Below are 144,179 nucleotides of genomic sequence, written 5' to 3'. Positions count from 1 at the left end.
GACAGTTCTCTGCAAGCCTCTAAAATCCTCCTGCAGAAAAACAACTGGAAACATTAGGCAATACTTTCAGCTAGATTAAGACACTATTGCTCTAATAAAAAAATAACAACTACAGACAACTATTTAAAAAAATCCAAACAGACAAATAGCCAAGAAGGTAAAGAAAGAGCCTAAGTGATTTCAAGGTTTAAGCAAGTTACTTTACTTGGAAGACGAAGATACCTTCAAGCGCATCTTTATAACTAGTATCAAAAATCCACATTTATCTTTCTGAGAATACAAAAACTGATAGAACACAAAGCAGGAGATCAGCGAATAGCTCTGATACCATTTACTTTGTTCATAAATTGTTCAGCTGAAAAAGGAAGTTGGGAGACCTTCTCCCTGTTTCTGAATATCTTGTTACATAAAAACATATTTAATAAACCCAAAACAACAGCAAATAATCAAAGCCCAAACATGTTATCCAAAGGCCTAAATTTCTGAAATAGCTGTTGATTTGGGGGGTCTTAGTTTGAGCAGTCTGGAAGGGATTTTCTAAAAATGACACCTTTTTTTTATGGAGCCTGCCAGAGATGCTTAAAAAAATTCTAGACTGAGATTTTTGTCTGTGTGGCCAAGTTTCCCAGCACTGTAGTATATTAGTTAGCTAAAAGTTTGTGGAAGGGGAAGGTTAGAAGTTTGCGCACTTGTAGATAAAATGAAAAAGTCCCGATTCCTAAAACCTTCTGAAGGTCATTGGGAACTCCATCCTGATCAGTTCCAAGAGCAGAGAGAAGCCCCCGCTCCTGACAGCTTGCCTGCCTTGGAAGATCTAACTTCACTATTTCAAAACTTTAGCTGTGCTGTTTTTGTCAGATACACCACAGGCTTGTATCCAGAGGTGCACTAATGACTCCTTTTCAAGTTAAACATGAAGGGGCTGGAATATGCCATATTCCTTATGCAATAATTTTGGGGAGGATGAGACAGGTTGTGGTGCTGGATACCAATAAGAGAACTAGATGAACACATTTGACAGCTGCTACAGGATATGAAGGGCTGGATTCACAACCCAAAAATAAAAAGCTGTGCTGTAAAGGTCATCTATGCATGTTTTATTTAAATCTAGATATTACTGGATGTTGATGGATCTTATAACTGAAAGCAATTGCATTTATTTCCTTGACATACATCCAGCTTAGAACCTTAGTCAACTTGATGGAGATTTTTTTTAATTAATTTTTTCAACCTATGCTCTTCAGATACATAATGGCACAGAAATGCATACTGCTATAATATGTTTCGAGCAAGAACCCCTTCTGGATTTACTGTGTACTGAGCAGCAGTTTTACAAAGCATTGCTAGGCCATATTATACGAACTTTTGCTATTTTAAAGGTATTAAGTCTTTGGCAACGGCTGACATCCTGACTTCTGCAGACAATATTTGGAACGGCTCCTTGTTAGAAGGCATCATCAAATTGTCCTAGCGCACAAAGATATTATTTGAGACTTCAGTAGAATCAGTCCTGTTCTGCTATCAGGAAATCAAGTGTTTCTTCAAATCATGCCACAAAGCCAGTTCTCAGTTTGAATTCTCCAGCTTATTTTTCTTACTTTGAATGTTCGATCTCACTGGTTTAGCACCAGATCGCTTTCCTCTCCTAGTGACATTCCCTAGAAGAAAATCAGGGAGAAGAACCACCCCTCAGAATTTTTATTAATCTATCTATTTCGGGACACTTACTTGCAAAAAAGATTGCGGGTTTATCAGTAGTGACCAAGTATCTCAGGAAATGTGCAGAAGGTCAGAACTCAGCCCCTCCATGTCTTCATATCTCATCTGAATTCTGCTCCAGTGCTTCTGTTGAAGTCTCTGGTACAAAATTTCGTATCCCTGGAAATGGTTCAGCCACATTTCAAGAGCATTTTTCAATCTGTCTCTTCCTCATAGTTTTACCTATAAGCTGACTTTGACCATTACCATTTTCTTTCAAGCTGTCTTTTCATCACTGTCTTCACTGCAGTCTGACAGCTATTTTGCTTCAGTGCCCTGAAGAATCTTACCCTGTACTGACCCCTGTACTTAAATTCAGTTCCTGCTTCTACTTTCACTCATGAATATTTAACTGCTGTAGTTTACACCTGCTGGATCTCATTTTCTGTCATTAAGATCATTCAAGTTTACTGTGGGGGAAAGAAAATAAAGTGCTTTATGATGTCAAATAATTCTCTGAAATTATTCTCCTCGCAGATCTAGTCCCTTCATATTCCTTTTAACCTCTGTTTCCACCATCAGGTCTCGCTCCGATGATCCCTTTAGTCAGCTGCCACCTTTTCCCACAACACAGGCCCTAAACCTTTTCTGAGTATTCCTATCCAAATTAAAATAAAGAGAAAACTCCCTTAGAGAGTCACCTTTACTGTCTGGATAGGGGTTAAATTCAGAGATGGTTCTATGAACTTGATTCAGAATTTATGATCATTTAATTCCTTGTACCAGCATGAAAATGAGATTGGAGGGACCAGCAGCATTTTCCAGTGTCAACACACAATATGGAAATAATTTCTTCCCTTTGAAACTTTTCCAGACTGCTGTCTAGTTGGTTGTTCTAGACATTGACAGGCTTCAATAGGACCACTCAGTTGAGGAAAAATTGATATATATTCTTTAAGTTTGAAAGAAAAAGCACTTAATTCTTAAGAACTGATGAAAGACTGGTGTCATTGCAGTGATGCAATCCTGTCAAGCCCTGCTTCCCTCTGTACAGCTTCCTTAACCACAGAATCATAGCATAATTTAGGATGGAAGGAATCTAAGGAGGTTACCTGCTCCAACCCTGCTCAAAGTAGGGATAATTGCCCCTGTACTGGGCACTGGTGAGGCCACACCTCGAATACTGTGTTCAGTTTTGGGCCTCTCACTACAAGGACATTGAGGTGCTGGAGCGTGTCCAGAGAAGGGCAACAAAGCTGGTGAAGGGCCTGGAGCACAAGTCTGATGAGGAGCGGCTGAGGGAACTGGGGGTGTTTAGTCTGGAGAAGAGGATGCTGAGGGGAGACCTCATCGCGCTCTACAACTTCCTGAAAGGAGGTTGTAGCGAGGTGGGTGTTGGTCTCTTCTGCCAAGTAACAAGCGATAGGACGAGAGGAAATGGCCTCAAGTTGTGCCAGGGGAGGTTTAGATTGGACATTAGGAAAAACTTCTTTACTGAAAGAGTGCTCAGGCCTTGGAACAGGCTGCCCAGGGAAGTGGTGGAGTCACCATCCCTGGAAGTATTTAAAAGACGTGTAGATGAGGCCCTTAGGGACACGGTGTAGTGGGCATGGGGGTGTTGGGTTGATGGTTGGACTTGATGATCTTGGAGGTCTTTTCCAACCTTAATGATTCTATGATGACACTAAAACAGGAATAGCGATTAAAAAAAGAAAGAAAGAAAGAAAAAAAAAACCCCAAAACAACCCACACAGCTGGTAAAGAATCTGATTTACGATGCTGCAATGGCCCATGGTTTTAGGCCTTGACTGAAACAGCTGACAGCTCCTTTGGTGTTATCCATTTCTCTGTGGCTTTCCAATATAACCCCCTTGAGTAGTCACGACTCTGGATAATTGCTCTGTTAACAAATTAAATTATTGCACTATTATGCTCCTTCCTTCGGAATAGTGTCCTCTTTGGGGAGCTATTTAGGTCAGCAAAAATTTTTCAACTTGCTGTTCGACCACTTCTAGTCCAATTTGCAACACATTGTTGTGAGGACCCAATGATAATCTCTCTCTGTTATGAAACCCAGACATTTATCCTTTGTTTCCTACTTCTTAAAGCAGCTAGTCCACAGAAAGAGACTTCCTTTTAGCCCACAACAGCTCAGTTACTTTCAAAAGTTTTGATGATGAATCTTATTTGAAAGTTTTTTGGAAATCCATCTAATGCAGCACAAACCAGATCACCCTTCTTCTCATATTTATTGATTCCATCAAAGAACTCTAATGGATTTGTGAAATATGACTTCCTTCTACAAAAACAATGTTGTCTATTCTCCAGTATATTTATCTAGGTGTCTATCAATTCCATTTTAAAAGAAAAAAATCCTTGTTGTAGCTTTCTATTTCCTACCTTCCAGTCTTTACAACTACTGCAGAGTTCATTTCAGTTCTTTGGAAACCCTTAGTACAGAATTTTGGTTGCTTTGATAGGGTAATGCTTCAGTTCTTTGATACAGGAGAAGAAATAACAGAGCAAGTCATGCATTGTCACAACTGTTTATGACAAGTCTGGCACTAACAGAATTCTTTTTTTAATGCTGCTAATAAGACAACTGGAATTTTAGATTAAAACTCACTCTTTCTCCCATGGTAATGCCAAGCTAATGCCAGCAAAGGAAATGGAACATGCCCTTACTTTCTCACTTGCAGAGGAAATAAAAAATAGAGCAAGTTTGATCCTTTACTGATGATTAAACAGAATATCTTGTAGCTATGATAAGAATGACATTATTTACTTAGTAAAATTCTGCCAATCTTGCACTGAAAGGTAGAAGTGTTGAGAAAATAGGAATCTGAAAGTTTTGTAACCATTATAATTGTAAAACACATCACTAGTCCTAACTACATATAGATCCTTTGTCTCAGTAGGTTTTTCCTTCAGTCTTCAACAAGTGGAGACTTATTCTGTTATTTAGACACAGGAATAAAGCAAACAAGCTGTAAAACAGGATCTTCCATGTTATAGCTTCTGCAAATTAGGAACGCTATTTGTTCCAAAATTGAATTACAGCCTATTAATAAAGCAATAAACAGTTTAAAATTACTTAAAATTTTTAAATAGTATAAATTGTTTAAAATTAACACTTTCCATAAAATAAATCTGATCACGTGACCTATATTTAGATTCAGGGATAAAAACAGATTATGCAGGTTCTAAATAATGTACTTTGCTGTTGAATCCTGATTCTTATTTGCTTATGATTGAACCAGAAGAATCATAATACATTACTGTTTGCAGTATATATTCCACTAAATCAAACCATAAAGTATATTCATACTGTACATTTTAGCCAGTGAACAAACTTGAGGCAAAACTTATTACCTGCTGATAGCTTTAATGTCCTTGTCTGGTAAAGGGACAGAGTGTTCATTTATAAAAGGTAGGAAACCTGAATGGTGTATCTGAGTATTCAATACATGCAGTGTTAAGTATACAGTGTTTTAATGAAAAAAAGAATCATGTTGCCAGGCAAATTATATAGGCTGTAGTATTAAACATCAGTGCAGAAAGAGAGGTCTTGGGAAAATAGGGACATATTTCCAGATTAAATTTACCAGATGCAGTGCGATTTCACAACAGAAACATTAGATAGAAACAGTAGGGTTACCTTAATAGACCATATGGTCACCATCTAATGTCCCCATAAACCTTGGAATACAAAACTGACCTATAAAACACAAAGGCATGAAGTAAGGCCCACTGCTTTCCTGTTCTTATAAGAATTTAGTCCAAATCATTTCTTCTTACTTCTATGACTATACTATTGACTTCAGTGAAAGTACCTGCATCAACAACCAGAAAGGTATCAAAAACCTAGGAACTCATGTTCTTTTCTCAGTCTGCCTCCTACAGATACATGCATTATCTTGCCCAACCAAACCATTCTGAATTGCACAATAATTTTAAATATATATCAAAGTCAGTCTGAACATGGAAAGAAAAGGTGGCTTTTTAACTTCACTCTTCACATTACAGCACATAAAGGATAGGTGCCAATGGAATTAGCTACAATCACCAAATGCTGATTAGTAGTAAAATACCTGCTATAAAATACGTTGGGCAAAATGGAAGAAGTTCTCCTAATCCTAGTTCTACCTTCAAATTTTCCATTACTGTAAAGCAAAAATTCCTGGATTCAAGCAGTGTGTTGAGACCTGCTAATAAATACCTTTTTATAAAATAAGGATTTACAGCATTTTTACAGCATCTTGCACAACAGAGCCTACTCCAAAAACAGAGTTCTTAAAACATTAAAACAAAAATGAGAAGTTATTGTGTTAGCCCTTAGATGGTAATCAAAACTACAGCCCCACTCTACTATCACCATCAGAGACAATCCTGGTTAGAAATTTGTTTCTTTCTTTATTTGTGTAAGTACCATACTCAAATTATCACCTGAAGGTCACAAAGAAAGTAATCAGCAAGGAACTGAGCTGGATCAAATATTTTACATTAAAAAAAAAAAAGGGAACAAAGTCACGACTTCTTGCCTGTTTGAGAGATCGAGGACCAATGAATACTGATATATTTTAGGACACAGTGAGGAACTGCAAGCCAAGCCACATGAGCTGTGCTATGCTGCAAAGTGTTCGAGTGCTCTAAAATATTTTCATACTCCAGAGGTTGGAATAGGCTGTGAATTTATGTTTTTTGTTGCTATGGTAATTTGTATTGTCAGAGTTTTAATAACCTCATCAAAAACATGCATTCAAGAGCAATGTGGCACCTCTACATAATTTAACACCAAGCCATTCATAGCTTGTGGTACCATTTGAAACACTGCACAAGGAAATTAAAAACAAATAGAAATAAATCACCACAATACTGAAACCAATAAATATTTAGGCTGAAAAGGTGAGCAGTCAGTGGAAAGAAAAAAATATTTCCAGAGAAATGATAGAAGCCTCCAAGACAATTATTCTCCTACCAACAGCAACAGCAAGGTTAGCCAACATCAGTAGTAATTAGACCAGAACTATGGTTTTGTTTGGTTACGTGTGCGTGAAAAGCCATTTTAACCAACAGCTTTTCAAAAACAGATTTGTTAGTCTTGAAGTACAAAGTACATGTTGCTAATATTTAGTTAAGGCAGGTTAAAAATACAGGCTACAACCTACAGAATATTAGGACTACAACACATGACAAATTCTTTTTGAGTTCAACTTCATTAATGTCAATGGCATTTCATCAGGGTGTAATTTGGTCCTGTATCTAAATTTCCTCAGTGTCCTAATACACTATCAAATGACTCATATCATTTATTTGGTAGCTTTACATGCTGCTTGTGCATCATTTGCAGGAAGAGATAATTATGTTTCAGCTCTTTAGTTTATTTTTCTGCTTGAACTTTATTGTATTATAATAGTTTTTCTAACTCTCTCTAGTGCCTAAATAAGGGAAGAAAAAGGGACTTCAATAAATAATTATTTTTCCGTCGCTGTTATGGTACGATATGTGAAAATGGCAACACCTTTGACTTCCTTAAGATTTTAAGCTGTATTAAGAGAGCTGAAGTTATACAGGGCCAAATACTAAACACTGTGTATTACCTTAACTGAAGCCAAAAAAACTTCCGCCAAGTAAGAATCCAGTATAGCGTGAACCTGAATTAATAACAAAGCGTTACAATGCATAGTTCCCCTCTGAATGCCTAGTTTTCCTCTGGACTGTTTTATTTTCCTCTGGACTGATTCTTTGCATCTCATCTCAACATGGATTCTAGACTTTCTTCAGCCACAATCATATAATAGCTATTTTAGTATATAAGCATAGTTTTAGTCTTACTGAAAACAAGACAACAAACATTTATTTATTGCCCTAGCTTTCACTTGCAGCTAGTATATATAAAACTGGTACTGATCCTTCTGGCTTCATATCGCTACTGAATAAGAGAGAAGAACAACTTAGAAGGCAAGTGCTTCAAGGCACGAATATACATTGGCATTTTCATGGAATGGACAACACATTCAGTGGATTTGCAAAAAACCTTGTAACAGAGAGCCCCAAAGAGATTGGTAAAAAATCCTGCAGGAAGTCAAATTTCTTTTAACACTGTTGGGGTTAGTAGTGAGGCCAAGCCTAGAAAAGATGGCGTAAGTAAAAGCTCCTTTTTCATCAGCAAAGTGTCTCTTCTTAACAAAAACCAGCTCCCTCCTTGCTGCTAGAGTTGCTCTGATGACCAAATTGTTTCTTTCACAGGAGAAGAAAGAGTTCATAACCTGAAATGCCTCGTAAAGGAACTTCTTGATTTTGGATCAGTCTCACCGCTTAAGACACACCATCCTCCTAAGTAACCCAAGTTTGTGCCGTGGCACCAGAGTAAGCACACTTACTGCTTTCCAGTCCTCAAGGAGTTGAAATGCTCCCTCAGTGCAAAGAGCTAGAAAGAGGCATATTCATTGTGAATATTTTAATAGTCTTGAATACCACAGGCAGTAATCAGACGTTCCCCAGGTGCACAATTCTAAATGAATCTCATATTGAGCTTTTATTTTTAGAGAAATATAATGATCAAATTCAGAATAGCACAGTTATGGTTGTCACTTCATTTCAAGGGACTTAAAAAATAACCAGACTTAAAACATTTAAGGTTAATTAAGGAAAACAAAAAGATTTATACTATATAGAAAAGCCTTGTGTAAAATTGTGAATTGCCACTGCATAACAAGTGATCTAATTTCTTTGATGGCCTTGTGATGTGAGTGGGGGCGGGAAGGCAGAAATATACAGAATAAATAAGGCAGAAGAAAAGGTTTATACTAGGTGGAGTTTGCAAAGATGTCATCACCTATGGAAGAATAAGCAGGACTTGAATATCATGGGAGGACGCAAAAAGAATTACAGGTCATTCCATCAACTCTTCTGTAGTGGCATAGCAGGATCTTCTGAACGTTGCTCCATCAGTTCTTGAACACCATGAACTATTGAGATATCCTTGATGTTGCAAGTCACAAATTATTCTTTTCCAGCTGTATGCTCAAGTCTACAAGTGTTAAAATAACACTTTTGTTGCAGCCACAAAATTACTTTCTCTCTCCTTGTTTTCAATTTTCAGGTATTTACCATCACTAGATCCTCTATATTAAATACTATTAAAATATACACATGGATTTTCTTTACTCTCTTTTCAGCTACTGTAGCCACCAGCAGAGACAAAGGCTCTTTTCTGCACCTCTCTAGAGCAGAAAATCCCTTCCTGTTAGCAGAGAGTGCAGTTGCTTAGGAGACTGTAAGGCCCTGTAAAAATTTTAGTAGCTGTAATGTGGGATGTTATTGTATCAAAGCAAGTTTTAGCATCAATAGAATAATCACAACTCAATTCCTCTTTAAAACACTGGGTTGTTTCTTTGTTCCACCTCATAATTAGATGTATGTCAGAGCCTAAGCAAGAAGGCTTTTCAGATACCTGTTCAGAAATAATGAGAACTTGACTCTGCAAGCTGTTTAAGAAGGCAGGCAGCTGTCTGCTTAAGTACCCAACCTGGGACCAGGCTGCATCTTCTCTGATTCAGTGAGCTACAAAAGCGTATGAAAGAGGAAGCTGGTCAGAAAACTCTTCCCTCTTCCCGAAAATCACTTTCAACAAAAGCATTTCTTTCTTTACTTGAAGAAATGTTGCCTACCCAAATAGAAAAGCTCTGTACTTTTATAAACTGCATCCCAGATAGCCACTGACTAAACCAGTCAATATAACATTTAGCCAAAATTTCAGAGTCTGTGATATTGCAGTAAAGTTTGTTCCTGTCACCTATGTACTTTTTTAGTTCCTTTCATATAGGTTCTGGGCAGAAGACCACCAATCCAACAAAATACTGATTGAGGAAAGATTTGATCAAATGATTTTCATAGTTCCCTTATTTTCACAGTCTCCTAAGAGCTGTTCAGGATTCAGATAAGACACTTAATGTCCCATCTCTGCTTGCTCTTGAGTACAACGAAACAACATTTCTACAAATACTAGAGATTCAGACGCTTTGTAGGTCTGTTGTCAGTCTCTGTTTTACAAATATTTTAAGACCAGGCTGTATGGTAATCACTCCATAATCCAAACTGGAAAAGAGCCACTGCTTGGTGTGCAGAAGTACAGCTGCCAGTCTCGGACAACATTCGCGGAGATTACTTTTATCCTTTGAAAGACAACATTTTCATGTTTCAGTCTGGAAGAGGAATACAGCCCTGTATTTATACAGTATTTTATAGTCCTTTACCCACAATTATCAGATATGTCCCCATTCTTCTGCCATTGCTACCTATACTGGGGCTAGGGGTTGGGTGGCTGGTCTCCTTGTGTTTGAAAACAGGGGCTGGGAAGTGATGGAGTAATAATGACTGCTGTCCTGTTGACATCCATTTCTCATGATAATGACCTACCTGTTCTAGGAGGTACAGCAGGATCAATGAATTGTGTCAGACTGGTGCAGGTAGGGAAGGCAGTGATGGTAGAGGCAAAGGTGGGAAAAGTTGACTCTGATTCATTATTCTGTCCTGGGCACGGTCCCTATAAGGTTTGAGAAAAGTGCTGCCCTTCAACATGGCAAACTGAAAAAACTTAAACCTGGCCTTCAGTTTTCTCACAGTAAGTGAGCCAAGACATGCCTGTAATCGAGAGATTTTGTTGTTCATTTTTACAAGCCATATTCCAGTCAGAAACAAAGGCAGAGTTTTCTGAAGAAAATGAAGTCCTATGAATAGCTCTGTCCAATTATTAAAAAAAGTTCTTTGAAAATTTTGCTTACAGACATGAAAGGAAAATTTGACTTTCAGAACATCACATTTGGGGGGAACAATGAATTCCTTTTTCAAAGTGAAATGTCACCGAAGTTTTCAACAGAGGCTATCACAGCAAGTACAGCAATTTATTCAATATTCTAGAAACTGCCAAGGCAGAATTGATGATAACATGACCAAGTTTGCAATTCAATTTGTTTCTGTTCTTTTCATTTTTTAATTAAATCTTGATAGTTGTAGGACAGGACTACTTTCCTGTATCGCAAGTGAACAAATTCAGATGCTCCTTTACCCTTTTTCTTCTCCTGGGTGCTCACAGGACTTATTACAGAAGAACCACATGTGCTGCATTTGATGAGAAAAGGAAATATCTAGTACAAAGTGTCTCCTGTGAAATGATGGGAACTGCTATTATTCCCTTTATCATCTGACATCTAGCCAATTAGCAGCAAAAGATTGCAGGTGCTGATCAATTAGGTCCCATAACCTGCTTAAAGTTAAAAGGAATTTTAAAAAAGAATGCAAAGGGGAGTGCTGATTTTCTCTACAGCAATGAAGTGATCATGCCATTAGCTATAGTAACTGAAGAACATTTTCTCTAAAGCTGGTCAAAAATAAGTTGAAGCAGTTTTGACGGGAAAAAAACCCCTAGCTTTCTGCAAAAACTCATAGCTGAAAAAATTCCACTTGAAATGCTCAACTTTAAGTTAATTTGGAAGCAAAAGTTTTTTGCTTGTTGAAATATTACATTGCATTCTAAAAGCATCTTTCCAACAGCTCCGTTTTTTTAGGTCTGTGAAAATCTTCAAAATTGCCTGCCACAAATTTATAACTTTGTCCATTGGAATACTCACAAAAAAAATTCAAGGCAGCTGTTGAAAAGTGTCATAGGCTCATTAAATCACTTTTGCAAAAGTGAATTATATAAGTATAGTAATTAGATCACTGAAGACTTTTAATATGCATACTACATTGTGTTGCATCAAAGTTAATCTTTGCACTGACACCTGACTTGCTGCAATGTCTGTAGAACCAAAATTATAAAAGAATGAACACCATAATGTGCTCCTAATTGTTGTGCTAAGCCTTAATACAAGATGGGGTCAGAGAGACAAGGATCTTAATTGATTTTATTCCAGGAAACAAAGACAGCATGCAAAGAATCTGCTGCTATGATATCAGTGGGAACAGTCATTAAAAGCTTATTAGAGGGAGAGGTCCAGGCAATAAGACACAAACACAGAACATTAAAGGAAATAAAGTTTGCCCAACAAGAGCAGTATCGTTTTATTTTCCTCACTGAAGTTTCTTCTATACTATAATATGATTAAGATAATTACCACACTGCTAATGTAAAACTTAAGAGCTTATTTAGCAGGTGAAGATAGGAGTTTAATGACTGCAATGAAGCAGCAACATCTAAGAGTAAGACAGGCCTGGGACACAACTGAACTCTAGGAAAGTTTGATTCTGTAGTCTGCACTATGAATGTGATTTGCACAACTCTTCCTTAATTCTGCATGTAGATAAGCATACACATCCTTCTGGTAACTGCAGCATAAACCCATTAAGAGACCAGACCGTGCCTACCCCGCTATGAGCATGAAGGAATGATGACATTCCTCTTCTCACAATAGGATAAGTTGCAGTTCAAGGCGGCAGAGGAACAGGGAACCTTGAGCTAGCAGCAGCTCTACAGCATGAAGGAAGTCTCCAATACTCCCTAACAAAGAGGAAATTCAGAAACCTGTTGGATTTTAATGGTATGTTTATCAACACATCAAAGGAAGGAAATAATTTACCTTCCACCTAATGGGCAAAATAAAGACACAATAATATCACAGATAGGATTATAATCTTGTGATGTGGCTCCAGTGGCACAGCTGTAGGAATTTTTTGTAGTTAACACTGATTAATAGACTCAGGAGAGGGCAGTGATCTGTCTTCCCAAAATCCAGGGCAACTGAAATTGCCCTGAAATACAGCCTGTTTTCTTGAGTCCCATTCATCGTGCTAGAAGTATATTTGTAATTTGTATTTTAACAATAATGAGCATTTTATGTCTTAAAGTAATACAGTGCTATGATCCAGAAGATCTTTTGGAAAGGCTGCAGTTTAGCATGGTCATGCTCAGGAAAAAGCATCAAAAATTACACCCAGATACAATAGACACTAACCAGCTTTCCCCCTCAAGTCATGTGCAAAGGCTAACTCAGTGAAATTCAGCCTTGCTTGGCTGTTTATGGAAGGGATTATTAACATTGATTATAAACTGAGCTGATCAAACTATTGCGGCTATGGGGTTATTTCAATTTACAAAGCTGTATTAGGTCATATATCATAATTAGTGCTTAATTCCAAGCCCTCCTATCCCTCCTCCCCCCACCATGAAACAAAGACCACAAGTCTGGAGCTTATTTGTAAGCTAGAAGTGCTACAAAATATATCCAAGGGGAAAAATCATCTTGTGGCTTTTCTTACGCGACTTCACCCTGGTATTCCCACATACCACTTCCCATTCTCTCCTCCCCACATCACCTACCAAGCACAGTAGTTAAAAAAGAAAGGTTTCAACCCCAGTCATGTGGGCTTTTAAAGAGTGCATAGTGCCTTACTTCCTCCTGAGTTGTTGCTGGGTTTCCCCTGAAATTGCTGAGCAGTTTGGTCTCTGAAGGCAATTTGTAAGCAGTCCTTCCTCCCTAGGTTCTGCAAAGTACAAGCTGCTGAGCAATTTCTGCCTCTCAATCCGGGAAGGAAAAAAAAAAGCCAGCCACCATCCACAGCCATGAAAAACACCTTTAAATGAGGCTTACTCTATTAGCACCTTTTATTTCCCGCTCTATGACCAGCCCTTCATCCCACAACTCAGCCAGCCCAACCTAGGTTATAACATGGCTGAAGTTGCAACTGTCCATCTCCCCCACAGCTCAGCCACAGCTTCCCTGCCTACAAAGTGCTTGGGGACAGAATTGAGAGTCCAGACTCACTCCTGATGATGGTGGCTAAAAGGGGTCTTTACTCTTGAACAGAGGAACTGGGAATATTCAAAAAAACCCCCATGTATTGTGGGAGCATGGTTTGGACAAAGCCAAATGTTTTTAAAATCCCACCTTATAATTATATGCAGCATCTTACAGTTACTATCCAAAAATATTTCTCCTACTCAATGCCTGGCACAATCCCTTGGAGACAAGTGATGAATGTTTACTGCCTTTGGACAATAAATATAAATAAGAGTCTAAACAGACACAGCAGTTCTGTGTAAGAGTCTGAGGAAAGTTTAAGACAAAGTAGCTTATCTACATGTTTAGTGTGAAAAGGGAAATATGTTTACTGTTTACCAGAAATTTTCATATTTAACCGTTTTTAATCTTGGGTAGTATTTTTCTTCCCATGATTGTTACTGTGGGATTTAATGAGAGGGTTTGTTTCCTATGCTGAATATTGTGCTACCACCACTTAGAGAAACCCAAGTTTATACTCTTTAAACAGTCAGGTAAGAAAGGAAGGTAGCATTTCTGAAAGAGGTAGTATCTTTCTGATGACCAAGTATTAAGAGCAGACAAGTGGTATTTCAGTCAGATAATTTGAAGCTAGTGCCTAAAATTAATAATATATCAGCAGAGTCAGTGCCTGTGGTGAGGTTACTGGAGGTCTTTGGTTAAAAAACGCTTATTGTTTAATATATCCTTCAGGGTAAAGCAATGTGCCAGGAATTCATAAGCCATATTGCTGCTGCTCTCTCTTTTCAACTGGCCTCCTTTCAAGACCGGCGGCGGCACCAGAGGCAGAGGGGGAAGAATAATAGATCGCAGAATCCCTGCGGAATATGGGTTTCAGAGAACAAGCAGATGAGAAGGGGCTTGCATGCTCCCAGCTCTGGGAGGCCTGATAACAAGGGAATAGGGCTTTTTCATTAAAATAAAAAAGCAGTGAATTATTAGGAACCCAGCAGATAGTGAAGTTATTCACTGAAGGAAGACTAGACAGCAGAATAAAAACGTTGACTGAATGATTGGCAGAGTGGAAGGGAAAGCACAAAAGAGCAAGAAAAGCCAAAACGTGAGCAAAGTAACTGACCTGTGTCTGCACTGCCGTGTCTTTGCCAGTTCCTATCCTTGTTGAGTTCTTAAGAGGTAAGGAAGCAATGGCATAGGGAAGATCACAGCATGAAGATGTACTCAAATGAACAACTCAATGAAAATCAAATAAATTTCAGAGCACAGCTGCAAAAATAAACAAAAGTGGAGAAGGGAGAGGCTATGGTCTGGTTAACGCACTAGGATTCAAGGGTTCAGTTCTGTGTTTTGCTGTGGATTTTTCCTGTGGTAATAAGAAACTGAAGGTCCTTGAGATGCAGCAAGAGGGGAAACTTCCCTTATTTCTGGTGTCAGCAAAGACTAAATCTCCACTCAGCTGGAAGGACTTAAGGCCTTCTAAAACCTGCAATGGGCTCTACATGGGCACTTCGCAATAGCAGTTCAGCAAATGTCCAAGAATGGCAATAAATAATATTCATTGTTATTGAAAAGTCAACTGAGGTATAAAGCTGTTAAGAAACTTATCGAAGTCATACACAGAGTCGTATCCAAAGTCACGAACAGATCTAAAAATAGAAATCCAGTATTCCTGGATAAAATAAGACTGTTAAAAATAGAGTTTAAAAAAATCAGACACAAATGACAAGCATAGTAATTACTTCTTTTATACCAGAGGCCTGTATTGTTTAGTCCAAAAAAAAACCCATTCCAGACTTATAGTACTTAGATTGAAGAGGAAACTTTGAAGAGAATAGATGGAAGAACTGGTTTCCAGCAAAGCAGGATGGTGTAACTCTCTCTGTAGAAATTGCATGTCGTCTTGCAACAGTCATGAAAAAAAGAGTTGTCTCGTGTGTGTGTGTCTGCCTCTGTGAGCCTGTCATTCATCTACCTCGATATATGTGTTCAAAAAACTTGTACTACCCATACATTTCCTCTCCAGCAATAAGAAAACACCTTGGTTTTGGTCAGCTATAATTTTCTCTTCAAAATACACCTTGATAATGTCTAATGAGAGATGGTGCTGCACCAGCCCAGCAATATTGTCAACTTACAACTTCAGCAACTGAGTGAGCAGAGAGAGCCAGGATTTGCCTGATCAAAAGAAAAAAATTGTCTGACATTTCTTAGACATGTCTGTGAAATTTTTGCATAAGTTGAAATTTGTAGAGGAGCTTAAATTGCAAGTAAATTGATGTGAGAAAAAATATTTGATTTTCCTCTTTTAGTGCAGGAGTGAAGGACAGGTAAATGGTGGGGTAGAGGAGCTCAGTTGTCCGAGATCCAAGAGCACGAGGTTTTTATTGTTTGCTATACAGCACTGCAAAAGTGGGGGAGAAGGCGGGCAAAAAAGAAGAGAGGCCAAAGAAAAGACCTAGCAGAATAACACCCAAAGCTGCAACTCAGAGAGCAGAAGTGAACTAGAAGATTCACTTTGGAGAGAAAATCACTGTCCAGACACAGATCACATTGGTATTCATACTGTGTTGTATCTGCTTATGCGGCAAACCATCAGTGTAATTTCTGACCCCAACAAATCACCAAAGTGATTATTGTCTCACCAGTTTTATGTGGAAAGAAAGAATCATGCACATGACAGAGGCAGAAAACAGATGTCTGCACTGGCCATGCTGAATCTCATCAGATATTTCAGGGAGTCCACTAAAGAATTAAATCCAAGTGTAACATGCTGGGCTTACTAAAATCAAAGGAAAAACTCGAGTATCTTCAGTGAATTCAGGTTTTATCTAGATTTCTTGCTCCCCATCCCACACCTTAAGATATTTTCCTACCTAGAATATTTTATCTATTCTGTACAGTGAGAAAAGTCTGATCTGGCAAGATCCTAACTCATCTATTTCCAGTCTGAACTTAAATCTGGTATCAGATTGATATCTGCCTGATATAAAATAGAAACAGAAAAGACAAATGTTCCCCATTTTGACTTATGATTTGATCAGATCTTGTTCAACTGCTGTTGCCGCTGTTAAGTAAAGGAGACCAAATGATGATACTCTTGCTCCTATGCAAATTACCTTATTCCAAAAGTAGCTCCATGGAGATTATACACAGCTCTTCGTGGACTGAGGTGCTGTTTGAAGGAGGTGAAAGAATCAAAATCCAAATCAGTGTAAGTAGAGAGAGATAATAATGTGCTCACCTAAAATAAAATACATAGCATTTTACCACAACGAGGTCTGCTTTAGGACTGCAAAGACTTCACACATTTCAGTTTATTATGTGGCCAGAAAATAAGGATTCTATGTCTCTTTCTGCATATATACAGATTCATATGCCCAGACACTTTTGCAGATATAAAGATAACCAGCAGACAGATATGGTGGATCAAGTGTTTTCAGAAAGAAAAAAAATTCAAAAATAATACTCCAGGAAAAAAAAACCAAACACCTTTGTGAATGGTATTGGAATAAAATTATTATGATTGTGGTTGTAATGCTGATGTCTCCATCTATAATGTGAATAGCAGGGCTTTTTTCTCTTCTTCAAAAAAACTCACAGACAAACAGAAATGTATTTTTAATAACTGGTATTGAAAAAAATTTGGCCCAATCTAAGCAAACTGTGAGATCTGATTCTCTCTGCTCGTTAAAGAAACCTACTGTTGAAAATTTATGTATGTTTTTTATTTCAAAAGCTTCTGAAGTATTTCACCCACCAAAATGATACAACACTTTTGAAATATGGTTACCTTGAAAACAGAAGCCGACAGTGGAAACAGAAGAAACACTATGAAACTGTGATCAAATGAAAAATGTGTGTTGTTTCAAAAGCATTCCACATAGGCCACATAACTCTTTCCATACAAAATATTGACAGTTTGTCAAAAATCTTTTACCAGTAAAAGGAAGTGTCTAGTGATATAAACAAAACAAAACACAACACAACGCATTTTTAAACTTACAAATAGCGAGAAAGTAAAGTACATCTGAATGAAAGAACATGGGACCTTAAATAAGAAACTCCTAAACTCTCATCCTGGCATTGACACTGACTTTTTACATGGCCATAAGCACATCATCAGGCCTTGCAGTGTGCACACCCCGCCACACACCCACCTCGAATCGGATGTCTGTTTATTAAGATTCCAATGCCTTTACTGAGTGTAAGTAATATTTTACTGAACTAATTTTCTTGACTCATGAAATAAAGTGAATAATCTGGTAAGCAACAGTAGCAGGATCTGACTCTGAACTATTCTGATCCAAAACTTATGGTGGAAAGACTCACCCTGTGTATTAAGCCTCATGTTGAACTGACTTTTTGAAGATATAAAGCTCTATGTAAACTCTAAATAGGGCTATTATTTAGTGTGTTTTCATTTTTAAAAATATCCTATTGGCAGAAAAATTTAGAGACAAATAGCTACAGTTCCAAACAAATGAAAACCAGATGAGGACCACAATGCTAAAGTACAAAGCAAATCTAGATATGCTAATCTACAGGACTTGCAGATAGCTGGATGCACGACTTACACTGGAAAGTTAATTGAACAGGTAAGCCACCTTCCATGGGAAACAGATTAAGCAATAAATTCAAGCATCATCAATCTAAAATTATGCACTTAGAATTGCTTCTTCTCTTGTTTCTGCATTTCACTGTGTTGGATCATTAGTTTTTATTAAAATATGACAATGCTGTTGAGTATGCTACTAACTAGCTTTTACCAGAGAAAGAAATAGAGACAAAAGACCATAAACTTATCCTGCTGAATGTGATCTGGCCATAAATACAATTATATGTCCTGATGGCCCGACTTGACTTTCTGTGCTATGTAGCTGGAGAAGAGGGAGCAAGAAATCACATCCAAGCAACCTCAGAAAAATTTGAAACAATTATCTGGATGCAGCAAGAAAGCAACTGAAGAGGGAAGTGTAGGAAATCCCCTGATTTGGGAGAGGAGGGGTCAGCAAGAGGACATTTTTGATACTGCATTGCAATTTTTTTTATCCTAAGGATAGGTTCAGTTTTAATTAGAAAGTCTGATTCAGAAAAATGTTTATGCCATCAACAAATCGCTCTTTCATTTTGCTGGTGCTCAGAACTTTAACAGGTGGTTAACTAACTCATTATTTCATGCAGGCTTTTTACCTACCTTTGTTTCTGAAGGCAGAAAAAAATTCTTTATTGTTACATGTTTTTTGGTAATACAGCAGCTGCTGTTTATGCTAATTCTTGCTTACTTGTAAATAGACCTATGTTTATTTTGTGCCACGCCAGCTGTCAACAAAGACATTTGAAGAATAATTTCCATACTCAAAAGAAAGGCTCTGCTCCCTCTTCCTATTGCTCATTTCTTTCTTCTGCATTTCAGACCCAACGTGTGTTCAACTGTAAAAGTGTCTAATGGTAAGTTAAGAGATGAACTGAACCTGAAATGCCTGATAGTCCCATGGGTGTCCATCGATTACCCTGAATATATGCACGGGCCACTCGGAACTCCTACTGTCTCTACCGCTATTCCGAACTTGTTCTCTAAAACACAGTGTTCTCCAAAACGCTGCTAAGGACACCATGACAGTCGCATTCTCAAGTGGGGATGTCCGACTGTTGCAAGATAATCGACTTGCAAGCTGTGGTGCTTACCTGTATTTGAGATGGGTCGCTCTATACAGCCTTATCAAAAATCTGCAAGTGCAGCCTCACTACCCAGAGCGTGTTACTGTATTTGGATGAGGCTCAGAGAACTACAGAGAGGGACAGCAGACTTGAGACCTAGCCCTGATTTTATCACCAACAAACTGCTCCTATAAACAACTTCTTTTATCAATCACCTGTATTTTCTTAATAAATTCATCTTGGTGGAACTGAGACTGAATTGTGACTTCTTCCAGCATCTAAACCTTAGACCTTTCACCAACTCAATTTTCCCTAGGCCGATGCCGAGCACTATTTTTCCAAAGCATCTGGAATTGCTTGTATTTTCTTCTGAGATTTGAAGTAGATAGTACCTTATTCCTTAAGACAGTGCATTACTACCTATTAGCATTTAGTACATTTAGTATTAAGATCAGCACTACTCCTGAGGACAAAGCACTTTAAAATCAATCATTCGGGGACTCCTAGTCCTGATCAACAGAGCTCCTTTATCCCCTATAGCTTCTATAGAGAAAAAAAACTATTTACTGCTCCCAAAGAAACATACGCACATGAAAGAGCTATTGAGCAAAATGAAGAAGTATTGATTTATTGCTCGTACCTCACCAGCCAAGGCATGGAGAGCAGATATCGCTGCCAGCTCCTACTCGATGTACACCTGCACTGGGTGCCCGAGCCCAGGCACTGGCAGCTGGGGGGGCTGCAGGGGGCTCTGAGGAGAGGCCGGGGCTGCCGCGCGCCGGACGCAGCCGGTTCCAGCCGGTTCCAGCGGCCCCACCTCAGGGCAGAGCTGAGCCCCTCAGCGAGGCTGGTGGCGCCTCTGGGAAAGCACATTTAAGAAAGGGGAAAACGCTGCACGGCGTGAGGAGAAAAGTGCGAGAAACAGCCCTGCCAGCACCCAGGTGAGAGCAGGGGGAGGGGGAGGAGGCGCTGCCGGCGCCGGGGCAGAGAGTCCCCTGCAGCCATGACGGGGAGGCCGCGGGGGAGCAGGGGAAGGCTGTGAGGAGGAAGGAGCGGCAGAGGGCAGCTGTTAGGGACTGACCACAACCCCCCCTTCCCCATGATTTTAAAGTGATTTCCCTGTCTTTATGTTGAGCCATGTGATTTTTCATCTTTCTCCTCTGTCCTGTTGAGGAGGGGGAGTGAGAGAGCGGCTAGATGAGCGTCTGGCAGCCGGCCAGGTCAACCCACCACAACACCCAAAACGCAGATGGCATGGGTTTTGTTTATGATTGTGGTATGAACTTGCAATCATACACGAGAATTTTTTCCTTAATTTTCTATAATGACTTCATAAGCACACCTTTCCACAGTTTTCACCCTTAAGTAGCAGTTCTTCCCATGGTGTGGGTAAATATGTTCTCCTCTGATTGAGAGATTCCACCTGTGGAGTATATGCCTGTTCCAAGTTGTAACTGTAGTGCTATTTTATACACCATCCATGGCCACAATATCTGTGTGCCTCCTACAGCCTTACCAATGCAAACTCACAACACTTCTGTCTGGCACAGTGAGATTAAACAATTTATCCTAGGTCAGACTGGAAGTCTGTTGCAAACCAGGAACTCAGCTGGGAGCATTTAAGTCCGAGTTGGTTACAATAATCACCAAACCATCTTAAATTGTTTTATTATGTGCCATAGCAGGCCAGAAAACTTCTGGGGACAGCACCTATTTCATTGTTTTGGAATACATTCATAGCAACTATTTGTAGCCAAAATGACACAAGAGTATGTTGTCACCACCACATCTCATTCAGCAATAGCTGCCTGAAATCGGCATTCACTTATTGCCAAGTCTTTGCTGGCCATGGATACTTACATTTATAAATCTAAGCAGGCAGAAGAACATGCCAGTACAAGTTGGTGATTTCTTCTTTTTCTGCTCCAATTACTTTCCCAGCCAGCAGACATGAAGAGCATCACTGAATCTATTCTCACTCAGAGCACTCCATATGTTCCCAAGGTCTCAATCTAAGATGATGCCAACAGAAATAGAGTTACACTACTGTGATATATTTTATCCTATGTTGGCTGTCTAAGAGTCAGTTATCCAGGTTCAGTTTTAAGAAATGTTCCCCTAAAAGGCAAATAATACAGTTGCAAGTAGTTAATTAGCAATAGAGAGTTTGATTCATCCTTCACTTTTCTCTGTTTTTAGAGAGGTACAAAGATTTTTCTGAGCTTCCTTTTAAGAGTAAGCCATATTTATAGTAACATTTTACATGTACGTACAGACCTTTGCTTGAAGAAAGTGCTGTATAAATGTTCTATAACATTGCTACAGAAATCAAAAGCATAATATTTGTGTATATACAGCGTTAATCAGTTGAAGGAACTGATCCCAACTAGTTCTTCTCTTAAAAGCTGCTATTAGCCAAAACGTTTACATGAGGTATTTTTTACTCAGTGAAACAGAGATTGCTAAAAGGGAAAGGATCTATGCCCATTCCATGTCTCTCCACTGCACCCAGGAGTATGCTGGGCAAAAGACAGGAATACATCTTTCTAACCATGCCTTTGTATGTTGGTTGCCTCTTGAACTGGTTAAGCAGAAAGGAAAGAGGAAAATGCAGATATGAAAAGCAGATATGAAAAGGGGATGTGCCACAGTAGAAATAATCCTGGCACATGGAAATTTGTGCGCAAGCTCTGTTCTGTCTGTCTTTCGGTAAATCAGGGCTTATTTCCAAAGCTGCGTCCTGGTAGGGAGAAGTGCGGGTAAATCAGTACAAAGTGAACTACCAGTGTGGGAAGAAGGTACAAGATATGGTCCCAGCTCGATAGACTTATGTTAGATCCCCATTTCAGAGCTCTGGTGTGCCTTGAACTGAATGGCTTTCACTAGGCAGGAGACTCCATGGGCTGGTGCTTCTTCAGATCTTGCAGCTATGAGCTGGTCTCGCTGCTTCCAGGCCAGCAGTTGGCAGATACTCTTTGAAGCCACCAGAAGTATATCAAGAATTACAAGCTACCAGCACATACATATCCAGGCTTCAGATTGAACTCTATTTTTGGGGAAATGTTCTGAATTTCCATGTGGTAAGCAAGAGAGAAAAAAGTGGGTGGGAGAGGGAGTGCAGTAAAGCAGAGAGGCTCTGTAAAAATTGCCTCGCCCTGCCTCTAAGAGTGGCTGGTATGTTTTCAAGGGTAAATGGGAATACCAGCTTTCTGTTTAAACATCTTCAAAGCGTTTTTCTTTAATAACTTGTCATTTCTTGGTGAAAAGAGCTGCCACAGGAATGAATTGTGGTGGTAATTCTAACAGAGAAAGACATGGTTACATTTACAATTACAAAAAATAAAATCCTGCTGTGCTATTGGGTCACAGTATCTGTGTCAGCTGAGAGGAAAAGCTAGCAGAACTGGGCAAGAAACAGCTTCTGTCTGTCTGTGAGGCTGTCTGCTATGAAGCAGCTCTTGAATGAGGGCAACTGGGCTCCAAGATGAGATCTAATGAGCAATTTACAAAGGCTGGTTTATGAATGACCTCTGGACAGTCACGCTACCGGGCACTCTCATCATCTGCTGTCCAGCAGGACGTGTGTAACGTATGTACTGTTAGCAGGCCCTGTCTAGAATCCCTTGTCTAGGGATCTAGTCAGCATTAGGAAAGTTAAGCATGTATCTTTAATTTTTCCAAGTATAAGTGCTCAGCACCCTAACTTGCAATTAAAGCTGACAAGGCTGCCACTAAAATATGAGTTTGGGGTGTTAAGCTCTTGCTATCCAGCCTTTACAGGTCTGCAGCTGAAGGAGCCCAAATTTCGCTCATAGTTACTTAAATGAACTTAGATGTGTACATGCAATACCTGTCCATGTGTGCAACTATAGTGATTGGGTGGACAAGTTAGGCTTATATTGCTTGCATACTTCTGCACGTCAGTTTGGCTTTTATGAAAATGAAGTGCATCATAGTTGAGGGATACCTGATGAATTTTCAACATTCTGTTGTAAAACAGTAAATATTTTCTCAAAAAATGTTTCATGAAAGATGCTTTGGTTTCTGGCCATCTCTCTCTCCCTGAGAAACTCTGCAAACCAATTCTATGAGAATGAAGGCTGTGGCTTAGAAAATAGGGATGATGCAGTCCTGAAGTATGCTTTCATTTGACCGGTTTGAATTTTTGGAAAGAGTTCCTATACGCTGTTAACTACATGGACTATCTGCAAATGAAGTCATGAATAAATTATCATGAATAAACACAAACATCCGAAGTCAGCCACAGCAATAAAGTAATAATAATGAAATTATAAAAGAAATATTGCTTTTTTCTAACAGGTATTCCTTACACACTAGTTGGCAGGGTGGAAATCAATGCATCAGAACAGAAAACATGAGATATTTTTGCTAGAAGTTATCTATCTGTTAAAAATTGGTCTAATAGTAAGCTTCAAAGTCCTCAGCACGAGTTGTTTACATAGATTCTGCATACACCAGATTTATTCAGATCGGCACACTATAGGCAGGCAGATAACTGTGGAGGCAACCACATAGATCCAATATCCTGAGAAAAATCTTGATAGGGCTCACAATCGACAGTATTGGAAATACAGAAGCCAGGCTGTACATTCCTGAATTATGTAAAGTATTTCTTTCACCGACAGTCATCAAACTTAATAAAATTTTAAAGACCTATAAACCCTCCTGTAAGTGCTCCATCTAGTCACTGGTTCTGGCCATGAATAAATGTATTGGAAAAATAGAATCCATGTGTCTCATAGTGATTTGATCGCACTCTTCTGAAGAATGCAGACTTAGCCATTGCTGAACAGAGAGTGTTGGTCTGACACACTGTGTTCTTTCTCACCAGGGCATCCCTTAAAGGATTTGAAGCTGGATGAATCCAACAAAGGGGGGAAGCAAAGCAAAAACAATTAAGCCAAAAGAGATCTTTGTTATAGAATGCTTCACATCAAAGCACAGGAGCTGATGAGAAACTGGCATACAAACACATAGATATTTAGAAAATTAAACCTCTGTTTGAAATCAGTCGAGTTACCTGAACTGGATTTAGATACCTAAATGCTCTAGCAGACCAGGGCCCTGTTCCCTCCTCCCAGCATACAGCCTGCCTTGCAATGCATTTTGATTCCGCTTCTGGCTGAGACACTGGCTGGCTGTACAATGTGCCAAGCGATGCATGCATGTATCTGAAGACAGGATTGAGTCCTGAGAATCTGTCTGTTGCTTCCAATTAGTGGTTATAGAATATGACAAGAAAGAGAAAACACTGTGGAGCTGTTAACTCCTTTTTGTTGTTGTTGTCTAGAGATGGGATCAGAAAAGAAGCTTCAGGCAGAACATCTGTAATGTGGACAGACAGATGTTTGCAGCTGCAGTTCTGTGCTTTATGTTTTTCAGAAATTAACATATATTCGTGGAATTTATTTCCTCCTCATGATGAAAAAGAGGTAATCCTCCCTTAAAGCAATTCAGTCTTCTGTTTTACTGTAAATGGGGAGGTGGGTGAGATTTATTTGTCAAACATTGCCATAAATATTTAGCAGAGCAGGGCTTAGTTGAGAAGAGGACATCTAAACAGATTGCTGGTGAGCTAACCGTTGGAAATTTTCCAGATTTCGCTCTCTTCCTCCCAAATTTTTTTCCCTTTACAGAAAAACTAAATAAACATTTGAAAGGAAATGCACAACTGGAACAAAAAAAACCATAAATAATTCAAAAGAAAATTAATAGGATTCAAGATACCACTTTCTGATTATCGGCATGGCTGCTACTTTTTATTTTATTTTTTTTACGGTAGCAACCAGCTGGTACAGTGCATAATGCTAATCTGTTAGTGTCTTTCACATTTTTGAAACTCCTTGGAAACACATCTCCATCAAACTGCTTTGAAGTTCAATTTTCATTTAGATGCAAACTATCCCAAAAGTACTGATAGTCTAAAAAGCGCCTCTGGCAGTCTATAATTATAATGCAATAGAGCTGTCAGATTTGATTAGAATGTTGTTTCAGTCACTCAGTCCACGCAGCACCATTTAGCCTCACTTGATCATTTAAACATTCCTCCCCACCACTCAATACCTACCCAGCACTTGGGTATGTAATAGACAGGGCTTTATTTACTTGTTGGTTTTCAATCATCCAGGTCCTCCAGACCACTGGAATGATAAAGTTGTGCAGAAAAGCATCCTCCAACCTCCTAATTGTACCGATACTCCTGTTGCAGCATTTCAACTGCAAGAGATTCACAGCGTAAGGCTTAAAACAATCTACTAGTATTATGGCTTAATAAAAGACCAATATTGTATCACAATGCCAGGGTTTGAAGAATATCACTATAGCTGAAAAGACCCATTCCGACCCAAATAAATAACATCTGGAGGATAAGAATAATTCTTTTGAGAAGAATTTCTGTTCTTCTGAATCCATCACGTATCCACTATGCAAGTGCAGCGCATTCACCTGGCTTCAGTGGGGTTACCCTAGACAGGTACCTGTACCAGGCTATTTAATTAATATTTGCAGTTCTTGGTGCTTTCAATACATGCCATGAACAGTGAAAACAGAGAAGGTGAATTCCAGAAAACACAGGCAGCTTAAACAGCCAATCTGACTTCAGATATTCAAAATAGAAGCTGAAAGCACCTCTCTTGGCCCAAAGCTCCGACCTCACAGCCTTACACTCTGGCTCCAGGAAGGGCACTGGGGAGATGCACTCTCAGTTTTGAGAATGAAATTATATTAGAAAAATCTGAAAAAAAAAAATCTCTACCCCAAGCAAAAAGGCAACACCAAGTACAAGGGATACTAATTTCTGTCCATCTGTGGCATTTATTCTGTGAACTTCCCTGTGCTGTTTCTCTGCTTTAGGCCGAGGGCCAGCACGCTGTCTCCCCACTCTCCCCGTGTATTCATTCTTTTCCCCTATTCTTGGAATCCTCCATCTGATACAGACACTGCGCATGTAATGTCTGAAAAGAAGGGGCCTTTTAACATCTTGGGACATGCATTTCCTTCAGCTCCATTGTCTCAGTTGTTTAAAGAGGTGAAGAGAATCCGGCAATGCTTGGGATTTGGCCACATTGGCTAATGTTACACTTCTTGATTCTGTCTCTTCTAGATGCTTTTCAGAAGCAAAGACAGAAAAAATCACAATTCTGAGGGTTCATCCTTGAGACAGCCCGCGTGCTGTGAATCCCACAGACCACCGAAGTTCTCCCTACACAAGCTTTTCCTCCTGCCCACCCATAAAATAAGATCTCATTATAGTCTAAAGCTCTTATTCCTAGCCCCGTTGATTCTAGTACCCAGAAAAAGTTTTAACTTTCCATCCCTTTTACTGTGTGCCTCAAACACACCAATAGTCTTTTGGGTCTGTTCAGGGTCATGCTGAAAAATAAGCCTATTAATACAGCAGAGTTTAAAAATATTTGAAGAGCTAATTCAGCAGAGTTTATATCTCTTGTGTAGACTCCACTGGAGCCAGCATTCTTCACTCTGTATTCAGTCACTCTGAATATCAGTCAGGGCGCTTTACTCAGCCATAAAAGAACTGCAAGCAGAGATGAATCTCATCCTTTCTTCTTTCAGACAGCTAGGAAGCCACCAGCCTCCCATTTTAAACCTAACTACTGAAGACAGCTTAATGAGGCTCAGGGAAGATCACCTTGAATGTTAGCCAACAGCCCATTGTCACAAGAAAAGTTTCTTGCGTCAAAAACTGTATAACCCTTGAATAAATCTCTTTGATTCTGCTTACACTGTGCTGTGCTCATTCTTGCTCCTTCAGCTGTCGCAGTGGGAGGTGTGAATGTGTGTGGGATGCTTACGGTGAGAAAGACAAGGGTATCATATTAAAATCTTGGTTGTAATCATTAATTTAGGAAAAGCTATAGCGAGTAGTGAAGAACGAAGGGTTTAGAGACAGACTCTTTCATTCATTTATAAGTCTGTAAAAGAGACAGACAACACTGAATAAAAAGCCCTTACATGTGCACGGACACTCCGCTCTCAGCTTGCTGCTAGCTGGTGAAACTTTCCCATGTTTGCTTGTGAGCATCATGTGCATGCATAAGTATTCATCTTTTCATGATACTTCCAGTTTGAGAAAGAGCCTATTACAAGAAGAAATTAAGAGCCAATAAAAATCACATAATTGCAAGAAAGTGTATTTTCACACAACCAAGGAAAATGCATTAACATTCCTCTTTCCACAGTAACAGAAGAATATACCGGAATCTGAATTCTTGAAAACCTATTGCTAATGCTGACCTTAAAACGGCCCAGAAATAATTTTAAAGGTTTTAATATTCTTGTTTAAATATACCTTCAGCGTTTTTTGCCTGCCATTAATCAGACATTTATTACTAATAACTTCTTATCTCTCAAACATTCATCTATAAACCAACCATTATAATTAGGCAATGGGGGTGCTTTGACCACTGCTTAATACGTGGAGCACAGAAGTCTCATCTCTACTTTGAATCCTCCCATCTGGTTGTTGCACTTGCCTGCCATCCTTTCATGTGTAGAAGCTATTTCAGGCAGGGGGAAATCTTTCTTGTTGCATGCCTGCACAGCACCTACCACACTGGATTCAAGTGTAATCAGAATAAACCTTCTGGTCTTGTTATATTAACTGGTCTTGATATGAAAGTCATGGCATTAAAGGAACATACAACTGAAAAGCAGTCTGCATCAGAAAAAAATGGGCTTTTTCTTTTTTCTTAACAAATCATGCAAGTTTTCTCATTTCTCTCGTGGATTAAGAATGTACTTAGTCAAGAGAAAACATCTGTCCAAATGGTGAGGAAGGAGAGAAAGCCATATGCCTGAATGAACTGCTGCTTAGGAATAAGTAAAGAAAATCTAGATGGCTGGCTTGGGATTTAGTTCTCTGGAGGGGAAAAAAGGAAAAAATCACTGCAATCTGTTCATGTACAAGAGCGGGACAGAGGAAAAGACAGGAGGGCATAGCGGTAGGAACATCTGCAGAAGTAATATTTTTGAATAACAAGCAGCATACACTGGTTTGGGACAAACATCTGTGCAATATGCAATAGAAACATCCACACCAGTGTAAGCAGCTCCCCTTCCCCAGTACTGGCATAGGAAGGAGGCAGGAAGGACACACGACAGACTGAAAACAGATGAGGGACAGATACTCTATTAAATGGCACAACATCCATTTCCTTCTATGCGCTCACTCTAAAGGTAGTGTTAATAGAGGAAGCTGTAGGCAGGCAAATTACCTGTCAGATGCTAGAGGCTCCTAATGAAGAAAGATGCAAAAAGCATAGGAAAATGCAGCCAATAAAACATCTCGAAATGCAAAATGAATGAGAATGCTTGGCAGAAGTGTGTACCTCTTCTTTTAGTGTGGAAACAGAAGGCGTGGAAGAGCAGGTGGAATATATATACCCCTGGTTTGGGAAATACCCCCACATAATTTAGTTACTCTGCTCCTAGGGTTACAGAATATGATATTCTCAGAGAAGTGGTGACTACAATTACTTGCTATAGGTGTATGCTGGAATGCATGGAGGATAATATGGGAATTGTAGCTTTATCACTAGACTACAGTTGTGGAGACCTTGTTTTAATTGTGCAGATCACCAGGATTCCCACATCACTCTCTAAACTGGGTGTTTGTGCGAGTTGTCTAGGCTACCTCCACAAGATGAATGAGACCTCCTGAAATAAGTAGGATAAATCATCCCCTAGAAGTCCCCTTCTCTCTACTGAATATAGAGGGATTCTAGCTTATTTAGACCAGAAATCTATTTTTCATATGTCTAAAGTTATGTGAGATAAGCCTCACCATTTTTCTACCTTTTTTCTGAATATCTGTCAGCACACTGGGAATAACATTTCCAGTCACTCTGTTGCACTACGAAGATATCATCCATTACTGTTTCAGAGGCAGCCACATGCAATTGTACTAACAAGAGCCCTGTAAGAATATAAACAGATAAAAAAAGGCAGAGGTTTTTTTTTATTTGTGGTCTAGGTTTCAACACTAGTTTTATTTTTCCTATCTAACAAATTAAAGGTCCACTGTGAACTGCAGTTCTAAAGGGAGTTCTATAGAATATCAAAGGCAATGCTACAAAGACTTTTTTATTTGGATGTTTTTGAAAAAACAAAGGGAGAGGATTTTGGTCTATATTCTAATAGTCTCAAGTCTGTGAAGTTTTGACAGGAGTAGTGCTGAAACACTCTTATCAGTCATGGTCCATTTCTGTATTGGGCAGATGAAAAAGTTTGCAGCTTCACAGACACTGCAGATTAGAGTTGACTGCCCTTCTAAATGGAAGAGTTTTATGTCTGAAAATACAGATTTGAAAGAATTAAAGTGCTTCACAAGCAGATACCAATCTCTTGAAAACTGTAGATAAAAATTAGTTGAATAAGGTTGAAGCATTTGTTTGTCTTGAAGTATGAAATAAATGTTTTAGGTAGCTATGACTTTTGGATTATATACTGAATTATACCTGTCAAAAAGATACAATTGAAATATGTCAGAAAGACCAAAATTAAATATTTCAGCAAAGATAATTATAAGAGGATCTCTGAGACTTCAAAGAAATTTTGGCACTTTTTTTTTTAATTTGCAACAAACTCAGAGTAATAGATGACACTTCCTCAAGGAGCTCAAATCCCATTTCAGAGCCAGCTCCATTCAAGATATCAATACGACCATATACCCTGCTGTTATCTATTAGTTGTATGAGGGTATCAGAGTGAAGACATTACACATTTCAGGGGATTGTTTCCTGTGTTCTTCAGCTAACTTGACATTCAATTGCATTGTAAGTATGAGCAAGACACAGTACAAGAAAGCCATTTAAAGATGGTGATGATTTGAAGGCATCTAAGCTTTTGAGTTACTCTGATTTCTAGGGAATTATTTGTTATTTCACTACTGAAAATTATTATAGTATTATGCAAGCAATTCTTAATGCTACTTTTCCACATTAAATCCACCACTTCTCAGGAGGTCTCGGCCACCAGGTGCTATTTTGATTTAAAATGTACACAGGAAAGATTAAAATGAGTAGAGTATATTATCTCTGCACGCATTTGTCACTGACAAAACGTATTAATTGCACATAGAAATCAATACAAAGCAGTGTAGCTTTCAACCAAGTTACAAAATTAAATACAGGGCCTATCAAATCTGATAATCCCTTATCGAATCAAACACATTGCCAAGGTCACCAAAAATAAGCAGTCTGTGAAATATATCAGAGAATAGTAAATCACATGCACAACTGTGTTGGTGGATGTGTGCATTATACTATATATACTTTATAGCACTTGCCATTAAATATATCCGCAACTACCATATTATTATAAATAAGATATATTTTCCATTAGAAATTGGCAATGTTGAGGAAGGAGGGGATGCTCCTGTGGGACTCAAGGAATTAAAGCTCAGTTCTTGGCTTCGTCTCAGAATTTGTGCAAATTACCTCATTTTTCTCTACTTTCGCTCCATATTTGGAACTAACCCTGGATCAAGTTATTTACCTCCCCCATGGAGCTATTCCACTTGGAAAGTTCTTTGCATTGAATTTCAGGAACTGAATGACATATGTCACCAAAAAGGGCTCTTTTAGTAATGCAGCTGTCACCACAGAATGTCAATGATTAACACTGAGTAAAGATTTTGAACATAAAACTTTGGATGGTAAGTGATTGCCCATTAAAGAAAGTATCAGGTTGCTCAAACTGAGCATCACCCATACATTTCAGTGCAGCGTGCAGCAGTTTAGACAAGCACTGATGGACACCAGTGGTGTCATCTGGCTGCTCCCTAAACCAGTTTTGACTTAATATTCTCTCCTCTTTGCTATTTGGCTATTTACTGCAACTTCCTCCTTCTTGTTTCTTCAGGTAGCTATCATCTTCCTAACTCGAACCCACTGGCAAGACTGAAATTGCACAACTACATACATCACAGAGTGAAAAGGGTATTTGCAGACATCATACTGCATGCTCATCAGTACCTGCTATTCCTTTTCCTCACCCCTTATTCATCCTGTCTCTTTGGATTTGTAAGGTCTTTGGGTCTGGGACTGATTTTTGTTCTCTGTCTAACAGACGGGGGGCTAGGGGGAAATGACCTACTGTTTGCTAGTTATGTGATATTAGGACTCAGAGGTAGCTGATTATTAAAGTCCATACCATGCTTAAAACAATGCACAAATTTATAACTTTTAAAACAATGCACAGCTATTCCTTTAGTAATTCTGGCTGTTGCATTCTCAAGAGTTCCTTTGATTTATTAGCCCAATGTGTTATTAAAATAATGAATTATGTGTTGGTACATTGCATTTAACATAGTATACACAGGGGCAAGTACATCTGCTAGCTATTAATCAAACATTCACTAACAAAGGTTGATTAACAACATTTTACATATTTACAGCAAGAATGAAAAGCATAATAGAGCTCCCACCAAAGTTAAATGATAATAAATTTTTAAAATGCATTTATCTGTGCACTGATTAGTGCGTGGGATAGACAGAACTGCAGGTACAGTTTTTTTCATCACACAATACCGTTTCCTTATTGAAACAGACAAGACATTTATTTAATACATTATTTTCAGCTTCTGGCAAAAAAAACGCCCGAAAAAGCTGTGTACAGCTGTGCACATTTTGAGTCAAATTTAAAGCAAGTTTCCTCACATGTAATTTTCATGTCTGCCAATCTACTGGCTTAAGCTTTCAAACCAACTGTGTTCTTGACGGGTAGTGCAGAGCGCAACATTTGCATGCCCTGATCACAAAGTTTGTTGTGACTTTGGGTAACTACTTTAAAGCTGTCCAGTCTTCAGGAGGAACTAGATGTGGAGATTTGTCAAGTAAGCACCAAATAATCTGAGTGGATTTTTTAATGGACTTTAAATGGATATTTAAGAACTACTTTCTGTTAGCAGTTGGAATTACAAAATCATATCCTTCTATTTCATATCTGGAGAGAAGGCTAGGAGCATTTTCTTTTTACTGAAGCTGAACTGATTTGCACAGAGCTAAGCATAATTTTCTTACATAGGCCCAGCTCCCAGCTATGACAATGGATTAATAGTCTGGAGTCTATGTACCCTGCTAAATCCTACTGAAGTCAGTAAGAAATCCGAGTGCTTCCAGGCAGCAGGATTGGTCTCCCTTGTTAATTATTGGCAGTTTCTTTAACTAGACTTCAGAGAAAATCACATTTTTTCCCTAAATTGCCTTTTTATTGATTTTCAATAAAACAGTATCACAGAAAGCAAACATGGACTATAAATGAGAGCTTAAACATGCAGTGCACATACTGTTGAACAGGGGAGAAAAATATAGTATGTTAATAAACCCAGCTAAAAGAATACAAACCAGAAAGTAAATAAACAGATGTAGGAATTACAGGAGTTCAGAATTTGAGTTCAGGGAGAAGAAATTAGGGTTTGCATTAGAGAAAATTACAGTACAAGGAAAAATATTACAGGAAAAATATTTGCAGCTGGTGTAAATCAATATTGACTCTGTTAATTTACTCCAGCTGAGAATCTGGTCCATGCATACTTATGTTAGTATTTACAAAAACAACCCATTTGTTCTCTGTGGAAAATAATTCCATATGAAAAAAATCTTTTTCCTTATCGCTTATCTAAGAGCTCATTTGCAAACCATTCTATAGAGAATATACCACTTATCAATCTTTTCCACAAAACAAAGGCAGAGATAGAGTCTCAGGTTTAATCTACTGTGAGTGGCACTGTGTGGCCAAGAAAGCAATTTATAAATAAGAGTGCAATTAAAATGACCTTCAAAGTTTCGCAGTATAGTCTAAAGAAGCACAAACTTGAGAAATTTAAACAATGAACAGCATGTAAGGATATAAAATGCATGTCTCTCACAGATAATTCTCTTTCAGAGTCTTAACTCACTTCCAAGGACACAGCTAAGGTAAAAGGCATTTGATGTGTATGACAAGTAGTTACACTGTGTTTGTCCCAGTGGTTAAGACTTCTTTGCCTGTATTTACCTGGGAGTATTGTGATGATTTGGATGTGGAACAAAAGTCTGTAGGAAACCAGGCGTTATTAGCTTGACTCCTCACAGAACAACTTGGTTAATTTCTTTGATGACAAATCAGGGTACCTTATAAGATGCAGGGATGGTATACAGATTGGGGCATCTGCACCACCTCAATGGAGAAGATCAGAATTCAAAACGATCTGGATAGCCAGAGAAATGGACCAAGATCAATAGGATGAAAGTCAATCGACAAGTGCAAAGTACTACATTTAGTAAGGAGAAATCAAATGCACAAGTACAAAATAGGGAATTACTGGCTAGGCAAAAATACTGCAGAAAAGGAGCTGGTTTATCACAAACTGCATATGTATCAACAACATGCCGCTGCTGCCAAAAAAGGCAAATCTCATTCTGGGGTGAATTAAATGGAGTTTTACGCAAGATGCAAGAAGAAGAAGAAACATCTCGAAGTTTTTAAAACAGGTGAAAGAAGCATCTTTTGGGAAAGCTGAGGATACATTTGATCCTACCTCAGCATGGACAAGCAGACAGAAGATCTCATGAGGTGCTTTACAGCCTTAATTACTATGATCTTATGCTCTCAGATGAAACTTAAAAGTCTGAAGCCAGACAAAAGCAAACATATCAACAATATGTTGACTTGAATTCCTGTTTGCATAGATGGGTACCTGCCCTGCAGCCTAGCTAATAACTTCACCCAGACAGCAATTCAGGAGTCGAGTGAAAACGACGTATTATATTCTGTGCTCAGCTCCCCAAGTTCATGAACATTTCAAGAGAATCTAGACTCATTTAATGAAAGTGCTACAAGCTATTTGCAATTTTCTTTAGTTTTGATAAGTAGTAGGTTTTCCTGAGTTGTGCTTGGTGTTTATCTGAAGTTAGATTTCAAAAGATAAAATTCTGTAGAAACCCAAACTAATTTTGCAACCAAAGCCACTGTATGTTGTGCGGTTATTTTGAGAAATGAAAATTTTAAGGCCTCTCCTTTCTCCTTATCCACAAAAAACTTGGAAAACATTAGAATTCTGTCAAATGTCCAAGCAAATGAGATGCTGTAATAACACCTGGGGATATTAATTGCAGCTTCTGATTGAGCTCTGTAGCTGCAATCAAACCAATGCCAGCTCCACCAAGAGTCAAAAGTGAGAAGCAGTGCTCACCTTAGCAAGCAGGAGGTTACAAATATACAATAATTGGAAGAAAAGGTTAATTGACTTACATTTCTCATTAACAACTAAATTTCTCTTTTTAATAATGGTGCTACTTTTCTGCTTCCAGTCTACAAAGTTGCCCAAAATATAGGTAATTGTTTTTGATAAAGACAGATTTTGAAAGTTATTTAATTTTTTTAACTGTAAAAAAGAAACATCTTCCCTAGGTTTCACTTCCAATTCTAAATCATCAGAGGCCATGTAATAATTTGACCAAGTATCACTATGAAGTGAAAGAATTATAGAGTACTCTATCAATAAACCAGTATCAGAACAAAGTTTATTAATTAATTCTCAGAGCTCGCTTCCTTCCGTTCATAATAGCAATTGGAAAGATCACATGGAGCAGACTTGCCTCAGTTAGAACCAGAATCCAATGGAGAGGTCATCCTTTCTCTGGTGCCTCTGTAAAAGGGCTGAAGCAATTTGAAGGGACTCTGACATCTCTGTTCAGGTGTGGGGAGCCTTTCCCTATCATAGCAACTGAAAAAACCTATGTGTTTCCAGGTATGTGGATGTGGCAGGAGCAGGAGGAGTGTGATGGAGCACAGCAGTACAAATTCTGCAGGCAGCACTGTCACCGGCTGGGGTGGCTGGAGGAGGTGGCATGGGGAGCCCTGGGCCCCTTCATTTTGATGTTCCTCCCAGCCAGGCCATCCCACCCTGGCATGGCACTCTCCGCTGGACTAACACCAGGGCTCCTGCACAGTGAACTGGATTAGGCACAGCAGCAGCTGACAAACAGCCTGCCAGAAGAAACGGAGATTTGCTGCAGTGTGTTTTGAAATGAGCCGCAGGGATCAGCAATTATGGAAATCGGTGCTGCCACTGAAAAAATACCTCCAACTATAGCCTCTGCAAACCTCAGTGAATTGAGGAGCTCAGCATAGGTCCTGACCTCCATCTCTAAATCCATCTCCTTAGCATCGACATCTTCTTTTCCTCCTTCAAGTCATCAAACCGTTGGGAACACACATGACAATGTGTGCTTGTATGTTGTAGAGTCATAGAGGCAAGCAAGAACATCTCAGAAAGTGGGCTGCAATAAAAATACTTAACACTATATTAAAAAAAAAAAGAAAAAAATAAGCAGAGATGTCATAATTGCTCCTAGCAGTTTCTTAATTATCAACAGAATTCCATAACTTCTGCAGCCTGCTGAGTTTTTGCAAAGTGCACTCTGAAGTTAAGTAGCTCTCTGTCTCGGTGGCTAGATATGATCACAGTAATCAGTTTTGCCTACCATACATTATGCTGTCATCTACGTATTCATTTTTACTACACCTGAAATGTTATCAGAAACGTATGGTGTAGCAAAGTTGCTGAAAACCTCTAGAGCTAGTGAGCAGAGCTCTTGCTAGCAGCAAAATTAATTAAGATATTAATTCAGGAAATGTTGACATCGGACGCCAAGGGTGTGAGTTAAAAAACCCGAACACCTCAAAGCCTAGTGGAATCCAGCAATGTGCTGGAGATCTGGTTAGTCTGAAACAGCAATGGAAATCACAAACAGTTCCCGAACTGCCACTGCTGTGCCCTCTTTCAGGAACTGTGGCATCCAGGTGTCTCCAAGAGAGAGACATCCTCCTCCTCCGCCCCCCCTTCCTCTTCCTTTCTCTCAACACCAGGCTAAGACCAGGGACTCCCTCACTGTGGGAGAGCCCAGGCTCTCTGCTGCCAGATAGAGCTGTGGCTGCTGGAGAAAGGACTTGTGGTTTCTTCTTGAAACAATGGCTCTCCACTTTTGAAAGGCCATTAATCAGATGAGAAATGGATACAAGGAGTAGCACAACAATACAAAAAATGAATGTTTTGGTGTGACTACTGTATGATGGAGTTCAGCTGCAGCTCTGCACATTTGCAGGCTGTAGAATATTCACTCAAAGCAATGTTTTAACTAGAACAAGTGGAAGAAATAATTTATGCAGCATATCTAGCCTCTGTTTCTGAAACGATAAGAATGATTATTAAATGTCATTTACTTAGAACATCTTCTACTTGCAGTCTTTCTTGATTTAATTTAATATCCCCTGGTTATGAGTTATCTAAGCTTTCCATGCTTCCAAACATACTTTTTGTTTTTAAACACTATATTTAATCTAAGCAAATATCTATATTCAGACTATACTGATGGGTGCTCATTACAAGCTATCATTGAAGATATATGAGAGTTTAGATGGGACACTAAACGTGTATTATTCCAGAATATATTTTCTCACTATTTTGTTATTAGAAATAAGCACCACACTGTGCTGATGATGACAGATTATTTTTTAAATTTAAACTAAAATTGGATTACAATATCTGCTAGAAGATTTTTTTGTAACATGAATTGCTCTTTTTCTGTACTCTTAACACAGAACTCTCTTTGTCAGCTTTATCTTAAACTTACACAAAGTAAGAGCAAGTCTGCTTTCTGGAAATACATAGCTGTCAATGGTTGAGAGAATATTTTTGATCAAACACTGGCTATCTAAGCTGAAGAACACATACTCGCTCTGAAAGACTTCCATTATATGACACGTCATGTGCTGGAATGACTAGAAAAATATAGGAACTAACCGCTAACCATTAATTAATCATGTAAGCAACCATTTTGTTGGTTACAAATCTTACTCTGCTACTCATTAGTACCCAATCATAGCTGGGAATGCAAGCTTTTCAAACCATGTTTCAAGCTTTTATTGACTGACATCTTCTATGTCTGTGGCTGGGAATTAGTCAAAAATCTGGTGTTAGCATGTCTAGGAGCTGTCAGTACTGCAGTGTGCTTTATGCATGACTGGGGCTGGAGAACATTGGGAAAGAAATGCCAAAGGAGGTGTAATAGGATGCGTTTTCAGCTGTACTGAATGTGTAGCTCCCTTGTGTGCTAATGGTCTGGTCTGTCTGAAGAACGTCATGAGTTTCTGAGCTCTTGCAACTCTACTGCCTTGAAGTTACTGATATAATAGAAGTTACGTGACTACGTCAATTAGTTGTATAAGCTGCATGCTTAATAGTAAACATTGGTGTTGTGAAACACAAATCACGTACTTGGTTCTAAATGGTTTCAAGTTCCAATTTAATAAAGACCCCGCTACTGAAAAAAGCTATTAACAAGAGCTTTCTGTGACAAAGGGACTACTTTACTATTTAAAAATTTCAGTAGCAGGGAGAAATTTTACTGCTAATGAAATATATATTTTTCTTCTGTCATATCTCCCACTCCAGCTTAAGGCTACAAATGAATCTCCCTTTAGGTATTGCATTAGCACTGTCGTTTTGTTTGCAAGGCAACTCACATACAGAACTATGAAAATCTTGCCCAAGCCAACATGGAGAACGTATTACAGCTGCACCTCATAGTCTTTCATCAACTCATCTTTACAACAGCCCTATGCAGTAAGGATGACACAGTCTTATTTTACAGATGCAGGACTGATGTGCAACCAAAACGGCAGAGCTGTACTTAACTGCAGCTCGAAGCCGAGTGTCAGACTGGGAGCCTAAACACTCCTTACGGTCAGCAGAGTAGAAGAGGTTCTTACTTGGGATGGCTGAGAGTCCTGCAACCAAGTGCTTGGCCTGCAGTAGAATTGCCTTTCTCTTTCCTTTTGCTACTTAGCAAGGTACTCGCAGTTCAGGCATCTCAGCTACGTGAGATGAATCTAGGCATAAGCAACGTGCCCAGGGCCGTACAGGAAGGCTGTAAGGAAGACCTGAACCCAAGCTGCTGAAATGCAAGACTAGTGCCTACTGAAGATCAACTGCCCTCCAGCTCCCCTATGGAGTCTACGGTAAGAGGGAAACAAGGGAAGCCATTTGCAGTGCACAGCGGTGCCCTGGTTTTAGAAACTCTATGTGTAATGCTGCTTATTTTTGAGCACCATCTACTGGTATGTTAACTACCTACCCACCTATGTACAGAACAGCCATTTCAGAGTATCTCGTGACATATGCTAGTGCCAGAAAGAGAAATGAGAACTCCTCACACCCAGTCTTGAGCCTTAATAAAACCACCCATCCTCTTTGTCAGACAGGATTTACCATTACATTTTGTCATGTCTTGCAATAACATTGTTTTAACATATTCAGTTCAGCTGAGTGACTGCAGCACAGCAACTATTTTGCAGTGACTGTCAGGCTCTTAAAGTTACTGTCTGTGATTTGCACACGGAATGACTGTGTATCATCCCTTCAAACCATAAATACAGGTAACTCAGACTTGTCAAGAACCGTGCATCAAATTCATCCTTAGTGTAACTCGGTGGGAATCCAATGAAGTTTGTACTAGAAATGGATTTGGTCCACTGTCTCTTGATTCTTGATATATTGGGATCAAAGCCTTGCCAGGGATCCCACTGTATATGAAATGGCTGCATTTGTCAGTGTTCAGACATCCAGCGAAATACTCCCCAGTGTTTCCTCCATTCCAGAAAGAAACCAAACATATTCAATAATAAAAGCCTAAACCGAATACAAGCAACTGCAAATGCGGAATATGTGACTTGGTCATCACCAGAAATTCATCAAAACCTGCCAGACCATTTATGAATGGATTACTTTGCTGATGATAGTTTTCTATTAAATTTTCCTTCTTGCATGTAGCTAGACCGGGATGCTCTAAAACCATGTCATCACTTTCTAAGTGAGATATAAAAATGATTAGTAGTATTTCCAGTGGGGTCTTAATCATGCAGGAAATAGAGTGTAATGCTGGGTTGACAGTAACTAATTTTCCAAGATCAAGTTACATCTCCTGTGAATAACACTGCAGCCATCACTATCATTGTTTAGAATTGGACAGTATTCGTGAATTGCCTTTCTGAATACTTGCCACCTCCCCGAGACTTTTGTGGTCAAAAGTAAATTGCAACACCCTCCCTGATTTTCAGTTACACTAAGGCGTTTTCCTTTGTTTAATGTTGGCAAAGGTTACATGGTTCTCCTTCTGTTACATGGTTCTCCAAGCCAGCAAAAAAACCATAGAAGGTCAACAGAACACACTTCTGTTTCCTTCCCTACATCAACAAAACCTTATAGTGAACCTGTACCAACATCTATCCGCCTACTGCAATGCACTGTTAGCATTCAAAGCTTCATAGACTATCATAACAGCAGCAGTGGCACACACATATCCAGAAGATACGTATGTTAAAATTATACCCTTTAAAGTATGCTTTGGGTTTGGCATTTTTTTTGAAGAAGAGTTTGACACATCTGGTACCAGGTGTCTTTCAGCCTTACTCTCAACATACATACAAGATGACATATGGTAAAAGTATAATTTCTTTTTTTAAAAATAGAGTTTTCTTTTTGGATTTCTTAGAAGAAAAAGAACTTTTTTTTAACCATATGTCTCCACTGTGTATGTATTGGAGTTGGAACTGTGTGGTAGCTCAGACGAGAAAGAGACATACGTTAAAAGCTGTTCTCTTTTCTCTGTTCAAGAAAATAAAAAGAGATAAATAGCAGTTGTTCCAACAGACACTAAAGTCAAAGTAATACCTCACATTGATTACAATAGTAATCAAGTCAGAACCATGCTATTGCTCAGTGTGATTATTTGCTTCCTTTTCCAAAATTAAACAGAACAGTTGACAGTGTACTGTGTTCTGGTATTGCACAAACTATAATATAAAGAGAGCATCAGTTAGACAAGTTAAAGGAATTCAGCAGAAGTGAAGCATGATGAATTAGGGGAAACAATCAACGTAGACATCATTATAAAAGTCATATCAATGTTTTAAGCAACTTAAAGACATCCATAAAAATCTACAGTGCTGTGAATTAAACAAAAATTACAGAAAAAAAAAATCATTAAATGTTGTTTTGAGTGAACCTGTCATTCTTGGTGACATGAGTATAATTTCTCGAACACTCAACATTTGCTCTTTTGTTCTACAGTACATACAATCTAGCACAGTACTATACTAAGGATAGTTGCAATAATTTCTATTTGCCTGAATTAATACTTGAATGATTATTTAAAGAACAACACCTATCTGAATACAGGATATAAGTCACTGTAATTAAACAGCAACTGAAAGGATTAGCAATCCTCAATTACTTACACTTTCCTCTTCTAAAGTTTGATCACAATGAAGGACAGATCTGTCCTATCCTGTCCCCTACATATCAGACCATTCTAATAATGGTATTGGCCACGCTATCTCTGATAGTTTTCTTTTTTTCCTTTCAGAAAATGTTGATGTTTCATAGGGAAATTGTTTTTCACCAGGTTACGGCCACTGAAAACCACCATGTTCAAGAAATTAACAATCTCTGTTTGCTTGCAGATACAGTCTTATACCACTGCACCTTAATTTTCTTGTAAAACATTCAAATTTTCCAGGAACAGACACCTTTGTCCACAAAAAAAAAAAAAAAAAATTTCGCATTGTAAAAATCAAAACTGGAAGAATTTTGAACTGTCACGTGGTACTGAAAGATAAACACTATTCTACCACTTTTTTTACTTAAACAGTGGACATGAAGAAATACAGAAGAAACATGAAGAAAACCAAAAGACAGACATAAGTTTTGCAAATTCCCATAGAAAAACTGACTAGCTGTATTACTTGATTCTGAGATCAACCAACACTTAACAGATGCACTCATCTTTCTTTTACTTGAAACTGTAAATTTCTCCAAGTCCGAGGCGAGTTTTGACCTACAGAAATAGCCCCCATTATTCCTCCTTGGCAATGCTCAACTGGCAAGTCCTGTGGGTCATTTTTTTAATTTTCAGGCTACTGAAATACTTAATTTAAGGTATAGTTTTTCCATGAATGAAATCGAAGGGTTTTGGTGGAAATATTCTGCAGGCTTTTTACCATTAGGTAGTTTAAAGAAAGTAGTGAGGGTGAGAGGCGAATCAAAACCCTGTAATGACTGGAGAGGAAAAGCAAGTGAGGAATAATTCAGAGAGAAGATGGAAAAAAAAGGAAGGGAAAATAAAGGAGGTAATGTAAATGTTATTTGGGTTTGTTTTCACAGCTTCTAAGTAATTTCTCCCATTTGTGATCCAAATTATATTGCCTGTGCCCTTAAAAAGCAAATTACCATTTACAGACTTCTTTCCTCTGGCTGTAATCATTTATACCCCTTTCATAACTGGCTCTGTCAGTTAAACAACAAAAAATAGTAACAAACTGTATCATCTATTTCTTCCTCTGTCATTTTCCACTGCCCATCCTCAGTCCCCATCATCCATGTTGAAAAGAAGCTTCTGACACTAGGGTATATCAAAACAACTTCAAATGGTTGTGAAATGTGAAGTCAGAATAATATTTTTTTCTAGCATTTTTTATTAAAAATACTTAATATGAAACCCCCCAAAGCTTTTCTGGCAGCTGGCTGATGGCTCTGCATACCTGTCACTTGAGGATGGGAAGGAAAGTGAATGTCACGCTCCCACAAGAAGTGGGGGACACAGAGGACTCCAAGCACCCAGCTAGTGCCGAAGAAGATCTTTCTGTATTGCATAATGAATGCAGCACGATAAGGGTCTAATGCCTTGCAAATAACAATGAATCAGAGCCTAGTAGTTAACTCTAATTTTTCATTTGGGTTCTCAGTTGCTTTTGCTGTTGTGGTTTTGCAGAATCATAATAAACAGACACATTTAGAAAAGCGTTCCCAGCCTGCACTGCTCAAAAACGTCTAGCAAACCTCTAAGTCCTGTCTAGGCTGGAGGAAACTGTTTACCAGAAAAAGAACTGCAGCAGTGAGAAATGAGGGGACACAGAGGATGATTCAGTTGAAGATTTTCTTAATTAATAAGTTGGTTGCTACCTTCCTCTGAGGTGAATTCTTTTCATTTACTTTGACTTGTCAGAAGTCTATTTCATTGTGTTTGTTGGATTTCTAACACTGCTCTGATTCACTGCGTATATTAAAGCCAGCAACAAAGAGTTCTGCTTAATAATCCTTATTTACACCAAATGGGCACTGAAAGACTCAAATCATTTATGTTTGTGTAGGGTTTCAATATCATCAAGCAAAGCACAGCAGAGAATGTAATAATCAAAGAAATTATTATATACTACATTCCAGCACAGGCTGCAATGAGAAATACACAGAAGGGTCTTGACAAAGGCTAATTTTAGGCACAGAAGTCTGGTCTCTGTAAGCACTTTCTGTAATCAATAGAAAGAGACAGGCACCTTCAGAGGGCAATTCAGAGCAGGAGCTAATTTAAGTGCTCTGAATTGCACTCTTGAAATCCCCATCTCTCAGTGTTTTATATATTAGAGCCTAGGGAGATATACCTTGAATACTGACACAGAAAGAGCAGAAGAGAAGTAAATCTTCTGTGTTTTGTAAAAGAGTCGTGACACTTGTAAACTGAGGGCACGTCAATGCGGCAAAATAAGACAAGGTGCAGGGAGGCCCAGTTTAGCCCTGACTTGGACTGGTGAGTCCACAAAGCGCGGTAACAAGCAGGTGTACAGGCAAGACAGCCCTTCTGGAAAGGTTTCTCATCTTTCACCCAGCCCAGGACAAACCAGCTCTGCAGTTTCAGGGTGCAGACCGAGGCAGGCAGGGCCACCTGGGCGACCCCAGCACGCGGCTCCCCAGCCTGCCCAGCCCCGCGGGCACACCCAGACACCCAGCCTTTCCTGCCCCCGATTCCCAAGGGACGTTGTCCTGCTTGACTTTTTTCCCTCCTTGTTAGAGAACAGAGTGTCCCTTTGGCTTTGCCAGAAACAGAGGGAAGCGTGAGAGAGACAGAAGTGCTAGGGATTCTCCTAGCATAAAAAAAGCTGATTTTGGAACAGATAAATAGTGAAAGTAGGACACATCAGACGCATGCATTACGTGAGATGATACCTATTCATGTTTACTTTTAACAAAGGACTTGCTGACAACTGTGAACAAACTTTTTTTATTGTTGATGCACAAAACAGAATAAATACATATTCAAAAAGAGTAACAAAGTTATGTGCAAACTCTATTGTTCTTTAAGAGACATCTATTATTTTTGAGTTGTGACAGTAATAGGGCTATTGCATCTTGTCTGCAAGGGCTGTATTCTCTGCAAATCATTTCAGCAGAAACATCACAGTGTATGAGTCAGCAGGTCAAATTCATCCACCATGTAAATCAGTTGGAATAACGGGATTTCCAGCTTTGAAGCCAGAGACAGCCATCTTACAGAGACAAGCTGTCCTTCCGAGCCAGCCTCTTTCATTTATTCATGTTCGTTATTTGTGAGTGAAGGGCAGCAAATATCAGCACTGTCTCCAAAGCCCCCCAGGGAAGGGGATTGCAATCAAAGAGCTGCCTTCTTCCTGGGCACACGCTTCCCTGCTATGGGAAGCAAGTTATTTCATAGCCATGTAACTACCCATAGGAGAGGAACTGAGGGGAAAAGAAAGGAGCAGAGGCTTTTCCCTGACTTCTGCCATTGCCTGTCTCTGGCTTGCAACAAAGGGAGCAAACGAGGAGCTGTTAGTACCTAGCACATGATGGCTACTTGAGCCACCTTCTTCCTACAAACTCTCCTGAAGATATTTATTATTTACCTGATGCTAGAACTAGCAGCAGGAAAGAGAAACAGAAGCTGAGTTACTTACAGCACTCTCAGAAAAAAACATGGACAGAGAGGAAGGAAAGGAAATCAATATGTGTGATTGCTCTTCTCCATCCACTGTAAACGTGTTGGTGAGGGACATGATTCATCTCTGCTGGTGAAAATTGGATTATAAGTGTTGTTGAAGCAGAAAGGGAATTTTGAAAGAAAAGTATGTTCCTGCATTCATGGCTGAACACTCTGCAGAGAGACTTTTAATTGGATCTATGACAAATCCTGTAATAGAAGAGCAGTCCTGGCTAAAACCCTGAGGAGCAGAAGTCAGCAGCTGTCCTACTTCCCTGGCCTTATGGCGTTACACCCTGGACCTCCTTTATAGATGACTTTACAGTCCTTGGGCTTTCTGTAACTTCCTCCAGTGAATCCTTTCAGTGGGAGAGGCAGACAGTACAGGTGAAGCTTTGAAATGTCAATGCTTCTCTTAAGGCTCCCATCAGAAAGGTAGGAGGGAGTTATTAATATCAATCTTTTCCATTTACCTAACTTGTTCCATTCAACAATACTAAACAGCTTTGGAAATACTTTGAAACAAAGACCTACAACGTGCCTGAGAAGTAAGATAAAGTAGCAAGGACAAGCCAAATGAGGAGAGATCCTTAGCTGACCACAATGATTTTAGCTTTCAATGATTTTAGATTTTTTCTCAGGGACACCTAAATATAAATGAACCCACACGCTGCAGAAGGATGGAATTGACAGATTTAGTTACATTGCTTGACCTGTATTCTTCTTAGTTAATGGTGAGAACAGGCAAGCCAGGTTTTATTTAGATAATTAAGCCCAAGGATAGGAAAGAAATGTCAGAAAATCCATTCCTTGTCGCACTCAGAGAAGACAATGGCTAGTTAGACAATTAAGCAACCTCATCGCATGCAATGCGATCATTTCACTGTGTTTCCTTTGTCATCTCTGCCACTGACTTACTGTATGATCTTGAGCAAGTAACTACTAGTCCAGTTTGCCTTTCCCTAGTACAGAGTCGGACATCATTCACCTACAACACTGCAAAAAAACTGCACGGATGAAGTTACACTGCCAGCAATTACAGAGGAGCTCTTAAAAACCTCCCTAAATGACTCTTTTTCAAGACTGCGAAAGAACTGCCCTTTTTGCAATCCAGTGCAAACCAAGCAAAACTCGAAACCATTAAAAATTAGAGTTTCAGCTTGTTCACCTCAGGCAGTTAGCAGGTAGCAGTTTTACTTTGCATAGGCTCCAGAGGGCAGGCAGGAGCCCCTGGGACACCAGGGCTGCAAGGAGAATGAGCCAGGCTGTTCTTTCCAAGGAGAAAGCAGCAGCTGCATTGTTACTGTTGTCATGGAAGTTTTTCCCATTCTGAACTAGTCTAGACAAAAATAAATTTTCAGCAGCTCTACATAGTCATAATAATCAATATTTAAAGGGTTGTGGAACATTATAACAACGGGGTTTGATTTTAGTGCCTGACAGCTAGAGAGGTAACCTGATTTAATAAGGGAATGCAGCAGCAACCATGCTTCTGAGCCACTGTGGCTAATTCTAAAGACCCCATAGTGATAAAAGAACAATAATGACTGAGGACTAATAAAAACAAAATCAGTGAGGGTTTAATCATCAGCAGAAGGACATGAATTGAGTGTTACAAAACATCTTCTGTTTAGAGAGTTAAGCTGTTGTGCACACTGAAGCATAATTTGCTGCCACTGTTCTATTGTCATGCAATATATATTGTAGAGTAATCATTTTAATCTGCATGCAGATTATTAATTAGTGAAATAATAATTTAGCCCAGAGTGAAAGCACAGGCAGGATGAGGAAGCAGCTGGCTATTTCTCCGACCTTTTCAATTTCAAAAGCTATTCCATAATGACCCAGCTGCTGTTCAGGGACATGAGATACAATTTTTATGTTAACTTTGTTGTAAAAAATCTGTATTATGTGTCAGGCTGCATTATGAATATGTACTTACAAAGATTTAAATGCATAGATATTATTTGTGCCAGGCTAGTAAACTATACCTTCACTATTAATTTTAGTAGACATCTACTGCTGAAAAGCGGCTTTCACTCACCGGTCAAAACTTCCTTGCAGGTTAGTCTACAGTGCAAGCGGGCATGCCAGAGCCTGCCAAATCAGAAACGGTAAGAAACCCAGGACAAACGGAACAGCAGAACTTTCATGTACCCTTGGGAACTCTCTGGTATTTTACTGGTAGAGTTACCTGCCCTCCCTTGGACTAAACTCCAAAGTGCTTCAGTAAAGAGCTGGCCATTGTAATTGCTGATTCTATCCACTAAAACCTGGTACGACTACCCCAGTGTCGGAGGGCTGAAACCTGCAAAGTTGCATTGTTTATATAAAAGCCAAATTCCTATTATTATTAACTTAATGAGATCTCTGTCTTTAAATCCCTTGCACTGAATGACAAAACTTTTCTTTCCTTAAATGGGAGAAGATATTTATGGGACCCCTTTGTCTGTGGACTCTGGGGAACTCTTATTTGGGGCTCTCGGCGCTGTGTATTAGCAAAGCTGATTCTTTCCCTTTTCTTTCCCACTCAGTATAAAGGAAGGGAATTTAAGAATTCCCTTCAGAATCTTCAGAAAGATGTGCCAGTTCACAAAAGTGATAATGAAATATTAATGAAATATAATATATGTCCTTCTACTTTAGTTCAAATCTAAACCAGAGTGCCCCAAAACTAAAATCATGACTAAACTAGTGGCTTCTCTCTTTCTCTGATTTTCATTAGGGAAGCTGTGGTTCAATGTGTCATAGTGGCCATTCAGAAGATGGCATGAAAAATTCATTTAATGCAGAACCCCAAATGCCACTGTCTAAGAACAAGGCAATTTTCCTGGCAATTCCTTTCACGGAAGCAGCTTGCAAGCAAAGACAGCATGCACAGTGCAACTTGCAACGTTGGCTACTCTTAAAGTTTTCTTAAAGTTTGACCACACCTAAGTGAAGTTATATGTTCAGTTTCCAAAGTGACACTGCTCAGCCAAACCCATCCTTTGCTACTCCACTGTGTTTCTTAGATTTCCTCCCTTGCAGTAAACCTCATTCAAATCAAGACAGACAGTTGTGGACAGTTATAAGCAGCAAGGTAATTAAGGGATTTGCTGACGTTCGTGAAAGCAAAATGAAATGAAAACTGAATATGACTATAGGTGGGAAAAATGCAGGAGATGCAGTGGGGCTTAAAAAGGCTTAAAGAATGGATTTCCAAACCTTGTGGTGTCTTAGAAAGCTTTCATTTTTACCTGATTCAATACTATTACTTATTTTGATAGGGAGAAAAAAGTGATCTCAGAGATGGTTGCTGTATCTCAATCTGGGATTTCTGAGAAATGTATTTTGACTTCCAAGAAGCCAGCCTGTTCCATTGCTGAGAATTGTGCCTGGCTGGTACTTAGTAATAAGACTTCTTTTAATCTGCATGTTCCAAAAGAGACAAGATTTGTAGAAGGCTTAGATAAAAAAATACCAAGTTTCTTGAGACCTCCTATATTGTATGTTTTGTGAATATGCCTTCCATCAAAAGCTTTTTTCTTCATCCAAGTAGGATGAGATTATGAGGGCTCTAGATATCTTTGAAAACTGCAGTGCACACCTACACTCAGCCAGCACTTTTCTAATTATATCAGGAAGTCTTTGAATTATTGCTGGTTAAACTCTGTATAAACACCTCTGAATAGAGGTGATCAGGGATTGTACTCCACCTTCATTAGACAACCTGCACAAAGCAGCCAATTTTTGACAGTCTAAAAATAAAAGCATTACTTTCCTTATAAGAGAAACTTATTAAAAGACTACAGAGCTTTCCTGCTTCAGGGCAGTACAGCAGCAACTGAGGGAGAGAAGGACTGAAATTTGTTAACATCACAAGTTTGTTTTTAACCCGTATGAAATAAGAAGATGGTCTCATACCACTGCCTGGAGTGTAAGTGTCCAGGAAAACAAGATACCTTGGAAACTGCTCTCTTTCTTCACAGTAAAGCCATGATTTTCATAATCAAGTCCTAAAAATCCTATTCACAGGACTGTCATTAATTCAAAGTAGAGTCTTTTCTATATTCAAGGAGCTCATCTAAAAATAAAAGTAAAACCACAACAAAGGAGGTCTTATTCTTTTCAACTTTCTCTAATTTATTAAAGTTTAGTGAGTCTTTGGCTTTTCACATACTCATATATAGGTGGGAATTAACCCTGCATTGTCAGAGAATGCCACTTGATTCAACACATTTGTCTTTGAACACAATTATCAGAGCAGCTCACATGTTAAAGAAAGCATAGGTGGGCTCTTGAACCATATATTACATGACTTGAGTTCTGCCCAGAAAAATACTCCAGCATAACATCAGAAACCTGTGACTCAGTGTGCCTAGCTGTTTTTGTGCGCAGACTGCCAATGAATATGGATCATACAAAGTGGATGCTCGCTCTGATCCAATACAGTCATGACTGTCTTTCTGCCAGTCTTCTGCTTGCTTTCCTCCAACACACACATATATTCATCACTTGGATTTATGCCTTTTCAGCTGGTTGCCCACCTTTCACAGTAAGCTGTGTCTTTTGAGTTCAGTGATATTCACTCTTTTATGGTTCATTTCCCCCTAAGGTGATACTGGCTGAGCCTTGATTGCCTGGCCCCAGTGAGCACCCAGCACAGTAATTTCTGTTACACGCTGCCCGACACCCCCAGTAACTGCAGTGGGTTCTGACAGCACCCACTGAAACACAACGCCGTTTTGTAGCAGAGCGGGCTTTCCTTCCCTGCAGGCTTGCACTCCTGAGCCTGACCTCTGCGAGAGGAGCTGTCAGCTCCGTGCCCTCCCTGTCAGCTCTGCCCAACAACGCAGAGATGACCGTGGATGGGAGTGCATGGATCAGGAATGACATTTATACAGTCAAAACACTACACAGGATACTGGATCTTATGCTATGACACAGGCACAGTGAAACTGCTAGATACAAGCTCTTTAGAAAAGCATAAGTTACTCTAAACCCACATATTTAAAATTTATAGACAAAACAGTTCATGTAACTGTCATACTTAAAAATTAGCAAAACTCCATTAACGTTCCCCTAACTTATCGGGAAAGTAGACAGAATATTTGAACACATCTGAAAATCTGACAGCTAAGTGCTATAGATCATGAATGCACCTTTCTAAGCCATACATAAATTCCTCTAGTGTTTCAAACAAGAAGATAAATAAGCTATACCATCAAATTTTTTTGGGGGCAATTCTCCTTGCTTAGGATGATATGTAGACAGAGCTTCCTCATCTACAGAATTTTAAGAAGGGTTTCAAAGGACCACATCGGCCAAATACTCTTTCTGCAGAACTTCTAGCGGCTTCTTTCTGAGTTTAAGTACATTGTTGCTGCTGCACTGTGATGTTTAAATACAATTTGGGGGACATCATGGACCAGTGGCTTCAATAAGTTTAGGATTTAGTTTTCTGGATGGGTATAGAAGGTATAGAAATGTCATTCACTGCTGAAACGTATCCACACATAAAAAGGAATGCCAAAATCCTCCTCCAATTTAGGTCAAATAGGACCATACTTTCTGAAAATATAATCAGACATCCATATACGTCTTTACTTTCAGGCCATGGGTACACTGTTTAGTTACCTACTATGAGGCGCTATATGCAAATGGAAGTAGTGCTGGTGCACCTGAGCAAATACACACGGGGCTTTGAATCCTGCAACATGGAGTATTTGAAATTATCAATCCTCCGAAATAAGCTGCAGTTTGCATTCACCAAGTACAGAAAATGGCTATGGAAAGAAGATGATAATTTGAAGAGAAGATATCATGAAAGAGGAGTGTTAAATGTGCAAAAACATGATTAAAAGAAAAATAAAAGTACAATGTTCTTATGGACCCAGAAAAGGATGTCGGTCCACTGGCTGAACTAATGTAAGTATAGCAGTCTCTCATTTAGATACATACTCATATATCTGAATCTACAGAAAATCCTCTCAGCTGAGTCTGTAATATACATTATGTGCCCTTTAGAGAGACATGGAGCCAAAAGTCAATGGTACTTCAGATTCCTGTAAAACCAAAGAAACCCACCTAGTTACGATTCTGTCCAGGAACTGAAATGGATTCAGAGAAGAAAAAAAACAACGAGCCATGTAAAGTTTGTGACTGGTTTTAAATTTTCAGACCACATCCCATTCCCCTGCTGATCCCTATTTGCTGCACTACAGCGGCCGAACTCTGCAACATGACAAAGCCAATCTCAGTGATGCAAACTGGCCCCCCAGATTGCAAACCATAACCCTCCTGGAACAGCAAGGGCTGGAAACATCCTGAAAGGGGAGGAGTTGGTCTTTTCCCATTTCTTTCTCTGCACTTTTTATGCTTTCAGCAAATTATTCTTTGTCTCCTCATTTCACAAATTAGTGCATACAAGAGAACACTGGCAAAGTTGCCCTCCCAGGCAACTGTATTGTTGGAAACCACTAAATTTTCCTCAAAATAACTACATGGACAGCTGTTCTGAAAGCTGCAGAAAAAGAATTTTACTTGGGAAGCTGAAAAGGTTTAAGCTGCTGAGAAAATGAGGACCCAAGCTGATAGAGAGATTTAGGGGCTATTGTTTTTAATCTCTCACTCTCTCTCTCCAATGAATGCTTCTTCCTACACCGAGTTGCCATAGTTTCAAATTTCTGTGAATTCCCTGGCTGCTGGTTACTAGGACATTTTTATATGCCCTGATGATTTTATGATGTGTACAGTGTCTGAATTTGTTTTCACACTGTATATGGCATCACACCTTACATGCTAAAAGATCTGTAATTATTCTTTACTCTTAAAATAATCTCTTTTAGGTGTTCTTTTCCAACTTGAAACCTGAAAAAAAGGATTTCAAATTCCTTTTTCTTTAGTTCAACATCTAGCTTTCAAAAATCTCTTTGAAAACTATGGCTTAAAGAAAGAAGTAATTAAACTTATATTATCAGAGTTTTCTCCGGTGCTGCATACTAGAGGGAGCTAGTAGTTAACGCTAAGTACAGACAGTCCTGTGCTGTCAGTGGGGAAAAAAGCTACTGGGAACTCTGGAGTAAAACTTCTTTTCCTGTTATTAATCCACATGATCTGCACAGATGCTTAATTATTGTTCGGGTTTTTTTTTCCTTTTTACAGATAACCTGTGTACTACAAGCATGAAACTAATGACAGATATTTATGGTTTATATGAAGTTTAGCAATGCAACTTCCACTCTTGAAGGTGTTAAAACACAGGATTTGAAAACTCTCTCTAACCTCTTTTCTTTTCAGCATCTTCCACATTTGGATGGACATGCTCAATTGGGTTCTGTTACAGTACGTTTGCTTCTGTCTGTCCTTTCCCCAGATCTACGTGTTTCTCTACAATAATCCTTGCCTCTTTATTGTATCCCAAACAAATTATTCTTTCCAAGTCTCTTTTTCCAGGTTGCCAGTCCTCCTTTCTTTGTGTCTGGTCTTGGCAAGATCTCTTTGCACTTTTTTCCCAATAAGGCCAGGTTTTAGCTTTATCTCTGCCTCATTTATTTTGCAGCTGCTTTGTTCTCATGCCCAGGCTATTTAGCAACATGTCCTGTGGAAATGTAAAAAAATCCCCCCCAACAACCAAACATCTAGTCCCCATAATGTATTTGAATCAAATGCCAATGCTGCTGCTTGAATCAGATTTCCAGGCATTTTCACTAATTTATTCCATCCCCTAAAAAACCAAAAAAAAAATCCAAAAAGACATGGCTTTAAAAAGTTTGGACTGGAAGCACTTGGCTTCGGAGAGCTAAGCGTCATTACTGATATTCAAGAATGCTGCAGCGAGCAGCAACTGGTCTGTCTGGAAGCAAAATGTTTATTCCTAATCTTTTTTTTCCTGCTTGATTTTTTCTTTCTGCAGGTTAACATTATCCATCAGCCACTCTCTCTAGATGCAGAACTATGCTATACCTTGATAAAAGATCTCAAGACAGCATTCTGACGAAGGCAGTCCAGCTGTTTTAATGGATTGTTTCTATATCCATTGGTCCACAATTCTTCGTGCCATGATCTCAAGCAGCACAGCTAAGAGATAGGGAATTGTATCATATTAGACGGCAAGAGAATGTTCCTTTCTGTTGGCTTTGCTGCTTGCGATTGCAGTGTGAGAGTGGAATATTCAAACACCCAGAGGCACATTTAAATCTCCAGGGCAGAAGCCTTTTTGCTTGACTGATCAAGGAAAAGTGAACAGTTGTTGAATTACATTAATACTGGTTTTATTTATCTATCGCCTTGTGGATTTGTGTTTATTTTTTAAACTGGCTGCCTATAGGAACTGCTGATGCCTTCCCATGATACTATAGCCAGTAGCTGCTGTTCTCTTTAGGAAGCGATAACTGGTTGGCCATTACTGTATGCACAATTTCATCTTTTTATACACAGGATTTGTCGCGAATAGAAAATTCTTAAGGGCCACTAACCAGTTGTATGAAGATAAATTACCTCTGCTTAGTATCAATGTGAATGCCACCCTTTCTACAGCCTGATGTCACAAGTTTACCCCTGAATTGTGTGATTGAGATCCGTATAGTGAAGGATACCGCAGGATGGTAAAGGAAGGCATTGTATGTTTATAAAGACTGATTTTACTCCAGAGATAAATCTGCAGTGCATCACTGCCTTATTATATCCTTTCCTTACAAATGGAAATTATTGAATTTCTTTTGCCTCATTTAATTCTTTTTAATCCCTTTTCTTTTTTGCCTCTGGTGATTGCTTTTGCTTACTAATTGTCCGAGGCTGGGTAGCATTATACTCTAATGCTCACAAAGCTATATCCACTTCCGAATGACTGCTATTGAAGGACACCTCAATTATGGCAAAATATTTTTCTTTTCTCCTTCTGTGATGCTGACAGGCCTAGGGCATTAGTTTGGCTTATTTTATGGGAAGTGAAAACTGAATTAAGATTTGCTTACTTTGAACTATTTCGTAGAATTTTGAGACAGGCAGGTATACATCCCGATCGCACACAAAGTAACTTACCACTGTCAAATACTTCGACTCAGTGTAAAGCTGGAGTTCTACGGTCTGATCCCACACAGAGTATTCTATTCCTGTGAATTTATGTTCACCCAGCTACAAGCAGCTCCATATAAGACTACTTGCTTGAAGTGAGTCATCCGTGGGAATAAGTATTTCCACCACTCTCCCTAGGTAATTCTGATTTAGCTGGTATATCAGCTCAGGATTCTGTCCATCATGTGGTAACCCGCTACATATGCTACATTCATGGCCACAGTGAATGCATTTCTTCTGTACTATAGCTTGTTTCAGCCCATCAAAGCAGCAGATTTAGATGAATCACGCTGATTGTGAATTTGATCATGAACTGCAAAACCCAAATGTGCGTTATAAACACAAGTAGAACCAGGGAAGCCCACTTACAAAATACATGAATTATTATCATCTGAAAATCACAGCAGTGCGTTATGCAGCAGACTTGATGGCAAAGCCTGAGTGTGAGATAAGGTACAGGAACCTAAAAAATGTTATTAATGCAATTAATTAGTTTTTGTTTCTTTGTGCAGTGTTTGAAAAAAACAGACAGAACTTTAATATAAAAGAGATCCTTGAGGAGACAAACTAATCAGCATTATGATACACCAAGTGATTAAGATAAAACACAGGGAGGCATAACGAGAATGTCAGCATTAGTGAAGTCAAAATTTCTCACCTCAACACAAAATGTTATTACAAATGTTAAAATACAAACTGTATTTTATTTCAAGGACTTATAATCCAGTCCTAAATATTTTAAAAAGATTTGGTTTTCTTCTCTCACTTGTGTTGTTTATTTCAAAAAAATTTGCCTGTGCTCAGAAATGAAGAGTTTCCTTCTGATAAACAGCCAGACAAATGAAGGTCTGATACACGGCCCTTTGAAGTCAAATGGCAGCTTATCTTTGACTTCTGTGAGCTGCTTTATCAAATGTTAAAAGCTGAATTCAGAAAAGTCATGGAGTTTCATAAAAACCAAAAGGGATTCAAATACATCTCTACTTCATTGACTAGAAACAGTGTGCTAAATCAGGGACCAAAACTTTAAGTAGCCAAAGTCTTAGAATTTTCCTCTAAACCTGAAAACCGAGGTACCAAGTCCTTTCTCTGGGACAAAGTCTTCTAAAAGCCAATGGAGTCTTCCTTCAGCATGGCCTGCCAAAGCTGGGGAAGGACTTTTTGCTGAAGAATGTGAGAAACAGTTACATATGTTGGCTAATATTTTTTTACTATAATATGGCAACAGAATATGGTAACTCCTGAGGACTCCAAGTCCTCAGGACTTGGTCCTGAAGTCAACAGGTCCAAGTCCTCAACAACACTTGCTGAGAAAAGTGGTCAATAAAGTCACTGAGAGTTTGTCTGGATACCAGCACTGGAAAACTGTCATGAGGCAGAGCAGAAAGGGTGGCTGTGCTTTCAGTGCACCTCAGGGAAACCAGCAGGCTTATTACCTGAATGTGACCTGCTTTGTAGGGTTTGGGTGCAGGTCTTTGGGATGATCCAGGGATCTTTATAATTTCTCTCTGTTGTTCAGCCCTTGCGAGTTTCTAGAGGTTTTGTCTGCAGCGGCTGGACAAATTTAGCCCAGTCACACAATCAGTAAAGAGAAGAGACTACAGCCAGCCACCTCCTTCCACTACGGCAAGTGAAATTACATTTAAAAAAATATTTTCTTATTCTTTTTCATATTTAAGTACCTCCCTATGCAATAAGCAAAAGCTCTGGAGACTCTATCACTAATGTACCTCCTGCACAACCTGTTTCCCAGTTTTCGTTTCTTGGGTTTTGATTAAGCCAGCTCAATTTCTGTCTTCACCTGCTAGCACGCTTTCTTCCAAGGCGGGCAAAGAAAATCACTTGCCAGCAGGAGGGCAGCAGCTCTCTCGACTCCCCTGTGTACACCCTGCATGCAACCCCAACAGGGAGTCCAACAGCTGAGAACGGATCTGGAGATGGAAGACAATGGGTGTGACAAAGAGAGGAAAGGAGGACTCACTGGCTGAGGAGACAGAGATGAAGGTGAAAAGACTGAGAAAAGGAGGAAGGACTGGCCATCATGTTGTAATCATTTTCAAGCTTCCCCATGTCTGATTTGCCAGCATGAGAATTCTTGTGGTGGAATTTTATTTGTGTGTAATAGACAGGTAACGTCAAGAAGAAATTCTGTAGCTCCGACATAGCTTAGCTGCATACAGTATATTGTAACTCTAGCTACCAATTAGTGTGGATATGCTGCAATTACTACTGCCTTTTGTTAATGCTTCTTTGTTATTTTGTCAAGCACAAGATTTATATATAGGACCAAATTCTACTTTGAGTTACACAAGTTTAAAATGAGAAGAAAAAACAAGCAGCAGCATGGTACTAAGGAAGAGTCTGGAAAAATAATTTTTAAGGGACAACAATCCTATGTAAAGGTGACTGATCCACTGGAGGAAGAATGTGCTATTTTGTCAAGCACTGAGATAAAATTGAATAGTCCCAAATTGCTGGAGATCATGCAGGTGTGGTTGTTTTCAAGGCTCATGTCTGACTGGCCAGGTCAGTTAAAGCCTCTTGCTCATACACCACCTTAATCCCAGCTACCTTGGGAGGGTCAGACCAAGACAACCACCCCCATGAGGTAAAATACGGCACTTAATAACCTGCCAGGTATTATCTGCTTTTGCATGCAGAGCAAAATGCTCTGTGTTGTTTGCCTTCCAACCAGTTAACATTTCTAGAGGCCAAGAAAAACTGCCTTACAAGCTGAATCCAGCCCTCTGGCCATTATTTGGACATCCTTGACTAAAGCCATGACCTTGCAATACTCCTTGCTTACCTTCAGACTTTGACTAGACTCACTCATTTCAGCAGTATTATTTCTATGCTTAAACAAAAATGTTTGTGCAGAATCACTAAGTCCCCATGCTGGTGTGCATGTTAAAACAAAATGCATGAAATTGCTGAACTCTAACGAGGATTGTGATGATCCTATACACCTTTCACCCCTCAGTATTGACAATCAGCCACTGACAGAGTCAAAATATTGGGCTAAATTAAGCTATTTCTCTCTTCTAGGTGAATTATATTTACTACTAAGCTGATTTTATGCATACTGATCCTACTTATAAAGGAATCTGTACATAGACAACTGCACTGTATCAGGTCTTCTATAGAAAGACAATATATCTTGAAGAAACAAATCCAACCAAAACACAATAGGATGGTTTTGCTCTCTTGGTGGCTGTATTCCCATGGGCAGGACTGATTTACCTCCTATGCAAATCAACAGTTGTGAACAGCCTTCAAGGTCAGGGCTAAGGAAATAAGACAAATAGCAAATGAGAATGGTGCTGACAACAACTGATAAGGCGAGTTTTGCAGGTGCTGAGTAGCTCATCAATCATATTTTGAGGCTATGGCATGGAAGATCTGTCCCAACTACTATAATTCATAAATTATATAATAAAACAGGAATAAAATGAACCTGAACGTAGAATAATTTACCATTCCTCATGACCTGGATTAAAGAACATGTAGACTGAGAGTATGTGTGAAATAGTGATAGATAATCTAATTTAACAAACTGTATTGAGGAATAAGGTTTTGATAAATGAGGAAGGTTCCACTTTGAAGAGAGCTCTCAGCATGGGCAGGGTTGTTTAGAAACCTCCATGTGACAGAGCAGTGTGGGCATTTGATAACTTCAAGTCTGAACACAAAACATTATGCAATCAGTTATGTTGGCTTATCCCGTAGGAAAATCACACCATAAAGCATCATGACCATATCAGAAAATATCACGGTATCTGGAGTGTTGCCTGGTGGCTCAGGTCCCAACCTGGGATTCAAGAAAAGTCTCTCTTTTCATGCTTTTGACCAGCTGTGACATGTGGGTAAGTCAGGGAGGCACCAAAGTTAAGACCAGAACTCTCTCTATTAAACACTGTCCCAACTGTAAGGGCTGCAAACCAAAGTCTGTTCACGTGATAGACTTTGGAGGTCTTCTGATTGTACAAAGGTAATTATGAAGAGAAGTACCATAATAGAGATTTCCTGTTTGTATACTTAAACCTGTCATACTCAATAACAAAAAGTCCCATATTAGTCCTTAACTCTCCCTTAGCCTCTGTCTGCAAGCAGAACCTGTAGGAAATTGCCATGCAGATCTCAGTCTTGAGTTGTCGTGAACACCTTACAATCATCTTGCTGTGAATTGATCTTGCAAGCTTCTGGATGCAATCTGTGTCTCAGACAAGGAAGGCGTAGACTCTGATTAACTGTTTTCTGTACAGGTAGCACTTGCTGCTCCTGTGATTATTCTAATATAAAAGTCTGCTATTTATCTCTTATCCCAGTTGTGTAGTCCAATCTCAGATGTTTATTATAGCTGTATCTTACTCCTCCCTGTGTCTCAGCGTGGCTCCCAGACTGCAGTTACAGCCCTGATAGCTACTGACTTTGCAGTGTTTCATTGCACACCGGGTTTCAAGATACATGCAATTTAAAAAAGCAATACGCTTTATAGTATTTTTGCTAACACATCACATCAACCAGTACTCCATATGTTTACTGATAGATTTTCTTTTATACAATTCCAATAGCTAGTAATTCCTTTTCAGTTTTGGCATTGCTTTGTCCTCGTGGCAGAGTTCATGGTGCATTTGAAAGCAGACCTCTACCCTGTATGGGACATACTCTTCTTACAAAAAAATTTGCTTAGTGCAGAAGTATTGGTGTTATACTGAGAATTCTCTTCAGCTGACGCAGTATCTCGTCACACTCTTATGACCACCAAGAAGTTACAGGCTCCCTTAACAATTGTCTCAACAGGGCAGGATGTGTCGCTGGAGCAAGTTGTTCCCCACGTCTTCTACAGTGCCTTTCTGCCCTTGAGCGTTTCACATTGGCTTTAACTCCACTGTGAGGTGGCCTACTCCTCATGATAAGACTATGTCCTCTCTGTATTTGCCTGCTTTGCCATAAACTGGATCTTATCTGAAATGCACTTACTATTTGGAGTTTGATTCCTTGCTGCCACTTCTGGATGCGTCCCCTGAGCTGGTCCTATATTTTGAAGTCATCAGCTGTGAAATGGATATTTGAAGTATCTCCAAATGCCTCATTGTTTTTCACTGAAATACATCACTAGCTGAACTTGTTTGAGACGATAGGGGAAAAATATATACTTGCACCACATTCTACATGCATAGTTCAGATGATTTCTCATTTAATTTGACTTGCCAGTACCTGACTCTCTCCTCCACAATAGATAGCTTTACCAGGTAGTGAGCTCACAGCATCTCTCCATGGGAGGGCAGAATAATGCTGTCCCTAGCACAGTTTAACTAAGGCTCAGGTTTCAGATAAAAATTCTAATCTTACCACTTCTTTTTTTTCATTTCTGACTAAATCCTTGACTCATGGGACGTGGGTGTGGGAGACTTGTTCAAGCCAGCTACAGCTCCATCCCTTTCTAATTGCCTGAGTCCATTCTTCACTGCAAAGCAGGAATTTCTACTGGGTAAAACAGATACGGCTTTACCCACAGGTGTTTTTTGTGTGCATTCCAAGAAGGTCTCTGGGTGTTGTGTAAACAGCTCCTCTTTGGTGTTGGATGCTAACTGGTCTGTGTTCAGCCTTCTCTGCTAAGTTGTGGTGCCTTAGTAACAAGACTCCTCTTGTCTGGCCACTGAACTAGCTTTACCAGAGAGCACAAGAGTTAAACCAGGTATTAATTCCAATCAGCACCACCTTAAAGTTCTGGTGATGGATGTGAATAGGCACTGAACAAACAAAGTAGCAGTTTTTGTGCCCCAAAAGACCATACAGATCATTTTTTATTGGAACACTTTCATTTAAAAACCCCCACATGTATAAGATGCAGAAGCACTAAACATGCATCATAGATGGTATTTCAAAGGTTCAGAGCTAAGCTGAACCTTGTATTGAACAGTGCTAACTGTTGGAGTCTGCACTTTACCAACATGCCTGATTATTCTGTTTCCTGCTATGTTTACTGTTTGCAGCAAAATTATATTAAGATAGGAATGAAAACAGCAAGAACAGAACTATAAGAACGCCTGGCTACGAGACTAGAAAAAAATAACTCAAGCACTTGTGATCACTGATTATTACATTTTCAGTGCTGCTGAAGAGAATTTTTTTGAAGTATGTTTACAATCATCTCCAAGTTCTATAAATACTGCTTTGTTATTGACTTTGTGCCATGAATCCAGTACCGATGAAAATACTCGCCCTCCCTGCTGCCAATGGCAAAACAGCACTCTTGCTTTGGTCGGCCTTTGTGCAATTTTAGTATTTGTAGGACTGAGAGTTCAATAGCTTAAAAATAATGAAAAGAGAGTGAAGAAAACAATTTCCGCCAAAATGAAAGAATAGTACAAGTTTTAAACGCTAGGTACTGTTTACGTAAGAGCACAGAAGGAATACAGCCAGCAGTACTACAGCTTGTTTGAAAGGTGCCACTTGTAGGGATAAAGCCTTGTTAAATATGGCCATGCAGGGAAAAAAAGCAAAGATTTTTGCCTGTTCACTAGGTTCACACAAAAATATAGCAATTAAAATGAACTGAAACGCCCAGTTGATGTTACTTTTAAAGAAAGGATACAAAATCTAAAAGAAAATGTTTTTATAAACAGTGCAGGAATTTATTTGCCATATCTACATTTCCCTCAAACAACGGAATGTCATAAAACCCCCCTGGATAGGAACTAATAATATGTCAAATAGCTCCACAGAGTTGAACACTGTTGGCAGGGCTGGACTCCTGCATTACAGGGACACAGGAATACAAATGGGGCAGTCCTGACGTCGGCTGTCCTACAGATTCCTTTACAGGAAGTTAGAGACTGATTGCAGTTATAATTTCGCCCTAAATTCTGGTCTCTGACAGATCAGAATTACATTCTGATACAATTACAGATCACGTATGTTGAAAACGCTACAAGTTAGAGAAGCCATGAATGGCCACAGACTTTAAAACCATTTAAGTCAGTTCAATTCCATATAGAATTGAATAGGGATGAAACTATTAACAAGTTCCAATTCCTTCTCCAGCTTTGTAAGTTGATCTGAAAAGCAAACATTTCTTCTGCAACTACAAGACTTGACTGTAAAAGCAAAGAACAGATATTTAGAATTACTGAGCTCCAGTGATAAAAATTGATGTATCTTTTGCTTATAGGTGGTTCACCAGACTTAGGCACACAGGCGGTGCAGGCAGGTAATTCTATCTTTCTGCAGTAACTCGCAATGTTTCTGTGAAACAGCTTAGGCCAGCGGTTGTGTCCAAGGTGATGGGAAGGTTGGGCATGATGCCAATGAGCTATTATCCCATCTTACGGAAGCTAATGTAGAGGATGTAGCAGCTGGAATAAGAACCATAAGGTGAATTTGGGGAGAAGGTTGGAGCTGAATGTTCTGTTGTATTCTTGTTCATTACTTCATTAACAAAATCAAGCCCAGCAAAGAGGATGTGTTTATAATGCTGTGCTGTGTGTGGACTTCATTAATTACCTGAGAAAGACATTTATTATTACTACTGTGATTTGAATTTTATTGAATAGCGTCCAAAGGCCATATTTCCCTTGTCATAGTGATTGTGCTATTATGACAGAGCCCTACCCCGAGAATTTTCAGTCTCAGTGTAATATCAAAGACAGCAAACAGGACAGAAGAGACACAAGGAAGGAACTTACTGTGCTATTACTATCTTCAATCCAGATTACTGTAGTTCTCCAGGGATATCAGTGGGGGTGAGTAGGATCTAAAGTGGAAAAAGTATAACGTGCTTTACAGTGCCTGTGTCTTCCTCCCTTCCACACCCTGGATTTCAAACGTGCACTCAATTTTACACGCTAGTTAGTTATTAGAAACAAATGCTTCCAACTAGTTTAGTACCAACAAAAGGCATACAAAAATGAATGCAGAGCCCACAGAAGTTTGGGCATGGCTCATAGATTATTTAATGCATGAAGCTGAGACTCAGCTGAGCTTGGAATAAACGCGAGAGGCAGTTCAAGGACAAAAAGGCTGTGCACAATGGCCTGTCTCCACAGTTAACTCTTCCCCTTCGGAAGGAGGAGTTCTGGCTGTTTGACTCTATCGCAGTAGAACTGCAGTGGACAGCAGGTTTCTCACCGTTGACTTAATGAAAACACAACCAAGTTATATTTGGAGACTTTCTGGTAGAGAGACTTTCTTTTTTAAAGAATTTTTTTTCTCTCGGGAAGATTTATGGAAGTCACTCTGAATTTCCCATTTCTTCCTGAGCATCAGATAGAAGCAAAGCAAAGCACAGGTAGCTTAAAGCAGAGTTTTGGGGAAGTTGGGAGGTTAATGTTCATTTGATACCAAGTTCGTTGCCATTTACCTTAATTGTCACTCTAAATATTAAGCTGAATGACCTATTTTTCAGTTTACTAGGAGTTTGCACAATTTTCTACCTTTGCTTAGAGCCATGTCACCACATACATCACATTGTGAAAGAAAAAGAAAACAAAGATTATCCTCAGCAACTCGGCCCTAGATACCATTAGTCGCTCGGCTCTCCTTGCACTCGACTAGCTCAGATCCATCAAGCAACATTTATGCCGTAGCAAAACCAACCAAAGAAGGCACGAGGAAATGGCACAAGTGCCCTTTATGACAGAAGCAAAGGTGTGGATACCAGTAAGTGTTCGCTGGTTTGATTTTGACAGAGCTGAGGCTGGTATTTTCTGTTCTCCTGATAGAGGAGAAAACAATGTTTTTTTCTAGTTGCAGTATCTGTTTTGACCAATATTACTGCCTGTTACACTGCTGGATAAAGGTCTGCCATACTGTCACAAGAATCGTCTTTTCCTGAACACTCTCCACATGCCTCCTGAGCCCCTGAATCCCCCTCGTTCATCTCTCTAACACGTATCTTGTCTACTTTTTGTTACATTTATCGGCATTTAGTTCAAGATTGCATGCTTCCCAAAAGATTTCCTGTTTCTGTGGCAATACATCTTAATCACTGGTTTTTCTGCCTTTGACCTCACTCACGTCTATTATAATAGCTTGTCATGCAACAGCAATACCCTGGGTCTTTTATCATACCACACACTTACAATCACCTTCCATTGCGTTTTTGTAGGTGCTTCGCCTCTATCATCTTGAAATGTTATTTTAACCTTCATTGAGTAACTAGAAAAAGAAATCAGTTAAAAGAGCAGAAATGGCTAGGCTGCCTCAAATCCCAGGAAATTGGCCCAGCTTCGTAACTTCGCATTATGCCATTATATTAAAATGAAGATTTCCAATCATTACTTTTAAAAAAAGAACATTACCCAATATTATTAGGAGCTAATAAAATATACTAAGTTTCAACAACCGCCAATGAAAATTAAATTGAGTTAAGCAATCAGCATACTATAAAATGAGAGAATAATATTAGAAAACATATGAAACACATGGTTGTGTATGTGGGTGGTCAGATTCCCCTGTGGGTAGTGTCGTGGGGCTATCGTTTGCACTAAAGACAGATAAGCCTCTGAACTCTGGGGAACCTGAGCCAGCTTTTTAAAGTTGACTCATCACTAATTGCAACACAGCCACAGCAAGAAAAAAAAAGTCACAGCAGAAAGATACGATATTTCATAGAGGAATACAAGAAAAATGTCATTGTATAAGGGCAAAAAAATACCAATCTGAGATTGGACTGAGAGGCTAAGAGAAACAGAGGGAAGCTGCTGACAGATTAGACTGATTTCCAGGATCCACAGCCCAGTTTGATGGCAGATGGGAAACTTGAAAGTTAATGACAGATAAGATAGATGTAGCTCTTGGTTGGTTAGCTGTTCTTTACATCATGTGAGAGACAGAAGTTCACAGGCTAGGATAAGCAGGAGAAAATACTTGATAAGGGGAAAAAAAAATACTTGATACGTGAGATATTTACTTTAATAGATTTCTGTGATCTCTCTCTGCTCATTCAAAGTGGATAATCCGAGTTTTTCCCTTGAAGAGCATTTTGCCAGAGGTCTAACACAACTCCCCATTTCTCTCCCTATAAAACATTGCTCCTGGTGACCATTATCATCAACTAAGCAACAGGAAAATGAATGGCATAAGCCTTCTAAGGAGTCCAGGATGGGCAATTGCTGACTGATATAAACCCACCTTATGTCCCCAAGAGTCCCACTGAAGAACATGCAAACTACGTGTGATGTTCGGAATTAAAACTGGTTTTTTTATTATTATTATTATTATTATTAAGATTGTTGGATTCCATTGATTTCCAACAGATTTGTGAATTCCTGGCATTTCTTAAAACTTGCTTTATGAAATGACCCAGTGGGGAGAGTTTAATGCACATCATGCTGATAGACACAGGATTGTCTGGCATGCATTGACTCGATAATGTCAAGGTCTGTGGAAAAGTAGTAGTAACATTATGCATGACATATTTCTGAGCTGTTTTTATAAGACATTTTGGTCACTGCACTGTAAGAGGATCCTTTTAGAGAGAGTGCATCATTACGGCTCAGGGCAAGCCCTTTGAGGGGTTTTGCTAGAGAAAAGGATTAACTGGCTGTTGCCTAAAATAGCTCAGAGACAAGCGGAAAGGGAAAGGCATCCCAAGTAAGCTGCAGCATTGCTCTAGGGCAATAAGGAAGATAGCGAGTCTTCAATATCACAGTGACACTTCTGAACGTGTCTTCATAAAGTGTTATTGCCGAGCTTCAGAGAGGAATAAAGCAGGTCAAGGTTTGCAGTAAGTTTCTGGAGTTAGTACGTAGTTCAGAAACAAGAGTTCAAATGCCAACATTAATTAGAAAATACTAGTCTAGAGGATGTAAAAACAATTTGTTACATGTAACCAATCATGAAAGGTTTTTATGGAAAAAAGTGGCCTACACGAAGAATTCAGGACAGCGTGTTTTGTATTTCTTCCTCCCATGATCCTCCAAACCAGTATGTGGCTGTGCTTTTAGATATGACTTAGTTACCGTAGAAAATAAGAAATACATCTGCCCTGAATAATTTCTGAAATGTTCAAATAAAAAGTGGTTTGTAGAGATACTGTGCATATTGTCCCTTGTGTTTCTATATCCATTCAATGCTTTGAAATTGGAAGTCTGCAGAGCAGTAGTTTCATGTATAATAAATACAAAATTCTCTAACACAGGCTGTCTACGCAACACTGACAGAACATGAATGTGAAACAACACTCAAGAGATCACTCAGAAATCAATAAACTCAATCAGCTAGGATCTTAACACTGTCTACAACAATAATACAGGGAAAGTGATGAACACTGCAAGGTTACTTGGTGATTTTAAAATGAAAACAGAAAAGATCCCCAAATCGTTTTCTTTAGGCTGGGGAGTGGAGGGGAAAGTGAAAAACAAAACAAACCAAAACCCTAAAACAACCCTATCCCAAACTATGTGCCCCTCAGAAGTACGGAAAGACAGAGTATGGGTCTTGCCATCACGGACGGGCCTATGTGGTTCCTCAGTCTGATCTGACTGTGGCCAGTCCCACGTGATTCAGGAAAAGATGAACTGCTATAGGAAGATTTTCTCTAACTCAAGAGTTTACAGTCTTCTAAGAAAGGGTGAAGCAATGAAAATGAGATTCAGATTTGCCAGATTCAGTCAGCTGGATTCGTCTGGCAGAATGGACTCAGACATTTTACCCAAGATATCAATGTTTGAGAAAACAGAGATGAAAGCTGCAGGTTGATAGTATATGCTAATTTGAGCAGACTACAATGACTCAAAATTTAGAAGCAGGATTTGTTAATGAAAATACTGAGCTTTTGAATCACTAATCACCATCATACTAATTTCAATAGGAGCAGCGTCTGACCAAAACTATCCTTAAGAATTCTCAAAACCATTAGCTCTTCTGTACAAAATGACCGAGTAACATCACCAAAAGTTAAAATGTCCTGAAAGAAAATCCTTGAGATGATGCTCCTGCCAAATGTTCACAGGGATTCCACCATGATCCAGAGGAGGGCTTGGGGCCTTTGTACTTCAAAAGGATGAACAGAAGTGAAACTTTGCGGGCAGTAACAGTTGAGGCAAATCAATAGCACTTCATGTACCCAAAGTGTTAGAAACAGTGCAACAAGAGAAGGAATAAGGCAGCTGCTCCTAGGAGGGATGACAGGTAGAAAACAAATCTGCCCCCCTTGGACCTTCAGGAACACTGGGCATGTCAATTTATAGCAAGGGATTTGAAGGACTGTCACAAAGCAGATCTTCATGTCACATGCATCAACCCAGCTGTCTACGTGCTACTTCATTCGGTCCTTTCAAATACATTTTTACATCAGCTTTGGGTCCTCCATCAGGACATTATCCAAGCATCACATGACATCTATCAGTGCTCCATTTTACAGAAAAATAAGCTGCGGCATAGGAATAAGGAGTTTGCTACCACGGAAAGCCTATGAAAGAGCAGAGTCTCCCAGTAATGTTGCCCACTCTCCCATCCCCTGTTCTTTTCCCCGTGCATCATCACACACTGCTATATATAAAGTGTCCCCAATGCTGGTTACTTAAAGACAGTCCCAACATTTACCAAATGAATAATTTTATGGAACAAGTCATAAGGAGCTTGCTAAGCTGGTAAAGTTACCAAGTGGCTCAGTTTCGATTCCATATTTTCTTAATAAATGCATTTCCACACCAGCTGTTATTTGGTTGCTGCTATTCATTTACAAACATGATTAAAAATTCAGTCAAGATTAATCTTTATTTTTCACTCAACTACCTTCAAACAAAATCACCTACAGCAATGTGCATGGTAATCAAGCCAAGCAAAAAAGCTTAGAAATGGAAAAAACACAGGGGTAAAATGTAAGGTTATTAAAATTTGAATTATTTCTTTCCTATAAAGATTTAAGATAGTGCTCTTCAACTTTTGATATGGCAGTTCCTCTACATCTGCTCCACCTGGTATGAATAAATAATTGACAGTCATTTGACAGCCTTTTAGAAATAGCACATGAAATATATAAATAAAATGTTACGGGATAATAACAAGCCTCCATACAACAGACATGAAAGAGAATTTGCTTGCAATCTGTATTGTAGAGACTCAACTGCATTTGACATTACTTCAGAAAAATATTGGGATAGCCAAGTACACACAGGAATAAAAATACTCTGAGGGACTAAAAGAAGAGCCACCGGGAACAGCCAGCGCACACAGCACCGGCATGTCGGTGCGTGCAGCCTTCTTCCCGAGAGCCCCCGCGACGACGACAAGGTCTTAGAGGTATGCACTGAGTTAGGAACAAGACCAATGCTCTCTTGGTGATATATGAAAGTTCTCAGAGCAATTATAAAAGGCTGTGGCTTGCATTATAAGCTGGTTTTGCACTATTAGTTGCCTTAGCATACCAAAGTGATGACTGAACTCCTCTCAGTATCCACCTTACTGATTACAAATGGCTTCTTAGGGGCAAATCACAGCCTGAAAGAAAGATGCTGTCCTTTGTTCCATACCAATGGTTGGTAGAAACCATCAGAAGCAGTGCGATTGGATTGCATTTGTTGATTACTATGGATTAGGCATGAAAATAATGCATTGAGTCCTGGAGATACATCTGCTAAATGCAGCTTTTGTCTAGTCTAAACACTCAGGAAACAGGCACAGAAATCATGCCATGGTGCTTGCTGCTGGGTGGTGGCTCTGGCCTGAGAAATGCTTTGAGAATCCCAGATGAAATAAAATGCTTTAGAAGGATACTTACTGTTCTGATGACTATATTTCTTTTTTTAGCATGACATAGCCAGATATATAGAAAAGACAAAGGTGAAGATGCAGGGTCTCATTCTCTCCAGTTTGGGAGCTTCTCTGGGTTCAGGAAGGTTTATTTACTCGATTCTTAAGGCCAGTCCTCGTCCTGACCGAGATTCTAGTTGCTTCCAATCAGTTCCAATTTATATCACCTGTCTTTGACCCTACAATAGTAGTGAAAAGCCCCTAAAAATATGTTTCCAATTGTGGGGAGTGACAGAGAATCAAACCTTTCTGGAGCTTTTCTCTTTTGTTTCAAGGGGAGCGCAGGCTGGCTGAAAGCATAAGTTGCTCAGATAAAATAACAGTGAAAATTAGAAGGCATAAGCATATTCACTGCAGGCAGAGGTGCTCTTTTTAAACAGAATAATAAAATCAATGGCAGTGCCCAGTATAACATGCTAACAAGAGTTGGTCTGAAGCTCCAGAACTAAACACTTTTTCCTAAAGCTGTCGGAAGAGGATCAGGGCTCCTATTTAAATATGAGAGAGTGAAATGTGTCTACAGATTCTCAGTGGAGTGTGGAAAAATCCAGTGATGGAGAATTTGCTGTTCAGAGCCTGCAACCCATTCTGTTAGCTCGGCAGAAGATCAGAGCTCTGCCTTTTCTTTAGCACAGCACAGTTTGCACCTGGTTCACCTGGCAGAAGAGATGCAGCAGGAACACCGCAACGCTGGGGGACTCGCTACCTGTGCGGTAACTTCACAGGGCTGTTCCCAGCAGAGGAACAGTTGCCCTGAATATTTATCGTGAGACAAACCAAAACACACTCACATTTTGCTCCACTCTGAACCAGCTGCCAGATGAACTTCTGGCCAGATCCCATCCCCTCACAGCTGTTCCGCTGTATGAAGATGATTTTTTTAAAATCTCTCAGAATTACAATGAATTTGGATTTGACAATTCTGTACTTTCCTTCCTATCCCCTAACAGCAACCTTAAATAATGATGAATATATAATGTGCAGGGAACTAATATGTAAAGTGACAGCTATTTTAGTAATGTCTCTAACCCATTAACACTTGGAGGGCATTAAGATAGCACAACAGGATGACCTTTGTTAAGAAGGTGGACTGGGAAATATGTTTCTTTTCTTTAGGATATGAACTGAGCATAACGTTATTTCAGAAGTGATAAAGATCAGAGAGATGTAGCATAAGGAAGATGAAATCTGACTCACTGACTTATTTAGGCTGGAATATCCTATTGATTCCCTCTTTCATCACAGACAGCCCATCTGTGTTCAACTGAGTTTGGGTCAAAGGATCCACAAGTATTTCATTATTTAGACAAGTTAACCTACTTAAACAAAAACATTATCAGCTATCGCAGGATGATTTGAAATGACATAAATCCTCTGAACACTAAACAAACAATGACAGAAAGCAGACACTGATGGCAATAAGCATGTAGCATCAAAGACTCTCAACAGCAACCACCGTTTACTTAGAAATTATTTGTTCCAGCATCTACTAATGTGTATAGGAACATATAATCAGGAATTGTTGCCTTGGGAGGTTGAAAACTACTATGTTTTCAATTTGCAAACCTCAGAGTTTGGAGCTGAGGAACAGACACTGGTATAATGAATTTCAGTCTGCCAATAATGACCCAGTTCTTATCAATTGTCTTACACAGACCCTTCAAAAGTAACCCATACCCCCCACTGTGACCTGCAGACCAAAGGTTGAAACCTACCAGCTTACTGGGTTTGACTAAATCTGAGAAGGAAATGGAATTTTACTTTCCAGGGAATATTTTAATTTCTGAATTTGTTCTGTAGATTTGTTCTAAGGAGAAACGTGAGAATAATTTTGAAAATTTTTGAAGAGGTAGGTTTCTCAAAAATTGTTTCAGTTAAGTCAAAGTGGTTTATGTCGATTTGACTTTTTTTTTCCCCCCAATATAGAATACTTTTCCACTGAAAGGTAATTTCAAAACAAAAATTTACAGTGCTGCGTTCCAATATATCTAAACCACTCCCTTGAAATAAAATAGGTATTCCATGAAACACCTCAATTCTGGAAAAAGGTAGAGTCTGACAGATGCTAGAAAAGCTTAGAAGCTCCATCTCAGACCTGCCAGGTACAAATTACCTTTAAACAGCCAGCTAAGCCTGCAACTGTAGAGAGGATGAATTTGTAGAAATATGAAAGCTTATCGAAAAGATCAAAGCAGGACACCTAGAAAACTTACGTAAAGCCTACTTAAGAATACCATTTTGGAATCACAGAGCAAATATACATGGACAACATACTGAGATTTGGGTGCTTGTGAAAAAACAGGTATTCAAATAAAAAACAAGTAAGGTTTTGCAGGGTTGAGATAAAAGTTTTGTCATTATTGAACCTCAGATATGAAAATGCAGGAAGTGATAATGGCTTACTTTTATATAATAAAGAGCATAGTGTTCGTACTAATTGAGGAAAAAGAGCAATTAACCTTGTAGTGCATCAATACGGCAGGTTTGAAATATTTGTAAATCAGGTAATTAGGATGCTTTAGGTTTAATACACGAGTCAAGTAAGCCTGGGTTTCCCAGGATTCTTGCAAAGACAATCTAATCTTGAAGAATTTTTTAAGTTTAATGGTACTATATTATAAGTATGAGGCATGTGTTATATTAGCCAGCAAAATAATGCACCTAACCACCTAGGCCAGTTTACAAATGCATATGGATGGTTTAAAGACAAACCCCATTATGTCCGAGTGTTTTGTTTGGTTAGAGTAAAAGCTGATCTGGCATCTGTCTTTTGTGTCCACCACGTCACAGAGGCAGACAATGGTCTGGATTTGCAGAGATTTTCTTGTTAAAGGTGTATCTTCTTTATTGCTATTTTTTCCCAATTTACAGTATTTCCTATAATAACAGTAAGTTCTATGCAAGATAAGGAAAATCTAACTACAGAAAAGCTATTTAACAAGCCCAATTCTAGCTTTACCTTATTCTACCTGGGAAAAAATGGGCAGGTACAAACAGAACCAAACCTCTCCCTGTAAGAGACCGTTCTCCCACAAGCCAGCTCTGGTCCAGAAGCCATACAGCTACCCTGGTATCCTCTGCCATGCCATACTTGTCCTTTGCATGGTATATGGGCAGGATCACTGGGAAAAATTTACATTGATATTTCCCGATAGTTTAAGAAGACTTTGCACAGGTTATGTGGCTCAGAATAGCTCAATAGATGCAAGAAAATGATTTAAAGGCCATAGATTTAAAGGCCACAGGGGAACAGTTTTATCTTAATACCAGTCTTGATATTTCACTTAAATATAATCACTTAGTGCTTGACTCTGATAGCTAAGGTGACTTTTTTTCTCCCTTATTCAAAGGGTCCCTCAGGTATTTTTATATTCCCAGGCGCCTTCATTAATTGTGTAATTCATGTGCTATTGTTTCTCCAGTATCATTGCTGGCATTTCCCGTTATGCAAAAGGATTTAAACATTGCTTTGAGGAACTAGTTCTGCAAGCTGCTATGAACAACATATGCAAACCTACTGGAAGGGGTAAACTTGACCACTCAGGATTTTGCAGAGATTAACAATACAGAAGGATGAGCAGGGCCTAAGAGAATTCTTTTAAATTTGTGCAAAATAATTTGCAGTGCCTGTCCAGCTCTCTGCATAGTGACCTTGTGTTGTCCAAGTTAATGGGTCTTTGGAAAAAACTCATGAAAATTAATAAGCCAGCATATTGTTCAGGCCATGAGCATTGCTCAATATATGTCCCTTTCTGTAATATATGCAGGTTATGGTACATGATTGATTCTTGCTTATCATCATTGATTGGAAAACAGTCCTTCCATTTTGCAGCATATTCTCCTTGAGGTGTAATGCACATGAATCATCCCAACAGAGTTACCTATGGCCATTAGTGTGAAGGATGAAAGGGCTCGTAAGCATGGGGGCCCAGGGAAGAATAAACAGGAAGGCCAGCGTGGGCAGGGATTTGAACTAGAAATATTGACTGCAGGGGACTTCTTCAAACACTGACATGGTTATTATGGTGGTCCATAGCAGACAACCCTGTCTCATGCTTTGTTATATAAATATGAATCAGCAAGTGCTCCAGATTTGCTGGCAACTGGCAGCCGCTCTTGCCTGCTGTTTTGTTCAGTCTGCTCTGCCTAGTGGAATACAAGCATTTTTATAATGTTCCAAAAACGTGAATCTTCTCGGCAGGTTTCAGTAACACTGGCTAGTTCAAACAGCCCATTTGTAAATATTGCAACTCCTCTTCTCCAGTTGAGAACAGGAAATTAAATAAATTTCTCCTCATGCCCTTCCACTACATAAGTTTGCTCAGCTTCTTGGTTTTGTGCTAAATGAGTGCAACTTTGTTTCTTCCCCCCTTTTTATTTCCGTTTCATTATTTAAAGCCCACTTCAATAGAATCAGTTCCCCATCTGCTAAGAGAAAGGCCAGGCAAACAGTACGTCCTTCTTAATACGCAAATCCTCATGGCAGCTTAGGGTAAGAACTCGGCCGCAGACGTATCCATTTAGCAAACAGAAATTCAGAGGTATCTTTTGAAGTTTCCATGCTCTGATTCCAGTACAGACCGGGTATTTTAACTATGTGGGGTGTTTGTGGTTCCTTTTTCTTTCTGGTAATCTGCCCATCCCCATCTGCCTACTTAGAAGTCCATCTGACAACCGTTCTACTACCACGTCTCCTTACCCACATCCAAATATTCACTTGAATCAGGAGACTCGGCAGTCTCAGCCACGCAGCGCCTGATGAAGCATCTCCCTATCCCTGGTGACCAGCTCTGGTTCCTGCAGCAAAGCCATACAGCTGCTCTTCCTACGCCATGCAGTAAGCGTGAGCCCAGCTGGGCTTCTGGCTTCCACCATGCCAGACTGAAGGGGAATCCACATGCAGCCACCACCTCTGCCTCCAGCACCTGGTGCTCTGGTAAGGTTTTTCGGCACAGGCACGCTGCCGAATGAAGAACGCCTGGCCCTGCACCCACCCTCGTGCTCAGCACTGGGGACCCCAGTGGGACTGCTGAAGTCAGACTGAGCTGGGCTAGTGCTGAGCGGGGACCGATCAACCCTGCTGGGTTGGCGCTGGCTCCTGCAGAAGCCGGGCAATGTTCCTGCACCATGCTCAGCAGCACGTCCTTTATCATCTTATCACTGTCCAGATTTTCTTCAGCAGCCCCCAGATAGCAGAGCAGAGTGTAAGAAACTATCAGATCATTGCTTTCCTGACAAATGAAACTGGGTAACTTTCTAAACATAGAAGAGTCATCGGTGTAGTACAGACCATCCTGTTATACACGCCCTTAAAGAAATACGGTGCAGAGATGACATGCAGGAAAAAATTATGATCAGCATTGCGCTAAAATTGTTTGTCCAGTTATCTCTGCATAGTGAACTGAGGGAACTGACCCAGAATTTTATCTCCACGTCACCACCACCACCCAGCAGATCCTTGGCCCTTTGAATCCCAGAAACTTCCATGAGATTAGGCAACTGGTTTCCCAGCTTTTGAACTGGCAATGCTCCACAAGTAGGGAGAGAAAAGAGAAAAATCAACCCTAAAGAACTAGGTTTAGTTCAGAGAAGTTTCTCAGAAAGAATGGACAAAAAAAGGAAAAGTCACTGCCATGAGCTGGCAGAGTACGTTTAACACAGCCCTAATACCAGGGGTCAGATGAGTGTGCTGTTCTACCAGAAAACCATTAGGTGCCTGCAGAAAGGAGACATCCTCTCAATCTATCCACAGAGAGGGTTAATGAGATTCCTTAATTAGATACAATGGAGAGGGGAATTTGGAGCTTTATATTTTAGCTTTGTGGTCAAACAAGACCTGAATATCCTCAGGGCATTGTCTTTAACAAGAAACAGTAATGCGAATAAATCTACAACCACAGAATTTACCAGGGAGAAGCCAGATCCAGCCGGCTAGGAAACCACTGTCACAGAGAGACCATTTACAATATGCAGCCGGAGTTTTGCCAAACTTCTTCACATCATCGCGAGTGCTGAATTTTACTTATTGGGCTACATACACCACAGCCTGGCATTGGCTCTGTGTCCAGATTCCAGCAGAAGACTGCTGGATGCAGAAAACCTTCCATTGGAGGGAATTTGATGGCCATGAGATAGAAGCCATCCCACCCTCCCTGGCCAGAGGACCCACACTGCAGCTGAAGTGAACTGAAAGATGTGCATGCTTAGGTACTTACTTGAATCAAAGCAAAGCACTCTCATACCATGGGATCTGCAACCTTCTGCAGGACAAAAGGTACGAGAGCTCACTGTTATAAATCTCCCGTTTAATCTTTCAGTGTTTCGCCTCTCATTAAGAATGAGAAAAGTTTTATTCACATATTTAAGAACACTGGTTTGAAAGAATATTTTCAATAGTTCAGAGTACATTCTCTGCTGTCCTAGAATCGCTGGAGTTTCTAATCGTCTTTGACCTAGATCCTGCATGGATGCCTCACAACACACTTTCAAAAGAAATGAGATCTGAGAGCGGTCAGTACCTCTAAAAATTAGGGTCAATTCTTAACTCTGTTGCCTTTACCAGGTCTCAGGCTTCATCCTGCTTCTGAGGGAGGTAGATGGAGGCACTCTCTTTTATAATATGAAAGTAAAATGACTTTATTTTGATAAAACTACGCAATAAATAAAAAAAGGAAGGGCAGAGGATGATGTGGAAGAAACCTGTGGGTTTGCTTTTGGAAGCTGATTCAAAGACTTTATTCTTCAGAAGAGGCTAAGGACCCCTAAGCAAGAAAACGTTGCTATGAGATGTTGAGAAACCAGGTCTTAATCCTTCCATGTTCTTACTGGTATAGGTCAGGAAGAATCTCAAACATGATAAACCCTGAAAAACTAAAACCAGCCAGTTACCACAAATGTCCTCACAAGCAAAGCCTGTTCCTACTTGAAACATAATTATGACTCCACTGAAGTTAATGAAGTTACAGTTGCAGCGACTCCAAAGATCAGATTGTATTTTTCTCTCACATTCCTTAAGCAGATGGACAGCTAAATGAAGCAAGTACTCCTAGATAATTCCCAGCAAGGGACTGCCTTGCTGGATTATGAAGATGCCTATTCAGATGAGAGGTGTGTCTTTTCTTAATTTTATTTTTCTACTATAGCTGGTAAGTTTGTACATCTTGGAGTACCCGTGAAAGTAGAATGAAGATGTGCCTTTCCTCAAGAGTGGATGTGTAGGTTATTGTGATAGGTTGTCAGTAGAGGGGCTTGGTTTAGTAACACAAAGGCAATTCTGTGCAACACTTGCATCAGTTTTATGCTGATGTCTGATGCTATTAGCAGAGTTATACCAAATCCAGAGACCATGACATGAACACTTTCAGATGTCAAGGGAAGTTGTTTTCTGCAGTCTGGTGTCCAACACTCATATGCAGTTAGAGGTTGATCCATGACTGAATGGGTACTCATTATTCAGCTCACACAGAAAAGCAATAGTTCCAGAGAGGTCTCCAGAACATGACACACAAGGTTTCAGACCCTTTAAAATCCTGATGCAGGCTGAAATCCATGTACTGTCCAACCCCATTCCAACTTCACCACCACCAGTCCCCTAGTCAGAAGCATTCCTTCGTCTGAATGTTCATGTCACTCATCCAAATATTTCACATGCTGCTACAACGTGTCTTTTCCTTCCATCCCTGTCATAAACATTTGGGATGGAGAAGAGACTTCCTCACTGACTGAATCTAAACAGTCATGTGGATAACAGTGTTTGCTACAACTTCTGTGTGTTGGCCAGCTCTGTCTCTGGCTGCACAGTCCTTCTCTTCTGCTGCAGCAGTAATCTTAAGGAGGAAAAAAGGGGTTAAAATAACTATCTTCTCTGTTAGCATAAGGATGCACATTAAAGCATATGTTGTTCTGCATGTTAATCCCTTAAAAAGCCTTTCTTTAAAAAGTAACTAATGAAAAGAATCTTAACATTTTTTACTTAGCTCACATAAGAAAATGAACAAAAAGGGCAAACTAAAGAAAGCTTTTCTATCCTTTGACATCAATGCAACAGGAGTAGTACTGAAAAAGCGAATGGATTTCCAAGGTGTATGGAGATGAAAAAATCAGAATTTTAAAGAAGCTTAATAGCAAGACCGTAATGAAAGAGGTGGCCTGGGGAATCACATAGAGATGTTCACCTCCTCCAGATTTGTATCTGAAGGTTGGTACTAAGAGGGGAAGATAATGTATGAGGTTATGTTTGGTTCCGAGTGGGTGAAATACACCAGAAAGTTATACAGTAGCAACTTTTTTTTATTGATCATCCTGGTAACATATTCCAATGCAGTCCAACTACAATTGTAAAATTATTTGTGGATCTATGAAACACAGATTTCCAGTGTCCTGCATTTATTGGAAAATAACCAAAATCTTAGGCGGCCTGTGGAGTCTTTCATTAGACAATTCAAATCCTATAGAAGAGTTTGCATAATCTGCTTTGACTGGAAGTTGAATTCGCTTCTGCCTCATTTTGCATTATCTACTAAACAAAAAATTGAAAACTTTATACTAATGGCATGTTAACAAGCAAGTATGAGTTGTGGCATGAAATGCTTTTTCTTTCTCCTTATTGGATTAATGGGGAAAAAAACCCATAGTTTGACCTAAAATACAACAGCTAGTAATTCTGAGCAATCATGTTCCACTATTAGAGTTGGAAAATAAAAACTACAAGTTATAATAAATCTCTATTATACCTATTGCTTTATCACAGATTTAAATGTACCAGCTATGGTACATGTAGGGGGAAAAGGCATAAATCACCATTAGCTTTCATTGGTTAAAATGAGGAATACTACTGAACAGTTTTCTCTTATGTTTTAATTGTATGATGACAGCATACCCATTATTTCTTTAATTGAAGTTTTGTGCATCTTTTGGTACAATAGAGAGGACAGAAGGTTTGGATGTTTCACAACAGACATCTCCTGTTTCAAACTGAGGTTCACATATTTTGTTTTGCTTCAAAAGAATGCTACATCCCACATGTACTTTCAGTTGTTTCAAGTTCTAAAACATTATGGAGTTGTATTCTGGAAAAGGGTCAAAGATACTCACAAAAATACATCTTTCAAATGAGGCATTGTTTCCCACAGTGCCTTTGAAAAGTTCCTTTTATATAACGTCTGTAAATACCTTACAACAGAAAATAAATTACGAAAGTACACATGCCCATTAGAGTTAGGGAGATCCTCACTTTGGACCTTCATGTAATCTTCACAGCAAATAACTTTTCTTATACATGACCTTACTAGACCGGCTAGATTATTGTATCTTAGAATACAAACTCTTATCTGGGTCATTAGCCCAGTCCACAAACACCAGAAGTCAAAATTGACCACCTTGGATGGAAGGGGATGCACAGTCAAGCATTTGCAAAGTCTGAGCAGCTGTCTTAAGACAGTTTTATACAGCACCAGAAGTGTGCACAGGCAATGCCCACTTTAATAATTCAAATTAGACTTAATATAAGCAAAAAATGACAATCGCATCCTACTGGAAGGTGAAGTATACAGAAAGGTTGTAAGCAGAGCAGAACAGGAAAAAAGGCTTTGTATTAACTCATGTTCTGTCACAATCAGGAGCATCCTTGTGAAAAAAAGAGGTATGTGATGTAAACTTGACTTGTAAACAAAAACCGTATCAACCTAAATCTACGTACTCTTTGCTCCTATTTGGGTTAGCACTTCAAATTCTGCTTGAACTTCACATTTCTTTCTACCAATGAACAGACTAGGGAATGCAAAGTCAGCCTGACCACCAAACTGCCAGCACGGAAATAAAGATAAGTTTGAGTTCTTTAGTACTTTGCAGTGCTTAAATGATGATAAATGTTATGCTATAATACCACATCTAGTTCAATGTAATTGCTTTGACTAAGTCTAGAAAGAAATTCATTTACTCCAAATCAAATTATTCTGAGAACTTTAGGGTAGAATTTTTAACTATTGTTGAATTCAGATGCTTAAATAACTATAGTGCCTCTGTTAGTCTAGAGTGAGAGTATACTAACATTTAGCATACTGAATGACTCAGCCCTGTAACTGCTTTATTAATAGTTTTCACTAAGGCAGCAGGAACTACCAGGCATCTTAAACATAAAGCATTTATTTAAGAAACTACTACAGTTACATGCATAGAAAAAAAGTTTCTGCACAACCCATCCCAACAGATCTGCAGGATACATGATTTTTACTAACAGAGTAAAATGGGTTTCATAAGCTAGTCACATAAAGAGAGTAATTTTTCTGGTTGACTGCAGATTCAGAGAATTTAATAGATACATTTCCTATCAGGCCTATTAGTTAAAACCACCTGCTACAGGTATCTGCTTCAGATGCATGTCCTTGTGGCAATACATTATTCCACCACAGTATGGGACCAGCGTTCAGTGGCAGTCAGGTTTTTGTATACATGAGAATGCCACCGTGCAAAAGCATTTTCCTTTTGTAGAAATATGTTACTGCCTGACCAGCTGGCACATTTAAATCTGTGATAAAGCAAGAGCCTGTCGGCAACAAGCTTTAAGTGGCTTGTTCTCCTGATTTTGCCAGGAAGTTAAAGGCTCTACTGTCTCCTATTCTTATTTATTAAACCTTTGTATGAATTGCTTGGGTGGACAACTATTAACCTAAAGAGATTTCCCTTGATCAACAACCAGATTCTGGGTATTCTGAATCAGAAAGTGTGAAAATATATTCCAAAGCCTTCATAAATAACAAGGAAAACTAAAAAAAAAACAAACCCAAAATCAACACCACCACCTCCTTGACAACAAGCTATGTAAAAACCTAAATGAAATTCAGTAACTTATGTAGGAAATTTAATCCTATATATGCCTCCTTTTTATATATATTATATATATGCACACACACACGCACATTATATATATAAATTAGTCCCCTATTAGGGACTAGTAGCAGATTTGTAGAAAAAAGACTCCAAAGGTCTGTGACAAAAATAAATTCTTAGTAGTTTCCAAAAAATGATGTGATCTAATGAGAAAAAACAACCTAAACCGACTTTGAAATGAGATGGCATGACAAAGCTGTCTCTGAAGCATCATTTATGTGATAAAACACAATTAGAGTATGGACAATGATTCCCTCTGCTCCTGTAAATGAGTATCTGATAGCCTTGAGGGGTTTTCCAGTACAGTTCATCAATTCTTATCATATTTAATTCAGATACTCTCAAGAGAACTGCAGGGAAAAACTGGTGATAGCTCAGCAGATAATTCCCCAAAGTAAGAAACCAACACCTCTCTCTTCTTAATCGCATGGCATATCAATGCTTGATGTTTTAAGGAGAATATCCTGAGCTTTGGGCAAAGCCGTCATTCAGATGAATAAACATAAGAGGCCCAAAGATCTTAGGGTGTCTTCTGATTTTTGCATAGCGAGGATCTTACTGGCATGGGGTAACAAGTTATTTCTAATCCTATTCTACCAGGAGCCTGCAACTAGCTGACATATCCACAACATATGGTGGGCCTGTCTGAGATGATTTTAGACTGTTTCCTAGAAGATGACAATACAAATACCTCCAGAAGAATGAAAGCATGGTAGGGAGACATGTCCACAGGGCATGTAATGTTGCTGTCATGATTCCCAGGTACTGTCTGCCATTACACTTACTTGCCAATGAAAGATTTAAAATGGTTTATAGATTTTAGTAGTATAGATTATTATAAATTAGATCAAAAGGCTCTAATTCTGATCCCTATAGCAGGATATACATCTTCATACAAGATTATATATATATAGAGATCAGAAGGAACAAAAAAATACCCTAAGTCTTCAGGTTTTTTTGTAAACCAGATCAACCTGAACTTTTCTTCAGTTCTGACTGGCTTAGTTTAACTTCACATTTGCTTCATCTCTAAGGATCCAGACTGCTTTCTCATCATCTTGCAGGATGCCATGGTCTGCACGGACACCACGAGCAAGTGAATTCTAACACAGAGCTACACTAAATTAAAAGCTCCTCACAGCGATGGCTGAGCAGAGAAGCTGCCAGACCTTACACTGAAATCAAGAGGATCATGAAGTGACACAAATTCTAGCAAGGTCAAAAAGCATTAGCGAACTTCAGAGGAGCTTCTGTGCTTCCAGCTGCTAGCATCCATTCCTTCATCCCTACTCCTTGATGTGCCCATCACCCTTGGACAGGGAGCTCCTAGCTCTGAGCCTGTCTGAAGTTTGCTTTTCACAAATACTAACATGGCAAAGGTGAATAATAGGACAGTTGTATTGGCTGTTTCACTGTACAAATGGGCTTTGAAAAACATTTATAGCTACTCTCTAGCCCCTAGCACCTCCTTCTTCTTCAATAACTCTCTGAAATGTAACTCTGTTTTAATTAAGGTCTCAGCCTCTGCTTCTTGCTTTCATGTCTCAGTCTGTTACTTAAAACTAAATCCTGTTCTTGTCCTACAAAGATCCATAGGCCCTAAAGGAAAGTCTGTAATGAAGAACGAAAAGTACTTAATACTGTATTTTCAATTAGATTAAAACTCAGAAAAACTTTCCAAAAGCATCAGTTAACAGTCTGTTACTGCAAATTAATCATTTACACAGACCTGATCGAAAAGCATGGCTGTTCCCTGAACTGGAAGTATATTCCTTACGAATTACAGTTCTACTGAGTGTTACACTTGCAGGATTAAACATTCCAGTTCAAGGAATATCAATATTTAGATTATTGGAAGAGCCCTAAGGTAGCCTGAACTCACATTCATTTGTGATGATACAATTCCTTTTCCAAGAGAATGACTCTCCAGCTAAGGTGCACTGTTACAGTCCAAGGAAGTGTTTACAGGCTGGAAACCCAATCTTTGCAGTCACTTGGGCAACACTCAAAAAGAGGTACTTTGTAAGCACGACAAACGCATGCAACACAATAACAAACAAACATTGTGGTGCCTGTGGGAGGGTTCTGCAGCCTGCCATAAACACAAACTCCTAGAATACCCTACCTCTGACCTGCAAGGAGTTCATCAGACCTGCAAGGAGTTCATCAGACCTGCAAGGAGTTCATCAGACCTGCAAGGAGTTCATCAGACCTGCAATGTTTCAAAGCGAACATCTGCCGGAACTGAGAGTTTGCTGACAAATCTGTTTCCTCAGAAAGTTTCTGCACTAATCTGGAAGTATGTCGAAATCACAAATTCCACCCACTTTCTATCCAAGCACTTACAAACATTCTCATTACTGTTTCAAAGAGCTATCCCCTAACTGATATGAGTTTCAAATATGAAGGTAAAAAAAGGCACGTTGCCACAAAGCTGTCTGATAGTTTTAACAGTTGCTTCTTGCGTCTTTATGAACCAATTGGCATAATGATCATGAGCTGGCATTGTATTTTGGGTCCACATCAAGGACATTACACTATATGTGGGCTTTTTTCCTTGGGATCTGCTTGTCTGCTGACTGACAGCCAAAAGAAGCATATTAAGGCTTTTTAAGTTCCAAAAATTTTGTAACAAGCTCTGGAGATTTCAGAAAGCTAACTACTTTTTTACTAACTGATTTTTATTGCAATCTAACATACTTATTAAAAGATTGTTTTTCTGGATGCATATTTCCCTTTGTTCTCTTGATAAGTTGCCACCTCATAAAATAAGCCAAAGGGAAAAATGAGGCACATTTTTTGAAAATAGCAAAATAAGGTCATTAGAGATTGGAAGGGTATCCTTGAATATTCAAATTTATAGTATTCATATGTACTTCTCTCCAATGTTGTAAGCTTACTTGTGGGCAGGAACAGGAATCAATTTGACACCTGAACACTGGAAAACAACTGCACTCCAGCGAGACTTGATTAAAATATATAGCAGTGGAACGCCCTTCAACTGCAGGTGAAAGTAGATCAGAAACCAGCACAGACTGAGAAAAGTATTCAGAAAATACAAAATAATAACGAGGTTGTTGATGAGGCGGTTAAACAACTGTGTGTGTGGCTCCTGGAAAGAGGAGGGGGAACAAAGACAGTGACCTTGTAAAATGGGTGAGTTTTACAGCAACACCAACTGTCTAATAGAGTTGTCTTTGTTGATATATTAGCTTCAGGCTAGGTTTGGATATAATTGAGATCTATGTAGCAAGAGGGGAGGGCTCCATTCTGCTGAAGGGATTTGATTTTCAGGGAGAGAATAATGTGACTGAATTGCTCACTTGGGCAGGTGTAACCAACCTGCTGTATCCAAGTAGGCAAGTTAGGGCTGCAGATTAATTGGGTTCATTAAACTTCATCTCTGAAACCAGACTATTCAAACCTCAGAAAAGTCTTATTGGTGGATGGTGGTGAACTATTTTGTGTCAGCCTCTAAGCATCACTTCTACCAAAAGAGTGAGAAGTACATGAACTTAATGGATGGATAGACTCCATGATCATGATGATACATTTTCTTTGATACCTGGGTAAATGACCAGTCCTGGCTGTATTTTAATTTTTAATGTGCTGGCTATATTCAAATCCTAAATAGACTCCTGTAAATCTATTTAGAAGCATAATGAAACAAAATTCAAGTTTGACTAGAGAATGCATTGATTTTCTATGTCGGAAACGAAGCAATTTAGTATTTCTTTTACTCAACGTGCTACTGTTCTGTGCCAGTACTAATTAAATTCTAATGTGTTCCGAGCACAGAAATTATGTTGTCTTATAGTAAAGTAACTATATCAAATTGAGGGGTAGAGACATTAATGGCCTGATGAGTTGAATTAACATAAACCAGCAGTCCTTGTCATTGTGCAAGTACATTTTTCATTAGAGTTGACTTTTCTTGATTTTTTTAAAAATAGGCTACTAAACAAAGGGGATAGGAGTAGGAGTTATTAAGTATTTTGCAACTCTAGGTCATAGAACTAAGGATTGCAGAAAAGCAACTGAAAATTGTTTGGAGGTTTAAAAACTAATTCATAGGACAAAATGACCCTCACAGACCCTCTCCAAATTTTCACATGTGCAGCTTTTCTTTGCAATTGTTCACCAGACTCTTGCCTCATCTGCAAAATATTCTTATATCACTCCGCAGATATCTTTGGGTTGGAGAACTACTTGAATATAGTGGATGTGTGCTTACCTAAGCCCAAAACAGCCAGGAGGTTGTTTCCCTATCAAAAACTTCATAGCTTCCAGCCATTCAACCCAATAAAATAGCCTTCTTAAATTGCTAAAGCAAAGCAAGGATAATGATAGCAGAAAGTCATGTTGGCAATACAGCAGAGAGACTTCCTTCCTCTCAATAGACAATGACCTGGTAACTCAGCTGTTCAGGGAAATGGAAAAGAAACTCTGTCCAGTACAAGCATTAGGATTGAATTTCAGTGGCCGAGCTTTTCAGAAAAGTTCATTAAGTTATACGTGTTTTCCTTTGCATGTGCAATTGATTGCATCTAGTCCTGATTACAAAAATCAGGTAGTTCTCCTCCTCTCCAAGAATACATACTAAAGCTCTTTTCAACTGTGCTACCACTGGCAAGGACTGCTGCATTATTAACATACACAACAGTAACACAAACTGCACAGAAATTCTATATTGCAAAGTAACAAGTAGTGGAAATTGAAAGTGTTCATGGTAAAGAGTCAATTTCATTGAATTCATCAATTTGAAGAACATTTGTTACAATCTCCCCATTGATGTGCTTTAAATTCAGAATGTAGGGTTGTTTGCAGAAAAGAAAGTGTTGAATTTAAACAAGATTATTTCAACTGAATATCTTTTTTTTTTTTTTACTTAATTTAAAAAAAAAAAATAATCAAAGAGAGAAAGGAATTAAGATTTGGGTTCATTACTTCTCTTCCTGATTGAGGGTAAGAAAAATAATGAAATGTGAGAATTTTCCACATAACAAAAAAAATTTTCCCACTTGGTTTTATTAATAACCCGTACTAAATCCCGTAAGGTGTGATCAAAAGGATTAGACCATTTTCAATTAGCTACAAGTTAGTCTGTAGGTAAGAAACTTTCTTGTCTCACCTTAGGCTAAGTCTTTCCTTGGTGAGTGAAACCTGCATGGCCCCTCTTTGCCTCTCATTAACTTTGATTCCAAAAGGCCAAAGTGAGATAGGAAGGAGACATGGAGTTAAATGACTGTTTTGGGAAGAACTTCTTGCTGATGCTGGTCTCCTCACTGAGTTGAAATACACGTAATATACCTAAATAATCAGTAGAAAGCTTGTTTCAGAGTATGCCTTCTACCTATCTACAACGTGATTTTCTACAAAATTCAGAAAACATACATGCAAACGTAATTTCCATCCCCTTCCCACCAACTGAGCCGGCTTCATCCCTGTTATAATGTAGATGCTGTGGCTACAACTTCTGACAAGAGCCTAAACTGCCCTAGCAGGGGTCCTATGCAGTGGTGGGGCAGTCAAGGGCTGCCAGGAGTCCAAGACACACTGTTCTCCATCAGGGGAACAGCACAAAGTGGGCAGACCTCGGCCAGGTGATATAATATATTCTGACTCTTCAAAATCTTTCAGAAGCACTTTTTCAGCTCTTGCTTTTAGTGGGAAATGGAGGTTGGCTAACGAACTTGAACCAACATTCCTTATTTCAAAGGCCATGTCTGCTTTAACAATTTACTTTGGACAACTTGAGCTTGTGCCTCAGTTTACCTACATGTAAAACTTGAGGAATATCTAACTTGCAGGGCTCTGCCAACTCTTTAAATTAATGTACTGCTTTAACATGTTCCTTGACCAAAATTAGATCTAGATGTGCATGTGGCAACAGCTCATGACGAAATCTGGTTGAGATTTATGTGAACAGTCAAGCCCAATGCTTTGGGCTGGTGTGCAAACGAACATTTGCATCACATAACCGAGGCTAATCAGACAGATGGGCTCCGCCAGCAGCAATGTGTCTTAGCTGTCAAATATCCTGAACTTTCCAGCCACCTACACAACACAGCCATACATGTGAACATCCAGAGAAATTAATATGGATATTAGACTTCACCATTCATTATCCTGTCATCATTTTAAAGCCCAATTTTGAGGTGAGAGGACACATTGCAGCTTTTTAATTACCACTTGCCCCAGCTACTGCAATCACAGACCCATAAAGGAATCCCAGCATAAATTGTTTTTTGCTAATAAATATCAGTCAGGGATAAATAATAGACCAGAGCTCTTTCACCTTTTTATTAATCTATGATATTTGCTGTAAAAGTCTTGATGAAGGGAGCTCTGCCCTTGCAAGCAATGAGATGCAGAGGAATGCAGCAAGTTCTTTGGACCTGCTGGGATTAAAACTTCCAGCAATGACTGATAGGGTATCACCACTGCATAAGCGGGGAGATGTGAGAACATGTCTCATCGCCAATGTGTGCAGTATTCATAAACATTTATTTTATTTATTTTAATTTTTGCAAAGTTCACTTAGGTACCATTTACATGTAAGTCCCGAAAGGTATTTAACCGTAGGAAACAGGGACTAGATTAGGGTTGATGTGGGGAGGAGAGGAGCATGACTGTAACTCCAGCATGAGGTACTGGAGTTTAAGAGCAGGGTAGCCATTTTGCATTGGCATATCTGTGCATATGACTGATTAAACTTTAACCATGTGATATTAAGAACACTTTACTTAAAAAAAAAAGTTAAATGCTCAGCTGGTATCAGTCTGAGCAAATGGATGATTTAACTCCTGACCAACATGAAAACACAGATGTGCAGTAAGTGGTGGTATTTGCAGAAACAGAAGACAGGCTGTAGCTGAGAGCTCTGCAGCAAAAGCCTTCACGCTCATCTGTGAGGCAGTTAACAAGAGCTCTTCTCTTAGAGCAGGGGATTCCAGGTTTTGGAGTGTGCCAGATTTACCATCTTAATCTTTATATTTAAAGACCTTATACACTCTTTGTCATGCCTTTTTTGGAGTCCACTGCCTTGTCCCACTGCCTTGCTGAAAGAAACAAACTTGATCTCAAACTGGTAAGAAGGCATTGCATAAAAGCTGGAGTTTGAAGTCTAGAAAGGGAACATCCCAGGACATTCACATCTGCAAAGGTCCCGATTTTACGGAAGTGTTTCTTTTCCATGTTTAAAACAACACTGCAATCCTCTCGGCCTACGAGGGCTGAAAGCAACCATGGAAGGCTACAGTACACATGGAACGACTCCATCGCTGAGTTAGTAATGGCTCCTTTCTCCAGCAAAAGGACAAGACAGGATAGAGCCTGAGCTATCAATTAGGGCTAAAAGAGTTATGATTGTATTTGTCAGAATAACAAAGAGAATTGAAGCATGAAATAGTAATCAATACCTGTTTTTATATAGGGATTCCACAAAATAACTAATTTATAGAACTGGTTCTTAGTTCCCTTTAACCCTTAAAACCTTCAGAAGATGCTATATTCATATTTCATTACGACATCTATATTTCACCCTCATCCCACAAAGGAGCGCAAGCTTTCCTTTTTCATTTTTAACCCTTTCAAGTTTTTACCTTTCCTCAACACTCAGCAAATTAAACTGCAGAGAGAACGCCTTCCTAAGCTGCTAAAGTAACTGAAGGTTAAAATTTTTGTAATCCTTCTCCTTTCCCTTTTACTTTCTGGTTTTCTTCACTTCTGAAAAAAAAAATCCTTGAAAGTTCTGTCTTGATGAGGATATAATGATGTCTCGCTCTAGAGGCAGTCACAGCTCATGGCATTTTCTGACTTGTAGTAGAGGACTTTGGTCCTCCACGCAGCACGTTCTCCTCCTGTCTCATCCTAGGAACAACCTTGAAATTTTTTAACTCCAGAATTAGAATTCTGAACTTGCTCCAGTGTGCCTCAAAAAACCTGTATGTGAAGTAGCTGTTTCCTGTCAGGCTCCTAAAATCCCTAGCGGTTAAACATAATTTTTTAAAGGCTTTATTTGCTATCAAGCACCTGAATCCTGTATATTTTACAACCTAATGAGCTAGTTTTTGAGCAGAAAACGTAGCTGTTAGGAATATTAACTGAAGTTATGCTTACTGCAGGAGTGTGTGTAGGGTGCATGTGTAAAAATCCTGCTTTAATGTCTAATCTTGGAGTAAGTCCCAGAAGAGATTGATTCAATTTCCATTCATTATGAGAGCAAAACTTAAAATTACTCTGATGTATAGACACTTGCTATTCCCAGCATCTTTCAGGCAGCAGAGATTAGTGATGTGTGGCAGGGCCTACACTGACTAGTAATAAAGAGCCTTAAAATTATGGTGCAGTGTGTATTAATAGAAAAGCTTAAGGATTGAGTTTGTGTTACAATATGGGCTCTATAATTGACAGCTTTCATTAACAGGTCTCCAAACCACAAATCGGAAACCTACAGCTGCTCATCCCTTTCAAATGAAAGGATACTTAGAAGCAGCTCTAAATTATCATTCCTGGTTTGTGTTGCCTTAGAACTAAAGCATAAGTTTTGAATAAAAAAAAAATTGTAACTTAAAATATATTTTCAATACAATACCTAAGGGAAACTAGAACATTTACACATTATCTGGTTTCATCGTTGCCTTAAACATCCTCCTCTATCCCTGACCTATGTGTTGTATAAAATAATCTTGTTGAGGCAAGTTCAATAAACTGAAAGAACTATGGTAACTGCTAAATAAGCTAAACTTTCTGTTATACAGTCAGGGACTACCTCTGATCTTCAGCCACAAAGAGACAAAAACCAAACCTCTTGAAAATGTTTTATGAAATTCATCTTGCTATATTGTGAAATTATGATTGTATGTGGAAAAACTCACTATGAATTAATATCTGTAACCAGCCACAGAAATACATACAAGGTTTAGGAAACATTTGTCCTCCCTGAGCATCAGGTTCAGTGAACGGAGTCCTTGCCATGGGAAAATATGAAACCAGAATACTTAGGAACACCAGAACTATACAGCAAATTAATTACAATGCTAAGTCAAATCCCAGACTGAGTAACTCCAAGTACTTCCTTGTGATTTAGTTCACTAAGTGTCATTTGTGCTGATTGACAAAGCTTTCAGCAGGAAAGTCTTGCTTTCAACCTGAACTTCCTTGGAGATTTAAAAGGGAAGAGGTGAAGATGTACAGGCTTTAATTTGTTTCATTCCTAATGAGATCAGCTCTAGAAAGGATGGTCCAGGTAGATTCAGGAACCCATTCCAACCCCTATCTTGTACAACATAACTTAGCTTCTGCAGGCTCCACTTCTCCTTCTGGTATGAGACATGGCGCTTATGAAGAGCCCAGCGCCACACTGGTGCAGAAATAAGTCAGTAATTTAGATGAAAACTCTCCAATATATTTTGTGTCCCTCACAAAGGTTAAAAGTAGGCCAAATGAAATTCAAACATTTTACAGTAATGTAAATTTTACATTATTTTGCTAGTTTGATGATTCTTAATTACTTTTTAAACATTCTTTAAAGTAATTGAGCTGAAATAGTTCAACACAGTTGTTTCATAATTTCCTATTATATAAATATTTATAAAATCTATTTTCTTTGAATTCAGGGCTAAATAAACCTGGGATCTTGAGAATTTCTTGCAAAAAACTCATTCAGTTTTTAATTTGCTCTAATAAGGAGAGCAGATATCCTACAGAGGGCTACATTTGTGAACCATCAATCAAATATCAACTGGGGGAAAGTTTTTTTATTTTAGTCAGGACTGAATTTAGCCACTTAAATTTAACAAATTGTGAATTTTCACAAGGACGTGTCATACAGCTGTTCCAGAATCAGCGTGTTGAGCAAACTCTGTGGTTTTATTGTTTTTATCAGGTGCTTTTTGGAGAGATGGGGGGAAGGGAGAGAAAGATGGTATTTTATTTTGCCTAAAACAGAAATATGTTTTGATTCTGTGGAAAGAATAAATCAAGTTTGTTATTAAAAAGACATAAACATCAGCCTTGAGTTCAGTGTAATAAAAGTGTTCAGAGCAAATGAACATTGCAACAACAAAAGTTCAGCATTCAGATTTGTCCTTGCGGTGCTGAGGACGCTGTACTTCTGCACAAATGCCCTTAGGCAACAAACACAGAAACAAACGATGCGAAGGGTGTGGTGGGGTGAGACAGTTGTCTTGTTTATTTGTTTTGCAGCCTTTTCACTTTCCAGTTTACAGACATTTTTGTTAATGATGACTTGAAAAGTCATTATTCTTTGCAGGTTGTAGAATGTTGATCTAGAAGTTAAAACACCTAATTTCCAAATAGCATAGAGCTGATCCCAAAGAATGCCAGGAGAAAAGGATAAAAGCCAACCCAGGATTTCTGCATAGCAAAATGTCAGGGTAAGATTTCCCCAAATAAAACAATAATGAGGTATGACCAAAATAATTTTCCTGCTTTTAACTTATAGAGTTTTGATAACTAAACAAATACATTATTCTATATGGTGATCAACCAATGGACTAGGTATATCAAATAACATGTTAACAGCATAATTGAAAATATGTTTTCAGCTCTGTTGACGCATCAGACTATCAGTGGGCTAGCTTCCTTGTGAAAGGACCAAAGTCATGACTTGATTGACTAATTATGCGCATGTATATTTTTAGAAGCTTACTGGTGTTGACATTTAATGAAGAATGTGTGTGCCTCAATCAAATCTACTTTTCAACCTACCTTTGCACTTTGGCTGTTTCACAGATACTTTTGAGGCACCATCTTGATAAGTCTTTTGCTAAAGATTCTGAATTTCTAGCAAACATTACAATAATTGTTGTAGATAAGGGCTGGAACAGATCTTGCATCATTGAAAAGAACCTTGGGAGCCCAGCTAATTCCCTTCCTCTCACTCTATCCTGTCAAAATGCTAAGCACTTTAAGGGGTATGTCGTTGGAGGAAACATCATTGCAGTCATGTGGGATGTACAAGAATGTCAGGACACATTACAGCTGGTATTTACTTCCATGCTAATTTAGTTTGAGTGATAAAACACTTGTCCTGTTTATTAGTGCCACACAGAATTAATTGTCAGTATTACTCGACCAAAGAAAAATAAAGACTTTGCAGAAAGGCAGAAGGTAATTGTGCTGCAGAAGCCTAGTGGGGTTTTCAAGAGACTCTGAAGCTGCACAGAACTGCAGCACACTTTCAGTTAAGCTGCCATTTATAAGGGTAAGTGATCAGTGTATCATCATCAAGATTAATAAAAAGTTTCCAGCGACAGCAGGAACTAGGTTTAGTAAGAACATCTCCAAGTACTGCGTTCCAAAGCACACAGACCAGACGTTATGAGCATGGTACAGGCATTAATTAGGATTCATTCACAGACAGTCACAAGCACATCAGCAACCCAAACCCAAGAGTTTTAATCAATGGTTAATTTTTAAAGTCCAACTACGACCCATTAATTTTCCTTTCATAACTTGAACTTTAAATACAAGTGTGGTAAAAACCTCATAATTTTCTGGCTTTGATTATTTTAGTCCCAATGATACTTTCAATTCAACAGCCCTTAGAATGTTTATAAAATTCTTAGATTTTATTTGAAATTAGGAAGAACGTAGCTTTGCTGACTAACATCTGTTTAACTTGAAACTCGCTGGGGCATAAACTGAAAAGGGAAACATACTTAATGAAAAATCTACATTCAATCTGATAGTTCAAACTTTGTTTCATCCCAAAAGATGAAAGCTGTGTAAGTAACCAACATGATTAAGACAACTCAAATTACTGAAATCTTGTTTTGCTTATCTATAAAAGCATTTTGCACAGAACACAGAGATTTCACACATGATATTCCCAAATGACATAAGCACACACTTCGGGCTACAATGCCCAAAAATAGGATGTAGTCATCCTTAAGCCCATGACATGAGTACTATCTTGAACTTCTACACTGTGTTAGACCTGCGTTCATCCTCTATTCCTAACTCTCTCTAAACCATCACAAAGGAAATATATGTCTGCTGTGAAACCTTAGAAATTCGTACAAATTCAAGAATGGGTCAGTAACAGCACGCATGGTAAGTGTTGTGCAAAGCCTTCTCTTTCTATAGAAAGTTCAAATAAGAAACTTCCTCTGTCTCATTGAATCAGGAAATAGAACGTGAATGTTTGACTCTGAAAGGTTTATTACTCTAAACTCTATTGATTAATAGTAAAACACTGCATTTCTTAATTTACAAGCAAGTAAATCAGTTCCTAACCTATTACATAACACTACAAGAGCCTAACAGATGTTCTAATAAGTCTCTGGGACATCTGCAGAAGGGAGAAGGTTGGCCACTGTCATTTAAGTTTTCCTGCGGGTATTTTTCCCCGATTACCAGGACCTTTCTGACTGACAGAAATCCCTGGTTAAACACCAGTTCATATTTCTACCACAGTAGCTGTTCTCTCCTCACAAATTTGGGAGTTTTTCAACCCATTTCCCAAATTAGTTTGTTCAGATTCCACCACTTCCCCCTTAGTTTCAACTGGTTTAAGTAGGAAAGGGAGGTACTCCCGTTCCTCTGTACGTCTGCTTTGCTGCTGATGCCTTGAGAACATCTAGGGCCAGTTCTTTAACAAATGTATCCCCCTCTTTTACAATCTTTTCTTGGAAATTACTAAATGCTTTGGTATAACACATGGTTGTGGCATTTTTTTTAAGGTTAAAAAGAAGTCCTACTGATTTATTATTTAAAACAAATACATTTCTAAAGAATATTAAATACCAGAATTAATTCTTAATTAAGCTTTTATGGTGCCAAATCAAGTATTCAGAGTCTACGAAATTTCAAACCTTGAGTTTTCTTCAGTTGTATTAACTCAGCGACAACGAACACCGTATTTATTGATGTCCTAAACCCTTAGCATTAGGCAATTTGAATGTCTTTCTCAAAACAGAAATTACAGGAGATGAACTGCTTTATTATCTAACCATTCTACCTAAACTCTGAGGACCTCCTTCCTAAGCTCCCTGCAATCACAATCTATACCGCATGCAAATCCATTACTACACTCACTTCATGGATCTCTCCCTTGCCATGGACCGGGGCAGCAGGGATGTTATAAAATATAATGTATCAGTCTATTTAACACAGGAAGCGTTTGTTAAAGAAAACAAACAAAACCACAAACACAAGCTGACAGGCTTCCCACACAGCTTGAGCTACAGATATGTCTTCTTTTTTTTTTTTAAAAAAAAAAAAAAAAAAAATCTAGAATTTGTGGAGAGCCCACAGAGACATCTTGTGCCTGGATAATATATAGCAAGTCATCAGTACAAATGAGGGGCCATGGTCCTTCTTCTTTGCTCCAATCCTCTTGGGACACCAGAAACATAGACAGCTGGCACTTACCACCATCATGGTTTGTGAGTGCAAAGTTATTATCTCCCTTGGCTTTAGATAGATCAAGAGAAGGTGGTAGTGGAAGCTCCTGCTATTTTGCACCCACACTGGCCATAGTAGCATCCCGTCTTTTTTCATCAGGTAGTGTCTACTGATATTTTTGAGTCATCGTGTCTTATTCAATAAAATGTTTTGTCCAATAGCCACTGGTAGGCATTGACTCTTGAATCAAACATCACTGTGTTACACGCTGGTAACTGCATTGCAATAAGGAAACCTTTGGACAATATTACTGAGCTTTGAAACCAAACACTCAGATTCCTATTTTTTCACTAGGAATTCTTGGGTTTAGTTACAAAACAGGAGTTAAACAGCATGCCAGTATTTGAGACAGAGTTTAAATATTTCAGGCAGTGACAGTGCGATGAAGTACAAGTGTTGTGAGCTGACTGGAACACCCTGAGAGTGGTTTAGCCGTAGGCAGCAAGAGGGGCTGTAGGCTACCTCAGAGGTCAGAGCCATATTGAGATTGTTTCCTGTTAAACTAATTCCTCAGAACATGAAAACATTTCCCATTTCCCTGTGTTAAATACCTGTCTCCCACCTCAAGACTAGATATTATTCTATAGAATTGATATTTATATTGGGAATTCAGGGACAAGTTATGCTGTCATTTATTTTTCAAGCAACCTTTTAGAAGATGGCCTGATTCCACCAGAATAATTAAAGCATTCACTATTACCCTAGGATACTCAGCATAGCTGCAGCATTAGTATAACTGCCTTTGTCTAAGGATATAAAGAATGGAAGGTCTGTAGGGAGAGGTGCAGGGTGTGACATAGCCCAAGACTGCTCCACACCAAGGGGCACCGTGTCTACAATACTACAGAAAGCAATGTGGGGGAATTAGCCCCAAGGACAAAATAGCTGCCTGCTGACATTACCTGCCTGTGAGAGCACGCTCAGAGTGGTACAACAGCACTTGGTTTCTCAGAGGACTTCTTGTATATGCAAGTGTGCTGGTTCTTAGAGGACCTTTTGAAGTATACCTGCTGTTGGGGCAGGCACCAGCACTCTGTGCAGCCTCTGACTACTCCAATTGCCGTAGGATTTTTAATGTCATGCAGACAAAAAGAGATGCTTTTTTTTTTTTTTTTTTTTTTTTTTTTTGTAAAGGACCCAACATCACCTGGTACAGGATAAAGACAACTGCTTGGACACCCTGAACTCTGGGCTAGTTCAGGCTCTCCAGGAGAAAGAGAATATAAGGGTTCTGGCTGTCCTCCTACCAAGGGTCCCCTGGTGCTGTCTCTCCTGGTGCAGTTGATTAAACAGCCGTTGTGACTTACAGACTTTTGTGAAGCACAGTTTGCTCCCTGGTTCATTATTTACTCCATGTCTAGACGAGCAGCAGATTATCATACCCTCTCTCTAGCTGTATTTTATTCACTCGCTGGCCAGTGAAGCTAAGCTACGTTCACTGCTCCTTCAGTCCCTGGCTACACACTTTGAGGAAACAAACGGGTTCACAGGATGCTTTGGGTCCTGCAGGTCTGCAGTCAAAGTCTAGAGAACCCATGTGAGATGCCCATTTTCCTCATCCATCGGATCACACTGTACTCGAAAGCACCCCCAGTCTGGATAGTCCATGTAAGATCCAATGGAGGTGGATAGGAAGATTTCTTGTGCACATGTAGTACGGTTCACAAATACTCCCCAAGAAAGCTCTCCTGATGCCATTTGTAAAGGTGATCAATAAAGTTTTGCTATTGTTTGCTTAACCACTAACTGTGAAACCAACTGACTGGTAGAGATGTGGCTTACAGTGCGGATCATTAACCCAATACAACAGCTGCCATCACACAGCTTATTTCGTAGCAATATTGTGCCAAGGCTTAGAGAAGCTATTTTTGTGCTCAGTGTTACTGCTACACAGGATAATTAAGAGAAGCATGCACTGGACTGGCAGGAAATGTGTAAGAAGCTCTGGAAAAGTAGCCCTGAAACTATACGAGCAATGAAAATGAAGTTCTGTTACTCAGAGCCAAAAAAGTGAGGTCACAAAAGGTGAGGTTGGCACAGAATTTACTTATCCCCACTCTCATCACAGGAGGATCCTTAAGATTGTCACTGGCTTAAAGGTACATTAAACTTTCAGAGATGAGAGGAATGAGAGTAAATGATTTTTAAAGGTAGACATACGAAGTAATTTTAAGTTTGTCTGGATCAGAAAATACCACGTGTTCTCCGTCTCTCTTCTGGAAAGAAAAAGAAAAATACCAGCCTTTTGACTGAACGTGACAATTTCAGAATGGCTCTTGACCTGTCTGGTAAAAAGTAGATGACTTGCCAGAGAAAAAAGGAGAGATGCTGGATAACAGACAATGTCAGAGAGTTCCATCCTGGGGACTTGTGACAATGCAGCCAGCTTTCAGGAGAGTAATAACTGTTATGATGTAAAAAACCAACCAAACAAAAACAAACCAAAAAAAACCCCCATAAACTGGAAAATGCTTCCATGGTTGGCATTTTGGACAGTTACAGAAGACAATAGGTTTAATTCCCATCTGTGTAACAACCTTCTTTGTAAACCCTTGGACAAATAAATGAATTTCTTTGCACTTTACTCCCAAACCTCTGGAATAGGCACAGCGATATTTACCTTTCTGTGATCTAATCAAAAGCTCTTTAGAAAGGGAATTGTCTCCCACTACCAGTCAATGGAACAGATAAAAACGTCTGCCAATTTGTTTAGCTTATGACTTGATTTCAGAGTGCCACACGTTGAGCTCTTACAGTTTTTGTTAGAAAGCGTGGGTCAGCTTTGCACCTTAAATAGCAGCTGAAAAGTTGACTTAACCAGCTCACTGAAGATTCCCCTGGGGTAACACACAGGTATCCCTTCCCTCTCATGGGGGGGATAGACCTAGCAGCAATGATTCATAGAGACATCTCTACACCCCAGTTGGCTGCTACAGTAGCCAAGCATCATTTAGAGAGAGCAACTATTAAAAGTTCAAGGTGATATAAAACACTCTGGAGGACACCACTGTCCTGCATCAAACACACCTTAAAAAAAAAAAAAAGATACCAAAACACACACACAAAAAACCCCAAACCCAAACAAGAAAACCCCACCAACCCCCAAGAGGAACAGTATTTCTCAACCAGTGCCTCTTCTATTGGTTGAGAGGATCAATAGAAGTTGGGTGCACTGAAAACATTGGGTGTCCGTCTAATATCATTCATTTCCTTTTCAGAAAGAAGACAGTTAAATTCTTTGGTATATATGTCTTCATCCAGACTGCTTTAGTCTGCATGATTTCAGTGGTCAGGCACCTACTTTGGGTAATGTGTTTTTTTCTATCCTTAATGGATATTCACAATAAATTATGTCTTCCTGTCAGTGGGTAAATAAGTTGCTTGTGTGGATTGTCACAGTCAGGTCAAGCACTCTGTAATACCTTCTCTTCCAGCAAAACGTATTCATTATTTACAGTAAAAAAAGAATCTGCGTAATAGCGAAACAGGCACAAAAGGAAAATTATTTAGTTTTAAACTTCATTATTTCCACACTTGCACAATATTTACACAAGCACAATTTTATTAGGCTTGATTTTCCCCTAGGATATTTCTATGTCTGCAATAGTGATTTCAACAAAGGGAATTTGGAGAGACATTAAAGTGTTATACTGGTTCATTCCCGTTTTACACAGGGGGAAATTGCTCTCCGGAATGCAATGCTGTGGACTTTATCTATCATTGGAGTTATTCCTGATGTACAAAACAGAAATCCACTGAAATTATGCTGATGTTAAGTTTGTATAAGGTCAGAATCAGGCTTTTCGTTGCTGGAAAACTTTAGATTTTTTTGCTTCTTAAAAAAGGATTAATAATAACAACAATCCACTCATTATTTCCAGCTGCATTTCACTTTCAAAATACCACATATAAACCTGAAACAACATAGGGCAATTCATCTTTGGACTCATACAGAGCTCTGCTTTCTTGATACAAATCAGCTTTATGGAACCAAAGCTCCACTGAAAAAAAGAGATTTTTTTTTAAATTTTTTTTTCTGAGCGCTGAAATGCACAGAGTACATAATCACATCAAAGTCAGCAAGACATTCAGAAAAGGACAGGCACCAAACGTACTTTTATTGTGGGCAATGTTAAATATTGAAATTTCATTGTCTTGTACAGTGTTGTACCATGAAAACCATCTGACATCTCATCTAGTAACCCACTGGAGTATAAAAAAACCAAGCAAAACATGTATCTACCTTTTAAGCAATCTACTTCTAGAATGGATCAAGTCACCTGTTCCTCTCTGAACAAGTAAAGCTCATCCTTATAGAAAAAGATCAGTGATATAAGTCAGCATAACTTTGGGTATTTGAGGAACTGTGCTTATTTCCCAGTTGTCTTTTCAATGCTGTTCTGATGATGATGCAGAAGGGGAGGCTTGTCTCTAAGATGCAGGCATTTTAATGTGTCCTTTTTCTGTACATCCAGCCTACCTCTGCCTCCTTATCCTCTCTTGCTAGTGCAACAACTAGATGCGGTGAAGTAGCATGTTGCCACTGAAGCGCAGTGGGATTGAACGATTTGCAAAGTATTTGTAAGCAGCAAGCACCCATCTCCTGCTGATTCCTGTGATGAAAAAGGACCCTAGCAAGGCTGCCAGTTTTGCTCAGTCCCTCTACAGGAATAGAGACTGCATTTGCTACAGGGAAGAGATGGGGAGCAGATGGGAGGTGGGCAAGCATGGAGTGGGGAGGACCCAAAAATCTAAGTTTGCCTCTGCAGATTATTTTGTTCTTGTCCTTGGGGCACCAAAAACATGCATTGCCCACAACACTAAAAAACTCTGAGCCAGCCCTGGGTATTCTTCTTTCAGCACTTTATATTAATCAAGTATACTAGCTTTAAGACATAATATGCCTAGCCAATGACATGCCTGAACAGTTCACATATGGTTGCTGTATGTCTGCCATTGTGGCTGGCTTATAAACCTCGAGGTGCTGGGCAGCAGATGAGTTTCAGCCACACCTTCAGAAGCTGAATGAAGTCCCCCCATCTGTACTGTAAGTAGACACTTTTAGCCTTAGAAAAAACAGCGTTTAACTTCTTCTTGGGAAACAGTTCCCACACCATTTCCTGCAAGTAGGGCAGTCTTGAAATATCTCAGAAGCTACATCCAGGCCAGCTACAGAAGCTACAGCAGACAAGGTTGTTGGGGAAATTTGTAACAGGATAAGAAACTGCTTTGAAATAAGGTACATGAACATTTTAGGTGAGTACTAGGGGTAGAGCCAAGCAAGAATCCAGCAGCCTGCTGTTGTCAAGAGCAACCCCACTTCCCCCACATGCAACCATGCCTGAGGTCTCCCAGTTTCTCTCATCCCTCCTGTAGATGTACAGCACTTGCTGTTTTCTGGCATGTTAGAGCTTATAGAATGTGCTGACATATGTAAAATGATTTTTTCCCACCAACAAAAATCCAAAGTTTACAAATCCAAGAGACAATTCTAAGGATGGGGTGAAAGAGATGGAAAACAAGTTATCTCATGACAAATCGTAGCTTTCTTGAAAACCCAAATTTAAGAGTTTTGGTCTATTCAAGTTCCAGTCCTTTGCCTTTCCAATAGCAGTCGCTTTCGTGTCTCTATGCTGTCTTTAGTGAAGAGTTTGCATCCAAAAACTCACCCATCTCATAGAGCATTGCAAGAGACTAAAGTAGATCAAAACAGCATTTGGGTCAGTCGGTAATTTACTTTGGCATGAGAACATTAAAAGCAGTTCTCATCTCTTTTGTCTCCTTTTGTATATTCATCTATTTTGTGGCTCCCATACCATACAGTTTCCACTTTCAGTACAGATCTGCCAAACACCATAAACCTTTATGAGAAAAAATTATTGCACTGACAGAATTAGACAGCTGGATAAATGTAGATTCCCTAGCAGCCTCTCATGGTCCTTGCTCTAGGTGCAGAATTCCTAAAAATCTATGAAGTTGGAAGTATTTGAAAGGCATAGTGATCTGCACAGCCAAAGCAGACCCATCTGACAAAGCGTACCTTCTTTGGAAGAAGTAGCTCTGTCCACTTGCACCTAAGCAGTTGGTTGGCAGGAGCTACTTTTTATCAACATCATATATAATCAGGCTAGCAGATTCGTTTCAATAAACACATCACATTGAATACCATTGTTCCTTAATTTAAATCCAGACTTTCTCATCACAAAATATATGCCATGTGGCTTTGCTATTGGCACTTGCGCACAGCTCTAACCAGCTCACTTCCTCACCTGCATTAACTCCTAATGGGTCTTTCTCCCTCCCGCCTTGAAGAATGTCTCCCAGCATCACATTTCTTCCTTAGAGACAAACTCCCAGCACGTATGTGGCACTTGGAACGAGACAAGGGAGCTAGCGTGGCTAGAGCTGAACTGACTCTAATGCAACCGAATAACACAGCTTGTTTGGCAGGGTAAGAGCCTTGACTTTATTCCCTTTTGTTAATAGCCGTGTACTCTTATACACCAAGTTGGATAATGATAAGAGACCTTAACTGTAGACATTAGATCATCCCTAAGAAACTATCCCATAGAATTCAGGAGAAATCGGCAGATATTAATTTAGCTGACATTCTTGTTTATTCTGTGTAGTGTAAGTTTGAAGCCATAGCTGACTGTAATATTCTGATGGTCGATGCATGCTTCTCTATTACTTTCCATCTATTACACACTGAACAAAAGGCTAGAAAGAGCAGACATCAAGGGGAAAAATTCTAGTTCCACTACACTAGCTAAAGCTGTCTGCTATTGAAAGCAATGATAGGTAATCTATAAAATAATTTCAACAACCCCACAATAAAAGAATCCCACTATCAGTGCAACCCAATAATACTAGTGGCTGGAAGAGAATTTATTCAACAGTGAAAGTTAGTCCACAAGAAAAAAAAATTGATGTTTTTACTATATTAACCACATGGTTTTATGATGTATAGACCAGCATCTTCGGAGATGACTGTGGAGGAATTAAGGCAGTTTCAATCCAGAGCAAAGTTTGGGTGACATCACAAGGTTAGACATGAAGAATAAAACTGTCTACTGACAAAGGAACACTGTCTAAACCAAGCTGAAACACAGTTTGACAAACACACTGGACAAGGAGCCCAACTTACTTAACCCACTGCATTTAGGATAAAATAAGTTTTCAAGTCACCCTCCAAACCAAGTCAGATTTTTTTGTCTTATCAAGCGCAACCAGAAATTCAGAACTCAATTCTTTGTTCCTGGTAACTGCTGTAGCAGCAAACTTTCAATATCTTTCCACCTTTTCATGTTTGGTGATCAACCTCAAGGGAAGTTAGGAACAAGTCCCTGAGGTTGTTTTGGCAGCCAGCAGAGGCAGTACAGATGCACACCTTCAGCACGTCCCTTATGCTTTCAAATCATAGAATAAGCAAATGTTAGCTCTGTGCTGCCAAGAGTTTCCCTTCTGGTAGTGTAGTCCTAGGTTATAGGAGCCACACAGATAATTTATAATGCAGAACCAGTGTAGAAAGCTTTACACAGAATGCCAAATCCTGCTCCCTATTTATATTATTTGGTAAACTGGGATTTCTTCTGCATGCTGACACAACCTATGAAATTAAAGGACCTGCAACAGCCTTTATTGTAAAACTTGCAAGTAATATTTGTGACCAAGACTATTATTAGTGATTTTACAGTCAATTAAGGATTTGGCAGTGTTAGGTTTACAGTTGGACTTGATGACCGTAAGGGTCTTTTCCAACCTATATGATTCTATGATTCCCCATATACTTTCCAGACAAGCATGACCATATATAGCAGTAATTAACTGCGTTATATAGTAGGGAATCACAGCAAAGAAAAACAAGATGAACAGTTTGAAAGTGGCCTTTTGTCTTTTGAAGGACTCATTTATTGGTCTACCACAGTGTCACCCAGTATCATTAACACAAAATGTAACTATGAGTATTGTTACTGCCAAAAACTGGCTGCATCATTCCTGGGAAAATGGGGATAGATTCAACCTTGGAAAGTGAGTTAAGAAGCAATTTCAGCATACTTGTATAGTTCAAGGAGCCCCATGAGAGTGGAAGGGTTGAAGCTGTGTTTTGCTACACAAGTGGATGGTAGCTGGCAACGAGAAGCTGAACCACTCTCAAGAGAAAGCAAACTTAAGAGTGACAAAAATTTTGTAAGCAAGACATGCAGAGGGTGGAGCATCATCTTCTAACATGATTAATTGTTCCACAGCTCTGTTCACCACAAGGCTCTGAATCAAGATGGATTCAGAGGTCGACGCAGAATTGGGCTGGAGTTTTCTTCTGAAAACATCTTCAGAACCACATCTGCTCCAGCACCTAGATTGGCAGTTGGCAATGCATTTGCCTGTAGGCACTTGGCCATGAGTTTGCATGTCTAAGCAGTGCAGACAGTACTGTGTGGAGATACTCTGAATGAGCCATGCAGTGTCTACACAGCACACCATGGTGCCATACAGATGCACTAGCTTGAGCTGCAGAAGCTGCAGAGCAAGGCGCTCAAGTCTGAGCTAATATGACATGGCTGATTGATTCAGAGCGGCTGCTTTCTGCTTTGACAGCTCTACAGAGGGCTGCATTGCACTGCGTAAAAGTAGCCTGACAGAGTTAGAGACCCCTGAGAAAAAGACTCACAAAGATTACCACAAGTTACTCATTTTAACTTTGCTTATTTTAGGAAGCTTGCTTTTTTTTTTTTTTTTTTTTTTTTAAACTGCAAAGAACATTTCTCTACTGCTCTAAATTGGGAACTAATGCTAAGTGGAATGAGTGAAGTGAGAAAGTTTGGTGTCAGATATTTTAGCTATGGCTTCCTAGAAAGTCAGAAACACTTTTTTATGATTTAGTGCCATTAATTAAATAGTTATGCTCAGAGAATTTCATAGGTATAAACGAGGCAGCCTTGTTAATCTAGACTGATATGAAATTGTCCTTTAGATAGTGTTAGAATTCTTCTAAATCATTTTTCTTACTCACAGCTGTATTACTATTCCTTAGTTAAACAGGCTGGGAAAGTATTATTAGAAAAAAGTACCTTTTATTTTAATTATAATGATGTCTTTTTATCATCTGAGTCAAGACAATTTCTGCAGGGTTTTATAAATGATTTTGCTCCAATTCCAAATAAATGCTCAGATTTTGATATTACAATGGAGTGACTCATCATTCTAAGTGAAAACCACTTTTTACTTCTCTAACCCAGGACAAAGAAGAGACCGGTAAGAGCAAGAGAGGATAAAGTTCAAAAAGGGACAGATTATCGTAGCATGAAATGTTTTAACCGCTACCAGAGCCCATGTAACAAATCACACGGGCAAAGGCAGTAACGGCACAAAACTTTTCAAGAACTTTGCTTCATTGTCTTGACTGCCACCTGTTTGTACATTAGACATTGGTACTATCAGTTTACACCCCTACAGCTACGTGCCCTCCTTCAACAGTTCCACAGACATCAGCAGCTCCAAGCTGCAATACCCACTGAGCGCCTGGCACCGTGCATTTCACCAGTACAGCCAGCCTGTCCACAACAGAGCAGCTGAAGAGTTTGACTCAGTTCTTCACTACACGAGACTAAACACCAGGTAAAGCACAAGTTTCAGAGGCAGCTGTTCCCACCTCATTTCTGGTTCTCCTGACCTGCACCAAAGCTCTGGCCAGACAGATTCAAGCGACACAACCAGGTACCAGCTGATAAGGAGGCATGGTGGAGCCTCCCATCCTGAGCTTTCCCCATGGTGTCCCCCCTCCCATCTGCTTCCTCTTACATCCTTTCTGCTCAGCTCTGGGCAGCCCAGATTTGGTGGGACTTGTGAGAGGGGGAGTTATAGAAAAGCAATGACAAGCACCGCAATTAACAGAAACGTGAAGTTTGCAAAGACATTTCTGGCCAAATCTATTCCATTCACAGGGAAACAGCCAATTCAACAGCCGGTTCAATTTAGCAGAATGAGGAATCCAGCCCTTTGATTCCTTGTCTGAATCTCTGCAGAGTCAAACATTAAAAATGATTCAAAGCAGAGATAATGCAGTTTCACTACTGGCAAAACCTCTTCAGCTGCTCATCATTCAGATATATTTTTGAATTCCTGAGCAGTGTAGGAAGCAGCAGTAAAGCTTGTAGTTTATGCCTGGCCCAGTTACAAATGGAGACAAGCTATTACTTTCTCTTTCCAAGAATTCATTCAATTGAATCAAATTTTGAAAGCTTTGGAGAATAATTTGAAATATAAGGAATTTTAGGTTCCTTCTGAGCCTTCACAGTGCTTTGACACTGGCATTATTCATCCACATCTTGCCAGTAGCTTGGAGGCTATAAATTCAAGCAGAACTAATAGCAAAACAGCTTCTTTGATTACATTGTGAAGGTGTAGCTTGTGTAAGCAAATATCTGGCAAACATTCCCACTTCTGTGAAGTTCTTGCAGATACTTACTTCAAGTGGAAATATTTTTAGTATAATTGCCATTAAATGAATTATAGGAAGCCAATATTATTTTATAACTGGTGAAAAATATTGCTACTTCACATCATTAAAGTGATTTTTAGAACTGCTGCAATCACATTTTGCTGCAATATATTTTGCCTATATTGTCTGTCAATATATCCGAGATTCATAAAAATAGGCCAGTTTCACAGAACACTTGAAATATAGTTTATGTGCAGACAGAGACATTTTATATTCTGCAATATGTGCTTTTCATTCTTCAGTGTGTGCTCATCGTACCATATACAACACATTGGAAATACAGAGCTTTTCCCTCTGCATTTACTGCAATGTCATTTACTAATGACATTGTGTCAGGTATTCAGTTCTTTAAGCACGTCTTTCAGCCCAGACACGGTGTATTTGTGGGGCTACAGCAAAACCTTTGGAGTATCAGCACAAAGTTATACTGAGAGATGTTATCTTCACCAGCCCTTTATCTGGCACAGATCATTTTCCCTGTGGTAACCACCGATTCACGTTTACGGGGCAGGCAGAGTAGAAACTCCATACACAGCCTGTCCTTGCCTTCCCACTCACCACCTGCTCGCTTCATAGGGGACATAGCAGCCACGAGGAACTTGCTGTCTCTGATGAGCTGTCCCTTGTAACGAAGCTAATCAGGGCAGGGATGCTAGAGTGACTTTTCTCTTCTGCCTTATTTCCCTTCAGAAATGCCAAATGCAAGTTAACCTCATACCCAATATGATTAATTAGCAAACCAGCGAGTCTGAAAATCTATACACGATGACAGATGGTGGGGCTCTCAGGAGCAAGCGAATAGGACTTTGCTTCCTGTTTGTTTATTACTGGAAAAAACATTACCAGCCTAATGCTCACACATCCCCAGAAGACGTTATCTACAGTTAAAAAGGACTGTCTATAGCTGCTGCAATGGGTCCTCTTACAGGCTGGCACACGAGTGCTGACGAGGGTCTGTATGGCAGACCACTCGTCCCACCCGCACAGATGTCGGCTGTCTTTTACAAATAACAGCTCAGCTGCATGCGGGGAGAGCAGCTGAAGGCAGCCTGGGAGGATGAGGAGCTTAAGCAAAAGCAGACCCCTTCTGAATAATCAGGAGAAAGAGGGGGCAGTAAAACAACCCCATAATCTAATGCCTACTGCTCTGTCATCCAAGATGACCCTTAACTCCGTTTGTAAACCATGCAGAACTTACTTTCTTCAGTATTTTTAGACTGGTCACGAACTGTTGGCTCAATAATTTGACAGTTTAATTCACAGGAGAAAAGGGAGGGGGAGAAATCATCCCAGAACACTAATGAGTGCTGGGAGACACGGGATTTTGATGAGTGGCCCATCGTTGGTCTTGCCATGCTGGCAAAGGGCAATCTCAACAAACAAGCATAAACCGATTCACGGCACTAAACGCAGCAAGAAAAATAAATGTGTCACTGTTATTTTGCAGAAGAAAATGCTTAAAACAATGGACTTTAATATCTAAGCTCAGCACTGATGGCCGAGTTTTCACTTGTACTTTGTTTCAGTGGGGAGCAATCTTCATCTCGCTTGAGCAGTCAATAGAAGAGAAATGATTGACTCCTGTCATTGCTTATGTAAATGACTAGCAAAGACTATAAAGATGTAAAGATGAGGGACATTAGCAGACAAAGGAAGGCCCAAATCATGTCCATAAAATCAACAGTCAAAAAACCCCCAAACAAACAAACAACAAAAATACTCCCTGAAAAATAAGCTCCTGAGAAGAAAAATAATGCATGTTTTAAATAAAAGAATTTCTCTTCTCTGTTGATGATCTCCTCTTTGGCTCTGCAGCAATTCTGTTATCAAGCTTCCCTAATGACAAAGAAAAATAAATTCGTTTGCCATTCTTTTATTTCAGATAGTCTACTCTAATTGGGTGTTTTACTGAGCAATCGATTGTACTTCACACACTTTCCTGGATTTGAATTACAGAATTAGGAGTGAAAAAAAAGCTAGCTAGTTAAGACTACGTTGTTGTCATCCTAGTGTTAGGATGAAGTTCACCCTGGGCACAGGATTGCTTTGCAGCATTTAAGCCCTGTTTTGAGTAGTGAGAAATGAGATCTTGTGCTCCTCTCCTACATAGAATTGGAGCCATCCATTTTTAACAACCAATTCCGAATAGTTTTGGTGAAGTCAGCATGATCATGCATAGGAATGACATCTCACATATAAGCATTAGGGACTGTTCCATTTTAAACTGGATGTGGTTCTTCACATCCGGAGAAGGTGGATGAGCTATTTATTCTAGTCATTGCAAAATAAACTGTTGTAAAAAGTGTCAGGAAGCATAGTGAAAACAAGAAGAGTGAAGAAATAGCAATACTCTATTGGACTTTAGCTATATAATTTATATACAATATGCATGATACAAAAGATGCCATATTTATGATTTAATAGAGTTAACTATTTTAGAAGTTAGAATTATCTTCCAATGCATCCTATTACTGAAGCTGTAATGTGTTAAGTTAATGTGTGAAGGCATTTTTAATATTAGGTCTAGCTACAATTTCCCATGTAATTGAATGGAGAGGGGGGGAAAAAAAGGAGTTTGCAGTATATGCCATCACAATGGACAAGTACAATGTTTTTTATGGTTCTCTTGTAATGGAAATATCAAGTCTGTGGGTAAGCACTGTAATTGTGGGTAAAAGACAGCAATATATTATATTATGTACAGAACCCAAATAAGTTTCTTGGTCTCAGATTCATCCCAGTTCTTTACTGTATTGAAGCAGCAGAAAGGGATGACTTCGGCATTTATGGAATGGATTATGGAATATAATCTGATAAGTCTCCCATTGCTACCGGCAGCCAGCCAAGTTTTGCAAATGCCAATTTAAACATTTGCCTGAAACATATATGTAAAGCACAACATTCGGTTATGTTTGCAGCTATCAGACTAAGTGGCCTCTCTGCAATTGGATGATCAGAAGTAAGTATAAAGGAAGCCAAAAATCTAACAGTAATCACAGAGCTGGTAAAACACTGGTGGCCAGATCTTTAGCTCTTGCAAATTTGTATTGCTAGGGTGGAAAACCCACAAGATACCTAACTACCGTTATAGAGCTGACCATAAGTGATAACCTTTGTCACACTTTGCTACCTTGATGTATAAAACCAAATCCTTGTTTTACATTCTCAAGAATACCTGTAACTCCTATTTTCAAAGGCAATTTAGGCACTTAGTTTATAAGAATTACCATGGAATTTTAAAACAGGTAATATTTTTAAAACTTCAGGGTTTTTTTAAATAAACAAAGTTAATTATCAGACCCATATCACATCTCAAAAGTCAATAACGTAGACTAAAGATAAACTAACATTTGAATATTACCCTGCACCTCAAGTGAGGAAAAATACCTTGCAGTTCAATCTGCACACAAAGAAATCCTTTTTGATGGGGGCGGGGGGAACCAAGACAAACCACCTTAACCCTGCATCAGAAAAAGCAGAATAAGAATTTTCCCCTTCAGCTTGTTGGTAAAATAATTGTACAAAATTTCTAGATACTCGTTACACTCTTCAAAAAAGTCATGCATGCACTTGAGAATGCTCCACACAGTCAGTGTAATATTCCATTCATTACTAGGAGAGAGGTTGGCTTGAAAGGCTAAGTTAAAAATATATTCATATAATAAGGTTGGGGTTTTTTTGTCTTGGTTGCAGTAAAAGCTACTGAAAGAGAGACTCAGGAAGGTAAATATTCCATAAAATTTACTAGCACGAGATTCAGCTTGGTACGTCTATCTTTCTTCTCATGATAAAGCTATGTATTCATCTTCACCTTAAAGATTCAGTATATTGTCTATTATTTCACTGCTAGCTCTGGAATATACTGGAACACAGTAATCTCTGTGGTTGCAAGCAGACTTGGAAACTGCTGCCTCTCATTATGTATTTTCCATTGCAGGGAAAGAGTATTTAGTTTCTTCCATTTAGTCCATTTGCTTCAGGATCTTTGAAAGTACAAGTGAATGTGAAAGTCCGAAGAAGGAAGGCGTTTGCTTTCAAAATAGCAGATTTGAATGGTTAAATGGTGTGGAAATAATTTACAGTATAATTTTTCTTCTTTATGCCTGTGTCTCCTGCCTGTTATTGGAAGCTCTTTCAGACAGGGGCTGTTTCTTATCATGGGGTCTACCATAAAATATCAGAGGTAGAAAAGGCATGACATTTACTGTAGCAGGCTCTCCAACAGATTCTCTACTTTTCTTGTTTTTCAAGTCTCCAAGGCAGAGAGTTCAATGTCTCTAATAAACAGTAATTAAAGGTAGGGGTAAGGAAAAATAGAAACAGGAGACATTTCGCTCGAGAGAAAGGAAAGGACAATACCATCATTTTTAAAGCAGGTATATTAAAATGATACCTGCTCTGGCTTTGTACCAAGCTGCTAGCAGACTTATTTAAAAGGAACAAGTCATTTTAATTAGCTCTCCCTGGACTCATGAATATGTGGGTCTCAGGTGGGGGGGGAACAGAGAGAAATAAATACATATAAACTTAAATGAAGAGCAGGCTGGCCTTGTTGCAAGCTATCTCAGCTCTGCCAGTAATCACTTTCAACAATACAAGTCCACAGTGACCTCTGTTGTTCCTTTCATATTGGAGATTAAAAGATGAAGCACTCATACTGCGGCTGGTGAACATGCTGCGAGCTGGGAAATCAATGACTCTTTCAGACAGGTCTCTGTGCAAAAAGGGTTATCAGACATGAAATAATTAATTTTAATTCAATTGTTTAAAAATAGATGCTGCAAAAAGAAAAGTGACCTTTCCTGATAAAAACAAGGCAAACAGATTTTTTTTTTAATGCTAGCATTTCCTTCATGACATCAGATGCCTCTCATTTTAGAATAGAGCTGGAATTAGGTTTTTTTTTTCTGTTTATGTACTTTTTAAATGCACTAAATCTACTTCTGGCAGGAGAATTTCAAGTAGTCCCCTACCTACTCTGATGTTCTACAGTTTCTCAAGGGTAACCATCTCCATCACCGTATCACATAAAGCCAATGAGCAGTGGGTCTTCAGAGACAAGAATCTATCCAGAAAGGCAGCTTCACAGGGTGGTAAAGGATTAGAACAGATCTGTCCTTGAGTTACTTCTGATGTGTGAAGCAGCTCCATACTTCACCAATACCTGCAATTTCTCCTGTTATTTCACCTCAAGACTGTTAGGAAAACATGCAACATTTTCTTGTACTACAGATACAGACCGTTCTCTCTCTTCAAAGACGCTGCAAAGTTGATATAACACCCGAGTGTCCCATTTCTTCTAGGACGCAATATATGGGTAAGGAAGTTGAAACTTGTCTTGTCTGCACATCAGGCTTATTAGTCATACTATGAATGCAGCAGGCAGGGGTTGGATACTCATCGGCATGGATGTGAGACCGGTCTCAGTCTCGACATTTGGGTTGGAGTAATGTTTTTCCCATAGCCTAACACTTTCTGTGTTGCTGAGGTTTAAAAGTCAACATCATCTGAACCTGGAATTGAACCAACGTCATTTGAATGCTCCAGCCCTGGTCTTTGAAAGGGGGACCTTTGAAGGCTTGTTTGCCTTCTGTACTATACTAAGCTGCTAAGGAGCGATAAGCAATTCAGCATGAAAAGAAGCTCAAGACAGCATTTATTTTTCCATCATGTGTAACAATAACAAACTGTATATTGATCCCTTTTTTGGAAAATAGCCTCCATTTGTGATTTAGGAACAGCAGCCAGGTTAATTGCACAGTGCAGTTTGTTGTTTGACCTTCTACTTTTATCTTTCCAGGCCATTTCTACAATTCCTCCAGAGAGAACAAAATGTTTGAGTAGATGATACACCATAGAACTGGATAGAGAGGAACAAATAGCAGTGGACTTCTGTAAACACTGAGAATAACTGAGCAATGTAAGAATTTACCAGCAGGCATCAGGCTGGATCTCATGTACCCCACATGGATAGAGCACAATTTGTAAATGTTTCTGTGTTTAAACAAATAAATAAAGACCATCAACTAAGCAAAGTCCCATAAATAAGCCATTGTATAAATGAAAGTCATGCCAAACATGACCAGACACCAGGACTGTGAGTGGGTTTCCTAGTATTCATTTCTGTAGTGGAAAAGCAGTCCTCCTGTTTTATAACACAAGGCCTGGAACTCTACCAGGACAGTTTACCTAAAGCATCATAGAAGAAGGTATCGACTGATTCAGCAGATGCTTGTTAGAAAAATGCATTAAGGTACCTCAATATTGAACCTTAGGACTTCAACCTGAGTATATTTACCAGTGCAGTTCTTCCCATTTGGAAATTATCCAAAAAGATTTTGATTTTCTTATCAATACGCTCACTGTTCAGGACTCCTCAAGCCATTGCTTTTTTCTTGCAGTTTTTGCAGCTCTAGATGTGATGCTTGCTGCCTAACCCCCTCTCTGGGACACAAACTGTTCTGTAAATATAAGGAGAGAACTGATGGAGCTCTGTAACTGATTATGTGAAATTGTCTGGCACCAACTATTGCTCAAATCCAGTTATATAAGACTCTGAACTATTTAGAATACCTAAAAATAACCCCTCCTCCAGCTGATTCCTCTCTGAACCATTATCATCTGGCATAACAATAACAATGTCGGGGCAGAGGCTGTTGTCAGATACTGGCTGGGTGGAGGGGGAGAGGAGGGCTGTAGAAACCACCCCCAATGAGCATTACAGCAAAGAGACCCAGAAAACGTATCAGTTCTGTATCGGGGTTCGCAGGTTGATTGGCAAAGGAGATCATTTGGACAAAGCTTATCTGCATGCATGGCAATGTCTTGAACTCCTCCTTCTATGGGATACAACACTCAAAATTACCACCTGCCTGCTGATGTTGCAACTCCTTTAGTAATTAATGTTGCTACATACAGGGCTTGAAGGAAGGGCAATCAAGATACAGCAATCTCCAAGATAGTTAAAATAACAAAAACATCCAGGCAAAGTATCATTGTTTAGCATTTCCCACCAATATTGCTGCCATACCCTTGACCTGCTTGAGTCCTATCCTACTTTTACGGAAGTTAGAAGAAAGACCTTTCCTCTCATAGGCATACACATTCAGGTTCAACACCCAGGCAGATTCAGGTAACAGTTCTACCAACTATTCACACAATTCTAGGTGAATAGTTTCATCTGCCCCTTCCCACACTTTCGCCTGCAAGACCACAACTTACTTAGAACAAGGCTTTTCTTTTACTTTGCACAGCACCAAATACAATTGGACAATCAAGCTCAAGAGGAACTTCTAGGAACTACCATCATACAAACGGAAATGGTGGCAGATGGCTAATACTATTGATTTTACAACAAATGAGAAATTACATGGCATCCCAAGCCAATTCATTGGTAATTCACTACAGGGGAGTCTGCCTTAGTTCCCATAATAGTTCTACAACATAACTACACTTCTAAGCCATCAGGGACAATATTTGCCTGAATATTTTTCAGAATATACGTCTGGGGCAAAAGCTGCAGCTGTAATGTGAACAATTAAAATATTCAACCTCGTGCAAAGTTCTAGGACAAAGCTTTATGCACCAGACATCTCCTTCTATTTTGAATATTTGAGCTGTGAGCAGGTCTATTCCACCACAATGAATTGCACCCTTGGTGATCATTGGGAAGCGAGAAACTGCTTGATTACTTAAATGATGGGAACGAAACAGGTATACTCAAAATTAGGAAAAAATGCTCGTTCCTTTTGATAATAGTTTTATTTATTAATGAAAGTAATCATGATCTAATATCATCTAAATTAGCCTCAATTAATTTTTGAATTAATCAGGTGTGTTCCTGGTAATTTCTTTCTATTACACTTTTCAAGATTCTTCAAATGATAAAAGGAATTTTAGTACAAAGAAATTGAGAGGTTTCTTTTTAATAGACATTCAAGGTAGGAATAGACTAGATACAGAAGTCGTGAGGGTGAATCTCATCAGACTGCTTTGAAACCATATTATTATATCAAAGTCACCACAAATCATCAAATATCCTCATTAGCCACCATTTTATTTTTAATTTTCAAAAGTGAGAAAGGCTAATGCAATTGCAAGTTTTTCACTCAAACTCCAGACCATCCCCAGCAGCAAATTAGACTATTTGGACACTGAAAGGGAGATGCAATTGGGGAAATCTCTTTCAAAATACTGTGTGCACGCGCCTGGCCCTCAATTATACAAGAAACCTTTGAAGACAAATTAAGTATCTTCTAACTCTTGTTAGAACTTTATTTGCACCTGCAGAAGATCAGACTCATACAGGTTAAGTGTTTTGTGATGGCATTTTGCATCAGATTTCAGCCACCAATTTCACTTCAGACACAACAGGAGCAAAACTAACGGTGTTGAGCAATTTCAAGAAGCTACCCACAGGAGGAGCGAGTGGTCATTGCTCAGGAAGATTCAAGCCAGTGCATTTTGTATGGGAAGCGCTGCCATGCCCCAGAGGCTGAGGCTCTAAGCACCCCTGACCTCAGTTTTCTCTCCATCTCTTTTTATCAGCACTGAGGCATCTGGCCCCCCTCCCCTGCAATTTTATTTGTGTAGGAACCTGCTTTCCCCAAGACTTGAACTGGTGGGTTAGTGTCAGGGGACCATCCAGGGTAGAAATGGAGCAAGACTTGGTGCAGTCCATATCTTTACTGTGTTTGGAGCAGACCTTCGAATGAAGGGATCCAGAGAGCTTCCCTGAAAGGTCACAGTATTGGGCAAAAAGGAGCAAAATAATGAGCAACCGAAACTGCCAGCGTAGCTCCTCAGGGTGCTACACTTTTCAACACCAAGCCCTAAGTCTACAGTATGGACCTTGGTGACCTCAGGATAGGGCCACAAGGTACAGCAGGTGACACTTCTGCCCAATGATTTTTGGGGTGTGGTGGTAGGATTCATACAGAATTGCTGCTTTTTTAAATCAAAATAAGAATGACAAGCAGCCTGTAGATTTTCTAGGGTATGGAAGGGGGGGAAAAAAAAAGAAAAAAAAAAAGACAGAAATGAAGAGAACAAAATTGTATTTCTCCACCTTCTGAGAATTGCTAGAGGGAGTCTTTGGGTCTGCAACTTATGTATACAGTGAGACTGTTTTATCTAAATCAACTTGCTACAGTATATTACACATTCTTTACTATTACTTTGATGTTTCTAAAAATATGATTGTGAAGCTGTATAATCTGATATGGAATTACAGCTCCTTTTTTTTTCCTTCTGTGGCAAGAAAAGAGAGACTGATGCTACTGACATGTTCGAGAACACATGATCTGTTTTGATAGCACATTGTATTTACAAAGCCTGTCCCCAGGCAGGCTGTGCTAAAATGAATTTGGAATCAAAAGGCATGCGGTCAGGCGAACTGGGAATAATTCTGGTACCTTTCTTTCTAGCAGTACAGAAATGACACAGAACATAAAGGATCCAAAGCATGCATCCAAATATACATCCTCAGAATTTAATTAGAGAGAATTATTCCTGTCCACCTAGGATAATTGCAACGTTATGTTTTGATGGCTGTTAGCATCACATATGCTTACAGATTAATAGCGTTTCTTCCATGTCTGCTTTTGATTTAATCAGGCCGTCACTCATTACAATCATGCATGGCCAGTTCTACAAGATGAGAATGTATAAAACACAACTTGCCTTTTAACAAACAGGCCTTGAGCTACATGTCTCTGGCATGCCGCTTAACAGTCTTTTGTTCTCAACTGCAATAGTGAATTCACCAACACTGTTGCCAAAATCCATGCCTAATCTGAAAATACGCATTGAGAGAGGCTTCAGTCAGGCGTGCTGATTGCAGTGGTCATTTCTGGCTTCAACTGCATTGAATCTCAGAATTTCCTGATGCACCCTTTACTTTAGGACTGTGATCCCACTGAAGGCAGTGCATGTCTCACTCATGCAAAGTTCTTTGGAACATAGTTCCTGAAAGAGTCATTAAACCTACATTTGGATGGCCTGGGAATGAAATCACGAATGACTTCAGATTTGTCAACAGACAGCCAAACCATAACCACGGGCATGTTTTTGCAGCTAGCCCTTCTCAAGACTTGGTCAGTTGAATGGTCTGACACCTCATTATTTCTGTGCTGTTGCAACACCATCAAAAACCACCTGGGAACACTTACAGATTTTTGCAGTCCTTATACAAAACAAAAGAATATGCATAAGCATATGCCTATTTTTAGGCATATGAGTGGTCACAGTGGGATTAGCGTTATATATATAAAATTAGATGTAGGTTTAGCTACCAAGCCAAAACACAGACAGTATCTATGTTTGAAGTTAACACTGAAGTCCTGATCATAATGGAGCAATTCATAATGCTATTTTTAAAAACAACAACAAAGATATATCACCATTTAAAGATTCCTGAACAATTCTCCTAACTTTACAATATGATCAAGCAATTGACCTAATAACCAATCTCAACTCAGATCAAGTAAGCAGATACAGATCTAGCAGATCGCCACAAATCCCATCAAAAGTCCAGGAGACTGCAGTATGATGACTTTCTTTTTTACCCACTTTTCATATGGCAGCAACAATTTTCATGCATTTCTAAATAAAGAAAAAAAATGTTTTTTGGGGTAGTAGTTTGGTTTCACAAATGCTGGCTGATCAAGCTTTTCTTAGGCTCCACACTCTGCATTGTTTGGGGCTGATATTTCATTGTGGAACTTTTTTCTCCCTTTTCCCTTCTCTTCCCCCTCCTTCCTTCATTCTACAGGAATGTAATCCCTCTGAAATTAAGCATCAATGCCTAAGATACACATTTTTTAATACAATCCAGAAGCCACGATCATACCCTTAGAAACAAGCAATCCGTAAAGCAAAATACACTCAGTGCCTGAATGCTAATGCAGCAATTAATCATTTTGATATCCTTGCTCTCTCCCCTGCTCATTTTCTCTTGATTTTTTGATGTCAGAACCAACTCACTATAACACCATACTTTTAAAAAATCATCTTTCAAGCAGCAACATTAAACACTTCACAGGGGAAAGCAAACAAATCATTACATATTATAGTATTCATGCTATAGCGAGCACTATAGTTACGGTTGCAAAGACATTTATGTGCTAAGGCTCTTTTTTTCATTCCCTCCGAAAGAAACAAAACCAGCCTGAAACACAACAACAGCTTTCTTCACAAAATCTGCTGCTCAGCTGAGCTGCCATGGGAAGATGCAGTTACTTCTTCCCGACACCCAGAACAACCACCGCTGTAACCGTGCAACTATGCACAGGTATTTGGAGAGAAACAGGCCCTATGCAATGCTCCAGAAGCACCACGGTCACAAAGCAGCGCACCAGGGTAAGCTGTGTCAGGCAGGGCTCTCCCATTATCCCAACATAGCACAAAAAGTACCACTGAGGAGACCAAAAGCAACTACAAAGCAAGAGGAGAACAAAGACAAGAATAATTTCCATCAACAATACATATTTTGAGAGGTCTATGCAAGTTTTTGTTGTTTAAGCCTTCCCTTACCTTTGGAGGCACAACAGGAGCACAGCACAAGCAGAGCAGGAGCCCTCCTGCTGCAGCAGCTGATAAGGGAATGTTCTGGCATTTTTCAGCTTCCCTCCCCAGCACATGTGGGGCCAATAACAAGCCCCTCATTAGCTCCATATGGGCAAGGCTGCACAGCCTGCGATGCCCTGGAGCTGAGTCAGCCCTGTACAGGTGCACAGCTCACATGTGGGCCTTGCTTGCATGTGGGGTGCACAGGTAAAATGTGGGGTGCACTTGCACATGGGTTGCACTCACATGGAGTATGCTTGCACGTGAGGCACATTTGCATGAGCTGCATGCCTTGCCCATGGGGCACACTCGCATGTGGGGTACACTGCTCACTTGTGGGGCACACTGCTCGCTTGTGGGGCATGCTCATAGGTGGGGTGCGCTGCCAGCATGTGGGGTGCGCTTGTGCGTGGGGTGCACTGCTCACACACAGGGCACACTCGTGTGTGCGGTGCACTGCTCGCACGTGGGGTGCATCGCTTGCGTGTGGGGCAGGCTGGCAGGCAGGGTGCACCTCTGGCACACTGGCAGATGTGCCACCCCATGAGATGGTGACAGCGCTCAGAGTTGCTAAGCGACAGTGTCCTGCCCCTGGGGTACCTTCAGCCAGTGAAGATGAAAAATTCCCACCTAATGTTTTAATACATTTGGCATGTAGATACGCACATGGCAATTAACATTCATTTATAAGAACAATGAAATGATTAATCAGCAGGGATTGCAAATGACATACTGACACTTGAGGTTCATTTTATTTTGCACTGTGCATGGTATTTAGCTAAATCTATGGTTAAAGGTCAAGTTCTGAGGTCCTGAAGAATGAACTTGAGCTTTGATGTTGCTGATAAAGGCAGGATTTTTCACAGAATTAGATTTTGTGGGGGAGTAAAAAGAAATTAGGTGGTTTGCTTTTTTCCAGTGATTATGAAATACAGCAGTATTTTAAATTCAATGAAGATTTGTCTCTTCCATCACAGTGCTGCATACGGGGCACAGTATTTTATTAGCAGAGGAGGGAAGAGGGAGAACATAGGGCAAGATTAAAACTGAAATGCAGAAATCATAGCGACAGGAAAACAGAGTGCTTTGCTATTTCAAGTTTAAGGAGATTATGCACTGTAGTATTGATCCCAGTGTATCCAGAGAATATCATGCATATTCAGGTACTATATATGGAAGCAATGAATAAAAATCGTCTCACATTATTCAGTACTTGCTTGTAATGACATTTATCACTTTTTTATTGTCATAGCTCTCTGATTTTTGACCAAACTGTTTATATTGATTTATGGACAAGAAATAGGCCAGAAATAGAAAGACTCTAGCAGACCTTGCTGGGCCTTGGGGGCAGCCCATCTGCAGTAGGTGTGCATACTCATAGTCAATCACATTCTGTAATTTTCCTTCCCTAATGCTTCTCCCCATACGATTTGCTGCCTCACCTCTTTGAGCAAGCCTGATAATCAAAAGCATGACAGAAAGTATTTCCCTGTTGTACTGCTGAGTCATTCTGTTATCCTTTGCCAGACCTTTGCATCTAAAGTGCTATATAACCAAATACCAATGCATTACTATTTGTGTGATTCACACTCTTGAGTGCAGCACTTGCAGAGGAATCCTTGGTATTCAGGTCAAAACTCGGAGCTATAATATACTGACTGCAAAAATGGCAATACTGCCTTTGAACGACTAAGGGTAAATAAATAAAATAATTCCTTAATTGAAGTGATATTAAGTTACAGCATTAGAGCAGAAAGACCAGGGTTCCCATCAAGTTTTCCTTCCATTACCTCAGGTCTATCATTAAGTTTATTACTTTGAATGTTGCTCATACCTAGGGAATCAGCATTAGTAACCAACACTCTGAAGTAGAGTGAAATTCCCCTCCCAGTGTAGAGGGCAAAAACAGATCTGCAATCACTTCTATCCCTCCCTTCACACACTGTTGGTACCACCTCACTGCACAGAGATATTACCATATTGTGCTTTTCCTTGCAGCAGTGCGAAGCTACTTTCACATGAGTTTTCACTTTGTCAGTCAGAGTATGTCGAATTGGCAAGATTTATTCCCAAAAAGATTTTTAATGGAAAAATTATAAAGTTCACAACAGATATTATTGGCATGAGATCATTGAACTAACCTGCATGACATTTGCTCTGTCAACCATCAGTTTGTAGATGAGCAGCAACAGTCAAGGACTTCATACTTCAGTCTGAACCTTGCTAAGAATAGTTCTCCTGATAATTAAACACTAATGTTCTTTCATGAGTACATTATAATGAAATAAATTGCTTCAAGGGAACAATAAACTACAGGCAGCATCTGAAGCATTTTAACAGCACAGAGCATTTGGCTGCTGCAAGATTCACTTGAAGAGGAGAAAGGTAATAACATCTCAGAAACAATTTAGAAAACAATCTTCTGCACTTTCAGTGTTTCTGATAGCAAACTGGGACACTCCAATGTGTGATTTTTCTCATTCTCAGTCACTCAATGCCACCTGGAATGGAAACACATATATGATCCGATTGTGTGAACCACTGCACTGCTCCTCCAGCCCCCAAAGCTAACCATGCTTTGGTGTTAAAGTGCTTCTTTCCTGCATGGAAACACTTGATTCTTCAGCCCTTATGAGATTAAACTTAATTCATGTGGTGTTTGCTACTTAGAACCGTAAGGAGTTGTTCACAAAACTCAAGATATTTTTACAGGACTGCGGTTTGCAGATTTGGAGGCCTGAGCTAACTCTGGAAGAGTAGGTGTTGAGAATCCCAGTGCTGTCAGTGAGGCTGTCTGGCCAGGAAGGCTCCGTACAGCTGTCGAGCACTTTACAGTGTCTCTTAGGACACAGCTCACATAAAATTCAATACAAATGCCATACAAAAGCCAGGCTCTGCACACAGCAACATTTATTTGTCTTCTAAAGCAGAATAAATGAAATTATCATTGTAGCTTCCTAATACTTAAAATGTGCTGTAGAAATGTTTATAAAGGACTGAGAAAGCGTATTGCATGTATGTTTCCAATGAAATGAAATTGTGCATGTACCCATCTAATTTAAGGTATTATCATGCCATTTTAAAACATATTAGATGTAAGCAGCAAGCAGAGCAGTTAAAAAAAATTTAACTGTTCTATTCTCTTGCTGCAGGGCAGCAGTAAGGGATTTGTCTTTCTATCTTGGCTACTTTAACATTTGAATGTTGGTGGAAAATACATATTTCTGTCATGCTGCTTTTTTAGAGTAACTGGGTAGAGCTTTCTCTGCTTGAAAATTGCTGCTACAAAGAGTTGATACTATGCATGTTTTAAAAGAATAAAACATATTCATTTTTATAGTGCAATTTCCAAGCAGTGATAAACAGTCTTGCTGAAGTATGGTATAGCAACGTGAATGTAAGCTGTTCATGTTAAAGACTATCTGGCATTCTATTCAGAAAAGCTATTGTGACTGTTGCTAGGAATATAAAAGTATACAGAGATCATGTTGAGTCATGTGGAACAAGAAAAAGAAATCTTTCTTCTACTGCTCTTTGAAAGGGGCACAATTGCTTGTACATTGGCCTTTATCCAAGACAGATGGATTATCACTAGAACAAATTTCAGTAAACCCTCTTTGCATTTACATAGTGTAAGTTTCTAACATTTAACCAATTAAAAGAATTGGTGCTTATAGCTTTAAAGAACTTGTAGGTTAATTATGACTCTCTTTGTGGATATGAGGGAAGCGATAAAATAAAGCACTTTGGTAGTTAACAAACCTGCTCGCTAGTTTACACTACATAGAGCAGACTACTTTGTTGAAGGATTTTTTTTTGCTTGAGGAAGAATAATATAGGTTGAAGTTCAATTTGTTTTCAATACACAAATCCCCTTCCCTAATATCTATTCTATCAGTGGAAGTCTTGCAGGATGAGATTGATTTTTTTAAAGTCATGAAGGTACTGTTTTGTTTTATATGAAGAAGCTAAATACAGTGTTTCTTGGCTGTATTCTAAATATGAACCCTTTATTTGAACTCTTGCATGCCCTTAAAGATCAAATATATATAGGTCCTTTGCAAGAGTCTTCAAAACCTTGCAGAACAGAAATTCTGATTTAAGCAGTATCACATAGAACATCATATTGAATCCTTGGCTAAACATGTACTGTTTCTGGAAAGGTAATGTCCCATGGACATGCCAGTAAGCACCTTCTAACATGCTTTCTGAAAATGATTGGTCGCACCATGTATGAAACGATGGTATTCTCTGAAATTGTGGGTATGGTAGGAGACATAGTACCACTGAACGTAATGGTCAAGCAATGCACACAAATATAGCTCCCTTTCTTATATGCCAGCAAGAACAATGGCAAAGCTGTGTTTTGGTTGAAGTACCGTAACTCGGTATAGAATAAGCTGATAAAGCATTAAAAAAATTTTTAAAATTATCTTGGTTTCCTTTCTCGTGACTCATTTCATTTTGAAGATGCTTTTTCTTTCTAGGGTAAGAAAATAGACATTAAAGCTGTGTTTGAGAACTGAGTGGGTTCTGGCACACAGTGTTCAAATACAATGAAAAAATACAGCAGGCAACCAAATTGTAACACACAGAAGCTTCAGTGGGTTCTCCTATTTACACTGAGCAAGGGTTATGCCAAATGTTTGCAAAATTTAACAAGTGGTTTTTATTACTATAGCAGAGCCTAGAGGCTCCAATCGTCATCCGTTACAATTTAAAGCAACTCTTGCTGTGCTAGGTGCTGCACAAAGATCAAGTAAGTAGTCAGTTCTAATAAAAGCAACCAAACAAGGAAATTACATCGGGGGGAAACAAAAAAAGAGGGGGGGGTGTGCTTTATGATTTATCAGCTGATTTATCCAAGGACATTCAGAACGTCTGCGACTGGAACAAGCATTTAAATTCAGAGCTCTGTAGTCCTATTATCTCAGTCCTTAAAGAACCTCCTGTCTCAAAATGCAAACAAAATTTCACCAATCTGTTACTTTTTTTGTTCTGCCCAACTTTATTACTTTAAACTACAAAATTTTTTTCTAATCATAGAGGTCATCCAAAAACATTTAGAGGACATTTAGTTTTTGGTGACATTTTTGTTGAAAACTAAGTATTAACTAACATTAAGGCTCCATCTTTTGATTTCTCTACACAAGATCAAATTTAAGACTGCATGTTAGTCAAAATAAATAAAACTACTCCTTTTTCTATGAAATCCAACTCTGTTTACTTTCTTTTTTTTTTTCCCCCCTTTTCTTTTCCATTTTGTTCTGTTATATGAAAATAGGCCTCCTGGTAAGTAATATCAGTTAATAGTAATTACTTAAAGTATATTTTGTTTAGTAGAGAAGCAAAAATCATCCTTGATTTCTTGACACGTTCTGTAATGCACATCATATGGATGGCTCCATAACTCTTCCTAATGCCTAATAAAATATGCTACTGAATAGCATACTCATTACATATTAAACTGAGAATTCTGTTGCACAAGCACTGGTGTGTGATTCGAAAACAATAAAACCAGCATGGAGTTGTGAATTATAATAAGGTTTCTGCATTTCTGATTCATAAAAAAAACATTTTTATGCTCTCCCCTTAGCCAGCATTTGAACTTTTCATCTAGCCCATGCCAGATGAACACAATCAAAACGTATTGTCTTTATTTATTGGTACATAAGAAGACGTCTCATTGTTTCTAAATTTGGCCCCACATATATGTTCAGAAGGTTGTTTTTCCTTCTTGTTGTTGTTCTTTTTTTTGTTTTGCTCTCCAGGTCAGGGCTCACAAAATTTGAATTTCCTTCTCTAAATGCCTTTGAATTACCTACTACTTCCCTGTGTACTGTTTTGGTATTCCAAATAAGTAAGTTTGGATTTTATATATATTTGTGGTTTGTTTCCTCTCCCTCTCCTTCCAGTTTCTTAGAAGAGATGTTTACATGTGGAACAGCCTATTTAGAAATAAACCCAGCAACCATGCTCTTTAAAAACTCTATTCTTTTCCATTATTTCAACATTCCTTAAATCTCTAGTAGCACAAACTACCTATATACAAATAATTTTCTTTTTGCCCTAAAGAATGTAATTTGTAAAAGGACCAGAACAATAGTAACTTCAGCATTGTATTGTGAAGGGGGAACGTACTCAGACAATCAACGTCATCTAATGGAATGTTAAAAAGCAAAATTATTAGTATTTATTGTCACCACTCAGCATTGTTAATCCAGATTAACAGTCAATAGGCTCAACACATGGAGGAAGAATAATAAAGAGGCAGTTTCTGCTGAATGGCTTGTGATATGAGAAGGAGTTAGCTCACAATGCTGTTATCACCACTGCAGCTACTTACTGGGCTTGGCAATTACAGTAGAGATTGATAGTATTTGGTAGCAAACCAATTGCTTTATTGGCACGTGTCTGATAAATACACACTAATCCATTAAACCAATGTCACAATTGATTCTTAGGTAGAATGCAGAAGAAAATCCAGGTACTAATCACCACTAACTATCATAAAGAAAACACAATGGCTTATTAATGAGTTCCATTATGAAGGGGTAAATTTAGCTAATGCCATCAAATTTATTATATGCAGAATGCTACTCCTGAATATTGTAGTGTTGGAAGAAAACAATTCAGTAAAATGTGAAAAAGTCTCTGCTGATTTCTCTGTACTAGATTTCTACAGAATCAAAGATCAACAGCTATTTTCAGTTTGAATGACTTTGACGTGAACAAGAAGAAAAAAAAAGATGGAACAAAAATGAGATTTTCGTGAAAGCATTGTCTGCAGGTTGCTGTCTCTGACTCAGCCTACGCTGAACTGAAACACCCATGCATCTCTGCAGAGCGCAGCCTTGCAGAGTTTAAAGGTGCATTACATGAAAAATAAAGGCAAACAGCTATAAAAATAAGCGCAGAAGAGTTTGATGGAGTAAGGTACTCTAGTACGATAGCTTAATGCTGTCCAAGGAAGTCTAAAAGAACCAAACTTTATCACTTCTCTTTGCAAAACAAGAAATCATGGATTTCTTATTTAATAACTTGCCTGATGGCTTCTGCTGGTCCATAGGTACAAGTGAATATCACTGTCTTTTAGGACTTACACCGTATGATGATTGACATAAGAATGATTTTTATTACTTTGCAGTTGTATTTTGCTTGCAGGAGAGATGAAATGAAAGGTTCTTGATGAGGAAGAGATATTTTCAAGGTCAGTACCTCATTGCACTCTTGTCCTCAGATGTAAGATAGATTATGCACGTTCATTTTCTACAACACATGTTCTAGTACTATTTTAAATAAATTCAACTGATTCATACATCATCAAGAGAAGCTTTTGTAAGCAATTGCAATAGGCTATTGAGTTCTGTGATAACTCATAACTAGACTAACAAAGGTGAGTCAACTCCCATTGACTTCCTGAGCTCTTGGTTAGGCCTTATCAGGTAAAGAATGGAAACAAAGGATGCAACTTTGACATTGATATCCTGTCTGGAATTTATGCCAGTGGCACCCAATTAATGTAACTGTGTCCTTCCATCTACCATCCAGCTGAGAGGAGTATTGAAAAAAATCCTGAAGGGGAAAAACATGAAATCCTCTGTCATATGGAAAGTTCCTCACTAGCTGTCTTAGGAGCAGATGCATTTGCTTTTCAAAATCCTCAATTTGTTACTTCCCCCCCGCCCCCCAAATAACTTTGCATGTTCTTATTATTCACAGAAGTATTTGTCTCCCTATAGGGAAATAGCTTGGTTTACTATGAAAGTAGTAAGAAGTCTGCAGATTAATTGTTTTATGTATAAACAGGCATTTCCTTTTATTTTATTGACTTGGTATTAGAGACTAATCCGGCAATGAAAATAATCCGATCCTTTTGAAGGCTAATGCCATAAACAAAACAACATGGCATTCAATGGTTCACTTCTGCTTCACCTTATATTTAATTTGTAGAGTTATAGTAAGCAGCACTTAAGAAAAAAACATTTTGTGCAACAAACTTCAGGAGAAATAGGCTCTGAAGAACCTATCAGGAGAGTATAGTTTAGCAGTTCAGAATATTTCTTCACAATAGTTATAATTAGACCTGGGCATTTCTTTAGAATAAAATAACAAAAACAATTTAGTAACAGGGCAACAGAAGTTAGTGTATTTTGTTAGCAAGTAAAACACTGAGAAGGGAAAAGAGTATTCTGACATCTTCAGAATTAAATATTTTATTTAGGAAATGTCAAAATATTTCATTTTAACAATTTTTAGAATACAATTTTTCACCATTAGGTTTCAGTAATGCATTTTTTAAATGGGGTTATATGACAGAGGATGGAGAGATTATAGGAAGAGGCTAAGAAAAGGTTAATATAAAGCAAGAAAAAAAATGCTAATTGTATAAAATAAGTATTTTAGGTTGACTCAAAATTAAATGGGTGGGATTTATATTTCACCAATAAACCAAAATCTTTTCTATTTTGGATTAATAAAAGCCAATTTATTTTAATACAATTTTTCAGTTCAGACAAACTCAAAAATGCACTGTTCATCCAGCTCCATTTGAACGTACTTTACTATAGCTTTGAAATGAACCTTGAAATGAAAGTACAGCTTTTAAAAATTCAGATTTTCATTACTACATTATGTGTGGCCATGTAACATGACTACTTGAACATATGCTGTAAAGTACTAAAGGTTTTATATGAATGGAAATCCCAGGTTACACTTCTCCTCCTGAATACAAATTAGTGATTGCTGGCCTCTAATTGAGCTGAAAATTGCATTCCTCAAAATGAAGACTTGATGCAACTCCCAGAGACTCTCCAGCAACAGTCCGGTGGCTGGAGGTCCCTGAGGCTGCCAGCAAAAACTTCAACAGATCTCACAGGCACCACAGCAAAACATTTTGCTGCAAGGAAACGATGCAGTCAATGTTCTTTACTGCAAGGACAAGATCCAGCAGCTCAGCAAGCCAGCCTGCAGACTGTCAGGAGACCACGTGAACTCCTACCCTGCAGTAAACAGAGGGCTAATACGCTAGCTTATGTCTCAAAGTAAATAATGAGGTCTAATATGTTTTATTTTACGTTTGCAACAGGCTAAGCCTATGCACACTTTCAGTGAATTATTATGGCTCAGCTGGTGCACAGTAACAAGAGTCACTACCTTGAAGACAAAAGCAACTTCCCCAGCACTCACAGAGGTCCATGGCACAGCCAGAAATATGATCCGTTTTCCATACCCTCGTCCATCTTGTAATCATCTCTTAGACAGTTTGTCATCTGCTCCAATTTAAATAGCAAGACAATTAAAAGAAAATTAATTATTTTAGAGAACAGGAACTAATCAACAAAAAAAGGAGATCCCTTACACCATGAAAGTAGGTCCAATATTATTTTTTTGGGGTAGCTATTTCAAGGCAAGAACAGGTGAAATCACTTTAGAGTTTCCAATCACTGTCCATTAACCCAAGTCCACATTAAACACCACAGTGATAACAATGTAGGATGATCTGTGCAAATTCAAACGGACAAACAAAAGTTAATTCATTAATCAGCAATGAAAATATTATCACCTGCACTTTATTTGGTGTGTCCCCCCCTGCCACTGAGTTTCACAAAATCCTGGTGATTTTAAGGTGTGTGCGGTTTTTTGTTTGTTTAAAACCAGTGTATCATATTTTTTTCATTTAACGACTAAAAGGGCTTGATAAAATAAGGCATCACCATGTGATTTATATACCAGGGAACTGAGACACGGAAATAACAAAATGAGCTGCCTGAGATGATGCAGCACATCAGTAGAAGAGCTGGAAACTAAATCCAGATCACCTGATTGATTGTCCAGCTCTGTCCGCAGTAGGAACAGCCTACTAATACATCAGTATCTTACCTTTTATGTAATTAGAATGATTAGAAGCGAGCATAACTCACTGGAAAACTGGGCCTTTAAATCTCTCTGTCAGACAGACAAATAATTGTTCATAGTTCCATTTTTTGCCAAGCTGCTTTGTAATTTCTGTCTTTTCATGTTTGCCCAGAGCTGTCAGTCCCAAGCAATTCTTTGTGATCACAAAGATGTAGGTTTTCAAATATTTGGGGAAGCTTTAAAGATGTTGCATCTCCTTTTCAGCAGTATGAAAACAAGACAAGCATTTGGCATGTGACTGCAAGTTAATTATTAAATGAAAATGGAAAGGCTTTCCTACTGTGATGGTGGTTTGGTCTTCAGGACATTAACCCCTTTTACTGCCCAAGGGACATGATGACACATTTTTTGTTGCTCTTTCCAGCCTCAGTATTAATTATTTTCTCAGTTTCAGGCAAATTATTCTGAGCATGTAACTGTAAAATAACTGATAGTAATGAATATTAAAAACCTCAATCATTACAGTTCTCATACCTCTGGTCAAAAAATGTAGAGCTGAAAGAGTCCAAGGAAAAACAATGAAAATATTGTAAAAAAAAAAAACACAAGAAGATTTCTGCAGGAAAATATTGGACTATGTTATTTGGCTTTGTTTTATTTTAAAAGGAAATTAATGAGTCTCATAAAATGTACCAAGAGTTCCTATTAATCTTTTCCAAGAATGGGAAAACTGATTAAATTGAAGTAAACACATTTAAAATGTCTGTCAGTGGTCTACACAAGTCACTGTCATGCAGCTTTTAGGACTAAAAACTTAAAATTGCTCAATGGGAAATAATCAGTAGAGCTCTTTGCCATAGGATATTAATATTGCCACAACTTAAAATGATTCAAAACAGGTTGGCGATATTAGGGATATCTACATTTATGCTGATAGATGGCTATGGGAGCGCATGCTGTTAGCCGGGCATCGGGGTGCTGTGTTTTGAGCCCTGACCTATAACTGAACCTCAGCCTTTGACAGATATCTGACATGGTATTGTTCCTGGAGATGCAGAGGATTTTGAAGGCTGGAAAACAAAGTCCAGGTTCATTTTCCCACAATTAAACTCTCACTTCACAAATTCTTACAACTTAAACATATCATATCTCAGAGCCTTTTTTTAAAAAAAAAAAAATAAAAAATGTAAATCTATCTTTTTAAGTGGTGAGGGAAACACTAGTTCTGTTGTGAACCTTGAGATAGCAAGTAGTAGTACTAATTATTTAGTCAGTAAATACTTGAACTGATTAGAAGGGCAAGGCTGATGAAATTGCTGTATGAGAAGCAATCAGAATTACAGGGAGAAAACAAAAAAAGTTTTAAAGCAAAAAAGTATCTTACAGCAGTTATTCTGAGAGCCAAGTACAAAAGTCTATGAAATAAAGAAGTATTGATTTCTTAAGTGAACCTAAAGTTTGTGATGGTAAAATAGATACGAATACTAGTTTTGCAAGTACAGATCTTAAAACATCTCTTAAAGCCCAATGATAGTCATTTCTGTCAGGACCTGCAATTTTAAATGAAAAGGTATCATTTTGCTGCTCAGATAATGGAAAATATATTAACAGCAAGAACAGTGACTGAAGTAGAAGATACTTATCCTGGGATTTTTTTACTTCATGGAGGTTCCAATTTGCTTCTCAACTATACTGACGTAGATCAGGAAAAGTTTCACTGAACTCAATAAAATTTGCCACTTTAATGCTCATACAAGCAAGGAAGAAACAGACTGTATCTTGTAATCATGTAAACAAAAAGCGCATAAATGATTTACACAATCTGAAAATTATCTAGCAGCTACAGATAGGAAAAAGGAGACACAAAGGTTTACCGTTACACTACGTTGGATCCAAATTGTGTGATATTTTAGAAAATACCTCTGTAAGTAGTTGGAAGACCTAAGAAATACGCAAAGTGGCATCTCGCAGACCATTTCAGTCTGGAGCTGAATGTTAAGCACAGCTGATTTAAACGCAAGGCATGGAATTGGCGACAGCCCGAAGGCGCCTGTATGCTAACAGGTGCTGGAACTCCCTCCATAATAAATGAAAGCACTCTGTAGTGGCATGTTTGTCACAAGGGCCCAGGGGCTTACAATTCACCATTCCTATTTGTCTAGCAGAGCTTGATTTGTTAACCTCGTAGCGGCCTGTCTTTTCTTCAATGTTGTACATGAAGTAATTACAGGTTTCACGCTACAATAGGTTGCCAGGGTACCTTCCGGAGCTTGAAGCAATGATGCAGACATGAAATTACAGACAGATGCCTGCAGTTGTGATGGCTACATTAATTTACTTCTTTTACAGGTCACAACTTTCGGTGCTTTATTATCCAGACTCTGCTCAGCAGACGTAGGCTTACTGGGAACTAGTTGCTGGAGTTCCCTCCTACACATGAATATTAGAAGAGGCCCATTTTCTGTGCTAAAGGAATACGTGGAGCGGCTGATCCTAACATGAAGGTTCTGCATTTCCTTACATGCTTATCTGCATTGCTGTCCTTGTGTCTTATATGAAGAACTCAAACTAGGTGAAACTGTACAGTTTGGAGGAAGAGATTTAAGTGTGAACCAGTTCTTCCACCTCTGCCCAAGCTCGTCTGCTAAAATGATTTTTGGACTACAGCCAGAAGCAACGTGTAGGTAGCACAAACAGAGCAAGAGATGGTTTTAAGAGTGCCTTAGGAGCTCAGGGGTAAGTCTTTAGAATACTGAGTTCTACACACTCCAGGTTGCTTTTAAAAATGAAAAGTGCAATGTTAAGTTATAGACGGTCTGTATAAAATTTTGTTTCTCCCGCTTAATGCAGCGGTTGGTGAGGTCATGCTGCCTTTTCCGAGTTCAGTATCAGACACCTATGTTACAAGGCTGTGGTCAGTCAGTTGAATCTTATGTTCATCTTTTCTATCCCTTGCTATCTCTGAAGTATAAAGTCACTCACAGTGACTGAGGTCTTTCAATGTATTATCAGGTCCGTAGCTCAACCTGCAGCAGTTTTAATTCACAATACTTTATTTTTTGAGAAAAAAGCTGGCAGAATCGCAGCCACAGAAAGGTTTTCAGGCTCTGAAAGTTCAGAGTCTTGAAATAAAGGCAGCTCGGATATTTCTAAGAATTGTCTTACTTTCTATAGGCACATCTTTCTTCAGAGGGATTCTGTCTTAACATCATAGAAATTCAGATTATCAAATGAGCAAGTAGGACCATAAATGCAGTTAGAAGAACCTCTTCTAGAAAGCACTTCCCTGCCCTCTGGGATGAGATGCTTTTATTGCAGGACTATCTCCTCACTGTTAAACATGAACAAGTGAAAATTTAAACTACTCTTACATTTCGGTTTCATGTAACATGATGTTGCTCACACTATTTACGCAATTCAATTTTCTTGATTTTACAACATGGGGGTGGCTTCTGATGTACAGCTATCTACAAAATAGCAATTAAGCCCTATCATTTTGTACTAAGAATAAAAATGCATGATATTGCATCTCCTTATTGAAAGGATGAATACATACCATAACTAGTATATAATGGCTTATTACAACTAATTGACATTTTGACCAAATATGTAATGTGGCTTCAAACAAAAGTGCAATACAGCCAATACACTCAGTACAAAAATATTATACAAAATAGAAACATCAAGAAATCGCCGCACATTCTGCTCTTTTCCAAAGCTCTGTTAACAGAGCACTGTAAAGCCCAGAAAAGTCTGGTAATTGCTATAGTAACTGCCTGTAGAAAATTGCCCCATCAGACACCAAGCACGTGAACTTTCTGACCAATTGGTTCAAATTCACTTAAAATTTAAAGAACTGAAAAAAGATCTCACAATTGAAGGCTCTTGGCAAACATTATAATAGTCGCCAGTGTTATCCCTATCTATTCTATTTTTCTCTATGGACAAGATTTCCCAGATAAAAATCTGAAAGAACAAATTCTGAAGTCAGTTTCATATTTAATATGATTGCAGAAAGCTGAAAAGCAGGCAAGGTTTATTCAACTCGCTGAACAGCCCTGATATTAAGTGAGTCTCAGAGCAAATATCCTTCCTTTTAAAACAAAGCCAGTTAGTTCTGTGTGATTTAATGAAATTCATGCATTGGTAAGTTTTTGTGTTTATGTATGTATGTATATAGAAATTAAGAATTAAAGTTTAGGTTTGTCTGGCTTCTGATTTGACTCAGAATATGTGATGACAACAAGTGGATTAATTTTACATACCTAAGGTAAAATTATCCACAAGACTGTAATAAAAAGCATAGGGGTCACTAGGGCTCACAAAGCTATGATAAATCATGAGCATACCAACATATGGAATATATTCCACTATTCACTGAGGTACATGGTGTACTATTTCGGCATCCAGGCACATCTTAATCTTGAAAGAGAATTGAACACATCACAGGGAAATCAGCTGTGACACTGGTGATTTGTCATTATGTGAAATCAATTCAGATTAAAATTTCTGACCTAGAAAATACTGAAACAAAGCAAATAAATGCCTGAATGCCATAAATATAAAGTTAGCATCACTTACTGACTAGATTTATAGCCTCTTGCTAGTGTTAAGAGTCTAATTATATTGGCGGAGGCATTTAAATAATTATATTTATGATAATATCTACAGTTCCCAAATAGTATTAGACTACCATGGTTACTGTCCACATAATCTTTGCCTTGAAGACCTTACTATGCGAGTGAACAACAAGGGTACAAATCATGGGAGATAAAAGCAGTATTATGGGAGTTGGATGACAGCCAAAATTCCTGTTGAAAACAATAATACTGTAGGAAACAGCAATAATGTTATTATCCTATTTCCATCTGATTAAAAAAAAAAAATTAAATATTTCCTGGAAAACCTAATGTAAAAACACAATTAACCTTGTGCACGTATTTTGATTATTTGTAACACTAAAGTTTAATTAAAATAATCTAAAAATGAAAAGCATAATTAAACCAAATATTAAAATATCCCATTAAGAAAAAGGTCAATATAGAATAAAATACTTCATTTTATTTTACAGTGAAGTTATCTGACATGGATGCAGTCAGTCAGAGTCTACAGTCTTCTTTTTTCCCCTCTAAAGTTAAGATTTCTGATGGAAACAACAATCCATCACACAATTTTTAACCTGCTTGGACTATTAATCCTGCCTAACAAATACTCAACCAGAGCAGAATGAAATTCCCAAAATCACAAAGGAAGCATGAAAGAGAAGTTCAGAGACTGAACCCTGCTTGTTTAGAGTTGCAGGACAGAAACTTAATCCCACCATACTTCCTCAGTGTAACACAGCATGATACGTAACCATATGGTTAACTTGGAGCACAGCAGGAAGGGTGAGTTTTCAGAAAATTTCAGAAATGCTGTAGATAGACAAACTGCAAGGAAATAATGAAAGGAAGAAGTAAAACCAACTCTAACTATTCTAGAGATGAGCAGCACAGTCTAGTGATAACACTTACATTTGGTTTTTTTCAAGACTCCAGCCTGAGGAAGTTCTGTTATGACCCATGGAGTGATGAGCTTTGCAGTGAGCTGCAGCAAGGGCAACAAGAAGTGCTCTTAGTGACCAGCTCCAACTCCACAGCAATCTCCTTAAGTGGCGACTCTCCCTGGGCCTTGTAATGGGTGCTGGTAATTACAGCTGACACTGTGCTTGTGATTCAATTTCTCAATGTCTGAAGGTTAGAATTTAGGTTCATCATAGCATTTTTAGGATTAATAGCATTTTTCATCCCCCAACTCTTCAGTCTTGCTTCAGTTAATTAAAAGAAAAACTTTATTGAATTTAATGGAAGAATTAGCATCTTGCCTGGAATCACTTTGGGTTAAAACTCACTTTGCTTTGCAAGGTTTTTCAGCAGCGAGACTCTTGGTTGCCAAAGGAAAAATAATGTAGAAACGTGCAAGAAAGTAAGTCATCTCACCTGTGCAGATTATTTTAACTCCAGTCTGAGGTGGGTGAAATGGGTGAGGGAATGCTGTACATCAGCAGGGAGGGAAGGAGAGAGGGCTGTGGTAGGAGCCTGAGGCTGTCCTACGTGTTATGTTAGACAACCCACACAAGAGCTCTAGACACAAGACAGTGAGCTAGTGATCACCACACCAGAGATGGGATGTGTTAGGGGCCACAGTGTTTGTTTCAGCTGAAAATTAGCTTTGTAGATCTTCACGAAGCTGGGATACCTGGCATAATTAATCATGTCTGAATAGTTATTCAATCAGATACACCTTGGCGTGGATTTTCCTATCATCACTGCCAAACAAAAGCTACTCCAATGATATTAACAGGCTTCTACGAGTGTCAGCAAGCAAAGATTCATGATCAAGATTTTTGAAATGCAAGAATTTTGGAGCATTTGCAATATTCAGTCCTTTCAACTACTGCAAAATCTGAATTAAGAACCACTGAAAAATCTTTTGCACTGTGTGAACTACAGGTAGGATCATTCTGAGGGGAAGGAGAGGGATGGCAAAGTTTCACTTACAATGTTCAATGTTTCCTGATTAAATGCAGAAAAACAATGAAGAATAAACCTTCCAACTTTATTTTCTTTCTAATAGCCAGACTTCACTTGCAGTCCTGGTTTAGTCTTTTGGTGCAGCCTTTCAAAATTGTTTCCCATGTTTATTTCAAGCTTTTGTTGTTATTTCCTCCTTATCCACCTGCCACAGACTTCTCCTCCCCAGTAAGCTTTTTTTTTTTGGTTAGCTCACGGACAGCTGTTTTGGGATGTTTGAGATGGCGTTTCGTAGGCATCAGAAGGACTGACACATTGGGGTCTCTGTTTTCCATTATCACCTTTCAATTCAAATCCAGGCATTTATTAACACCTTTGTGCAACAAAGGAGAGATATTGTCTTGTTTATACAAGTGAACAAGTGCACTGTGACTAGCAGAATTCTAGCATGGACGGCACTGCAGTAGGATGACTGTATAATAGTGTGAGCTCAAAAGGGGAAAGTGGAAAGCTGTAGAAACATAGAAATTCTGGTATGTTTGGCTTGCATAGGATATCTGCAGGTGTAGACAAGGAGGTGGCTCTTCTTCCTACACCCAACTGCTGTCTGATGCAGCACACAGATCCCTGTACCTCATGATCAGCTTGCATCCACCCTTATATAGTATCTGAACCCAGCCTGTCTCTAGAGGATGAATTTAGACCCTATCACACAGACATCTAAGTTTAGACATCCTGATGCCAGTCTTGTCATGATGCAAAACACTTGCAGGAAAATTAAAGGGAGAAAAAGAATGAAGTCTTTTTTCAAGTTTTATAACATATAAACACATCAGTCTAGAACTTCAGACTAAATTAGGTGCCATAAGTATCCCAACATCTGAGTGGAGAACAGCATGCTGAGCAAATGTTAACTTCAGCTGCAGTTTAGCTCTATGGAAAAAAAACTCTCTCACAGCCTTAGGAAGCTAAGCTTCATACCAACTTACAATAGAAATGTAAAGTAGCCAAGAATAAACATGTTTCACACCAGAGACAAGCAGAGCAGTAGTCTCTCAGCTGGTATGAGGGGTGTCCTGGGAAGACTCAAATGCAGATGGGCAGTGAGAGGTGGCCAAAATCTATATTGCTCAAGTTACAAGAGGATAAACTTGTTTTTCCATATTTATGCTCCTTTATGAGAGTGGCTATTGTAAATCAGCATAGCTCCAGACAGACAGAACTGTGCCTGTTTTTTCGGCTAAATCCAAGACTATAGATTGAGAAAAAGGCACTTGACCAGAAAAATTGGCTTGGCGTATTTCGTTACTCAGTGTCACTGCCATGTAGGAGCTGGCAACCTTGTGGCTGGTTATCCCTGTTGCTTTCAAAGATGCCTTAACAAAGCTTCCTTTGAAACTGTATCTGCTCTTTTCTATACGGATGCTCACCACCTCTAAGAGTGGGAAGCTGTGGAACTGAAGCAGACTGGCAAGTAGAACAGAGAGAAAACAGAACTGTTTCTGTAAGAAGATATGAGAATTAAAAAATTAAAAGGAAAAGGTCAGGGTTTGTTCACCAGTACAAAATCCAAGGTAAACATAATCCATAGGTGAGCACCTTACATTTGACCTTCTAGCAAAAACATTCATTCCTCTGCTGCCTTGATGACATAATCTGAGAGGCTTTGAAAAATATTTTACGGTTTCTTCAATGGCTTCTTTCTCCAGTTCTGTTATGTAGACAGTTATCACTGGATAATCCATACAGTGTTTGGTTAAAAATATTGAAATTAACTTGTTTTTCTGGTAATGAGAAGCAATTGTTTTCTCTGCACACTCTGAGTTATGCCTTGTGGAAGCTCAGGGCTCCTTTTAATCAGCATTCCAGACCACCAAATTGTCTTGTGGTTATTCTGTTACTTTGAAATGACTCAGTATGGGTGACTAAGGAAGGATACAGAAAACCCTCATTTGATCTTTTAACTCTAAGTTACAAAATACATTTTCTCTCCACTGGTGGTGTGCTACCTGCAGCTTATCTATTAACTCACATAGGTTTAAGTATTTAAATATTAGGGTGCAAGTATGAACATGTGTTTCCAAGCAGGGGAAAGCCTAAATCTTTCTTGTTTTAAATATGGGCTTTTCTTGCATGAAAACGATTCTGCCTAATGACCTTTTCTGAAGTTCACACAGAGTGATCGATTTCCTGCCCTCAGATGTATGGCTATAAGATTATCAGTAAATCCAGTGATTTGGTTTTTGGTTTTGTGGGGGGTTTTTTGTTGTTGTTGGTTTTGGTGTTTTTTTTTTTTACGCAGTCTGATCAGTATTTTCTTTGACAAAGAAAATAATCTTGATCTCTATTCTTTATTAACTATATTTTGCTTTTGACAAATCTAGGAGCATTATTTTCTCTGGTGTTCACTTGGGACTTTAGTGACTACTTAAGTAACTACAGTTGTGGCTTTTAGTCTGGTCATTCAACTTATTTCAGTTAACTTTTGTGGTTAAAAAGGCAAATATTTGTAGTTGATTGATGGGGGGGGAAATTGCAAATGTTTATATTATTATGCCCATTCATATTATTTTCACAAACTCAAAAGTTTTGTTAAGAGACATGTATTTTTATTGCTTTGCTTTACAATATAGCATCATGATTTTAATGCAGGACTATACATGAGGTTGAGACCTTCCATAAACTCCAGCTAATCATTTGGGATGTTTGAGCAAAAATACATGACTGTTAAGATCCTTTTAATCACTGTCATTCACTCCGGTTGGCAACAAACTTCAAAAGCCAAGGGGGTTTTGTTTTATTTTGAGTTTAATTGCAAACTTCCCACAAAGGTCTCAGTACACACTTTGTAACACAACCTTTGATGATTTGGCCATGCAGAAGATTTATTTTGAAGTTTCAGAAGCTGAGACAAGGGTTAACACTGTAAAGAACTAGCAAGGCATAAAATGAAGTCCCCAGAGTTGTTTAGATTAATGCCCATCATCCAGGCTTGATATTTTTTAAGACAGGTTTCTAATTACTGTGCCATTTATACCAGAGCTGTGCACCAGAGATTTGTACAAGCATCTGGGACAATGTTTATTGAAATGTGTGTGATACAAGACTGCCAGCAACTTCTAAAAGAGCTATCTACTCTGTTTGTAGCGCTCCTAGAGTGCTCACCAATGTAACATGCCACCGGCACTCTACCATCTCTCTCACACTATTATTATTAAGTTACGAGCTTCTCCAGGCTAGATAGAGGCTATATAAATTGTAGATATGAATTTCCCAAAGGCATAGGAAACACAGAACTAAACACAGATCACATTCAGCCACAGTTTCAGAAGGCAGGGGAAACTTACCCAATAAAAAATTGACCGGTGCCTCTGTTTTCATGTCAGCACCTCATAATTTGAGGTCAATTTTTCTTTTTAACTACCCCTGTAAGCATGCATTGCAAGTCAACTGCTACATTGATAAAGTTCTGCTGCCTGTATAGTTTTGACTGATTTGAGCAATTCAAAACATAAATAGTCCAGCTGAAATCAGCAGAGCTACTCCCAGTATTGCTACTCAATAGGTGAATCTGTTGAGTTGACAGATTATTTGTGTAAAGCCCTTGCTGCTTTGAAACTTCATGTAAATCCATGAAAGAAAGCATGCAAAAATGAAGGACTACAGTGGAGCACAGAAATCATGTGGGCTGCAGGATTAGGACTCTTTCAAACATGTGGCAAGAGAATGAGACCCAAGACAAACAAGAATATCCAGCTTGTTCAGGACGGACTTTAAGGCAACGTTCACTTTGCCACATCTAAACCTGCCAGGGCCTTGCCTTTCACATTCAACAACAGAAAGTAGTTCAGATGCAGCTAAAATTCTTTGCATCCTTTTAACTTTGCAACACTTCCTTCTGTTCATATGTTCTTTCTACCACCACTGTCCTCATCCTTTCAATTTTTCTTGCCTTTATTCTTTTTCCACCTAGAGAGTCTGTGTGTAACCTGTAGCCATAAAACCCAACAGAACTTACAATATTTATGTGCTGGAAGTACCTACCCGAAAGGCTATGGCTTGAGAGCCATGGAATTGGAAGTTTTCAGAAGAGATTCCAACCATAGATTCCAACCCTTTTCCCACACAGGTCTGTAAGTCTCTCAACCCCCACATTATCCATGTTGACCTATAATATTTTTTACACACTTTTTAATCTTTCTATTTCTAACTCCAAGGTACAGGTTTTTCTCTCTTTTGTTTGTAACTTGGGTAGCTTATATGGTGACCTACCCTAGCTCATTGGGACTTCAGCCCTTTGTTACCGGCTGCTAGCCTGCTCTGGATAAATTTATGGAGGCTGTGAAAAAGTTAGACTTCAATTAACAATCACTAACAATTACTAAAAGTAGAAAAACAATTAATTTACTATAAAATTGAATCCATATTGTTTTGTACAGTTTTACAGAGACTGAACAGAGATAGAGTACAGTTTATGGAAGAACAGAGGATCTAAAAGAAGAACGTAACATCCCTCAGATCAGGTTAAGAGATACTTAGAGATACTTAAGAGATACAGAGAAGGTCAGCAAAACTTTCAAAAGTTTTGGATACAGAAAACTGCAGCTTTCTCAGCTAGTGATGACTGAAAAATCGTAGTTCAATCTTGCACCTTATATCTAAGAATTTTACATCTGTATAACACCAAGAAGACTAAGTAATATTAGAAAAGAGAGCTTATGAAGATGACAAGAGGATCTTTGTGTTGGTCTGTTGTTGATTGTTAAAACATTCACAGCTTCTAACCAAAATGTTTCATTTCAAAAAAGTCTCTTATAAGGTCAGTCATCCTTGAAGAAACTTTGTGACTTGAAAATGAATATAAAAGGATAAGGTGGAAATACTAAGTGTAAGTACAGTTTTCTAACATCTCCACTTGCAAAAAACAAAACAAACAAACAAACAAAAAAAATCCCAAACCACTCAGCTCTCAGCCTTCCCCCCCCCCCCCCTTTTCTTTTCTTATAAGCTTCCACATCCTTAAATATATTCCACTAGTTTGTCAAAGTAGCTCTAGGAAAAAACCATCATCTTATTGTTTCCACTGCATTAAAAGCTGCTTTCTGGAAAAAAAAAGAAAAAGGTTTGTTTCAAAATAGGCAGAGAACAGTGTGTTTGTATGCATTTGCTCTTCACTCATTATCTGAAAATAAGTCAGGAAAAGAAAAAAAGAGAAATATGAAAAGGTGCTATTTTTTCAGTAAGACATTTTTGCTTCTTTTGAAACCATTTGTGTAGCCTTGAGGGAAGCAAATAAGTGCTGAAAAGAGATTATTATGGTAATTTAACATAGCATTTAATTTTGAGTGATGCTAGAAAAAACGTCTTTCTTACACACATGCTGAGTGATCAGTACCAGAAAGCCTTCCTATTCTGATCGATTTTGAATGTGGCAATTTATTATTTTAAAAAAGAAGATGGGGGCTTTAGCAAAGATTGTATAAGACTGTGTGGAGTTAGTACTTTTCCTTTCAGAGAAATGTTTGTGGTCAATCTGAAAGAGGTAACATTACTACCAGATACTACTGTAATATTAGTAATGAATTTGCAATACTAATAAATTGGCAAAGGCTGATTTCAATCTCTAACTGTAATAGAATACTATCAATTTAAACAGATAAGTGAACGCATAGATTCAGTTTTCCTTTGCAGATGTAATGCATACCTTTCAATCAACGCATTGCAAATCTGAAACTGCAATATCAAAATGTAATTTCGAACTACATGATTACGAACACTGACAAAGCAGGCACAGGTTTAAATACTTGAAGATGGAAGGAAAGTTGCCCGATTCTGAAGTCCTAAAAATCTGATTGCCATTCTCCAAGGAGAATCTCATTTCAAATCTCTTTGAAAATGTACCTGTTGGATACATGCAAACATACCTGGTAAGGAGCTGCTACTGTTTGCATGTTCAAAAATTCCTGATACTGATATTATTGTACATTCTGTTCCAGGAATGGAGTAACTGAAAATTCTTCTACATCTTATCTGCATCCTAAATTTTGGGTGCAATACTGCAGTGCTGCAATATGGTATCACAGCGCTTAAAATAGATTTGGACTTGAAAGACTCAAACATTTATTCAGTTTTAAGTTCGTCCCATTCTGAAAGTCCTGGAACTTCTCAGGATACATTTAGAACCATGCTTGAACTCAAGCCTACACATACGTGCCTCTGCTCCGATGTAATGCACAAGATAAACATTGCAGATCATTTCAGAAGTCACACAGGTATTTCCCTTGAAATGAATGTTCCTTATTCTCTCCTTTACTCTGAAAGCGATTTTTGCTATTTGCCTGCCATTCTTTCTTATTATTCCTGATCTGAATGCTGGATATGAACTAAGTTACCTTTAATTTAGCTGCATCAAGCTGTTTGCAAGGGAAACATCAACAACTTTACACAGGTCAGATGGGCAACTAACATCTATAAACAGCAGCTCTGAGGCCAGAATGCCATTTAAAAGCCTATTCAATTAGCATTCACTTTCTGTGTCTTAGGTCATGAAGCATCTGCAGAGTGCTCTGTTCCCATACAGGCGATTACGATTCTATACAAAATGTGCATTATTGCTGTCAAAAGAACTAAATTTAAAGCGGGATCCAAGCCCTCTTAGCACCCAAGAGCCTTCAAATATTTCTCCCAGAACTCCCAGCTAAAAATAATCTGCTTTTTTTTGTGTTTGTTTGTTTGTTTTTGTTGGGGGTTTTGTGGGTTTTTTTGCTTTAGTAATATAAGCATAACAATGTCAGCCATCATGCAATCCACTTGGATGACGTGAATGATATGTACACACTGACAGCTATGGAAGTTACTTTGCCATTATGACACTATTTGTATTACAGCTGCCAGCTCATATCAGAACCCCATTGCACGCACTTACACTCAGTGATGGATAGTTGTTGCTCCAAGAGTTCATACTCAAAATTTGACAAAGGACAGAATATTTATAGAAAGTGTTATAAAACCCTGACATCTGATACCTGAGCAACTACTGTACAAGAAGTTGTATTAAACTTTGAGCCAGAATACCGGTTTGAAAGCCAAACAATCTATCTACTTAAGTGTTACAAGTAAGCCCAGAACTAAGCATGGAAATTAAAAATGAAGTTGAATTTGGTATATGGATGGGCATGGAGCTATACAGTATTAGGGCACCAAAGACTGATTCTGAGTTTATGTAGCAGTTAATTTATTACTGGGCTAATTGAATAATGCATGAGATCTTCCACCTTAGACTACTGAACTTCATTTATGATTGCCATCCCAGTTCCCGCAGGACTGCAATAACCCTCTCCTAGTACCTACATTCAAACATTCTGAATGTCATCTTGCATAAGTATTCTGAAATATAGAACAGTGATTGCACATTATTGAAATTTTGCTGAGATTTGACAAGTATTTAACTGCGCTTTCCATATTTTCCCCTGAATTTTTTATCATCCCAATCAATTCAGACTAGGATGTAATGTTCAGATATTAATAAGGCTGTAAGCAAGCATTTATTTCCTTTATAATTTTCTATTAATTACAGAGCAGCTAATGCATTTTAAGAGTCAGCTATTAATTCATTTACGTTGGCTGTCTTTTTAATTGCTTATTAAGTACCTGTACTCATTTGAGAGATTTACATGGAATTGTTGCCAAAAATGTCTTGTGCAACTGTACCAGATTCTTCTTCCTCCTGAGTTCTCTATTGTTTCATGCCATATTTATCATGGTTACTTTCCTTTTATACAGCTAGCCTTTTAGCAGCTTAGATCTAAAAGCATTTAAAGCAATTATCATATGTAATTATCTTCCTCCATTTCTCTGACTTCCTTTTAATATTAAAAAAACCTCAACAAAAAAACCCCACCCAAAATCAACAGATTTTGGTCAGATGTTGGTCAGGCATTAATTATTTACAATGAATAATTTTGTAGTATATAAAAGACCATACACTAAAAATTAAGACTTGTACCTGCAGCCATATCTTTTCCTGCTTAAGCCAGGAGAGAGATTACACTAGTATCCATTTATCATTGCTGAGTGTTACAAAGGTCTGAAAAACAAAAGTTTGACTTCACAGAATCAACTGAACATCACGCGGGAGGTTACAAGACTAGATGAAAATGAACAAGAAAAATGAAAGCAGCAAATGAACAGAAAGAACAGAAAGCATAGGGATTTGCCCAAAATCACTACCCTACCCATGTTAGACAGTGCAAACTGAGAAGGGCCATCTTCCGGAATAGAAACCTTTCCTTGGTGATATTTTCAGAAATTCTGTGAACAATTTTTAAATGCACAGGGATGAGATAAGTTATATAGTTGTAAAATATCATTACTTATTGTCTTCAATAATGTAGTAATCTGAATTCAAGGTGAAGTTCTCTCCTCCACCGGCAATCACTCACCTATAACAAAAATCCCCAGCTGTCTGTAGCCAATCTTCAGACAGAATATCTCTTAACAGAAGAACCACCCCATTAAACTAAGCATGTCTCCAGGTCCACTGCTCACTACCAGGTCCTTATGTCAAGAAGTTCAGTAACACGTAACAGAAAAATACGGAACAACCAGCCTGAGGAAGTTTCCAACTCAGATTCTGAGGCTGAAAGACAAAGTTTATCTTCCAAGCAAAATCTAAAAATTGCAAAAATTCTGCAATTCCATGTTGGGAAGACAAGGAGACATTTTTAACATCTCGAATGGTGTAGAATGTTTTCCTAGTCATTGCATGTAGCAATATGAATGAGGTTTATCACCTCGAACAGATTAGCCAATACACCATTCTACAACATATCCCCCAAGTTTTCTGACTCCCAGTCCTGAGTAAGTTGCCAAGAAACCAGAGAAGCAAGTTTTGAAGCAGAATCCATTAGAAGATTCACTGACATTAACACATCACTGCACGATACTTGCACTTTACAAAAACACATTTTCCAGGGGAAAAATATTCCACTGGAAAATTTCTGTCTACCTCTATCAGTAATTGGCTGATGCCCTGAAGCAGGAGTGCTTATATCTTTTTTCCCCTTCTGTAATCTTATCTAACATAGCTGTGGATGTTCTTATTATCCATACAACTGTCTAATCCCTTTTGAATCCTACTAAGCCCTTATCTGTCCCACAGGGTAAATTTTCTTTGTGTAAAAAATCTGATTCCTTTTAGCCTTTTTAAAATCTGTAAGTGATCCATCTCACTTGTCCTTGTATTATGTGAAAGGGTAAATAGGAGTTTCCTTCTGCATGCTGTGTATTATTTTGCATGCCTCTTATACATTCTTATTTTATGAGGTTCTCCACTAGGATAACATTCTTAATCCTTTTCAACCTCATTTCATATGGAAACTGTTTGTTTAAGTAGGACCTTTTTTCCCTTTGGATGGAGAAGGGAATGAAATTATGAGATCTGAAATATATCATTTGATTCACCAGAACTGTAATTTTACGCAAGTATAATTCTATTGAAATCAGCATTTCCTAATGTGTAAGGCTTGTCTCTCTGCTCTGTCTGTGTCTGTAATGGCCCCATATAATTTTCTGTCCTCTTCTACATATTAGCTAGTATTTTTTGTCCTTTTTTTTGAACCACAGCTGTACACTGAGCAGAAGGCTTCCTGCAACTATCCAAAACAATTCCCAAGTCTTTTTGTGACCTGGTTCCAAATAATTTGGACACCAACACCATGCCCAAGCAGAAAGCTCTTGGAGAGACAATCTCCGGGCTGATTTCTGTTGCTGATTTCACTGCTTGAAATGTGCTTGGCAAGGAACAGAAGATGGATAGGGGAGGAGGGAGAGATCACATGTGGCTATTTATTTTAAGACATGTAAATGGCTGGCAATGCTTCCGTTCTCTAGTGCTTTATACCAGCAGTTGAATCTTAATAATAGATCAAGTTATATTTTATTTTGATGACATCCAGAGCCCCCATCTTAACTCGCATAAGGTGCACTTAACATAGATGCCTCAGCTACATAAAGCTGGTAACATGAGTAGTGTGGATAAAAAAGATTATTATCCCTGCTGTACAGATGAGGCAATGAGACACAGGAAGAATTAATGTTTTACCCAGAGTCTCATAAGGCATTCGTTATGAAGGTGGAAATTGCATCTGAAGTTCCCAAGCCACAGTCTGGAACTTTAAACACAAACCACTCCTCTGCCTTATTCCTTAGAGAAAGAAAAGACAAGCTAAGAGAAACCAACCTCCCTTAATTTTCTTGTACATTGTTTCATTCTCCTCTGTCCATCTACTCCTGTTATTTGGGGGTTTTAAAACTGTTTGCTTATCCTCCTTTTTCAAAGTTGGTATCTTTAGGGGACTGGCACACTGGAGAGATAGATGTTTAACACAGAGATAATCCACTCATAATGACAAACAAATCTTAAGGAAGGCAAAATGCTTGCATGCACTAAGGCTGGCTTCTGAATAGTAATTAATGAACACACATGAGGCTTTTCAGTAATGCTCAGCTCCACAAAAGAAACAGAAGCAACAGAGATAAGGCAGCTCTTTTTCAGCCAGCACCACTGATAATTAAGTGACCTTGTCAGAAATTATAGATGTTTACTGATTCAGCAGAGAACATTTGAGAAGGAAAAAGAAAAGACAAAATTGCCTTTATATGTCAAATCAACTATAAAAAATCCCGGCTTAGGATAGCAGAAGAAAAAGAAAAAAATGACACCTAAATCTTTATTTTCAGAAGCCAGAACTAATATGACAAAAGCTTAAAGAATACCTTTGTGCATTTTTATATATGTAAATCAAGTAAATGTAGGGCTTTGGGCTGCTTACTTAACAGCTGTACAATAGGAGCATTAATGGTGGTTTGGCTTGAGAGATGCATATTTCAGGCAAAAGGAATTATTTTTATCAATATTACTACATAGAGGATAGAGAAATGTAAAGAAGAATGATAATATAAATAGCAGCGAGCAATTTCATACTGTTTAAATAAATGGGAATAAACGCCTGATGACTGCAATTAATTCATTACTATGTTACAAATTATAGAACTCTGTGGCTGTACATCCTAATGATTAAGTAGGGCAGTAAATGATAAAGTGCATCGGTGTGGTTATTTTTGACTCTCATGTCATGAATTTGAGTCCTCATTTGTTGTCATGAGCATGCACCTGTATTCTGCGCACTGTGCTTTCTTCTAATGAAAACGACACATTTCTCACCTACTCATGAAACCTTTGTGGAGTTGATAGAATGGGGAACCAGGCAGACATAGATAGTGCTGTCCTATTCTAAGGATGAAGCTAGGAATTATATTCATATTCTTAATTTTTAAACATTACCTCTGCGAAACTCTCATCGTGTCAGGAATGTGAATGACCAGTGCACAGACTGTCCTTTCCCCAGGCCCAAATAGAATTGGATGAGCTGTTCACAGTAAATTATTTGTCAGTGTTTACATTGTTTAGCATCTGAAAAGCCCGAACTCCCTGCTGTGCTAAGATCTTCTTGGCACATGAATAATGATAAGTTTGTTATATGTCCTGATCATTGTGATGATTCCATGTTAGCTCCACTGTAGGTCAATAAAACCTAGGACCTTCTCAAGAGAAGTTGACTGATCCAAAAGATTTTCTCACCACCACATGCTCTGGTTATGCCCTTGTGGTGGGGCCAGGTTGGAAACAACATCGTGAGCCACCAGCTGTGCCCCAGCTGAAAGCTCCCTTCTTTTGATGCTATTTCAGCTGTTCCAACTGAACTGCATGATGTTCCCTTTTGCAGAAAAGGGATAGACACATCAAAAAAATCACTGAGCTTTGTGTAGTTCTTAGCATTAGCTCTCTACCTCCTTAGAAGTCACAGGACCATGGTCTATAGATCACCAGGTAGACCATCTATGCTAAAGGGCAGAACTTATCCTCCACTTATACAACATACATTCAATTCCCAGTATGTATATATGTATGTATGGTCTCTCCTGATGCAGCCAAGTTCTAGAAATAGGAGAGAGAATACTGATCATAGAACAGACATGCATTTCCAGAGTGGTACAAGATGCGAAAAAGAGATCAAGTAATGGAAATATTGCCCTATCAATATATTAAAAATATGAAAAAATTGATATTGGGTACAGGGATATTGCCCAAGAGAGCCTTATCTTCATATTAACACTATTCTGCAGAGTCTATCCTGTTCTATTTAAAAAGAAAAGAGAATTTGCATTGCTTGGTATGTCTGTTGATGGCCAAGTTCCACTATCTATAACTCCTCCTTGGTAATCAGAAACATTAATAATCAGTCTTAAAAAGCTCGCTTAGCTCTTAGTTCATATTTATGCAGGTGCATTCACATTTAATACCTTCAACCTTCACATTCCACTATTAGAATACATTTCTAACTGCATACGATTTGGGTTTTTTTTTAATTTTGATGTTCAAAAAATAGTCATTCAAATTATGGAGCTAATGGCACTCACTGCAGTGAAGCAGACCACAACAACCTAGTGCATTAATCTCCTCAATCAGGTTAGCAAAAAAACCAAATCAAACCAACCAAACAAAAAAAACCCCACACAACTCCAACCCCCCCCCCAAAACTCCCAAAGCACAACTTAGCCCAAAAACCTACAATAAAAACTGTGAAGATCCAGAACTTGTAATGATTTTTCCTCCTCTGAGTGTATCTGTGGAAAACAATGACCTCCACAGAAAGGTCAACACATGGCAGATGAAAACATGGAAGAGGCAAAGAGTTAGGGAGCCCAACACTAGACACCTAAACCAGTGCCAAACTGATGATTTCTTACATCTTGCAAGTCTTACTGGTGCTTGTGTGCTCCACTGCCGTGCTGCCCTTTCTGGAGCAACATGACATCGCAGTCTCCTTTTCAGCTGGTCATCCCGTAAGCCCCCACAACCTACTCACTTCCTTCCTATCTGTATTTATGTTCCTAATTATTTTTGCCAAGGTGCATTACCCTGAACTTATCCTGTACATTAATAATACGCTTATTCACATTCTTTGGTGGGAGCTTAGTGCTTTTTATTGGTAGTATTTTGTACCCTGCATAGAATGAGAACTTTTTCTAGTTTGTGCATTTTACTGTCTCAACTGAGCTCTTTTTCCACTAATAACACCATTTTTTTAAACTATACATTGCACCAGCTAGCCAAATTTTATATCCTTGTCAAGTTATGTGCCATGATAAAGTGCCTGAACTGAGATCTTTAGGAACAGAAAACATTTCTCGTTTTCATATTAATTAAAATAGTGCTTTAATTCCTGAAGTAATTATGGCATTTATTTGATAATATACTCCAGAAGCAAGTGTCATAATTTCAAGTATACTTTTTTAATAAAGTGATTACATCTCTGCTTTACATAAAAAAAAACTTAATTCAGCCTTTGGTATCACACTGTGACAGGCTTCTCTAGAATAACAAAGTTTTACCACTTAAAAGTTGCCTACATGCTATCACAGAGTACTAAATAAGCTGCCTTACAGCTGTTGTTGTTCATGTATTTCCCATACAATGTTTCTGTAACCTAGCAAAGGAGCTAAGGGAATTACGTGCAGCACAGAGCCCTACACTGTATTCCAGCCAGCCATCAGCAATTCCCAGCTCCCTGTTGTGCCAAAGGTCTCTTCAATATTACTTGGAAAAGATTTTAAAAAAACCCAAACAAACAACAACAAACCAAACACACACACTCCCCAACTCTGCAAAATGTTTAAGGAGAGCGATTCATTGGCAATGGCAGTACTTGCATTTTCTTAAATGTGATGGCTGTAAAACATACCTGGCAATTTAATAATAGTATGAATTTTAAATTATGCACCAGGTCTCTGTGAGATTAAATCAATGTGGCATAATTAACACTGTTCCCTCCCAGATAAAGGTCTTCTGTGCTGTCAAAATTTTTTAATATACTTCAGTCTGAATAGAATTTTTTTTTGGCAATAGATATTAGTTGGCAGGAAAAATCACTCATGACCTTTTAGCTTATACAAATAATTCAGGCTTTTTTTTTTTTTTTTAAAAAGTCTGCATGCTGCATCTTCCACAATAAGTGGCAAAACATAATGGAAATAATTCTGGTTTAGCATTCAGTGCTGGGTGGTTGTTTTCATGCAGAAAAAAAACAATATGCGCTCTTTATTTTTTTAGGGCTATAGTCCAAGAGAAACAGAATTTCATTATTAAACCATGCAAATTATTAGGCAGCATGTGTGCCATTGGTACTCATAATATTTGGGATACTCTTATTAGATTCTGAGCATTTCTGCCAAAATATTATAAACAGCCAGGTTCTAACGTGCAGCAGTTGTGTTGTGTATATTTTGTCCCTCACGAGGCATGGACAGGAGCAAGGAGAAATACTGATTAATGTTACTACCAGACACATCTTTGTGCCATAATATTGTACTGTGGAATTGCCTGTCTGGATTTTGTAGGGTTCTGTATAAGCAGTTTGGGAGAAAGATTAAGAGCAGAGGAGCCAGTCTCAGAAATTCTGGTTTATAGTTCAATCTCTGTTTCTGATGCAGTAGATCTCAAGCTGTTTAATACCAGTGAGCCAGAGACGGAGAGCAGATGTTCCCTTCAAGATCCAGATGTGCCTGTGGAAGAGGTTACTGCCCCTAAGTGCTCACTAAT

Source organism: Calonectris borealis, chromosome 18 (genome assembly GCF_964195595.1).
Source record: "Calonectris borealis chromosome 18, bCalBor7.hap1.2, whole genome shotgun sequence".
Taxonomy (NCBI): Eukaryota; Metazoa; Chordata; class Aves; order Procellariiformes; family Procellariidae; genus Calonectris; species Calonectris borealis.
The sequence above is the reverse complement of the archived record's forward strand: the minus strand, read 5'-3'. Positions refer to the sequence as shown.